Raw genomic sequence first — 144,179 nt, 5'->3', positions numbered from 1 at the left:
TAGTGACTAGCAATTACAGTATACATTCTTGATTTATCTGCACCTGTCATAAATTTGTACTTTACCTCTTCACGAGTAGTACAATAAACAAGAGCACAACTCCGTTTACTCTCTTCTGCCCTTTGTACTTAGGTTGTCATATATTGTATTTCTCTGTAGACTCTAAATCTCATCAGTTGTTATTGTTGTTCGTTTAAGTGGTCAGTACTCTTTTATATTCAGCCACGTATCTAGCCTTTCACAGATTATTCCTTTCAGCTAGAAAAATTTTCTTTAGTACTTCTTAATCGTAGGTCTGCTGGAAATTATTTATCTAGATTTTTATTTGTTTTCAGATATCTATTTTACCTTCATTTCCAGTTGATAACTTCACAGAATTAGGAATACTAGGTCCTTTAGCACCTTAAAGATACTCCATTGTCATCCGGATTCCAGAGTTTCTATTGGAAAGTTTATCAATCTGTTTTTCCTTTGAAGTTAATGTGTCGTTTAATTCCTCTGGCTGCTTTAAAGATTTTTTTTCCCCTGTATCATTAGTTTTAAGGATTATTTGGCCTGTGACGTATCTAAATTTTGACTTCTTGTATTTTTCTTGCTTGGGATGCACTGAGATTCTTAGTCTGTGGCTTGAGATCTTTCATCAGGTTTAGAAAATTCATATCCTGCTTTTGCCCCATTTTCTGTCTCCTTTAGGGCTTCAGCCACATATGTTACATGATGTGACAGTGTTCTTCACATTTTTTATACATTGGTTTTTATTTTAAATTCCTTTGTCTCTGGGTGCTTAGGTTTGGATGATATCTATTGATCCAATTTTTAGTTCACTAATTGTGTCTTTTCATGTGTTTAGTGTGCTATTAAACTAAAGACTCAAATACAGAGAACAAACTAGTTGTTGCCAGAGGGGAGGGGGTGGGGAATGGAAAAATAGGTGAAGGGGCTTAAGAGGTACAAGCTACCAGTTATATAATGGAATACGTAAGCCACAGGGGTGTAATGTACGGCCCAGGGAATATAGTCAATGTTATAATAACTTCATGTGGTACATAATGTATAAAAATATCAAATCACTATGATGTACAACTAAAACTAATATAAGTCAACTATACTTCAGTAAAAATTTTTTTAAAATTTTTTCTAACTTGCCATTAACTCAGCATCTCCTGTTAATTTTTCATCCCTCCTGTCCTCTTAGTATTCTTCCCCTCCTCTTATGCCTTCTGCTCTCCACATTGCCAGCTCTCTTTGGGATTTCACCTGAAATCCACTTCATTACCCTGTATATGTTGATATTTTCAATATGTCTTTTTTTTTTTTTAGATTTTTTTGATGTGGACCATTTTTAAAGTCTTTATTGAATTTGTTACAATACTGCTTCTGTTTTATGTTTTGGTTTTTTGGCCATGAGGCACATGGGATCTTAGCTCCCCAACCAGGGATGGAACCCACAGCCCCTGCATTGGAAGGCAGTCTTAACCACTGGGCCACCAGGGAGGTCCCTCAATATGTCTTTTCTTACCTGAATCGTAGATATTGTAAATAGGCTTGGGGAGAATGACAGCAACTTTTACTAATTTACTTTAAATTGGCAGCAGCAGTTCAAAAGGTTTTGAATTTCTAGATTAAGGCAGTGGATTGTTCTATTAATTCAGCCATTTAATACAGAAGAATTTGCTGGCTTTTGAGTCAACATGGCAAATCGAAGACTCAGTAACTTTTTTGAAGTGAGCTAAGCAAATGTTTACTTCAGTAAAGAAGAGCAAATGTGAATCCCACACTTCTGATACCTTGGCATTGCTTTCTATTTTGGCTAAAACAGTGATTCTCAGAAAGGTACTCCTACAGAATAGTTTCCCAAGGAGATGGTTATCGTGCTCAAGTGCTCAGGTTTTAACAACGGTTTTTTCCCAATTGCCTGGGGAAAACTAGATGAATTGAAATGCTTTCTGGATTTTAAGATCCCCACCCCACCCCGCCATGGTGCCCACACCCAGGCAAGCTACTGCTGCTTATCTGTTAGCAAAAGAAGACAGCCAAATCTAATGACAGCAGCAGATATTAACAGGGAATCCTAGTTGATGGTCCTGGTAAATCTGATGGCATTTTTTCCATATATATCTATCATTTTATGTGTATGAAATTGTTCCTGGCTTCATGAGGAAATAAACTCAATATTTGTGGGTTTCTCAAATGAATTCTTTGATTTCTAGTTGATCTACTATCTAAACAAAGTTGTGACTCATTATTCCAGACCGTGACACAGATCAGTGGCCCCTCGTAACTGCAAAATTATAGTGTTTAAATTCAGTCTTGCAGCATCCTCATGCCACCTAATTCTATATTCTTCCAAATTCATCGGCCAACCCAGCCAGCCCAAGAGGGACTCCTGAATGAACACTAAAGAAGGTCAGTACTCTACAGCAGGACTGTCCCTCCCGTTGCCTCCTCTGTGGACTTTCTCATCTGGTTTGGCCCCTTAAAACCACAAAGTCAGAATGTTTCTTTCCTTCTGTATATGTCGATTTGAAAACTGGTTGTTCCTGTCTAGGAAAACTTGGCCTACGTAATGCCAAAGGAACTCCTCCCAGGCTTCTTTCTTTGTTGATGGTAGTGCTATCTATGGATTGTCAGGTTACCATTGTTTTCTTATCCGTTTACGTTTGTGTGTGTGTGTGTGTTGACTCGAATGACATACCATTCAACCTCAGGTCAACAGAATGATTTAAACCACTATCTCTGTGGACCCATTTAAGATGAAAACACGGAAATCAAGTGCTATGAAACAATGAAGGCAACATCACTCATCAAACTGTTAGTCTGCAGGAATGAGGCTGGACACTGGGCTAGCGTGGAGGGGAGTAAAGCCATCTCAAAACGTTTTTCACATATGGAAGCCGCGTGCCCAGGTGTTTGTGGTATAGATTATCTTGCAGGAGACTTCCTGCCTCCACTGAGAGAACGCACTTGATATTTATGACCCATCTGTCAACTCAAAGTTTCCCTTGGTTTTTATGTTCCTAGTGTTCCCTATCTTTGTGGTCACAAGAAGGTCAAGCAGTAATTGGTTACCATGGAGATATTATCACTCCTTGCATGGTGAACATTTGAATTCCACTCGTTTTCACCTTTAAGTGTATTAATAAATTGTTCAGATTTTCTTTTCCCTGGGTGGATTCCATGTTCACTGTTGTTACTTTTTCCAAATGTCTAGTTGCCTCTAAAGTTACTCTGTGAGAGGTAGGAGGATACCTTGGCTGGTTTGAAATCGATAACCAAGACAGCATGACCCAGCACTTCATGGAAAATAAGTACCAGTAAATGTACTGACTGAGAGCCAGCTACCCTAACTTATCCAACTAAAATTCTACCTGTTACTACCTAACAATTAAGTGAAAAGTGAAAAATTCATTTGGTTTTTCTGGTTATTTTTCACAGCCTATGTATTCCGTTTCCCACTAAATAACAGCTAATTTCATGCCACGTAACTAGACAGTTGCGATAGAGAATATGAAAATAAAGTGAGTTTCAAACAGTGTCTGTGCCAGGAGTTCTGAAATAAAGAGAGGTGTGTGCAAATCAGCGGCCAGGTGTCCTCTGAGGCATCCAGCCCCCAGGACGCTGCCGTTCCTCCGGGATCTTTTTGGAGATGCTCTTCTGGCCCGTGGCTGCTCCTGTGGCCTCTCTCTGAGTGATGGAACCCACAGTCATGGCCTCAGTGGACCCTAGGCAGGTGTGTGTGCTTGCCCCCAAACATCCCTCCAGAGCCATACACCCATGTTTCCAACTGGCCCAGGGACCTTCCAAAGGCCACGTCAGGGACTTCAAATGCAATGTGACCAAATGTAAACTTTTGTCTTCCCCCCTAGGTCAGCCCGCCTCCCTTTATTCTTTACCTGTAGGATGGGCTGCACACACCCTCACTGCCCAAGCCACCCGTCCTCACGTCCGATGCCCGCTGCTTGTTCAGGCCCTCAACTCTTCCTCCTTGTTGTAGTGCAGTAGCCTCCTTACTGTGACCTGTCTCTAGTCTTAAACCACATCAAATCAATCCCTCAAAATCTTTCTGTGCTACGCAAATTGTACTAAGCCTTTCCCTTGATAAAAATTCTTCAAGATCTTACCCTAACCTAGGACAAAATCTACTCCTTTTTACAGACCACCAAGTTCTTCATAAATCTGGACCTTAGTTCTCAAATCAACACCATCTTTTAAATTTCATTGCTTTTGAGGTGTTTGTCTTTTCACATTTTATAAAAATAATACATATACATAGTCTTAAAAATCAAGTAATACAGAAGGAAGGTAGTGAAAAGCACAAGTTCTTTTTCTAGTCCTTTCCTCCCCAGTTCAGATCTCCAGGGCAGGCACTTTTCATCACTCGTTTCTAACTCTTCTGGTGTTTACCAGTGGATTTCTACATGATATACTTTTACTATCATTATTCACTTAGCAAATTTAGGGGACCCCCCTTACCTGCATTCTCCACCTTCCCCCAATACAGTTATAGGACCTATTTATCTCTCTACTAATTACCTTTCTTAACTTCAAATAATATAGTTAAATTTCTATCTCTTACAGCATCAACTCTAGATATTATCTTTCAACACTTCAGATTGTATCGATAATATGAGCACATAGCCTTCCTACCCCTCCATCACCTCCTCTCCCCACTCTTCCCCACTCCTTGCCCCTTTGTCATATGCACTTTTACAATCTTTATATGCTATTTGGAATGATAATTAATTCTTCTGTTCTTTGTAGGTGGATTTCTAAGGTTTTAAATATCAATAATGTACTGACATTATTATATCTGTGTAAATACTGTTCACCGCAGAGCTAGTGTGTTATGATCATGTGTCATTCCTTTACAGCTTTTATTTTCTGAAATATCTAACTGCCTTTCTAACATTTCCTCCCTTCGTCATATTCTTAAGTTCATCCAGCATCTCAGTAGTACTCTAAGGCCTTATGGATCTCTTTTTCCCCAGGAGATCTCCCTCCTGGAGTTGTCCGTCTTCCTGCTGCAAGCTGGACAGATTTTTCTCTAGACCTGCTGCATTCCGTCACTCTGGACTCTTACTGTTCAACTGGGCCTTTGTTTTCTGGATCCTTTCCTTTGTCTACTGTCTCATTTGGCTGGAACATGAGCAACTTCCTAAGAAGCAGTGCACAGTGCACGAGAAATAAAATTTCTGCATCTTGGCATATTTAATAATGTATTTACTGGCTCTTCACACTTGATCGACAGTATGGCTTGTATAGCATTCCGAGTTCCAAGTCACTTATTCTCTATTAATACTATTGCTTAACGCCCATCTTATTCTCCCTTCTATAGGAGTCCTGTGGTTTTCTTCATGGACATTTTAGATAGTCCCTTTATCCTTGGTTCTATCAAATTTCACATTGCTGTCTAAGCATCAGAGGTGCTTATGTTTCGCTTTATGTTTTTTTATTTATCATGCTAGACATAGACTAGGACCTCTTAATTGGAAAATTGAAGTCTCTCTACCTCCCTGGGAAATTTTAGAAAATTATTTCTGTGATAATTTCTCCTCTGCAGTTTCTATATTATCCATGGAAACCCCAATCATTGGATATTGTACTGGATGGTTTCATTTATATGAAATTCTGGGAAAAGCAAAACTGTCATGACAGAAAGCAGATGAGTGGCTGCCCCAGGGCCCTGGTGGGCAAATGGGATTGTCTCCAAGGGGACATTTAGAGAGATGAAAATGTTCTACATGATGGTGATTTTTGGCGGTAGTTTCATAAATTCATACTTTTATCAAAGCTCATCCACTTGTAACACTTAACCATGGGGTACATTATACCTCAAAGAAAATAACTTTTTTTTTTAAGTTCCTGAGTCAAAGTAAAAGGTGTAATGAGATCTATAGCAGAATTTATATTTGTGTAAATTAAAAGTAACCACAGCATAACCCATACAATTAAATATTTTAGCCGTAAATAGAAAAGAAGTATGGACACATGCTACAGCATGGGTGATCCTTGTTTTCAGTGACGCTGAATGAAAGAAGCCAGACACAAAAGGCCACATACCGTGGGATTCAATTTATATGAAGTATTCAGAATAGGCATATTTATAGAGACAGGAAGCAGACTTGTGGTTTCTAGGGCCTGGGGGAGAAAGGAATGGGAGGGACTGATGAACGGGTGTAGGGTTTTTGTGTGGGGCGACAAAAATGTTCTAGAATTAGGTCGTGATGATGGTTGCACAACACTGTGAGTAAACTAAACGCCACTAAATTGTACACTTTAACATGGTTAACATGGTACATTTTGTGTTATGTGTATTTTCCCACAAAAAAGTACATGTATACTTTTCTGCTTGCAGCACTGATAGAGTAGCTTGTATTAGACCAAACTTTCCACCAAGACCTCTAAAAACAGAGTAAAATTTAGGGAAAAAAAAAAAAAAAAGGTTTTGAGGATGGTCATCAAAGATTGGCCAAGGCAGGCAGGACATGAGGGATAGTGGACTCCCACATGGTCCCCAGTGATCCTTGCCTCATGGTATCCATGCCTTTGTGTAATCCCTTCCTCTTGAGTGTAGGTGTGACTTCTAACTTGCCTCTAACCAGTGTATCACAAAGGTGACGGGCTGTCACTTCTGTGATTTCATTACGTGAGACTGTAACGTCCACCTTGCTAGCAAACTCTCTCTGTAGGCTTCTCAGCATGTAGACATTTGTGTAGATGAAGCAGCAGCCATGTTGGAGTAGGCCATGTGGAGGGAACCGAGGGGCTGCAGCCAAAAGATGGTGGGGAGTGAGCTCTCAGCCCTGCAGCCCACGAGGATTTGAATCCTTCCAGCAACCCTGAGTGAGCTTGGAAGTGGTCTAACCTTGAGATGAGATCCCAGGTCCAGCTGACACCTTGACTGCAACCTCATGACAGATCTGGGAGCAGAGGACCCAGCTAAGCCAGGTCTGGATTCCCGACCCTAAGAACCTGTGAAATCATAAATGTGTGTTGTTTTAAGCCTCTAAGTTCATGATAATTTGTTGCACAGCAAAAGAAAATTAATACAAGGAGCTAAGCCCAAAGTTAAGGGCAATATACTGAGGTGAGCTGAACCTTCTTCATCCCCCTTTCCCTCAAGAAATAAATGGCTCATTTTCAGTGCAAAAGGTTGAGACTGAGCAGAAAATAGCTGCCTGGAGCTTTTTCCAGTTGGGAGGCAGAAGTGAACGCAGGGTTAATAAGGCAGCCAGGGCTTGAGGTACCAAGATCCTAAAGTCAAGGAAACTACAGAGAACATTCTGTATTATTCCGTATTGCGTCTGTCCTCAAGGAATTTGCCGCATGGTAAACTACTCTGGGTCGAGAGGCCAAGAAATGGCGCAGAAAATAGTTGCTAAGTGGCTACCTGATGAAACAGAGTTTACACAGTCACAGGGTCGAGGAAGTCAAACTGCAGATCAGGATGAGACAAGGAAGAAGGACCCTTGTGAATATTTCAGGTTTTTAGCAGAGATCCCTAAAGTGCCAAGCCCTAGATGTAAGGACAGAATGGAAGACCAGCCCTCAGATAGCCTGAAATTCCCCTTGAATCATCTTAAATCCTGATTGGATCAGTGTTTTGCCCCTAGTCTAGGTACTGTCTAGAGGGAAATGAAATCATGTCTGGGGAAGCTAGAAATAGAAAATAAAGAGAAAATCAGTGAAATCGAAAGGTGGTTCTTTGAATAAATTACAGTGTATCTCTATGGTGGAATATTATGCAGTCATTAGAGCAAATACACACACACACACACACACACACACACACACACACACAAGTGTTTTTGTATTTATTTGTTGACCTTAAGCATCTTCCTGACATTTTATTAGGTGAAAGCATCAAGTAACAAACCAGTTCGTACTGTATGATCCCAATTTTGTGATTAGACATAAAATAATGCCTTGTACAATGTATATGAATTGTTGTTTTTCCAGGTACAGGTATTACATGTGACTTTTATCTTCTTCAGATATTTTTTCTTCTTTATATATTCTGCACTCTGAATTTTTAATAATGAACATATGCCTTTTAATCAGAAAAAATACAAAATGTTTCTTATTTATAAAACAAAAAGCAAAGTATTTCCTAAGTTATAAACTTAGGAGCAAAATTTGCTATTCCTAGCATGACTGGAAGCTACTCCAGAAGAGGAGGAGAAAGATGTTCTTACATTCAAGTTTGACAAGAATGCTTATAACAAATTGGACATGTTACGTAATGTCAGGCCATGGGCCCAACTTCCCAGGAGTGGACAACAGGTACCCCACCTACCATCCAAGTCATGTGAGGAAAAGTACCAAAGGGACTTAATGTAGTTCTAGAGTTCAGTCCTTGCTGTGCTACAGGCAATCCCCCACGCCACACCTATTGTCTTAGAGTCTCCAGGGATGGAGCCTGAGCATCTGCACTTGTTCAGAGCCACTCAGGAAATCCTAGTGATCCTTGAGAGTTGAGGACTTAAAGCTCTAAACTGAAGAAGCATGAACAATGAACCTGTTAACTAAATAGAGGAAGGTGTGCTTTGATTCTGCAGTCGAGTAATGCAGAGCACGAGATAAAACAAAAAAAAATTAATTTGAGGAAAAGAGAAACCTTCCCTTTCCTCACTAGAAACATTTTAAACTTTGATTTTGAATTTCCAAAGCGTGTGGGAAAATGTTTGGGGTGAACTCTTTGGTTGTGGCTTTCTTTTTTTATCCTCCGTCCTCTTCCCAGGCCAAAAGCCATTTGCTTAGTTGGGAGGATGAAAAGCTGCATGTAATGGATCACTTCCCTTCATAGTTCCATCTGGAAACTGTGGAGCCAAGAACTAGGGGAACAAGCTGCCTCCTGCCCCTGGGCCCAGTCACCCAGACTTGTGTCCCTCCCCTTCCCTTGCCCCTTGGGTCAGCGGTGAGGGTGAGTAGGGTGTTTGGCTGTGGACTCCCCGCCAGGACGACGGCTCTGCCTCCCCCTCTGCCACAGGGCACAGGAGGCCACCGTGAGGCCCCTGCTGGCCGGTCCCGTCCCAGAGGCAGCAGGGTAACAATCTCATTTCTCTCTGCTGGGCCCATGTGATGGTGAGGGAGTCATGGGGAGAGAGGAGATGAGTGAGAGTGTGCTGACCACTCACCCTCACAGATGGACACTGGCAGTGACCCCTGTTCTATGCTGGGGAAACATCTTAATCTTCTGGCCTTAGAATTACCTTCATAAAGCCAGAGGGCAGATAAATATTCTCATCTGGATTATTGGAATATGTATATTACCTCATTAGCAAGGACTAGCTTACAAGTTAATATAGCATGCCTTAGGATGAGTTTAGAGAGCTTGTTATGTTTTTTGTATGTTTGCTTTTTTCCCCAATTAAGTTAGCCCTGACTTCCATGTGAGGTTCTGGAATGAAATAATTTGGAAGTGGATTGCAACAAGAGAATATAAAAGCCTGTTTCTTTCACATTTTGAAGATCACTTATTGAAATTTAAGTAGAAGCTCCTTGAGAGTTTGCTGGAAGAGAAGAAATGGAGGGGACTACATATCTTTCCCCTTTTGTGTGGTTTGAACTGATTATCCAGCAAATGATGATAGCTCTGATTAGACTCTTCAAACATTGGTGTGTTCTGCTAACTTTCTTGGGTGGACTGCCTTTCTTCGTATCACTGGGGACATGATATGATATTTCTGCATCTTAATTCCAGGCAAGTGAGTCAATACAACTTTACGTGTTAATATGTCAGAATAAAACATCACCATTAGCTTCCGATGATAGAGGATATTTCTCATCTTTCTTAAAGTGCTTACCTCAAAAAATTGTTGTTAAATGCTGATATAAATTTCTAGGTTGTATTTTCTTCATTTTGTGAGTTTCTCTTTGGAATTATATTGGCAGGTACGTCTGGGCTAATTGCGCAGCTGGTATGATGGGTTCGGTGCACTGTGCTGGAAAGTCATTTAAATCCATTGAAAGGTCAGCATTGGTGGCCAAGGGAATCCTATTTTGCAACATCACAAAATCATGGGCTAAATTCTCTAGAGTAGCAGCCTTCAAACTGTAAGTGGTTTTGGATGTTTAACAGAATGCATTTCCAGACCCACGCTTGCATCCATGCTGTGAACTGTGTACTGCGGGTACGGGTTCTCCTTCCCCACCTCCCCTTTCACAATCTCCCTTCTCACTCTGTAAAAGAAAGGCCTACAGGTCTTCCACCCCTAACCTCACTATGATATATTGCTCTGGGTAGACAGACCCCTAGGTGCAAAACAAAGGATCCATTCAAAACCTTGGAATCAGTGATGGGAAATGACCAGGTGAAAATCCTTATGTAAATCAGGTGGTTTCCAATTCTTTGCTGTCAACAAAATTGAAGGATGATGTAATGGAGTTATTAGCTGGTAGATCACTAAACATCCTTTTGGAGGACTAAATTGCACTGTAATTGTTGGCATTATAACTCAGGATTTCAAAGAATTAAATGACAATACTATAATAATATTATTTCCATTTCCCATCTACTTATTGATGTGCTTACATCAATAAAAATTAAGATAGCAATAAATAATATTCATCCATGAATATATAAAAATTGTATAAAGCTCCACTAATCTCACTGAGTTGTATTTCCAGTAAAATACTTTCTTATATTTAATAACTATCAAAAAAATCTAATACATAACTTGTTTTAATCAATTGTGTTTTCATAGTAATTATGAAAAATCAACTGAGAATTTTTTAACATTTAAATCCTCAGAGGAAATTTTTTAAAACAATAATTCCTATATATATATATATCTCTTTTGCCAAGAAATATGACAGGATTATTAATAAATGGCTTTTGAGAATTGTGGGCATGAGTTTAAGGAGGAAAAACAATGATTTAAGCTTCTGCTTGTTAAAGATGAGCTCATTCCTGTATTTTTTAGAGAATGATAGTAGGTATTAAGTCACCATTGTATTTGGATTCATCTGGCTAGATCAAAAGATGATTTAGCGGTTTTAAAGTTTTTACAGTATACTACAATTACATGTTTTATGACTATTTGAACTGTCAAAGCATAACTCACAAAATGTTAAAAACATAATTATCATACAGATAGATGAATGAACATTTTAGTTAACCCACTAAAGAAGGGACCAGCGTGAGACAAAGCCATTTCAAAAAGGATATGAGAAACTGGGGTTTTATGTAGTTAGTGAGAGAAGGAATGCTGAAACAAGACTGCTAAATTAGAAGCAAAACTGGCTAATTCCTACAGGGCGATAAACTCATAATCCTTAAAGGTCATCTGCTCTAGCAAACAGAAGAAAGATCAACGCACATTATTTTTCTACGAGCTAACCTCTAACTTTACAGAAATGTAAAATTATAAAATGACTGGGCTCCAATCAAGTATAAAACTAAGTCAAACTTCCATTCCCTCAAAGAGTCAGATTGTTTTAAAACTGGCTTGTTAGAAAATGCTCTTAGCAAAACATGAGAAGTTCACAGAATCATCTTTTTATCTTATTTACAAGTTTTGGATAATTCTCAGTAAAATCTATGATGAAACACTTTAAATGTTAACTTCAAAAAGGTAAGAAGAGTAACAATTTTTCAAAATCCTTTTGAGGGCTACACGAACAATAACGCTGTAAGTGTTTAAGTATGCAGTTCACGCTTAGCTATGATTTAGAGGATTAGTAAGTAGGCTATTTTTGCCCAGGGTTGTATGTATTTTCTAAAAACAAGAACAGAAATAATAGCACAAGGATCAAACTCAGAAAATTTAACATAGATAGGATTCTAGGAGTGAATCCACAAATCCACAGATGTCATCATTTATCCCAATCAAGTCCTTTATAGCTGTCTTCCCCTATCTGAGGCCCAGTACGTGAGGCGGTGTGATACGTACCAAAAGAACTCTCCGATCTTTCCCATTTGTGTAGTTAGGAAACGAGAATCTTTGTGGAGATGGATCTCAAGGGCAGGCGATCAAGGCGGAGGAGTATAAAGTTGGATGAGGCTGAGATGGGCTCGCTAAGCACAATCCTGGATTCAGGATTTTAGCAGGAGTAGGAGGAAGAGCTCCGTTCCGTCGAGTGTCTGAAATATGGACTGAAGGTGGCAGATGCCAGCACTGGCTTGGTGTACTGCAGAGGAAGGTACCCAAGATGTAGGGATGTTGGAATGTTAAAGTGGATTTATCATAGAAACCCTGCTCACCCACCTTGGGCGGGACCAGAGAACACACGTGTTACCACGACTGTGGACAGATTCGGTAGGGGACCCCCAGCATCCTTGCAGGGTCTATGGTTGCTCTTCTGTGTAGGTCAGAAATTACAGTGGGAACCACTACCACACAACTGGGATCTCTAAGTGCAGTGTGGATTATGGGGTCCCATAGTGGCAGAGACCAAGAGGTGACACTTTCCAAAGGTGGAAAATACTTAACATGATCCCAGTAAAAATACCAGCATATTTTTTTATTCCTCAGCACTCAGTACTTAGATATACCAGGCCACAGGCCTGTCCTTAGTATTTCCCTATTTGTTATGGAATTCTCATCCAGGGGTGATTTTGTGTGCTCTGGCCACCCTGATCCACCTCTGACTCTCTGCATAGTCATTGTGAGATTCCAGCTCCTCAGTCTTATATGGAAGTGCTACCTTCAGGGAACCATTCTGAGTTGTTAAAATGTTTTTCTGATCTGTACTCCCCCCTAACTGTTGGTTGTTATGAATCAGGCCTTCCTACGTCTCTGTGGGCCTGTTTGATCTGAGTTAGATACCATATTGCCCACAGATGCATCAGTTTCTTCAATGATGTGTTTGATTCTCTGGTCCCTCAAAGTGTGAATAATAGAACTTAAATGGGATCATTTGAAAACAATTACATTATCTTCTTCTTCTGAACCCTGAGGTTTTCCTCCCAGAAAAATGTATTCATAAGTCTTTTTTTTTGCGGTACGCGGGCCTCTCACTGTTGTGGCCTCACTGTTGTGGCTTCTCCCGTTGCAGAGCACAGGCTCCGGACACGCAGGCCCAGCAGCCATGGCTCACGGGCCCAGCCGCTCCGCAGCATGTGGGATCCTCCCGGTCCGGGGCACGAACCCGCGTCCCCTGAATCGGCAGGCGGACTCCCAACCGCTGCACCACCAGGGAAGCCCCTTAGGACCTCATTTAACCTTCATTACCTCCCTAAAAATCCTTCCTCCAAATTCAGTCATATTAGGTGCTAGGGCTTCAACCTATGAATTTGGTGGGGATACAGTTCAGTCCATGACAGTTTCTTATGTTATAGCTCTTATACAACTATGAAAGGACAACTAATTGATAAAGTAAATACAAACAACATTCTCACCCCAAACTGTTGTTTTCACATCAAGTCGAGGCCTTTATTAAGTAGCTCTTTGTGAAAAAGACTTTCATTGATTAATTATCTGAAAAAGGAAAGGTTTACTTCTGTAATTGATAAGAGAATGTGCTGTTGTCATTTTGACATCGGTGATTGGTGTCGACACAGAGAAACAAAGATTACAGCTATAACTGGTGGTCAGAACGCTTCAATTGATTATCATGTTATCTAAAAGTAAGCTCAGAATTAAAAGCTTGTCAAAGAGAATTCTCAAACTCCAAGAGAACGTCCAGAGATTTGTAATCTAGGTAGGGGAACTGCGTGGAAGGTTCCTGACCACACAAGGACGTTTGTGCTTTAAAGACACTCAGAAATGTGGGCTCAAGATGGTGGAGAAGGATCTGTTTCATGTGAGCAGAAGGTCCAGGATGGTCAGTCCTGTATTAACCATTGCTGACTGACCTGCAGGTTAATGCTATTCCACACGTATTTATTGAGCACGAGCTCTGTGCTGGGCTCTTTTGTAAAGGACACAAGAACGAGTATGCCGACGTCCTTCACCTGAGGCTCCTCCAGGGTAATAGAGGAATAAGTGGATTTAAATCAAAATGAAAAGAAACATACCAAAAAAGGAAGGCTCCCCTAAAGAACAAAAATATTACGAAATATGAAGAGCCGTATGGGTTGGTGGAAGTCTAACTTGGTACATTTTGCTCGAGCGCTCCTCCTTGATAACATGCAGTAGACGCCTTCAGACATTTATGTAAGTAGGAATTTAGCCTAAAGAAGTAATCTTGAACTCTTGAACACGTACCAAGGTTTAGCTATTAGGATGTGCATTACAGCTTATAAAATTTTATATATATAAAATATATTGACAGGTTCTCCCTGGAACCTGTCAATATATATATGTATATGTATAAATGTGTGTGTGTGTGTGTGTGTGTGTATATATATATATATAGAGAGAGAGAGAGAGAGAGGGAGGAGAATGAAGGGAAAAGGGAAGGAGAGATAGGAAGAGAGTTTGGGAGTTGCAATAGACACAGTTTTTATTATTTTCCTTTCACTTTCTTCAAACAAACACCTTTAATAAGAAAAACAGTTGAAGTTCCACAACCCACCTACCTGATAGGACCAACATAACCAATCTAACTCAAAATCACCACCTTAAGTCTAAGCCAGGTCATCCTACTTCTCTTGCTTCAATTTAATCTCTTACAAAAATTAAAAGCACGGAAACGGCTTTTATTTGATCAAAATAACGAATAATAGAGAAATCCTTAGATGAATTAATGTATAAACATACAGTGAATACTCTGGGGGGGTTTGTTGTAGAATATTGACAGCATGTGAGATGTCCATGATGTATTAAGTGAGGAAAGCCAGTTTCAGCGGGGCATGAAATGCGATCCTGAAGCATTCCAGTCTCACTAGCTTTTCTCCGTTTCTCAAAGCAGCTGTAATCCCTCTGCCACAGAGCCTTTGCATCTGCTGTTTCTTCTTCCTAAAATTCTCTCCTTCTGACCCCTTACCTGGTTAACTGTTTTTTATTTCTGTATCTCAAATCAAAGCCCAACTCTGTCAGCATTTAAGTTTATGAGTATATGCTTTATTAGTAGTAGTACTTGTTTCTGATGACCGTCTGTGCCCTAGATGATAAAGTCTGCAAGAACAATGAATGGTGTGCTTTCACTCACCATAGCATCTCCAGAACCTCAAAACATTAAGAGAGAACTTAATAAATATTTATCGAATGAGCCAAAGTTAACTTCTGTATCCATAAAATGATATAACCTCAAAACCTTTATTACAGAGGTGTCCTATGTTTCTGAATCCATGAATGAAAGTCAGATTTATTTCAAATTGATTAAACTCAATATGACAAGATTTTCCGGATTGATTGAGCAGATAATTCATTGTAATGAGAGAACCTTGAAGTCTTGAGATTAAGGTCTTTTCAGGATGGAGCACAGATGTGGAAATAGCACCCACCAGGAATATTTAGTGATGTAGGTCCTATATTTAGGCAGTAAAATCATAGCATTTTAAAGTTCAAACTGCATTTCGTTACAAAACTGAAGCCCAGAGACATGACGCGACCTGCCCAAGGTTGCACAGTGAGGCCACAGCTCAGGACCTTTTAACGCAGTGCTCATCCCACACACCTCAATATAAAAGAGCAGAATAAACTCCCAATTCCAGTTGTGGAATCAGTAAAAACCTGGAGGAGGGATAAAACAGGAAAGTAAAATAGTGAAAAGAAATTCTAGATTTAGCAATGTCTGAAAATATCCAGTAGACTGGTGGGCAGAGAAGCCCAGAATAATACCAGGCAGGTCTTTAGCCTAATTTCTTCTCTGCCTAAACAATGACTAGCTTTTTAAAATAAGAAATTGATATTTGTGTGTGTGTGTGTGTGTTTGCTGATGAGATGATCTAGGTGGCACCACTGAGATCCCAGTGTTTAGCACAATACCTGGCACAAGGTGGTTGCTCAAAACATGTATGTCGGGCCCCCCTGGTGGCGCAGTGGTTGAGAGTCCGCCTGCCGATGCAGGGGACGCGGGTTCGTGCCCCGGTCTGGGAGGATCCCACGTGCTGCGGAGCAGCTGGGCCCGTGAGCCATGGCCGCTGAGCCTGCGCGTCCGGAGCCTGTGCTCCACAACGGGAGAGGCCACAACAGTGAGAGGCCCGTGTACCGCAAAAACAAAACAAAACAAAAAAACCCCATGTATGTCAAGTGAATGAATGAGTGAATGAAAGAAAGAACAGGCAGGCCATGCTCAGACCCCCCTGATTCACCCACTTGTCTGCCAACGGGAGGAATCACTCGCACTCTGGTAGGCTGAACGGTGCTCCCTCCCCAAAAGATATCCAGATATCCACATCCTAATCCCTGGAACCTGTCGATGTCATTTTATATGGGAAAAAAAAAAGAATTTTGCAGATGTGATTAACTAGAGGGTCTAGAGATGGGGAGGTTATTCTAGCTTATCCAGGTGGGCTTTAATGCAGTCACGTGTATCCTTACGAGAGGTTGACAGAGGGGTATTTGATACACAGGCATGAGATGAGAAGTCAGAGTGACCACGGGGGCGGAAATTGGAGTTATGTGACCACAGCCAAGGGGTGCAGCAGCCACTAGAAGCAGGAAGAGGCAAAGAATGGATTCTCCCCGAGAGCCCCTGGAGGGAACGCTGTCCTGCCAACAGCCTGGCTTTGGCCCAGTGATGCTGTAATAAATTTTGGTTGTTTAAAGCCACTAAGTTTGTGGTAACTTGTTACATCAGCCACAGGGACAGATTTTGGTCCTGGGAAGTGAGATGCTTCTGTAACAGGTGCCTAGGAATGTGGAAGTGGCTTTGGAACTGGGTAGTGGGGAGAAGCCGGAAGAATTTTTGATATGCATGATAGGAAAAGCCTACACTGCCTTAAACAGACTTTTGGTAGAAGTGGATGTTAAAGGTGCTTCTGGTGAGGACTCAGGAGGAGGTAAGGAGCAAGGAGAGAAAGCCTGTATTTTCTTAGAGAACACACGTATCATTAGAAACAGAATAGTGGTAGGTATTTGAAGCTTAAAGGCCCTGCCAGTGAGGGCCCAGAAAGAAATGAGGAAAATATTTTTGGAAACTGGAGAAAGGGGATCCTTTGTTATGCAGTAGCAGGAAGTCTAGGAAGTAATTCTTCTAGCAGGAGGTCTGAATTATGTCCTATAGTTATACGCAAAGCAGAACATATAAGCAGTGAACTTGGATGTTTTGCTGAGATTTCCAAGCAACGTACTGGATATGCAACCTGGTTTCTTCTTGTAGTTTATGGGAAAATTTGAGAGGAAAGAGATAAATTGAGGTAACTGTTAAGGAAAAATGAACCTGGACTTGATGATTTGGGAAAATTTCAGCAAATCCACGTGGTAAGAGATGCTAAAATTAGGAGAGTCACCATTAGAAAAGCACATTCCAAAAAGAAAGCCACAGGTGTAGCTGGACAGTGATTGGCTAGTGCCTTGAAAGGATGGAAAGGTTAGAGTTTCCCATCACACAGAGGGTTCCCTGATGACCAGTGGAGCCCCTCAATCATCTCAGCAGGAGCCGGGAATAGGGATGACATCATCAGAAAAGATCTGTGGAGGAGCCTTTGTCTAATAGCCTCAATCCCCTTAACATACACGGGAGATTCAAAAGGTTTTTGAGCTTGTTATATAAGCAGAAATGTTGCCAGATTGAATCAGAAGGGACAAAAACAGGACAAGATGAAAGAAGGCTGATAGACTCCCCAAATTCTACAGGCAGGACACAGGATAATTATTTCTGGTTTTTGAAAGCCAGCCAGTTTGTGATAAGTTGTTGCAGGAACAACTGTTAATACTCACAGGAAATTAATACTCACACATTCGGTGCTAAACAAGACATTTTTCTTTAATTAAAGCAAGTCATTATTAACATTAATTACATCAAAATTAAATGTTGAACAGGGAATATTCATAACATATTTATCAGGCATAAATGATAAAGAATACCTATAAAACAAACACCCATGTACCCACCAACCTGTTTAAGAAATGGAAATAACCATTAGCTTTGAGTCCCCTGTGTCTCTCTCTGAGAGCATATTCCTCTGTCTTTCCTGCAGAGGTAACTACTGTCTTGAATTTTGTGTTTATCCTTCTCTTTCCTTAATTTTTTAGATGTTTATTTTTAAATTTTGCATGGTTTTAAATTATATAAAGGAGATCCTATTGTAAGTTTTGTCCTGTGACTTTAAAATTTGCTTAACATTGAGATGTGTCATGTAGCTGTATTTCATTCGTACTAACCGCAGCATAATGTGATATTGTAAAGACATTCCAGAACTTATTAATCCTTCAAGCAATGGACATGTAGGCTGTTTCCAACTTTCAGCTCTCCTGAACTGTGTATGCTGCTGTGAACATTCTTGTTTATGCTTCTTAGTGCAAGGATGTGAGTGTCTCACTAGGGTATAGCCTCAGAGTAGAACTTCTGGGTCACAGTGTAACAGTGTATGAGGATCTTAACCCTTACCAGAGGTATTGTTTTCCAAAGTTCTAGAACAAAAGTTCAAAATTCAGTTTCAATTAGTTTCTTCCTTTTTTAACCTCCCAGCACATACTGCTTCTATAATTTATTTGATATATAATCATATTTGCCTTTTATCTCTCTTATATAGGGTTACTTCATGATTAACTCTTGGATTCTTGGTGATCTTTACCTGTGATAGTGTTTCAGAACTAGATATACATTCAGTTGGGGAAGAGGCAACATTGTTCCTGATAGAGGTGAAGGAGCACAGAGATTACATGAACAAACTCTAGAGCCATAATGTCTGGGTTCAAAACTTACTAGCTCTGTGACCTTGAGCTGGTTACTTAATCAGTTACCTCCAATATAAATTGGAGAAAGCACTAGTACTCACTTCTGAGGGTTATTGTGAGGGTTAAATAACTTAATGTGTGAAACACTTGGAATTGTGCCAAGTATAGTAAGCATTATGTAAGTGGTTGTCATTGTGGTTATTATTAATGTTGCGGTTTCCATAAAGCAAACCCATGTAAAAAGTCAAACACTCCCAGCAAATAACACTGTCTCACACTTAATAGAAATGATCAGATGTAAACACCCATATCTTCACATCAGCAAATCTAAAAACCTTTCTCTGTGCCTACACCGTCCCCCCATTTGACAGTAGACCCTCCTGTCAGATTCCCCCACTGGGCTCTGGGTTCCATCCCATGTTGCCAGGACCGTCAGTGCAGTCACTCGTCATCCTCCCTCTCTACGAGGCCATTCGCATCTCATACAGACGTTTCCTACAATCTTCCATCTTAAAATAGAAACTCCCAAGACCCCCTGTTTCCTTGTCTTTAAATCATAAAAAGAATTAACTACAGATCCCCCCCTGCCCAAATGTTTATAATCGCTCTCCACAATCGCAGCTCCCATCCTGCCCCCCTCCTGCCCCCCTCACTGGGAGCAGTCTTGTCAAGGTCACTTCCACGCTCTCAGTCACACTGTCACTTCTCCGTCCTCTCGGCAACACGTGACACACTTGATCATTTGCTTCTCAGAACACTCCTTCCTTGGCTTCCCTCACACAGCTCCCCTGCCTACCCCGGTGTCCCTTCCACCTCACTGACTGCTCAGGCTGACTATTTCCTTCTCTCCCTGCACGATCTTGTCCAGTCTTGTGGCTTTCAAAACCTTTAAAAATGCTGATGAGTTCCAGAATTATCACTCCAGCCCGACTGCTCCAATGAGCTCCAGACTGCTGTAGCAACCGTTTGACATCACCTGGATGTTTACTAATAGCAGTGATGCCAGCTAAGCGGTCACAGGCTTGCTTTTTCAGACATGCCAGATTTGTCCCCGCTTAGAGCCTTCACGTTTGCTGTTACTGCGCACATATCTCTGCATTCCTGACTCTGTCTATTCAGTGGGGTCTTCACTCGACCATCACTTTCTTAGCAGCCCTCTCTGACCACTCTATCCAAGCTAGTCCCCAGCCCCCATCCAGTTCTGCCTCCCTGTTCTTAGTGTCTTTAGGTATTATTAGAAATCATCTTGTTCATTTGTTACCGGTTTATGTCCTTTTCCCTTGTACCTACCCCAACTCCCTCCAGAAATATGTGTCTTTAAAGTGAAAACATGTGCTCAAAGACTTGATGCCAGAAACGAAGTCTTCACTTTCTGTAGATAGGGGGAAAGCACATTTTGCAGGTGACATGCTTATAGAAAGCTTGGGAACATAAAACAGTAGCACCTACTGTGTGCCAGGCATTCAAAGGTGCCAGGGATGGAGTGGTGAGTAGAAGAGACAAGGGGCATCCTGGAAGGTCTGACACATAGTAGGGGTTTAATAAACAGTTGCTGGATGAATCACTGATTCATTTTAGTCCACGGAAGTTCCGTCTCTGATTATGAAGGGAAGACAACAGAAACGTTCTTACAAATGTCTACTCTGTTATTAATTTTTGAGGAAAATACATAAACAATTATAATGATATGGATGTGGAAGCACTGAAGGTATTCAGGGGCACTAAAGAAACCCAGGAGCACTGATATTTAAATACCCATGCACAGCATCCCTTGCAGCCCAGCATGCTATTGTTCTGTGTTCCCAAACAGCCTACAAAGGCCGTGTTTGTGTCTGGATTTCCAATTTGGCGGAAAGATGTAAAAATCCTACACTGTCCGACAAATTGCTTTGGCTATATCAGCAGAAGTGGCTTAAAAGCAAACACGGCATTCCAGTGGTTCCACCTGTACCTCCTTGATGTTGCTATCCCAGTATAAAAACAGCCATTTGAAGCAAACTTCTATTTAAAAGGCAAAGAAAATACGAATAGGAAAGAGTCTGTCCAGGAAAGTACAGATTCAAAACTGGTTCTTAAGTTATGAATTCTATGAGAATCAGTTCCAAGATATCTCCAGCTCATTATATAATAAAATAGATAATGGTTTTGTAGACTTTGTATAAATATATCTTCAGTGTCTGGTGGTTTTGTCTTAAAAGGATAGGTTTTTATTTTTCTTTTTAAAAACTTGTGTTTACTGAGCTGCCAACTTTTTTCTCTGATTTCATTCATTCCTTTTCCTCACAGCCCTCCCAACTCCTGCTCCACTTGGACTAATAAATACATCTGAGAAATCAGAAATTTAGGCAAAGGTCTTTTACTTGTGGTTAGGCTTACATCGTTCCAAAAAGTAAACATAACTAACACCTAAAAGTACCAGAGAAGGTGCTCCGGTATCAGTAGAAGGCACTGATCATCGTCACACAGGGAAAGCGCGATGACGGGGATCTTCCTGTACAGATGCCAGTACAGTCCTATCACGAGTACACTTTTTTCTGAGTGTAACAGTGTTAGGCAAGAGTAGGAACTGGAGGCTCTTCTCCACTGGGTTAGGCAGCCAGGCCCTCCAGGAGCATGATTACAGATGACATGAAGGTGACTACCAGTGACAGTAATCCCAGCTATGACAGCAGTACTGACGTCACCAGCAATAGCTTGGCCAGATCTACACGTCCTGCGGGTGCTTCTTATCCGGCTGATCATCCCGGATCCGTTCCTTGGACGGACCACAAAATCCACCCTCACAGCAATGAATCCAGTGTATTCAGTTATCACTGAAAACACAACAGTCCTGGTATTTGCTAGTTTGGAAAAATGGTAAATACTATTGCATCATTTTGGAAATCAGTTACATATAAGCTACAAGAAAAATGTATTGTTAAAAAACACACGCATGGATACTTTTGGAGGCATGGCTTTAAAACCCTGTGCTTGGCTATAAAAACGTTACAGGCAAACTTAGTAATTTTTATTAAAAAAAGGAAAGTATTTTACTGTACCAAAACTAGTTTAAGATATATCAAATTTTATGCAAATACGTCTAGAAAACTGAATTATATAGTTAAAATGTTAAATACAGAATATGCTTTAAAATTAATAATATATTAAGTTACTGTATATTAAAGGTATGATTTGGAAATTAGAGCTGTTTCAAAATACTGTCTGCAAATTTCATTATTTAGGAAACCTGGGAGGTTGCCAAATCACCATGCGGTCCTCCCTTACACTGGGGTCTCTTCTGAGTCTGGAGAGAGTCATTATATAACGTACAAATAAAATAAGAGTAAAACACCAGGGACAATTAATTTAGTTCACTTCCTGAGACTCAGAGCTCAGTGACTTGAGTAAAATATGACGTGGTTTTTTTTTTTTAAATATTGAGAACATTATCTTCTGGCTGGCAGCAGCCACTACACTTTTGTGTTACAAGTAGGTCATAAAGATAGGGCTTCAGGGAGAAACAACACAGATGAACCTCTAAAGAAGGAGAAAGCTCTCGCAGAAGACTTATTCTCTTTTTATGAGGTACAAACAGAAAACCAGATAAAACATAACCACCCGGATTACAGACTCCAGGGGATTTTTCATCACTAGACTTTTATGACGTTTTATGAATGATCCTTAACACAGCAGTCTTCCTGCTGAGTTACCAGGAAATAATTTCGATCATCAATAATACGGTTAAGGGCTTCCCTGGTGGCGCAGTGGTTGAGAGTCCACCCGCCGATGCAGGGGACGCGGGTTCGTGCCCCGGTCCGGGAAGATCCCACATGCTGCGGAGCGGCTGGGCCTGTGAGCCGTGGCCGCTGAGCCTGCGCTCCGCAGCGGGAGAGGCCACAACAGTGAGAGGCCCGCGTACCGCAAAAAAAATAATACGGTTAAAAAGTTCACCCCATTGTAATATCCAGATCAAGAGACCTTCCCTCTTCTTTATTTTATGTATATAGTAACACAATCGCATCTCTCCAGACTCATGCCCAGCTGAAACTTTCATTATAATGAAGAGACAGGACAGGAAGGAAAATTCTGGTACCATTTATTTTTCTATGACAGAAATAAAGCTGTTTCACAGCTTGAAAGATACACCGTAATCATTGTGTATCGCAATAACTGCATAATGCTAAAGCAAGTGATCTTCCCCAGAAAACAAAACTCCCTGTTTTCCCTATGACTCCTTCCCCACCCTCAACTCAAAAATTACCGTATGATAACGTCCACCGAAAGTCAGGAAGCTTCCGATGCTGCATGTCGCACGGAAGCAGTGTGATCCAGCACAGCAGGACAATGCCAGTCTCTGCTTCTGTGTCCTGCCTGTGCCCACAGGCCACCATGCTTTATAACTCTTCTTTAAAGCCTTTTCGTGTCTCCTGCCTGGCTCTGTCTTCCTCACTGGGTGCCAACCATGTGAAATAGACCTTCACGGGATCGATGTTCCAGTGCTTGTGGAACGATATGGGAACTTGGTGAGACAGGTAGTCCTTAGGGTAATCCACAGGCCGAGCCTGCAGGAAGAACAGAGAATCCCGCGCTCTCACTCATCGAAAACAATTGTGCTTCAGAATAGCATTTCAATGCGTGAAACGATTGCTCTCCTTCAATATCTGATGTTTGGTTATGGGAATCTAAAAGCAAGAAGGAAAATCTTTTCCACTAAAATCTTCCCTCTAAGTGTAGGCTCTTTGTTTCTGCATCTCCAATTACTTTTGTATCCCCAGTGCATCGCTTTTTGCTTCTAGGTTCCACAGTCATGCCTCTGGGATATTCCTCAACCGTGGTAATAAGTGTGAAAAGTTTTCCTTGGTAAGTCATTTACGTTACTATTATGACTTCTGCAAAGAGGCAGAAAAACTTATTTCCCAGGTCTAAAGAAACTTTGGCCATACATGGTTGTGTGGCGAGGTGGGGCAAGGAATTTTGGGCGTTCCCACCGCCTGTCCGCTGCTCTAACTTGGAATTAGGCATGTGTCTTTCAGAGTAGGGAGAGCCTAGAAAAGGAAACACTTTGGAGACAAAGCAAATCGGTGGTGTTCTGGGTCTGCGAATGGGGGTGGGGAATGAGTGCAGATTCACACAAGGGAATTTGGGGGGCATGATCCTAGTGTTTTAAAACCGGGTTTGTGGTTGCCTAGCCCTGGAAATTTGCTAAAATTTTTCAACGTACCATTCACACCATTACTGTGTGTGAATTGTGTATGGTATGTAAATCATACCTCAGGTACAGCTGTTAAAAAAAAAAAGTGTGTCTAAAATACAATCAATCTCCATTTGTTACACTGTTCAGTGTGCTGTAATCTTTACACATAAGAAGGTTTACATTTTGCCCAATTTCTGTCCCTCTCATGCAGTTTAAGCCAGCGCTCTTTCCGTGTGTACAGCTTCCCACCCTGCTCTGCCTCTGCTCCCAAGTCCTCGTGCCTCACACTGACCCTGCCTGTCTGGGATTTCCTTTTGGCATTTTGGGCACAGAGGTTGATTATAGACTTCTCGGCATCACAGATGCCTCTTTGTATGCATTTTACTCTTCTAGTTTTGTCTTGTTCTTTTCCATGACCTCATTTATCAGAAATGATTAGCACATTCTAATGCTTAATAATCCAGCTCGTCACTTGCAGAGGTGACTCCTGAGAGGCAGTTAATCACTTCTGGAATCTGCATTAATAAAGGCAGAAATTTTATGGATTTATTTTTTCCTGTGTTACATCTATTTGTATCTCCAACAGTTCATTTTTAAGTGTGAAAAACAAGCAACAATTTTAATATATTGCTGGACTCAGTTTGCTAATATTTTATTATGGACTTTTGCATCTATGTTCAAGAGTAACACTGGCCTGTCCTTTACTTCTGTAATGTACCATTTTAATTCGTTAACTTTTTAGCTATTTTTTTTTTTTTTTAGTGATTTTCTTAGTGCTTGCTCTAGGGATACAATGTACATCTCTGACATTTTAGGTTAATGTTGGCCTCATAAACTGAGTTAGGAAGCATTCTTGCTTCTCTAATTCAACTTCATCAATGTATTAAGTTTAAATACATTTTCTATTTCTTCTTGAGAAATAGCCTTGCTTAAAAAGTGTAATCTAGAAATTTCTCCATTTCATTTATTTTTTTATTCATCATTAAAAAAATTTTTTTAGTAGCTTTATTGGAGTATAATTGCTTTACAATGCTGTGTTAGATTCTGCTGTATAACAAAGTAAATCAGCTATATGTATACATATATCCCCATACCCCCTCCCTTTTGAGCCTCCCTCCCACCCTCCCTATCCCACCCCTCTAGGTGGTCCCAAAGCACGGAGCTGATCTCCCTGTGCTATGCAGCAGCTTCCTACTAGCCATCCTTTTTACATTTGGTAGTGTATATATGTCAATGCTACTCTCTCACTTCGTCCCATATTCCCCTTACCCTCCTGTGTCCTCAAGTCTGTTCTCTACATCTGTGTCTTTATTCCTGCCCTGCCGCTAGGTTCATCAGTACCATTTTTATAGATCGCATATATGTGCATTAGCATACAGTATTTGTTTTCTCTGACTTACTTCACTCTGTATGACAGACTCTAGGTCCACCCAGCTCACTATAAATAACTCAATTTCGTTTCTTTTTATGGCTGAGTAATATTCCATTGTATATATGTGCCACATCTTCTTTATCCATTCGTCTTTTGATGGACATTTAGGTTGCTTCCACGTCCTGGCTATTGTAAATAGTGCTGCAATGAACGCTGTGGTACACATCTCTTTTTGAATTATGGTTTTCTCAGGGTATATGCCCAGTAGTGGGATTGCTGGGTCATATGGTAGTGCTATTTTCAGTTTTTTAAGGAACCCCCCCCCCCCACTGTCCTCCATAGTGGCTGTATCTATTTACATTCCCACCAACTGTGCAAGAGGGTTCCCTTTTCTCCACACCCTCTCCAGCATTTATTGTCTGTAGATTTTTTGATGATGGCCGTTCTGACGGGTGTGAGGCGATACCTCACTGTGGTTTTGATTTGCATTTCTCTAATGATCAGTGATGTTGAGCCTCTTTTCATGTGTTTGTTGGCCATCTGTATGTCTATTTCGGAGAAACGTCTATCTCCGTTTCATTTAAATTGTCTAATTTGTTGGCATAACTGTGGTAGGGTATATAATGACGCCCCTCCTTCATTTCTGATTTTGGCAATTTTTGTCTTCTCTTTCTCTTGGTCAAGCTAGCTAAAGGTTTACCAAATTAGAGCTAATTTTTGGCTTAATTGATTTTCTCTATTTTTCTGTTTTCTGTTTCATTGATTTGTGCTCTGATCTTTAGTATTTCTTTTATTCCACATAGTTCAGATTTGATATTCTTTTGCTTCTCAATGTAGAAACTCAGATTATTGATTTAATATCTTTATTCCTTTCTAACATGTTTAAAACTATAAATTTCCTTCTAACCACTATATAGCTGCACTCAAAGTTTTTGATATGTTGTGTTTTCATTTTCATTCCATTGAAGGTATTTTCTAATTTTCCTTATGATTTATTTTTTGACCCATGGGTTATTTTAAAGTGTGTTGTTTAATTTCCAAATATTGGGGGAATTTCCCCAATTTTTTTCCTCGATTTCTAATTTCATTCCATTGTTCTGGGAGGTGAGTCTTGTTTTATGACTTAGCATATGGCCTATCCTGGAGAATGTTCTATATACATTTGTAAAGAATGTTCATTCTGTTGTTGTCGGTGAAATAGTTTATATGTGACAGGTCACGTGGTTAATACTTGTCTATTTCTCTCTTCAATTCTGTCCCTTTATGTTTCATGTAATTTGAAGACTGTTGTTAGCTGTATATATACATTTATAATTGTTTTATTATTCTCTTGATGTATTGACCTTTGTCATGAAATGGCCCACTTCCTGTCTAGTAATATTTCTGTTCTTAAAATCTATTGTTTTTAATATTACTATAGCCACTCAAGCTCTCTGTGATCAACTGTTTATACAGTATATCTTTTTTATTTAAATTTTTAAATTGAAGTATAGTTAATTTACAATGTTGTGTTAGTTTCAGGTGTACAACAGCAAAGTGATTCATAAAATCTGAATATATATATAAAATACATATATCATATATATATATATTCTTTCCATTATAGATTACAAGATACTGAATATAGTTCCCTGAGCTGCATACAGTAGGTCGTCGTTGTTTACATATACACACTACTATATATAAAATAAACACCAAACTCCTAATTTATCCCCCAACCCCCACTATCTCTTTTGGTAACTATGTCTGAGAGTCTGTTTCTGTTTTGTAAATAAGTTCATTTATATCATTTTTTTAGATTCCACGTACAAGTAGTGTCATATGATTTTTGTCTTTATCGGACTTAATATGATAACCTCTAGGTCCATCCATGTTGCTGAAAATGGCATTATTTCATTCTTTTCTGTGGCTGAGTAATATTCCATTGTGTATATATATAGATCACATCTTCTTTATCCATTCCTCTGTTGACGGACATTTAGGTTGCTTCCCTGTCTTGGCTATTGTAAATAGTGCTGCAGTGAACATTTGGGTGCATGTTGTCTTTTCAAATCATGGTTTTCTCTGGATATATGCCCAGGAGTGGGACTGCAGGATCATATGGTAACTCTATATTTAGTTTTTTAAGGAACCTCCATATTGCCCTCCATAGTGGTTGCACCAATTTACATTCCTCTCTATGATCAACTGTTTGCATGGTATATCTTTTCCTTTTATATTCAGCCTGTTTGTGTCTATGAATCTAAAGTATACTTGACTCTTATAGACAACATATAGACAAATCATGCTTTTTATCCAGTCTGACAATCTCTGCCCTTTGACTGGGGTATTTAGTCCATTCATATTTAATGTAACACTTGATATAGCTGTATTTTCATTAGCCATTTGCCATGTTATATGCCATTGTTTTTGTTTTTTTGATACCTTGTTTTTATTTCCTTTTGCTATATACCAGGATGTGGTGTTGCTGCAGCATATGGTCCTATGTTTAATTTTTTGAGCAACCTCTACAGTTTTTCTGTAGTGTATATGCCATTTTTTAATACATCTTTTTTGTCCATCTGTTCCTCCTTTATTGCCCTTCTTTATTAAAATCTTTTAGTGTACATTTAAGTCTCTTTAAAAATATAGCTAAAACATCAAAAAAGTTACTTTCTTAAAGGTTTCTCTAGGGATAACATGTATCTTTAACTTATCGGGTTAATACTGACTTAACTCCAACAAAATTAACCTTGCCCCAGTAAAGCTCCACTTCTTTCCCCTGCCTTTGTTCCACTGTCATCATATATATTGCATTTATCTATGTTATAAAGTCAACAATATAGAGTTATATTGTTTTAAACAATCTTGTGAAAGAAATTGAGAAAAATATCTGTATATATACACATCCATATATTTTATGTTCATACGCACATTTTTTCCTTATATACACACACATGTGTATATATACACACAAACATGTATATACATAGTCTTTCCAGCGTACTTAATTCCTTCCTATATATTCCAGGTACCACATGGTGCCATTTTCTTTCAGCCCAGAGAATTTTCTTTAGTTTTTTTAAGGGAAGGTCTGTTAGCAAAGAATTCTCTCACTTTTTGTTTATCTCGGAATGTCTTTATTTCCGCTTCCATTTGGGAAGGATAGTTTTACTGGATATAGAATTTCTGGTTAACTTTCCTTTTTCTTTCTGCCTTCAGGCCTCTTAGTTCTAATGAGAAATCAGCCAGTAACATTTTAATTTCCATTTTCATTAGGTTTTTTGTTGCTTTTACGATTTTCCCTTTGTCATCGTTTTTCGATGATTTGACTATAACATGTTCATGTGTGGTTCTTTTCCTGATTATCCTACTTGGGCCTTGTTGAGTTTCTCAGATCAATAGATTGTTTCTCATTACATTTTTGAGAAAATGTATTTCTTCAAAAAAAATTGTTTTTGTCCCTTTCTCTCTCCCTTCTCTTTTTAAAAACGACCCCCATTAAATGTATGTTGGTATACTTTGTTTTACCACTTGTCTTTGAGGCTGTGTTCGTTTTTCTCCGGTCTTTTTTCTGTTCTTTGGATTAGGTAATTTCTATTGATCGGCCTTCAAATTTACTGATTGTTTCTTTTGCCATCTCAAATCTACTGTTATGTCCATTTAGATAATTTCTCATTTCTCTTATTGGGTTTTACAACTATAGAATTTTCATTTGGTTCTTTATCATAGTTTCTATCGTTCTATTAAGACTTGCCATTTGTTGAGTTAACGTAATCATATTTTCCTTTGACTACAGTTTCCTTTAATTCTGTGAATATAGTTTTTTTTTTTTATTAGCTGCTTTGAAGTCTTTGTCAAACCCAACATCTGGTCCCATTCAGAGTCTGTTTCTGTTGATCAGAGTCCATTTCCGTTGACTACATTTTTCCCCTGAGTTCAATGTTTCTTTGCATGTTTCACAGTAATTGATTGGAAACTGGTTATTTTTAAATAATGTATTATAGCAACTCACAAATCTGTTTACTACTCTTTTTTAAAAACTAATTTGCCTGAACTTACACTGTGGAATCTTTTTCCCTAGAGTGTGTGGCTGCTAGTTTCTCAAGTTTTAGCTCTTATTTTTATTCTTTAGGATGACTTTCTAGAAGTCACTCCTGTGCCTGAATAACTCAGTAGTTAGTTTGTAATATAGGCAGAGATTGTGCTCAAACGTCTCAAGCCCATAAAGCTTCAATCTGTGTGTGGATTGGAAAGGACGTTCAGAGCTTCAGTGGGTTCTCAAACATGCCTTAGCTTGTTAATTACTTTCATCCACGGTCCCATGTGCATGCCCATAGTTTCCCAGTGGACCAGAGAATTGTAGCCAGCTTCTCTAGCCCTACTATGCTCTCTTATTTCCAGGGTATTAGGTATTAAACTTCTGACCAATAATCCCTTCACCATAACTGAGACTGCAACCTCAGGCCAGTGAAGATGCAGGTTTTTCTTGTTTGTTTCCTACCCAAATTTGACAATTTTAGCTGACATACCTGTGGGTTTTCATCTCTCCCACAAATCAAGTCCACCCCCTCTGACAGCAAACCTGTTGTTTTTTTCCAGCCAGGCCCATACTGGTGAAACTACTGCTGCTCTCTCCAACCAAGCTTGGATGGAAGGTGGGTAGGGTGGGGGGGTTTCAGGCAGAAAGGCCTCAGACTCTGTTGCTCTTATCCAGAACTATAGTAGTTTTTCAGGAATTAATGCTTCTCAGTGCTTTTTGGTTGACTTCCAGATTCCTGAAAGTTATTTTGACAATTCTGTGCAGAGGATTCACTGACCATTGCACACTGCCATACCCGTTAGTAGCATGTAATTTTGGAAGAGCAGAAAACCACATGCTCTAGATACTTTGTTTTTAACAGAGGGATATACTAGACATTCCTTGAGGCTGCCTTCTGAACCTGTGATCGCACAATAACCTTCCCTGACTAAAAGGAGAAGAAATGTGGCCCAGGCAACTTTGTATCTGAGCTTGTTTCCAAATGCCTGCTCTAACTTACCAGGAATCCTAGATTTTATCTCTTTCTCAATATGAACAAATACACTGTTTGGACCAGTGTTCAAACATTACAAATGGAAAGTAATGTCCAAATCAGAGCAAACTCTTAAAAGAGGCTTAAGAATTAGAAGATAAAGCAGTGTCTGTTGGGGAGGATACATTTTGAGCATACTTTATGACTTTGGAAAGGTTTAAAATTTATTATGTGAATTAGAGAAATCAAGAGTTCTAAAGTATGGGAAACAACAATTTAAAAAAATTTTTTAATTATCTTCAAAGGACTTTTACATAAGGAGAAAAGAAAGAAGGAAAATAATCCTTATCATTTAGTAACATATTCCTCCCTAAGTGAAAAAGGCTGCTATGAAAACCTAAGACCGAGTCTTCCCTGGTGGCGCAGTGGTTAAGAATCCGCCTGCCAACACAGGGGACACGGGTTCAACCCTGACCTGGAAAGATGCCACATGCTGCGGAGCAACTAAGCCCATGCGCCACAACTGCTGAAGCCCACAGGCCTAGAGCCTGTGCCCCTCAAAAAGAAAAGCCACCGCGATGAGAAGCCCGCGCACCACAACGAAGAGTAGCCCCCGCTCGCCACAACTACAGAAAGCCTGCGCGCAGCAACGAAGACCCAACTCAGCCAGAAATAAATATAAAGTAAATAAAAACCTAAGACTATGATAGTAACAATGATAAATTATTTCCCTTATACACCAACAGTTTTAATTACCCTTCCTTTCTGTGAGTGCAACATTATGAGAGAGAGAGAGAGAGAGAGAGGGTAAGAGAGAATAACTTGCTTTTCTAAGTCCTATAATACCACGCATAGGCTCAAGGTTTTAAAACATGGCAAAGTGCCTTCTGACTAGTACCAGGAGGGAGGTTTCTCCTACATTTCCTATTATAAAGGTCTATCTTTATCTTTCCTTGCAGTCCTCAAGAATGCAGAAATGGATTCTGCCTTCCTTGGTGATGCAAGCACTTTCTTTGCCTCGTTCGAGTGATCTCCTATAGTGCTATTTCTGTCACGCCCAATTCTCTATATGGCTGTAATAGCGCTTGCTACTGGTTACTAAATAAAGCATGAAGACTATATTTTCAATGTAAGGGAGGGCACTTAAAATACCTATGCATTCAAATTTCAAAAAGCTTTGATTTCTTAAAGGAGAGCATTAAGTGAATGTGGGCTCTGGTTATTTTTAGTACAGATATATCTGCTATTATTCTTACAGCATCAGGATAGTCACTGATCAGAATACTCACTAACCCAATTCTTCAAAAAAAAGAAACTACTAAAATGATTGCAAAAGGATTCCCTTCTTACCCACACTGCAGGATGGTGAAACTATTAGCACCAACCACCTCTGGTAAACATCATCTCTTCTATAACCCCCAGAGTATATGCTTATTGAGATATTATACTGAAATTTAATTAAGTTTAGTCTGTCAGTTTAATAGCAACCAAAGGGGAGAAAGCCCATTAGACAGTGTAAGGACTGAGGACAGTGTAGAACTGCAAACACTTGGTGGCTAGCGGGACAACGTTAGGTCAGTCCTGTATATTTTTAAATAACATCTGATAATTTTTAAATACCATCCATTTTTTTTTTAACTCAAAGAAAAAAAAAAGAACAGCTTTTACCTGAGCCTACATGCAAGGATGCTGGCCAAACACCATTTCATTTTTTAGATGTTTCTGCGTTCCATCTTCATGCTGTACCTGGTACGCATCAACCCTCTGCACGAAGAGGTCTGTTAAGGATTTCCCCCTGGAGCCTGTCCACACAGTTCTTAAGACTGCTTCCAGAAGAACAGGTGAGGGGGAAGCAGTAGTACCTTCAAGTGAGAAGAAAACCCCCCTCTCTCCCTCTGAGGTAGGAATAAAAACATTTTTCTCACCTGATGGAAGAGAGGGCTGTGTGTCACAGGGACTCCTAACCCGCTAAAGCACATGCCCAGGACCATATCATCTGGAGCGTCATTGCTGTAGCAGCGACACTTGCTGGCCAGAAGTCTCCTGATTGCCTCTCTGCTGAAGACCATCCTGGGGGAAGCCAGAGCAGACAGAGAAGGCGGTTAGCTCCTCACAACCGGTAATGTCAATAAGGAGACAGAGTTCAGAGCCACATTTCTGATAAAAATGTTGACATCAGCAGTGTTTTATATTTGCTATTCTGAGGAAAACGTTTCTGTGTTTCTATGAAAGGAAAAGCACTTTTAAATATGTCTGCCTATCTAATAGGCAATTTTATTTCTTTATATATATCCTATACACTAACACTTGGCAGTGTTCTTTTTCTAGTATGTCACTGGAAAATTAGAATAATTCTTAAGTTTACACACTCTCGATGAGATCAGTAACAAAATCCGCCAACATTCCCAGCAGGTAGATGGGCCCAGAAATACTAGGTACCTCAGTTATACAGGTGACGACTGACAATGAGAGCAAATCTAATTGAAAAAAACCATGCATGGTCCAAGTGATTCCAGTCCACAGAAGCTTCCTTTAGGTAATTTCGAGAAAGAGGGGAAAAAAGAGAGAGAGAGGGAGAAAGAGATTGATTTGCCTCAAATAGTGCTAAGACGCTGCTTGACCAGATACATTGGGTACTTTCTGGTGGAACTCACAGCCATCCCCACCTTTCTGTGCTCTCCTCAGCACTGCAGGAGGCTAGAAACTCTACAATATTTTCCAGACTCCCTGGCCAGATGGGTCCTGGCTTCATCCTGACGACAAAGGGCCCAGTACTGGGGGAGGCCATCTGCTTCTGGCTCTAGTGGTCTCTGCGGCAGAGGCAGGTGATGGGGCGTGGGTAGCCACAGGCTCCAGCACAGCCGGCACGGGATGGCAGAGCGTCGGTGATGGTCCCAAAGCAGCCGTGACCTGGAGCCCATCCCAGGTCTGCCCCAGATGCAGTGCTGTTAACCCGACAGTAGCAGCGGCCACAGCAACCCACACCGATAGGCCCCAGAAACCAGCACCCTTTGCTCCTTCAGCCTCAGAGGCAACAGTGCTTCCTATAGTTACTGAGCTCTGGGGAAAGCCACCTGCTCCCTCTTATTCCTCTGGCCCTTTCCAATACATTTGTACCAAGTTCCTGCAATAAATTCTCCTCTTTTAAAAAATATAGATTGGTTTCTGCTTTCCCTTCTGGTCCTAGAGTAGTAATGGATCTTCTCATATCATGAATAACCCAATAGCTCATAGGGCTGATTTGGTTCACAAGTTCATTCCCAATAAGCAACAACTTTCTTGACGGCAAAACTATCTAGAATTTATCCATATATTCCCAGAGCCAAATACAGGGTCTCACATACAGTAAGCCCTTGGTAAAAGTTTAATGAGCCAACAAGTGAGAACAAAGCTGGCTCTGCAAAGCTCTTCCCCAGGGAGGGAGAGCTCTATGAATCAGTCTAGTCGGGAAGGAAAGAGGACAGAGCCCGTGAGCACGATCCCTGACGCACACATGTCGACTCCTGCTCAGCTGGGCTCACAGTTCAGTGCCATGTAACTAACACCAGCGACCACGGCTGGTGATGCAGCGACACGGAAGTCACTCCCTGCCCGTGCTGAGATGTCAGAAGACGGGATGGAATGTGACCAAACAGGAGGAAAAAGAAGCTCTTCGTTTAAGGTGATACAAGGAAATATGACCGTACAAGAAGGAAAAAAAAAAGTGCTTATGACCTATATACAACAGGGAAAACTGCAAGTTTGAAAACTCACCGTAAAATGCCTCTCTCTTAAAAATCTAGTGTCCATCAGTGACTCAGAGCCTCACACCTACGTGCCGAGCCAAATTCCTGCTCTACTGACCAATCCCAGGAAAGAGCCTGTGTGAGGGGACGTGTGTTCACCACAAACAGACATTTCCCTTAAAGTGTCTGCCTGATGCCGTCAAGGAAAGTTGCATAGGTAACTAATTGTCCCAATCACAGCCGGCATCTCGTCCTTTCGAACCCCATTTGAATAAAAATGCTTCTCTTCTGCCAGCATCCAGTAGAACAAAAAAGGAAAGGAAAGCCTTTCATTTTGGCCTGCTCTACCCACCCCCCCACCCCCAAAAAGAAAAATTACCAGTTACAGCACAGTATGTCTGTTCTGCCAACTTTTAAATATTAAAAAGTTGTTGATCAATAAAACCAAGAGCTGGTTCTTTGAAAGGGTAAACAGAATTGACAAACCTCTGGTCAGGCTCCCAAGAAGAAAAGAGACAGAAACCCAATAAAAAGAAATGAAAAAGGAGAAATCTCAACCGATACCACAGAAATACAAATAACCATAAGGGAATACTATGAATAATTATATGCCAACAAATTTGACAACCTAGAAGAAATGGACAACTTTCTAGAAACACACAGCCCACCAAAACTGAATCAAGAAGAAATAGATAATTCGAACAGACCTATCACTAGAAGTGAAATAGAATCTGTAATAAAAAAAATTTAAAAAAACTCCCTATAACCAAAAGTCCAGGACAAGATAGCGTCACAGGCAAATTGTACCAAACACGCAAATAACTTACAATGATCCTTCTCAAACTCTTCCAAAACATTGCAGAGGCGAGAACACTCCCAAAGACATTCTATGAAGCCACCATCACCCTGATACCAAAACCAGACAGACACCACTAGAAAAGAAAATTACAGGCCAGTATCTTTGATGAATATAGATGCAAAAATTCTCAACAAAATGTTAGCAAACTGAATCCAACAACACATAAAAAAGATCATAGGGCTTCCCTGGTGGCGCAGTGGTTGAGAGTCCGCCTGCCGATGCAGGGGACACGGGTTCGTGCCCCGGTCCGTGAAGATCCCACATGCTGCGGAGCGGCTGGGCCCGTGAGCCATGGCCGCTGAGCCTGTGCATCCGGAGCCTGTGCTCCGCAACAGGAGAGGCCACAGCAGTGAGAGGCCCACAGACCGCAAAAAAAAAAAAAATCATACACCATGACCAAGTGGGATTCATCCCAAGTTCACAAGGATGGTTCAACATATGCAAATTAATCAGTGTAATACACCACATAAACAAAAGAAAAGTAAACCACACGATCATCTCACTAGATGCAGAAAAAGCATTTGACAGAATTCAACATCCATTCATGATAAAAGCTCTTAGCAAAGTGGGTATAAAGGGAACATATCTCAACATAATAAAAGCCATTTATGACAAACCCACAGCCAATATAATACTCAACAGTGAAAAGCTGAAAGCCTTCCTGCTAAAATCTGGAACAAGACAAGGATGTCCACTCTCACCACTTCTATTCAACATAGTATTGGAAGTCCCAGCCACAGCTATCAGACAAGAAAAAGAAATAAAAGGTATCCATATTGGAAGGGAAGAGGTAAAATTGTCACTATATGCAAAGGACATCATACCATATATAGAAAACCCTAAGGACTCCACACAAATACAGCTAGATCTAATAAATGAATTCAGCAAAGTAGCAGGATACAAGATTAACATTCAGAAATTGGTTGCATTTCTTTACACTAACAATGAAATATCAGGAAGGGAATGTAAAAAAAAAAACCAATACCTTTTAAAATCACACCAAAAAAATAAAATACCTGGGAATAAACCTGACCAAGAAGGTGAAAGACTTATATGCTGAGACTTATAAAACATTAATAAAGGAAATTAAAGAGGATTCAAAGAAATGGAAAGATATCCCATGCTCTTGGATTGGAAGAATTAGTATTGTTAAAATGGCAGTACTACTCAAAGCAATCAACAGATTTAATGTAATCCCTATCAAATTACCCATGACATTTTTCACAGAACTAGAATAATCCAAAATTTTACATAAAACCAAAAAGAAAAAGAAAAAACCAGAATTGCCAAAGTAGTCCTGAGGGGGAAAAAACAAACCAGGAGGTATAACTCTCCCAGGCTTCAGACAATACTACAAAGCTACAGTAATCAAAACAGTGTGGTACTGGTACAAAAACAGACATACGGATCAATGGAACAGAATAGTGAGCCCAGAAATAAACCCACACACCTACAGTCAATTAATCTTCAACAAAAGAGACAAGAATATAAAATGGGAAAAACATATGAAAATGTGTTTCCCAGTCTCTTCAGCAAGTGATGCTGGGAAAGTTGGACAGCTGCATGTAAATCACTGAAGTTATTAGAACACACCCTCACACCATGCACACACACAAAAAACAAACCTCAAAATGGCTTAAAGACTTAAAACATAAGACATGACACCATAAAAGTCCTAGAAGAAAACATAGGCAAAATATTCTCTAACATAAATCGCACCCGTGTTTTCTTAGGTCAGTCTCCCAAGGCAATAGAAATAAAACAAAAATAAACAAATGAGACCTAGTCAAACTTACAAGCTTTTGCACAACAAAGGAAACCTTAAAAAAAATGAAAAGACAACCTACAGAATGGGAGAAAATATTTGCAAATGACGCAACCGATAAGGGCTTAATCTCCAAAATATACAAACGGCTCACACAACTCAACAACAAAAAAACAACCCAATCGAAAAATGGACAGAAGACCTTAATAGACATTCCTCCAAAGAAGACATATAGATGGCCAGTAGGCACAGGAGAAGATGCTCAACGTCACTAATTATTAGAGAAATGCAAATCAAAACTACAAATCAAAACCTCACACTGGTCGGAATGGCCATCATCAAAAAGTCTACAAATAACAAATGCTGGAGAGGGTGTGGAGAAAAGGGAACCCTCTTACACTGTTGGTGTGAATGTAAATTCACACCGTGTAAAACAGTTATGGAGGTTCCTCAGAAACTTAAAAATATAGAGTAACCATATAACCCAGCAGTCCTACTCCTGGGCATATACCCAGACAAAACTATAATTCAAAAAGATACATGCACCCTTATGTTCACAGAAGCACTATTCACAATAGCCAAGACATGGAAACAACTAAAATGCCCATTGACAGAGGAATGGATAAAGAAGATGTGGTACATATATACAATGAAATACTACTCAGCCATAAAAAAAAAACAAAATAATGCCATTTGTAGCAACATGAATGCAACTAGAGATTATCATACTAAATGAAGTCAGAAAAAGAAAGACAAATACCGTATGATATCACTTATATGTGGAATCTAAAATATGGAACAAATGAACCTATCTACAAAACAGAAACAGACTCACAGACATAGAGAATAGACTTGTGTTTGCCAAGGGGGCGGGGGGAAGGAGAGGGATGGACTGGGAGTTTGGGATTAGCAGATGCAAACTCTTATATTTAGAATGGCTAAACAACAAGGTCCTCCTGTATAGCACAGGAACTATATCCAGTCTCCTGGGATAAACCATAATGGAAAAGAATATAAAAAAAAGAATGTATATATGTGTATAGCTGAGTCACTTTGCTGTACAGCAGAAATTAGCACAACACTGTAAATCAACTATACATCAATTTAAAAAATTAAAAGAATGTTAATGAAAAACATGTTGAAAGGCTGTAAGACTAATAATATGACTTCGTTTAATATACAATATACTAATTTTAAAAATAAGAAGAACTGAAATGAGAGGCAGGGATTTGCCCAAGGGAATACCTGCAAATCAAGAACAGCTATGCAGCGCAGCAACAAACACACAAACACACACCACGTACAGAAGATAAACTGCATCGTCAGAAACGGGCCTGCCCCCCTGGACTCCTAGCAGATGAACACGGGTCACGGCCGTCTCTTTGGGCAACACTGCCAGGGCCTCTTCATCCTGACCACAGCTTCCTACCCAAATATATGTAAGGAAGTATTTTCAAAAAAGAAAATAGTTATTGAACTAATTGTTATTGAACTAATAGTTATTGAACTAATCCTCCAAATACCCAAACTTTAAGAAGTAAGCAACAAAGCGGAAAACAGACACTTGGATTCAAATAGTACAAAGGTCTCATTTTCCAAACAATACAGAGTACCTACACATAAATCCCTGGAGTCCACACTCCTGGGTTAGCTCTGATGAGTGGGGCTGAAGAGGGGTGGTTTAAGGCAATGGTTTTCAAAAACCTATTTGACTATAACACAGTGAGAAAACAAGAAACAGTTCATATGCAACCATTTATGTTTTGTATATGTGTGTATGTGTATAAAAACTGGGAAAATATCACATAATAATAATACTCTTACTACATGTGATGTACACGATATATGTTATTCTATTCCATTCTGAATTTCATTATTTTTAAATGATGGTATGATCCATTAATTGGTTTTACCATCCATTAGTTGATCCTGACTTGCTGATAAAAAAAAAAAGCTGATTCTTAAGCTAGATGACCAGAAAAGTCTCTTGTAATATTAGAGAAACTCTTATGTCTGCAGCTTTTATCGATGGTAGATATAAGACAATCTCATGAAGAATGTTTCTGCATCTTTGTAAAGTGCTACTAAGAACAGAATATTACACTGGTCAATGTTAGTTATGTAAAGATTAGTACCAGTGTTCACGCATCTACTTATTCATTTATCCCTTGTATCCTGTAAAAAATGAGTCCCCATGCTAGGAAGGGGGAATGGAATGGGAAAGGAGACTCAGGTGCTGCCTTCAAATAATTCATAATCTGGGTGGAAAACAGAAAAGTAAATAGGCAATTAGATGATAATGGCTTGTATAATATGCTATGAAGGTATATTAGAAAGGCATCAAACCCAGATTTCAGGGGCTGGACTAGGCCGAAGGCTTCCAGGAATAAGTAACTGATAGCGCTATCATGTCCAAATGAAGGAGGATTGGCCAGGTGACAGGCAGAAGGCTGGGGTGAGGAACAGTGCGGTGTACAGACCAGCAGACGCCATATCCGAGCGGAGAAGTTAAAAAAAATAGTGCCTCTGAGGAACTGAAACAGGTTCAGCACAAATTCTTTTAAGATGAGGGTGCAGATAAATGAGGCTAAGAAGCTAAAAGAGCGTCTGCCGAGATCACACGAGGCCTGGTGAGCCTCAGCGAGGAATTTGGACTTAGGTTCTGACGGCAACGAGAGGTTATAAAAGGATGTGAAAGACTTTCACTCCCCTGGTAACGCAAAGAAAAATCCAAATAAAATAAAAATCACATTAACCTATGGAACTGTTGAAGAGATGGATGACATGAAGCCTAGGTGCTTCCAGGGAGGAGCCCTTCCCGGGGGAGCCCTTCCTGGGGGAACCGCAAGCGGGCAAAGTGGGTCTGGGGGCGGGAAGGCGGAAGGGAAGACCCGCTAGAGACTCCAGCTCCACGGCCTCGGGAGCGCACCCGGGACGCTGGGAATTAGGCCAACAAGAGGTGGTTAAAATTGAGCCCTGACCCAGATCAACGTGACTCTGGTTGAAATCTGAACGATTATCTCCCAGTCAGATGACAAAAGTAGGAAAGAGTTCGCACTCAAATCCACGGGAAGGCAGCGCAGGCCCCCGAGCAGGGGAGCGAGAGGACCAGGTGCTTTCAGAGAAGCTGTGTGACCGCGGCGCGGAGGACAGCACGGAGCGGAGGACGACGACGAGCAGGGAGACCAGGCGGCTGTGGCCGTTCCTTCCGGGTTCAAAGGATTAACATCTTCCTGCTACAAAACGTACAACCCCCGGTACAAAGAACAGGGCCCTTTACAAAAGGGGAAAGCTCTGGCTTAATGGGCACCGGCGCCTCACCCAGGAAACTAATGCATCACCATAAGCCTGCAAAGAGCTGGAACCTTTCTTTTTTAACGAGGATGAGCTCAACACGCCTTGGCTTTACGCTTTAGTCTCTTCTCAAAGGCCTCTGTGGACCTCTGTCTTCTATTGCTAATGGAGGATCAACCTTAGCACTGGATCAACAAAGATCAGTACTCCTGCCCAGGCCTGGTCATCACTAGGAAAGGGTCACCTCAGTAACAATGCTGCAGTCACCACTGAACGGGCCAGAGCAAACCAAAACTCCTGGAATACGACCCCGCAGTAGGAGTCCTGCAGCAGGAATGGTTCTAATCTAGGAGATCGCAAGGTAAGAATATAAAGTCCTAGCCTTCAGAAGTCTACAATCCAGTACCCAGAATGTTGCTCAGCACATAGTGGACATTCAACAAAAACCTGCTGAATAAATTTAAATCACTAGAGTGGATAACAAGACTCTCCCTACATACCCCAATAGCAAAGACTATAGAAATAATAGAACCGACTGACTGCTCGATTGATTTACTCACATAAATCAAATCAAAAATCTTTCCCCATAAGAGATTAGGCAGATGCTTATTTAAAAGCACTGATGTTTAACTGTTATTTAAACCCTATAAATCCCACACAAATATCACTTAATTGCTTAAGTCTAAACTTCTATACCACTCTTTTCCCACATGTGATTTATAAGCACCGGGTAATTAAAAAGTCTAATGACTTATTTTCTGAAATTAATATCCAAAACTTTTTGCATTTAGACTATCAAAACTAACTGGCTTCCTAGAAGCACTCACGACTAAAGGGACATTTCTACCAAGTTCCCTGACATACATTTATATACTGTCTCTTCAAGGAGTAAAATATTCTTCACTGTGGGTTCTTTTTAATGTTCACTTTCCTATTATAGTAGCAGCTCCCACTGACAGAACACCTGCATATCAGTATAGATCCCATGGCCACAGACCCATCTCTGCATCCTGGAAGCGGAAGTGTAATGTCGTGAGTGTCTGCAGAAAGCCATGCTCATAGTTACCCTCCTCCTCCTGTGACGTAGCTGTAGCCGCCGGTGCCCAGGCCGTAGCCGTAACGCTCTCCCAGAAACACGGGTTCACTGGCGTCGTAACAGCTCAGCAGGTGCTGGAGCCTGGAGATGCTAAGGTTCCCAAGGGAATAGAAGCGATAATCACTTAATTCAAATGCATTTTCAGAGTAAATATTTCATGGTTCTTACAGCCCACTGGTTATATTATGCAATACAATATGGAAGTCATTTAGAGATGAAATTCAAGAGATTTACAGAAGAAAGATTTTTTTAAAAAAGAAAAAAAATTGAACACTGTGCATTACTGGAAACAGGAGAGGAACTGAGAAACAAGGGCCTCCTCTCCAGTGTTACCAAGCCCCTGCCGGGCGTGGCTGCCTCATGTGGGTGGGCAGGGCGGCAGGTGTCCTGGCTCACTTCCACCAGTCCTGCTCACCACTGAGCGTGAACTAATCATCACACCTTTTCAAGTGCACTTGGTATTTTAAAATCTTCTTCATGGCTAAAAAAGGAACTTTTGAAGTATAGATGAGGTCCATGTCAGGCAGGGAGCCAGCAGGTAGGGAAGAGAGTGTGTGAGCAGCAAAGCTTTCCAGGAAACCTTCAGATTACGATGCACCACTGTGCTTCAATGAGCTTCCCTAATCTATGCTCTTTTGTGTCTATTTGTTTATACCTCTGGCCCCTATGCTTCTTTGTCGTGTCTTGCAAAGGGCCTTGAGAATATCCATGAGCTGCTCAGAAGAATGCCAGCAACTATGGCTGCTGCAAGGATGAGGAAAAAAGATTTCATAGGAAAATAAAATCTATAAATATTTTGTTTTAAGTGGAGACAAAGGTTGATGTTAAGAAAGGCTAGTTTTCCCATGTTTTAAGAACTTCTGTCACTTACAAATGCCCTGTAAAGTCCTTCTACTGTTTCTTCTAATTTAGAGCTTCTCAGGTCATACACACCAAATCCTAGCTTCCCTCATGTTATTAATCAGCGTGCTTGAAAAAAGTTTTCCATGGCCGACCTTGGATTAAATATTTTTTATGCATGAAGGAAATTTCAGTGTTTCTCAAGCCTGTGACTCATGAGCATCGTGCATCTCTAAGAGCTCGATGTATCAAGCATTTCTCTCAGTTACTAATCATGAATTCTTTTCTCAAGAGCAACATTAACATCTAGAACACTGCTGCTCTGGAGTCTCATTTTTCCTGTCTTTGAGATGTACGGGAAGGGCCGTCTTTTCCATCTGTGCTTATGCATCTTACACCCAGCTAATAAAGCTGACGCTGAAAGAGAAGAAAACAAATTTGATGTATGAAAAAAAATCTCTTACAAGTGCGGTGCTCAGAGTCTCCAAGTTGACTGATCAGGTTTATATCTGCCTAAAGGTCAAGGGCTCTGATAATGGTGACAGTTTCTAAGTGGCCAGAAAGTGTTTGAAAACTACCCTATTTTTGACACAGAAGTTAAACATTCTAGGCTCCTAGTTTGGAATCAGTTTTCAGGAAGTCATCTAATAAATACCTCTGCAGGGGAAAGCAGGGAAGGGTGTGGACACCTAGTAAATCACCATTCGGTCATGGAGAGACAAAGATCTCTAAGGAAATCGCAGCCTTTGCTTGGTAAAAAGCTCCCTAAAAACCTCAAAGCCCCTTCTAGCAAATGCGTGAAGAAATGAGAAGTATTTCCTTTCTTCTTGCATATTGTAAAATTATCAATTAAACCATAAACCCTCAATTTCTGAGGTTAAAATAACTAGGATTTAACATCTCATCTGGGTTTCTTTTCCTAGTAACATTAACCGTTTCCATATTTGCAAGATCATGTTAAAGCTGAAGAGGCATAAGCTGAGCCTGACAACTATTACGCTTCATATTTGGTAGAAACTGGAAATGTGGCCAAAGCAGGCAGATCTCCAGTTCAAGCCAAGGGAACTGGCCACCGAACCAGGAAAAGAACTTCACTGAACAATCTGTTACCATTTCAGGCAACCTGAGGCACAGAAATGAACAGAAACAGTATGGAAATGTTCAAGTGCAATCAAAACTGCATTAATACATTTTAGTGCTTTATCATTCTCACTCAGTCTCTCTCTCTCTATATATATATATATACACACACACACATATCTGTATCATGCCCCTTCCCCCCAAACACACCAATGTGTATATTCTAAGAACAGTGAAAGTCAGCCACCTCAGAAACTACCACTGACACAAGTTTCTTAAAAAGTTAACACACCTGTTATATGTCCCAACCATTCTGCTCCTCAGTATTTTGCCGAGATAAATGAAAGCAGATGACTATACAAAGACATGTACACAAAGGTTCACAGCAGCCTTAACTATAATCCAGAACTATGAACAGTGACACAGTGCTTGTATCTAAGCTAACACCCATTTTCCAATTTTATCGACTGACCCAATAACATTCTTTATAGAATTTTTTTTTATAGAATTTTTTCCCTCCAATACAGGATGGAGCCCAGGATCCTTTACTGCATTTATTTATTATTCACTTTATTCTCCTTTAATCTGGAACAGTTCCTCAGCTTTTTGTCTTTCATGACATTGGTATTTTAAAATAATAAATGCCCCCACACCCCCCTTTTTAATAGACTGATCTTCATCTTGGGTTCGTCTGATGTCTCCTCATAATAAAGGCAAGGTTACACATTCCCAGGTGCAGTATTATATAAGTGATGTTGTCTGGCATGTGGTGTCCACCTGTCCTCCAGTAGGAGTCTCTACTTTGATCACACAGTGCTGCCTGGTGTCTCCCCTGGACACTTAGTTTTCCCTTTGCCATTTCTCAGGCTCCAGGCAGACACTTTAACAACCAGCAAATATACTGGTCCTCATCAAAATTCACCCCGAGTTTAGCATCCATTAATGATTCTTGCGTGAATCCATCTTTACTATGCTGGTTACAAAGAGATGACTTTTCCAGCTCCATCATCACTCCACATTTATCAGTCAGAACCCCTCGTTAACCTGCTAGCTAGAGCCCGCCTGTTACGGACTGAATTATGTCCACAACCAAAATATTCATATATTGAAGCCTTAATCGGGGATGTGGCCGTATTTTGAGATGGGGTCTATAAGGAGGTAATTAAGGTTAAATGAGGTCGTAACGGTAGGACCCTGCCGTGACAGAATTAGTGTCTTTATAAGAAGAGACACCAGAGGGCGCTCTCTCCATGGCACGCAAAGAAGAGGTCACGTGAGCACACACCAGGCCGGCGGCCACCTTCACACCAGAAGATGCCTCAGAAACCTCCCATGTCAGCACCTTGATCTTTGACTTTTCCAGCCTCCAAAACTGTGAGAAATAAATTTGTGTTGTTTAAGCCGCCCAGTCTGTCATATTTTGTTATGGTGCCTGACCTGCCTCATTTACTTACTTACCTATTTCTTTATCATAAGCATGGACTCCCTGATTCCTAATTTTAATGGTTGATAACATTACCGTCCTTAATCATACTGATGCTCTTGTCCCAGATTCCGCCAAAGAGAACCTTTCCAAGCTCACTTCTGTGTCCTCTTGACATGCACTGTTCTTTTTTTTTTTTTCTAAGCACTTCCTTACTCTCTGGTATAAAAAAGAATGTTCCAAATATCCTCTTGTATCTTCCTTGCCTCAGCCTTTAAATCAGTGATTTCTCTGAGACTGGTGCCTTTTCGTAGGAAAGTAGCAATGTCAGTTCCGGTCATTAGTTGCTCAGGGCTACGGGGGTATCTTTGCTTCTGGTCTTCTTTGGTGAGAAGGACTAGGAAGGTGTGTGCGTGTGTGTGTGTGTGTGTGCGCGCGCGTGCGTGCCACACACACACTTTGGCAATCATGAGTCTCACAGAAATTATGAATTCTTGCAGATTTCTCCACTTCCAATCTTCCAGCCCTACCTTAGGCCTCTTTCTTGACCTGTCCCGTCCCATATCCTCCCACAGTGAGCACCACGGTTCCCAACCAACACTGACTCACCTACTCAGCCCTACAGTGTACCTAAAATGCCTTCAGAGTTGCCTCACCCACACGGCGACTGAAAACTCAGGAGGTGTCTGACATGCCCCCCTCCTCCCACCCCTGACTGAAGGTGTGTCTCTAAATCCTGTCTTCAGCTGTATTTGCATTAGTTATACTTTCCCTGTAGTGTGATTACGTTTTCATTTGAAATGCAGCTGGGTTCATTTGTTTCAGCTTTCTCCTCATCCTTGTTGATTTTTCTTGTCCTTACAGATTTATTTTATTTTTCAATAGGTAAAATATTAGCATGCTTCCCAAAGTCAAAACTAAACTAAGAGATAAACTCAGCAAAGGGTCACACACACCCCCCACTCCATCTACCCGATCCTCCCATCCACCCCTGTTTGGAAACTACTTCATGGTTTTCTGGCTTACCTGTCCATTTGTCTTTTGTACAGGTAAGTCTACATGGGTATGTTTTATTTCCCCCTCTTTCTTCCATACAGGGAAGCAAACTAAATACATTCTTGTGCACTTGGCTTTTTCCATGTAATGGTATCTTCTGGAAATCACTCAATACAATTTGATTTTTTTTTTAAAGGAACCAAAATGTTGGTTCATTAGTTTGATCCTCTGCTTTTTTTACCTCTACCTCATTATTTCTGCATTTATCTTCATTATTATTTTCTTGTTTTGGGGGGGTTGACTTTGTGATTCTTTTCCTAACTTGTTGAGTTGGGAATTGAATTTTTTTATCTTTATTGTTCCCATTGGCTTGGCAAACCTTATCCATCCCTTTATTTTTAGACTTCTTGAATGATTGTGTATCTTTCATATAAAGCATAGAGTTAGGGTTTGTTTTATAAGCCAATGTGAAAAGTTTGTTCTTTTATTAGGGGATTTAAACCCACTCACATTTTGTGATATGACTGATGTTGATTTCAACACTAAAATTATTTTAGGTTTGAATTATTATACATATTATACTATATGTACTGTGTTTCCTTACTAACATTCTGGATATTAGAAAGTTTTCTTTTCCTGGTATTTATGTTCTATTTAACTTTTCATGTCTTACCATGCTTTTTTTCTTACTTGGTCTGTCAGTTTTACATCGGTATCCTTTGAATTCCATCCATTACCTGTACAATAGGCCATGATCTTATCCTATTGTCCTTTTTCCTTCCTTTTTTTTTTTTAAGTTGAATACTTTGTCAGAACATACAACATTTACATACTGTTATTTACCCATGTCCCTACCCCCGTTGTGCTTTTAGTTTTACAAGTTAAATACATGAAATGCTCACCATCAGTCGTTTTACCCAAATTTCATCTTAGTTGCATGAACTTCTTTCCCTAATATCAATATATTCCTTAGGAAGGGCACGTGTGTACACTATTCCCTGAGTTTATGTACTGAGAACCTTTTCTGTAGCCTCAATATTGAAGAACATCTTAACTGCGTATAAAATCCGTGAGTCACAATTTCTTTGTTGAAAATGTTCCTCCAGTGTTACCATATTTCTTATGTTATTTTGAGAAGTCTGACACCAGTCTAATCTTCTTGGTCTTCAGAGTATTTCATCACTTTGCCTAGAGACTCAGAGGACTTTATGATCAAAATCTAACACTTTTACTAGGATATGTGAAGAAGCTGATGATCCCAGGTCAGTTTTCCCTGGGACCTACTAGGCCCTTTCAAGATATAAATTAAGGTCTTCGTTTATTTCTGGTAATTTACATATTATTTCTGTTCTTTTGATTTTCGTCCATCAGGGACTCCAGTTATACATGTGTTAGATTTCATTGCTTCCTCCATTTCAAACACAGACACTGTGAATTTTACTTTGTTGGGTGCTAGATGTTTTGTGTTTCTATAAATATTCTTGAGGTTTGTTCTTGGATGCAGGTCAATTACTTAGAAACAGTTTGGTCTTTGAGGGTCTTGCTTTAGTATTTGTTAGGTATGACCAAAGCACTGCTTAGTCTAGGCTTAGCTATTTCCCACTATTAAAGCAAGACCCTTCTACAAACTCTACCCAATACCTGTGAATCAAGGGTTTTCCAGTCTGGCTGGTGGGAAGAGGTACCGTACTCAGCCCTCTGAGAGTGGTGGGCGCCACTCCCTCTAATCACTCCGGTTGGTTCTTTCTCCAGCCTCCAGGAGTTTCCTCATACACACGCACTGACTAAACTCTACTGAATACTTAGGGCGCCCCTCCACAGGTCTGCAGTGTTCTCTTCCTATGCAGCTCTCTCCTTTCCAGTGCTCTGTCCTGCAAACTCTAACGGCCTTGGTCTCCCCAGACTCTCAGCATCATCACTTCAACTCAAGGGCTCAGCTGGATTCCACCTGGGTTCCCCTCCCTGAGCAGGGACGTGGAAACGCTCTATGACAGTTAGCTGGGGCAGTCATGGGACTCACCTCATTTGCTTCATGTGTCTCATTGATGACTGTCGTTTGTTGCCTAATATCAGTGTCTTAAAAACATTTATTTCATATATTGTGTCCTTTTGGGGGGTTGTTTCAGATGGGAGGGTAAATCCAGTCCGTTACTCCATCTTGGCCAGCGGCAGAAGTACCCATCACCGTTTCTGACTATATGTAGAATTTAAAGCCACCCTAGGACAGGGACGACGCCTTACCTTATTAATGTGTCATCATCCACAATGACTAACCATGCTATTCTGTCATAGCTGTGATTCAAAAATCTTTCCAAAATGGCAAATGTCTTTCCACAATGACCTAGGAAAGGTGAGAAGAAAACTTACAATGCATTATTTTCCTTAAAATATATATAATTCACTTGGAAACATTATTTTAGTTTTAAAGTATTGTAAGTAAAAGTGTAAACACTGACATGCACCTTAAGAATTTGAAATTTTAAAAATTATCCTTTTCCAATTTCCATAGACATAGTGAACCAGGAAGAACATTAGAGATCATGAAATCAAAGGCATTCATTTCACACATGAGGGACTGAAGACCTAGAGAGGTGAGGGGAATTACACAAGGTCAAGTACAGGCAGGACTAGTATCTTCACGCCAGACATACAAGAAAGTTGTAAGCCTCGAAGAAATTACAGGAGCCTGGCCATCTTTCCTTAGATCTACTTATTCTGAAGGGAAATATTAGAACCTCAAGCATCACAACCTTAGGGAAACAATGGTGCAAAAGTACAGTATTACACCTTCAATTATTTATTTTGTAAATATTTGCTATTAAGTTTCTAATATGCCAGACATGGTGGCCAGTTCTCAGATGTCACTAAAGATACAGTACTGAGTAAGACAGAGGCACAGTCCCTTAGATGCCAACGGATATCGAAGCTTTAATGGAAAATGCTGGGACCAGGGTAGCAATGGAATGCTTGGGAAGAGAACTCAAGTCGATAAAAAAGAATAAGCCCCTCTCTTCAACAAAGTGTTTGGTGACACAATAGAGAATAAACCACTTGATTTAACCTTTATTTTCCTTATTCTTGATCTCTTTATGTATTTTGAACCATTATAGTATGTATTTTTGAAAGCCACCTCAAATTCCTTTTGGATAAAGTAGACTATAAATGTGAGCAATAATAAGGTCAGACTAAAAATAAATTAAGAAATCAAGTAAGGAGTGCATCAACAAATAAGGGATTATTATAGTCAAAGTCTAAACAGCAAGGTTACAGAACAAACAAACAAAAAAATTCAAACAAAAATCATTTTTCCAAAACAGACTTAGTGATACGTTTACTAACCTTGTCAGAATAATTGATAACTACAGGAATGACATATCTGATCTACACTGTACTTTTATCAATCAGGGCATATGAGCAACACTACGATAAAATAATCAAGATAAATTACAGAACAAGATGATCAACTCACTTTTTCTTTTCTTTCATAAAAGGGTTTGGAGAAACCAGAAAACTAAAGAAAAAACATGGCAGGAACACTGGATAAAAATTAAGATGAACAGGGCTTCCCTGGTGGCGCAGCAGTTGAGAGTCCGCCTGCCGATGCAGGGGACACGGGTTCGTGCCCCGGTCCGGGAGGATCCCACGTGCCGTGGAGCGGCTGGGCCCGTGAGCCATGGCCGCTGAGCCTGCGCGTCCGGAGCCTGTGCTCCGCAACGGGAGAGGCCACAGCAGTGAGAGGCCCGCGTACCGCAAAAAAAAAAAAAAAAAATTAAGATGAACAAAGAGCATCTGAAGGTGAGGTGGCCAAATTTCTACTTCCATTTTTTTTGAAATAAAAAATGTTTTGAATTAGAAAGCCTGCAATCTGAAGAGAAAAGCAGGTATACTTCCAACAATTTACTAATTAAAATATTAATATATATGGATACATATATGAGCTTATACTACATATAGCCCATGTAGAATGTGGTTAAGTGCTCTCAGAAGTACAAGCAAAATGCATCCTAGACCATAACAGACCATAAGCCTCAGGAGGGTGGAAACGGTCAGCTTCACTCCTGCTTCCCTCAGTATCTACCAATGGCTGGCATGCAGCAGTTGGGTAACAGTCCTGGCTGGATAAATGGCTAAAATTAAATGAGGAGATGCTTTGTATGGGAAGATGATAAATTAACTCTGGACACCCCATTATGGCCACAGTGATCTATGAAGGTACAAAGAAATCTATTATTAAACTCTGTCATAACTGTCATATGCATAATTGTCATGTGCGTCAATCATATCAGTAGGACCGACTGAAAACTTGTAAACTTTGTTAGCACTAAAAGCACTTAAACTGCAAGAATCCATCCACATCCATGGGTAAAGATGTGAGGGAAGGAAAGAAAGAAACTTACACGTGGCAAAAATTATACTATTTATAAAATATTTCATTTTTATCTTAATTTACTATATTTACAGAGTGGACATTTTGCTTTTTTTTTTTTTTTTTGGTGGTGGGATGGTGGGTCGCCGCATGGCTTGCCGGATCTTAGTTCCCCAACTAGGGATTGAACCCGGGCCACAGCAGTGAAAGCACAGAGTCCAAACCTGGACGCTGGTGGACCACCAGGGAATTCCCCAGAATGGACATTTTGAATAAGAGTCGTCAGAACTAAGGACTCACCTCTCTCTGTATTAGGAATTCCCAGATCCACCGTCGGAACAGAACTGTCTGCGTAATCGCTGTAGTATTCGATGTGACCTGCCTGCCTCGCCCAAGTCTGCTTTACGATGGGGACTGAAAAAATGAGAGAGGGGACCGTCACTGGCACGGGCATCTAGGAAGCCTGGAATCTCAAAGTGGCGGGATAACCACCTATAAAGGAAGGGAAGCATTACTTGTTCTTCTTCAGGTGTCTCAAGACTAAGAGCTTGCTTTCTACCCTGAGAAATGCCAACAGCACAGGAATAAAAGCCCCTTCTTGAGGCATTTTCACATATACTCTAGAGCCGAGCACTTCTCATTGCTGGTGATAAATACACTGCCTCCATATAAGGATAAATTTTCTAGTCTGATTATACTGTTGTGTTTACATTAATTTTAACTTTAATTAATTTTTCTGTTTTCCCAACAGGCTGCTTCATTTAAAATTCACAACTGGACTTCTTAAATGCTTTTGAGGGGGGGGAAATATAATTACTCCTAAAGATTGGAATACTGTATGTGGTTGTAGCTGAGATGTAAACTTGCCTCCCTCACGGTGGAGGGGGGACCTTTTCAAACTACACATATCTCTGCCCGAAGATTCTTACAGGACCCCCCAACCCTATAAAGGGCATGACCCTACCCCTGAGAATCACTGCACATGATGGCTGACGTTACTGAGCTGCACTTTCGGAAAATGTGGAAAAATAAGATTGAGAACCGTTGCAGATTCTAAAACTCTATCATGAACAGATAAATTATTTTAATACAGTGAACACGAACAGCAGAAAACTCTCCTGGTTTTCTGCATTTTAGGGCGAGATGCTCAAAGGTAGCTGTGTCTCCGCACCTGACACAGAAATCTGCTTGATCACTGTTTGATATTAATTCACTTGACCAACTATCCCAGTAATTATTTTCTTCTGTACTTTTTTTAAGTTACTATCTGCATCTCTAAATTTTAAGAAGGGGTTTCTGCTGTTATTTTAATAGAAAAGATCATCATATCTAGATTTTACATTCTGTTGATTTAAGAATCTCAACTCTGATGAACCACATCTTCAGTTAATATTTTGAGACTTTATCAGATCACTTATCTTTCCCTTTTTCCCAATCTAAATAAAAATAAATGATATGCAAAAACTACCCATGCAATGCCAAATTTAAGTGTCTAGCTATGTTAGTCAGCAAACTGGGAGAGAAACTCAGACAGCCCTTACACAGAAAATACAAAAGTGCACCATTTTATAGTGCCATTATTGACCAGCTTTTAAAAAAGAAAAAGACCGATGAGTTCTGGACATTTGCTAGTCATCACCAAATTGCGTATTTTAAGCCACTAAATATTATTTTTATACATTAAAATGCAATTCTTCTGCAATCATAAAAAGCCAGATTTAAGATTTCTCCATACCAGAATGGACAAAGATGCAGTAAATAATAGATAAGATCGCTGAGGGGGAAAAAAAAGAAAAGAAATCCTTACTCTGTCCAAATTCCAGCACAACAAAAACCAACCTTGGCCCTGCAGTGGCAGTTTGCTTTGCATATAATAAGCAGGACTTACCCAGACAAGGCTCCCCGCAGCCTGCAGCCACTAGTGGTCGCACTCTTGGGTAAAATGTCCTCCACTGCATAACGGGAAGAAGCTGTGAGGAAAGGCCAAGAATTTCCCTGGGTCCCAGCACCGGGGTCCTGCAAATTCTGCTTGCACTTTCCTCAGCCTTTAGCCTTCAGATTCTGTTTGCTCTAAGAGCTTTAATAAACAGGACAGGCATTTCTTCTCAATTCTCTAATTTGAATGAAGTTAAAATCAAAATCAAGTGTGAGTTAGCTCTTCACTACACCTAACTACTTGCTTCCAGTTTTCGTTTGAAACAAATGAAACAGAAATGTCACTAAAGATAAGAATTACTGTTAGACTCAGTGCCCAACACCCCGCACAGGGCCGGGGACATAGTAGGTGCTCAATAAATAGCAGACTGAGGACTGGGTTTTGTCAGAATTCCAACAAAAGGTCAAGGGCTCTTTTTGGAACTAGTTTAAAGGAAGGTTTTATTCTTATCAACAATTCATCCTTTGGTACACGACTGGTACCACCATTACCAATCATTTGAAAATAGACAAACCATTTTAACACAGTAACGTGTTCTGAGACTCTAACACCAAAAGCATCCAGCAGTGTATCATCTGTCCCCTTATCACTGTAACACCTGTGCATTTGTAAAGAAAGGCTGTCTCCTACAACAGCAGGTGAAGACTATTTGCAACCAGAGTTGATTCAAAACTACTGAAAACTTTAACAATATTGGTCTATTTTATTGTGACTGTTTGAATCCTAAATTGAATTCATTCTATTACATATATTTCATATTGTATTGAGGCACTAGATTCCGAAAGATATTAAACTTGGAGAAAATACTTCAATATAGTTATGTGATCTACTATCTCATTTTCAATACAGAGAAGCATACTTTCTCCCACATAATAAAACAATAGTGAATGCCTCTTTCCAGAATGTTTGCCACAAGATAATTTAAAATTGGGGCAAAGTAAAAACTGTACTATTTAAAAAAACCCTCTGCCCAGATGGCATACGTCTTCCACATGGCTTTAAAGCCTGGAAGCAGGAGATGCATCTCCCTAAGAGGCACGGAACACACTTTTACTCCCAGTGAACTGACGTGCGAAACTGACTACAAGTGAAAATGAACTGACGCTTGAGTCCTGTACAAAATCTGCCACCCGGTCAACTGTGCATGATCGTTGTGATTTAAGGAGTCTACTGTTTTCAATTAACAACCGCACCTTTTGTCTCAGTATGACCACAAAGTAAAGCCCTGGTTTCTCTTCTCTTCTCAGGGAGAGACTTAGCGACAGCACCAAGCGTGTGCTCTGATTCCCGGGTTTAGAGATGAGGCATTTGGAAGACGGAAGAGCCCCTCCTCCTGGCTGACCTAACACAGCAGTTCGGGGCAGTCTGGCCCGTCTTCATCTGCGCAGCAGCCAGGGGAGAACCAAACTCTGCTTAATGATTCATGCACTCACTTCATCTAACACGGGGTGTGGCCTGCTAGCCGGCTGCATTTTCATTCAAACCCTCATGTTTTCAATGAGCAGACTGCGCCATGGTACCTACCAGACGGAACACGGCTACCACACACTCTTCAGAGTAAGTGTGTTCAGACCTAGAGGAAAGATCACTACGGTGAAGATAGCAAACAGGGATTTTTTTAATTCTGAAAGGAGTAAAGTGTTTCTTTTTAGGAGCTCAGGAAGCTGTGAAAAGGAACTAAAGGCTGAGCAAATGGTAATTTAACCTCTTTAATGAGAGGGAGACCGCAGGAGGAGAAACACCTCAACCCACCGCGAACAGAAACGGTGGCTGCCACGTGGTATCTGAGACCCGCGTGGGAACCGCGTGGCAGGAGGACACAGAGAAAATCCGTAACGTTCACTGACAGCTCATGTCACACAAGGAAAAACACATAACCCAGGAGGAAGTGATCAGGCGGAACGTTAAACTCCAGAGATCTTTTCCTTGCTTAAACATAACTTCACATGCTGTGGCAGTTCATCACTTTATGTAATACCTTCAAAGTTTCTTTAAAACCCTACCAACTGCTTGCATGTCAGCCAGCACTGCTGTTCCAATGCTGTCAATATGTATTTCTTTCTTAAGCCAAAAGATAGAGTATATTTTTGCTAACTGTGTCCTAAGTTGCTTTATTTCATCTAAATCAGAATCAAGACACAAGCAGTTATCGAAACGCTTGTTTCACTGTTGGGCAAAAAAAAAATTACAAGATGTAAAATCATTTTTTCTAATTTTGGAACTTGGCTTTATTATCAATTTTTCCAAAAGAGTATGAAAAAATGAGTTCACTGTATATGTCCCCTTGCCTTGACTACAGCCTTAAACAGAATGTTTCATCCCTCACCCTCGTCCCTGGAGGAGCCAGGAGTAGGGGCCATGGCTAGGGTCCATCTACGCTCGGAACCAAGGGCAGCGCACACACAGTGAGAGCCTGCCTCCGGAGAAGTCAGACTGTGTAGCCAGCTCTCAACTCCTCAGAGATAAATACAGTCTTGTCTGTGTTTATTTTTTCCTTCCCTGTCATTTGGTTTTTGTAACTTCAAGTGTTTCTACCAGAGTGCATACAGAAAGAAAAAAGAAAACAAACCCCCCCAGTCCGTGTATTCTGCTTGAATAAAGCAGTAATATGCGAGGACAAGATGGGAATCTGAATTCCCAGCTCAACGTATATTTGAAATCATCTGCGGGTTTGAATTCCTGGCGACCCCTCCTGCTACTGAAAATAAAAAGCCTCCTGCCACAGCTTCTGGCCGCGTCAAAACTGACCCTGAGCACAGCAGAGCATCAACACGGCTATCAAATACTATTTATCAAGCATTAGATTTATAATACATCCACAGAGAGTGCAGCACAGCTCTCTGTGGCAGAAAGAATTGGGGGTTTGGAGCCAGAAACCCTGAGCCCCAGCTCCCTTGCTCAGTCGACAAGATGCCAAGCTATTTGTGTCTCAACCCAAAGGCAGCTTTCTCTATGATATCAAGCGAATAAAAATAATGACCAGATCGCAAGGACTGTCCACATGAAATCAGATGATAGAATACATGTGAAAAACACACGAGAAAATGTAAGATTAGCAGTCAGAAGCAGCTACTGTGGCGTTCTCACTGAAACTAAAACGATTACTGGATAATTCTCTGGGCCAGCTGGTGACTGGACTAGATTTCCAAAACGAGGAGCAGAGCCCACTGGCCCGGGCAGGTTTCACTTCCATCAAGCAGAATGGACCTCAGAGCCCCTAAAATCCTGCTGCCTAGACTATCTTTTCAAACAAACAGGTCCAAGTTTAAAAATGGCTTGTCACAGCAACTCGGCTGTGACATCCGCAAAATACCTCTTAGGTCTCGGTTTGCAGTGATCCCAGATGCAAATTAAGAGCTGGTTTTGGGAGGCTTGGTTTTAATGCTCCTAACAGGCTTCGAAGATTTTATCATTTTTAAAGAACTTCGACTCAAAATTCAAATATAAAAGCATCTGATAGATACCTGAAAGGATTATCACAACCTTATGCAAAGTTAAGCAAGCAATAAACTAGATTATTATAAATGACATTAAAATTAGCAAACTTTTTTTTTTTCATTTCTGTAGAACATGAAAACTACAACAGGGATGGTCCCTAATTTTAGGGCTTTACCGTCAACTTGAAAAATGTGTTTCTAAAGAGAAAATACTACCACCCCCATTCCTAACATTGATATTGTACTCCAAGTGCAGCTTCAAGATTAAGTAAATCAATCTGAGCACTTCTGTTTTAAAAAAAAAAAAAAAAGGAGCTAGTTCACTTCCCTTGACACTTTTTTTAATTTTAACATCTTTATTGAAGTATAATTGCTTTACAGTGGTGTGTTAGTTTCTGCTTGATAACAAAGTGAATCAGTTATACATATACATGTGTTCCCATATCTCTTCCCTCTTGCGTCTCCCTCCCTCCCACCCTCCCTATCCCACCCCTCTAGGTGGACACAAAGCACCGAGCTGATCTCCCTGTGCTATGCGGCTGCTTCCCACTAGCTATCTATTTTACGTTTGGTAGTGTATATACGTCCGTGCCACTCTCTCACTTCGTCCCAGCTTACCTTCCCCCTCCCCATGTCAAGTCCATTCTCTACATCTGAGTCTTTATTCCTGTCCTGCCCCTAGGTTCTTCAGAAGTTTTTTGTTTTTTTTTTTAAGATTCCATATATATGTGTTAGCATATGGTATTTGTTTTTCTCTTTCTGACTTACTTCACTCTGTATGACAGTCTATAGGTCCATCCACCTCACTACAAATAACTCAATTTCGTTTCTTTTTATGGCTGAGTAATATTCCATTGTATATATGTGCCACATCTTCTTTATCCATTCACCTGTTGATGGACACTTAGATTGCTTCCATGTCCTGACTATTGTAAATAGAGCTGCAATGAATATTGTGGTACATGACTCTTTTTAAATTATGGTTTTCTCTGGGAATATGCCAGGTAGTGGGATTGCTGGTTTGTATGGTAGTTCTATTTTTAGTTTTTTAAGGAACTTTCATACTGTTCTTCATAGTGGTATCAATCTACCTTCCCACCAACAGTGCAAGAGGGTTCCCTTTTCTCCACACCCGCTCCAGCATTTATTGTTTGTAGATTTTTTAATGATGCCCATTCTGACTGGTTTGAGGAGATACCTCATTGTAGCTTTGATTTGCATTTCTCTAATGATTAGTGATGTTGAGCATCCTTTCATGTGTTTGTTGGCAATCTGTATATCTTCTCTGGAGAAATGTCTGTTTAGAGCTTCTGCCCATTCTTGAATTGGGTTGTTTGTTTTTTTGATATTGAGCTGCATGAGCTGCTTGTGGAGATTACTCCTTTGTCAGCTGCTTCATTTGCAAATACATTCTCCCATTCTGAGGGTTGTCTTTTGGTCTTGTTTATGGTTTCCTTTGCTGTGCAAAAGCTTTTAAGTTTCATTAGGTTCCATTTGTTTATTTTTGTTTTTATTCCCATTTCTCTAGGAGGTGGGTCAAAGAGGATCTTGAAGTGATTGATGTCATAGAGTGTTCTGCCTATGTTTTTCTCTAAGAGTTTTAAAGTGTCTGGCCTTAAAATTAGGTCTTTAATCCATTTTGAGTTTATTTTTGTGTATGGTGTTAGGGAGTGTTCCAATTTCATTCTTTGACATGTAGCTGTCCAGTTATCCCAACACCACTTACTGAAGAGGCTGTTTTTCCTCCATTGTATATGCTTGCCTCCTTTATCAAAGATACGGTGACCATATGTGCGTGGGGTTATCTCTGGGCTTTCTATCCTGTTCCATTGACCTATATTTCTGTTTTTGTGCCAGTACCATACTGTCTTGATTACTGTAGCTTTGCAGTACAGTCTGAAGTCTGGGAACCTGATTCCTCCAGCTCCGTTTTTCTTTCTCAAGATTGCTTTGGCTATGTGGGGTCTTTTGTGTTTCCATAAAATTTGTGAAATTTTTTGTTCTAGTTCTGTGAAAAATGCCAGTGGTAGTTTGACAGGGATTGCATTGAATCTGTAGATTGCTTTGGGTAGTAGAGTCATTTTCACAATGTTGATTCTTCCAATCCAAGAACATGGTATATCTCTCCATCTGTTTGTAGCGTCTTTAATTTCTTTCATCAGTGTCTTACAGTTTTCTGCATACAGGTCTTTTGTCTCCTTAGGTAGGTTTATTCCTAGGAATTTTATTCTTTTTGTTGCAGTGGTAATAGGAGTGTTTTCCTGATTTCACTTTCAGATTTTTCATCATTAGTGTATAGGAATGCCAGAGATTTCTGTGCATTTTGTATCCTGCTGCTTTACCAAATTCATTGATTAGCTCTAGTAGTTTTCTGGTAGCATCTTTAGGATTCTCTACGTATAATATCATGTCATCTGCAAACAGTGACAGTTTTACTTCTTCTTTTCTGATTTGGATTCCTTTAACTTCTAAAACTATGTTGAATAATAGTGGTGAGAGGGGCAACCTGTCTTGTTCCTAATCTTAGTGGAAATGGTTTCAGTTTTTCACCATTGAGAACAATGTTGGCTGTGGGCTTGTCATAAATGGCCTTTATTATGTTGAGGTAAGTTCCCTCTATGCCTACTTTCTGGAAGCTTTTTATTATAAATGAGTGTTGAATTTTGTCAAAAGCTTTCTCTGAATCTACTGAGATGATCATATGGTTTTTCTCCTTCAATTTGTTAATATGGTTTATCACATTGACTGATTTGCATATATTGAAGAATCCTTGCATTCCTGGGATAAACCCCACTTGATCGTGGTGTGTGATCCTTTTAATGTGCTGTTGGGATTCTGTTTGCTAGTATTTTGTTGAGGATTTTTGTATCTATGTTCATTAGTGCTACTGGCCTGTAGTTTTCTTTTTTTGTGACATCTTTGTCTGGTTTTGGTATTGCTGATGGTGGCCTCATAGAATGAGTTTGGGAGTGTTCCTCCCTCTGCTATATTTTGGAAGAGTTTGAGAAGGATAGGTGTTAGCTCTTCTCTAAATGTTTGATAGAATTCGCCTGTGAAGCCATCTGGTCCTGGGCTTTTGTTTGTTGGAAGATTTTTAGTCACAGTTTCAATTTCAGTGCTCATGATTGGTCTGTTTTTATCTTCCTTTTCTTCCTGGTTCAGTCTCGGAAGGTTGTGATTTTCTCAGAATTTGTCCATTTCTTCCAGGTTGTCCATTTTTGGCATATAGTTGCTTGTAGTAATCGCTCATGATCCTTTGTATTTCTGCAGTGCCTTCACACTTTTTTAATGAAAAGTATTTGTCAAAAACCATCCTACACTGCCAATGCAGGGGGCATGGGTTCAACCCCTGGTCCAGGAAGATCCCACACAATGTGGAGCAACTAAGCCCACGCACCACAATTACTGAGCCTGTGCTCTAGAGCCCACGAGCCACAACTAATCAGCCTGCATGCTGCAACTACCGAGCCCACGTGCCACAACTGCTGGAGCCTGCATGCTCTAGGGCTCCTGTGCTGCAACTGCTGAGCCCGCATGCTGCAACTACTTAAGTCCGCATGACTAGAGCCCGTGCTCCACAAGAGAAGCCACTGCAATGAGTAGCCCACACACCGCAACAAAGGGTAGCCCCCCCTCGCAGCAACTAGAGAAAGCCCAAAAAGCAGCAACAAAGACCAAAAAGCAGCCAAAAAATATATATAAATAAAAGAAACTTAAAAAAAAAACATCCCTCAGAGCCCTTACAGATTATGAAAAAGACAAAAGAATATTAAATCTAGGTTAAATTTATGATAAATGAAATTTTTAAGTGCTATATTGATTTTTGATAGTATTTTAGGACTCATATAATGAATGTATATGTTTATTTAGGCTGATTTAATAGAACTTAGAATTTATCATGACTGTTTTAGGTAACCATGAAGGTTTATTGTAAATGTACTTTAAAGATAGTGTTGACTGTAACAAGATTTGAATTTATGTCAGTGTCTTAAACACTTTAATCCCAAATTATAATTTTCTTTTATTTGGAAAATATGATCCCCTTTAAAATATAATTTGTAAATATATTATCACATAAATTATATAAATGAACTCCCCACATAGCTCTAATCCCACAAAAAAAGACAGCTGGTTTAGAAATCTCTCCTCTATAAATATCACACTCTTGGTGAAATTGAGTCTGTTCATGGAAAAAATTAAAATATGTGCTAAAATTAGAAAATGCAAGACTGTCTAACCTTCAATTTCAGAAAAGTGCTGCTTGAAATAAGGTGAAAAAAGAGATAAATTATGTATTTATATTTAAGGTAGGCTTTTTAAAAAACAGTATCATAACAACTTAGTAGAATTCTGAAATGAAACCAACAATTTGAATAAAAACAACATTCATCTATCAATACATGCAGGATTTCCTTAAGAAGGAACCATTGCTTGTAAGGCACATTTTTCCTTTTCTCTATGTATCTACATGTGAGCAAATACATATCCTTACTTAAAAGTTCTGATGTGTGCATTTGAAATAAATATAAAAAGAAGGAACAGTGTTAGAAAAACATTCTTTTTGGCATTCTGTTACCCTGAAATCCCCTCTCATACTCATACAGCTCAGAGACTGCACTTGGACATAACAGGACCTTGTTTTGCAAAATGGACTGTTATTCACTAACTGTCTCCTAGATTGCCACAGCTGAGCTTTTCCATTTCCAATTTAAAATACTGCTCTAATCAGTCCTTAGAAGGGCTATGACCACTCATGTTGCAATACAAAATTGTCTTTTCTAATTGATCTTGGTGATTGAAGTGGTATGATGAAGAATACTGATTAAATAACTGCTTTTACTTCAATGACATATTTGTCATTGTCCCTTTTATTTAGGTTGAGTTTATATCTGGTTTGTACTGTTGTTTTAAAGGCAGTTTGCATTTTTAAAGGTCAATAAAAATGAATAACCCAAAACATACTTCTGTCATCATGAAATTTCTTGCATGTCTTTACTGCAACAAAAATATCCTTCTTCTTCACTGGATTTCCCTAAAAAAAGAAAAAAATATATATGCATACATGAGTCAATGTGTCTTAACTGCACATCCACATTAGCTCTCACATGCTCTCAAGTTCAAATTCACCAATGTCAGGGACGTCACACTTGTCTCCAGGATTAAGTTTTAGGGGAAAAAAGGAACTGTAGCTCCGCTGACCACAAAGCCTTTGCTCAGCCAGACTGGCCCCAGGATCCCGGGTCAGCATTTCCACTGTGTCACCTGGACGAGTGTCCTCAGCTCTCTAAACTTCCATCTGCTCATTTAGGAAATTAGGATGATAACCAACCACCCGTACGGCTGCTTTTATTACTACTATTGATTAAGCGCATCACAGGTACCCAGTAAACGTTGGCTACCTTCCCTTTCCTTTTTCCAGCTGGTGAAGATTTTTGTCAAAGGGAGAGAGAAGTAGGGGGATGTTTTAGTGTAACATAAGAGATGACTCCCTTCTGGGGGCCCAGCCTTACTTTGATGTTAAAGTATTTTTATGGCCCTTTATCGTCTACCCAAATCTAGGCAACAGCGATGTTCTGTCCTCTGCCAAAGGCAGGATAACTTCCAACACTTTGGAGGAGCCTGGAGCCCTGCCCTGGTTCCAGCCCAGGCCGATCACTCAGAGGAAGGGGCTCACGGAGGGGCTTGCGGACAATCCACACCCAGGCCGTGGGCACTTCACGGAGGGAGCTGGGTTGGGCGGCGTGTTCTGGCCCCTTTATCGCTGTCTTAGCCCTGCAGTGATACTCAATCCTAATTCTGCATCATTTGGGGCTGGTTTATAGCGACACGTAACTGCAGTTTTGTCACGTCACTCAAGGCACTAGGAGGTCAACCCCTCCAGATTGTCCAGGAGGGCACTGAAGAACAAGCAAGCATAATGTCTACAAAGACATCTCCGCCTCAGGGACGGTGCCAACGGGACAGACTCTCTCCCACTGTTGCAGTGTGTGTGTCTGTGTGTGCGTGTGTTCCTCTTTGAAAATGCAACGCACAGACTTCTGTATCAATGACTTGAAAATAACAGACAACATCTGAGGTAGTGAATGTATTTTTCATTGTGAGGAAGGACTGTTAACCACCCAGCTGAGTCCCGGGGTCTTCAGGCCCATCCTGGGGACTGGTCCAAGGGTCTACCCTAACAAGTAGGTTCAGTCTAAAAGTTCTGCACAGTCTCAGGTGAGATCAAAGTGAGGTCACTGGCTGAGAAAGTAAAGGGGGTGGGCTCGAGGAGAAGGCTTAGGAATAACGGGCAATGTCTGAGATTGCCTTGCTGGGAAACAGAATAGGAATTCCAACAGCTACATGCTACATCTTCAACAAAAGAAACGACTCCAGGCTACACCTCCGCAGCTCTCAGTGCCACTCTGCTCTCTTCTCTTGTGCAAAACAGGGTAATGACAGTGCTCACCTTATAGGGCCAGTATCCCCAGAAACATGATATATAGTTCTCACGTGGCACATGGCAGATGTTGGGGTTTTTTAGGATGGAAAGTGCTAGGACAACATTGTGCACAGCATGTATGTTTTCCTTTGACACACCAGGAAGCTGTCCTTTTATTACTTACGCAAAGTGGTAGAAAAGAATGAAATGTGGTGGCACAGGAAGAGTCCACCCCGTCTGTACAGAACTCAGGCACAGGAGTGAGGGGTGGTCCATCACCTCGGTCCCAGATGTAGAGAGCGATCTGTCACACAGGAAACTGGCATGAATGAAAGCTCTTAACCAGCACCACAGTCCACAAAGGTATGAAACATCTCAAGGCAAGCAGACCTTAATTTCTCTAGAGAATGTTAAATTGAACCACATCAGTATGTCAGCATTCAACGGTTTTTTGGGTTTTCTTTTTTTTTTTTTTTTTTTTTTGCGGTACGCGGGCCTCTCACTGTTGTGGCCCCTCCCGTGCGGAGCACAGGCTCCAGACGCGCAGTCCCAGCGGCCATGGCCCACGGGCCCAGCCGCTCCGCGGCATGTGGGATCCTCCCAGACCGGGGCACGAACCCGCGTCCCCCGCTTCGGCAGGCGAACTCTCAACCACTGCGCCACCAGGGAAGCCCTTTGGGGTTTTACTTACAAAAGGAGTAATTCCATGTGGAGCAATCTAATCTTTTATTAACCGTAAACAATTAATTAAGAATCAGTATTCTGACCTCCAAAAAATTCCACATTGTCATAAGCAACTTTAGGGAAGCTATTTCAGGGATTCTGAAACATCACAGAGAAAGATAAAAGGAAATATCATGACTCTGGTTTCCTGCAGGATGGTAATTACATACCCTGAAAAACCGACTGGCTGAAACTATCTAAAAATATCGAGATAAAATATTTTTCAAAGCATTTTAAATGTATTGCTAACTTGGCACAAAAATATGGAGCTTATGAGGACAAAAATGGAAAGTGAGAACCTGAGGAAAAAGGCCACTGAGGGTAGTTTTCCCCAGTAGGTATCAGCTGGGCTCTGAGGATGCCAAGGTTCTGATGCATGTTAAGAGAATAAAGCCCATGACCTGCCCAAGGTGGGGCGTGTCTAACAGCAAAGCCCCAAAACTGGCACTAGATGGAGGGAAAAATCATCTCCAGATATCCTGAGATTAGGTAACCAAAGGCAGGCCTCCCTCATTTGTCACCTACGTGTTCCAGAAGCACCTCGGAGTAATTTAAAGTGGCCCTAAGTCAGCCTGAGCCTCTAGCAGCTGGTAAAAACTAATGCAAATCCTTACTGAGGAGCCCACAACCTTAATATAGGACAGGGGACGGCCACAGTTCCCAAGGAGCTAAAGTACTCAGAAAAGTCACAAAAAGTAGTACAAAGAGACGAGATGATGGGCAAGAGCCAGCAGACACAGCTCGCTCAGGCCCAGAAGACTTTGGGGACTGGAATGATCAAGCACAGAAGAGAAAATGACTGTTTCATATATTTTTATAAAGAAAAGAAAAACTTTAGAACATGAGCAAAATTTCTGAAAGATTGTACAAGAGAGCAAATTTGAAAAAGAAACGTCTAGAACTTGTAGATGTGAAAAATACAATGCTTAGGGCTTCCCTGGCGGCGCAGTGGTTGAGAGGCCGCCTGCCGAAGCGGGGGACGCGGGTTCGTGCCCCGGTCCGAAAAGATCCCACATGCCGCGGAGCGGCTGGGCCCGTAAGCCATGGCCGCTGAGCCTGCGCGTCTGGAGCCTGTGCTCCGCAACAGGAGAGGCCACAACAGTGAGAGGCCCGCGTACCGCAAAAAAAAAAAAAAAAAAAAAAAGAAGAAGAAGAAAAATACAACGCTTAAAATGAACATTTTAATGGTGGGGATAAACAGCATATTAGACACAGCTGAATAAAAACTAGGGAACTAAAAGATGAAGTCCTCCAAGTTATCTGAAATGTAGCCCAGCAAGAAACAGAGATGGGGAGTGTAGAAGAGAAGTTCAAACCTCTAGCATGTATCTAAAGTTCCAGAAGGAGGCAACAGAGGGGATGAGAAAACAGCTGGAAAGACAATGGCTGGGAATTTTTTTTAAATGTAATTTAAAAAAAAAAAAATAGGATTGCTTAACAATCCTATTATAGAAAGGCCCAATGAATTCTAAGCAGGATTAGAAAAAGAAGAGTCTGCCCCTGGACATATATATACCATCGTGAAACTGCAGAACACCAAAGACAAAGAACAATCTTAAAAGCTGCCAGAGAAACGGCAGATTACTGACCATGGAACCATGTAAGAGTGGCGGTTGATTTCCTAACACAACAGCAGTAACAGAAGCCAGAGCACAGGGGAACAACAGTATTGTGATGAGAGAAAATGTCTCACAACCTAGAATTGTACACACAATGCAACTATGTCTCAAGAACAAAACTGAAATAATTGTTTTTTTAACTAGTTATAGTCCCTATATATTTATTTATTTATTTATGGCTGTGTTGTATCTTCGTTTCTGTGCGAGGGCTTTCTCTAGTTGTGGCGGGCGGGGGCCACTCTTCATCGCAATGCGCGGGCCTCTCACTATCGCGGCCCCTCTTGTTGCGGAGCACAGGCTCCAGATGCGCAGGCTCTGTAGTTGTGGCTCACGGGCCCAGTTGCTCCGCGGCATGTGGGATCCTCCCAGACCAGGGCTCGAACCAGTGTCCCCTGCATTGGCAGGCAGATTCTCAACCACTGCGCCACCAGGGAAGCCCCTGAGATAATTTTTAAGGGAAAAAAAAAAACCAAAAAAAAAAAAACCACGGAGAATTTGCCACCTCACTAAAAAGGAAATTCTGAAGGATGTACTTCAGGAAGAATAAAAATGATCCCCGTTGGCAGGTCCAAGAAGCAAAACAGAATAGTGAGCACAGACACGGCAAATACAGGGTTAAGCTAATACAAATCATTTAACTGTATAAAGTAAGGAAGGACAATATCTGAGTTGCGGGGTTGAAAAAAAACAAAAATACTGGACAAAAGAGCATAAAACCTGGGAGAGGGATAATCAGAGTTATTATGCTCAGGCCCTTAGATTTTTAGGCTATTGATTAATCAGCCACTTACCGTACATGTTAAAGTACCGTAAGTCCCCTGCATACGAACAAGTTCCGTTCCAAGAGCGAGTTTGTAAGTCCAATTTGTTCGTAAGTCCAACAAAGTTAGCCTAGGTGCCCAACTAACACAATCGGCCATATAGTACTGCACTGTAACAGGTTTATAATACGTTTGCATCTTTGAGAGTTCGCAACTGGAAGGTTCGTATGTAGGGGACTTACTGTATTTAAAACAACCATTAAGGAACAGACATTGAGAATGAACTTCAAAAATAACAGAGGAGGGAAAAAAATGGAATAAAAATTTTAAAAATCTAAAAGAAAGCAAGGAAATTTTCAAAAGAAAAAAATGGGAGACAAAGGATAAAATAAAGTGTTAGTAAGCATGAAAAATGTAAATGTAAATTTGCTATATGGTTTGAAGATAAAGATTGTCAAACTGGGAGAAAAAAACAGACACGTCCTCTTTAAGAGAGATGCATCAGAAGAGGACACAAAAGAATTGAAAGAAAAAAATGAAAAACAATGATGAAGCAAACACCAAAAGAAAGCTAGTATAGAAGTGTTCCTGTCAACAAAATAAATGCTAAGGCAAAGAGCATTACTAGAGATAAAGATACATTTACGGAGAGGAGGTAACAATTCTAAACTTGTATGCATCTAATTAACATAGCCTCAGAGTATAAATAGCAAGAGTTGGCAGTTCCACAAAGAGACACTGTCACCACTATCATGGAAGATTTTCACATTCCTCCCTTAGTAAATGACGGATCAAGCAGACAAAATGAAAGCAGGAAAAGGGAGAGAGGGAGGAAATAAAATATGTGAAAAGCACAATAGATTAACTGATTAATCTATTTGTTCTTTAGTAGACATAAAGAGAATATTATACCACCCCCAAATCAGAGCACATACATCCTTTTCTCCATTTATGAAAAGTGAACATGAACTAGGCCATTAAGCAAACCTAAAAATATTTCAAATGACTGTTATATAGACCCATCATACTAAGTTAGAAATCAATAACAACACACAAATATACTGAGTCACAATGAAAAATGTATTTTTTAAAGTCGGTCACAGTCAAAAAACAGTTTAAAAGCTTCTGCCCTAGAGAAACTCTTGTAGAGGATCATCATGACACATGTCAAAAATATTCATAGAACTGGTGACTGCAACAGCAAAACCCAGTCGCAACCCGGAGGCCCACTACCAGCAGACTGGGCAAATACACTGTGGTGTGGTCCTGGGAGAGACAGTTATACAAAGTGACGATAGTTCATTAAAGCCACACGTATCAACACGGATGACTTTCAAATTAGAACATTATTCAGGGTACAGTTCTGTTTATATAAAGGCCAGAAGGATGCAAAACTATGTATTATTCAGAGTTACATTCATATGTGATCAAATATGAAGAAAAGGGGGCCAGGGAGAGAATTCAAGAAAGTTGTTGACTCTCGTTAGAACGAAGGGGGACCCTCCTGGGGAGATACTTACAGGTAGCCTCCAAGCAACTGATCAAGTTCAATCTCTTAAGCATAGATATTCTGACTGATCTTTATACCTTTCATGTATGTTAGAGGGTTTTTTTGTATGTTATTCAATGTTTCATAGACTCCCAAACCTGGGTATCTATACCTGAGCTGACTTTTCATTAAAAATATCTAGACAGGGCTTCCCTGGTGGCGCAGTGGTTGAGAGTCCGCCTGCCGATGCAGGGGACGCGGGTTCGTGCCCCGGTGCGGGAGGATCCCACATGCCGCGGAGCGGCTGGGCCCGTGAGCCATGGCCGCTGAGCCTGCGCGTCCGGAGCCTGTGCTCCGCAACGGGGGAGGCCACAACAGTGAGAGGCCCGCGTACCGCAAAAAAAAAAGAAAAAAAAATCTAGACAGACCCTGGCTTTCAACTGGTCATTCTTTCCCTTCTGTGGAAAAGAATGATTTTTAACATGAATATTTCTCCTCAAATAACCTATTTCATCATTTAGAAATACTCCCCAAATTAAAATCTTGTGCCCTTTTCGCTCCTGGCAGGCTACCAGCACTGCTGGACTGAGTCACGATTGGCCCCAATGTCCTAAAATACAGATTCCTACAGAGGGAAAGGCAAGTCTGTTTCAGGCAGTCAGATGTACGCGTGAAGAGACCTTCTTGATGATGAATCAGGAGAGATTAATGGATTAAGGACAGGACGCCCGCCACCTGCCTCCAGGATGACTGGTCACAGATGTCTACTAAATGCCAGGGTGCTGGGGGACCAGCTGGCCCAATTCTGCTCCACAGGGTCCAGCACAAGAGACATGTCGAAGACACATGTGCAACCAAAGCACAAAAAAAGACCAGAGGTATTTTACTGACATTTTTGCATGTTTTTAAAAATCCATCTCTGGACCCATCCACCTAGCTTAAAAACAAAGGATGAAGGATCACAGACACAACTGTTTTCTCCACCGTTCCTTCCCCACCTACGTGACCAAAATGGGCTTAAAGAAGAAAGCCCTCACAGACTGTAGCATGTGCAATTTCCTTGTTGGGAAAATATGGATGTGAATGGCAGAGGGGATGCACCTTTCAGGGAACACAAGACACCTTTTGTATCAAGAGACACGAATTCTTGATTACGAAGACTTTGAACCAAACAAATCATGACCTACCTCATATTTTAAATCTATTGTAAAGTCGGATTTCAGGGACTCGCTCTTCAATCTCTTGGTAAGCCTAGAAAATAGAGACAATTTGAGTTTTTTGAAAAAAACCAAAAAAGCATCAAACAAGAAGAACACTTCTTGAGACTTTCTAATGTTTGAAAACAAATAAAAATATAAATTTTAAGACAAAAATAAGAGTTTAATTTCCTTGAGGCAAAGGACTATGAAAACACAATTATTTGTGGACCAGGACACGAATGCAAGGCTTGTTGCAAACGTAGTGTTCATTATTCAACATCTGGAAAATAACATAAAACACAATACGATACAATACATGTCTTTTAAAAAGCCACAGAGTGTGCTGACTCCTGATAATCCTTGACTAAATAATGACAGAGAAAGAAAAGGAAAAGAAAAAAGCCTGCCTGATAGAGAAACAGAAGTTGCTACTTTTCAGTCTCCTACTTTTAATGACCCTATGAATTACAGTTTGTGGAGTTTCCTGGGGGAGAGAGCATGTGGTTTCGGGAAAGAATAACAGTTTCAAGTCATTTTCTTGCTTCAGAAAAGCCATAATGGCTCTTTTCAACACAGAAGAGAGGCCCAGACCCCTGGGCCCCGGCTCTAGAGCCCCCCCGCTCCCCAGCGTGCACCAACCTCCCCCGAAGCGCGCTCCTGGCCACACGGCGGCCCAGTTCTCCCCCACCCAACCTCTACCTGGCAGCCTTTTCTCCAAGACCGAATTCAAGGGTGTCCAGACCTGCCCACGAGAATAAATGGAAACTTCCTTTGCCCCCAGAGTGGGAAGCACAGCCCCATTCATCACACACGGCGAGCCCCCTGCACCCCCCTCCTGCTCTGCACCCCAAACAGCGCCCACCACCCGGGCCCAAACGAGCACTTGGTGAGCGATCTGAAGGGATGAGGGCAAATCGCAATACGTTCCTCCGTTTCAGGCTGAGTGAGGCAGAACGACATGCTTACCAAGACCACGGAACTGCCACAGGCTTTATGTTTATTACAGGGCTACAGACGGGACCCTCGTTTCAATGACGAACCTCCTAACAAATATTTTAACTACAAAGAAATAATGGTAATCTGAAAAGGAAAACTAGTAATCAGTTTCAAAAGTCCTCCCTGAGTTTTTAGCCTGGTTGAGCCACAGACATTTCTCTAAAAATTTCTCTCTAATCGGAGGAAAGATGAAGGAGGACACAGGTTATAATTTACGTGTAGTCAGGAAGCACCGGCCTCACGGGTGACGGGAACGTGGCTCGATGGTACACAGCTCGCAAAGAAGCCCCATGGAACCTCTGCTACACTCCTGCTCAGTACCTGCCCACCGGCTCAGGGGCAGGAGTGGGTGAGGACACTGCATAGAGAGACTGCGTTCTCAGAACATTCCTGACGTATATTAAGAGAAAACTCTGCCCTGGTGTGGAATCTTGTCCAACTCGAACTCTGCTTGGCTGGAGCCAGTTTTCATGAATTAACTCTTTTAAGGTAACTTGGGGATTTGAACTCATGCCAAGTGCCTTCAAAATCTGAGCCAATCACATTCAGACACCAAACACACACACACAAAAAGAAGAGTCACACCTGGGCTCATCGCCACGGACGAGGAACACAGAACTGCGATCAGCACCCAATGGCACGTGACATCCACTGTCAGGTGGCCACGCTGCCCACACCCGTTCTTAAGAGACAATCAACACCTCTGAACTGTTACCCTAAACGTGCTCTCTACGCTTCCTGACTTTTTAAGTTTCTTTTGCATTCAATTCTTGTACATTTTTCTCTGAGGGAAACTAGAGAAAAATGTGACAGCCACTGATACAATCTCTTTAAGAGGAAAGAATCTCTTTAAGATGAACACTGACTGACTGGAAACAAATTAGTATGTACACTGACATCTGTGGCTACGTTTAGCAGCCTGTGGAATCTGCCAGAACCAGTGATGGTTACCTCAATATTACGAACGTCGTCGCATGGATGAGTCAGCCTCATGGGACACCTGGGGCCTAACCCAGTCACCTTGCAAACAAGTCCCAGTTCTAAAAGTGTGCAGGGGGGCATTCACCCGACTTAAAAGGCCAGTCCTAGTGGTGGGAACTAGGTTTCATTTTTCTATACACCAAGCAAGGGCTATACCCAAGGGCTTTTCAAACGCTAATTTCAGGAACCAACAATGCCAAAAAAAACAAGGCCAGAAATCCCAACTACTTTGCGAAAATATTTCTTCATTAAATATTCAGTTCCTGGCAAAAGAGAATTTGACATTCAGCTTTCCTGTTTTTAGAAGGCACTAAGTTATGTCCCGATAACACAGTTCTAATGACACAACCAGCTAGACCGGAAACTTGCAACAAATATAGGGCTCCTTCAACTCCATACCAGGAAAACTTCCTGACTCTTCTAGTCCCACGTGTGAGACAGTCAACAGAGCAAGATATTGCAGGACATCTAGATAAGGTTTTCTGATAGAAAAACAACAGGGGAAACCAGTAACAGTGTTCTGTAGTAACACCTATTTGAAGAAACCATCTTACTGAAAATCAATGAGCGTTTCTCCAAAGATGCAAGCATTTTTTTTTTTTTTTTTTTTTTTACTGATGCTGTCGTGAGGAGATCACGTAGCTAGAGCACTGGGAAATGTTGGGCAGTGTTAATTCAACACTCACTGATGCGGGATTGCTAGCCCCAAAAATATTTTCGGTGAGAAAGTCTAAGAAAGTGAGTGTCATGAAGTGTCTTTAAGTAACCAGTTTTTCTGGTGACTTGAGTAACTATAAATCATTGCCCTACCTACCAAGTGAGCCATAAGTCAAGGAAAGGAGACACAGTGAATCGACGTTCCCGTAGCGGGCACTGTTGGTTACCCACATGATACAGAGCCTCTCCTTCCTTCCTCTAAGAGAATTCTGATTTTGATCAATTATTCAGGCCAAAAAAGGGGCTCCAGGGTCAGAGTCAGTTTGATCCCAACCGATGCACTGAAGTTCTGGCAGCTGTTAACGGTGCAGAGGATGGTAGAGGTCTGAAGTTGTCCCAACTGACTTTAATTGGACAGGATCCACCTAGAGACTGGGGATAAGTACTTTCATTCCATGGTTAGAGGCTGTCTCCTGCTGTACATAAATAAGAAGTTCGTAGCCCTTACTGCCTTGAAAGCACAAAGCTTACCAGATTTAGGGTGAAATGATGCTGTGCACTAAGCCGGAGAGACAGAGAGATCCAGCCTCCCCTCAGTAACATTGCTGGGCTCCTGCACCAAACCACCACCCACCTCCACTTCCAGTTCCAGCAACAATGTTCCCTTCATCCACTCGGCATACTTTGCTGCTGCTTGCATCTACACTGGGAAGGAGCGTGTTACATTGTAAGGAACTTTCAAACGTCAAGGGAGCAGTCCAGAAGTTTCAGCAACCACAAATGACAAAGTATCTACTACCTTATATTACTACAATGGGCTAAAAAGCTTTTCAGGACGCCAAACCCTAGAAACAGGACACTTACTGTAAGAAATAAGAGAAACATTTCCATCTTTGCAGATATGAAAACCACAACTGCACTATCAACTTTCCATTCCCTAAAGAACAAAAACTCACAATTAATCTGAACTATTTAGGTTAAGAGGACTGTCAACAGCCATGCTTCTCCTGAATTACAACTTATCTTCCCCTTTCACATCAAAAACTGCATGACTGTGATTCTCACACCGAGAGATAGGTATGCCTCCTGCCCAGCCCACGTTTAAACGCGTCTACACATCCACGCACATAACCAGTCATCACCCAACCCAAGGCCTGCTGCTGATTCATTTCCTTACTGACAACCAGAGTCACGCCTAGAGCTCACAACAGTGGTCACACCTCCGGGTACAGAGTCCTGAGCACTCGTGGGCCCTCCCTCAGCCTCACAGTTGATCATTCGCCTCATTTTGCAGGTGAGTAAGAGGAAGGGCAGAGCGGCTGAGCGTGTCTGAGGGGATGAGCAAGTGATGGAGCCTGTGTCCGGCTCCTGCCGCGGGTCTCCCTGCACCACCACCCGCTGCCTCTGCTGAAAAGTTCACTCAGCTCCATCAGCTGCAAGACTCGGCGAAATAAAAGTTGATTCATACACAAGACGCAACGAAAAGCAAGTCTCATAAATTCTTACTTGTTTACCAGTGGGATACTAAGGGCCCAGCCAGCAGCGAAGTCTGGGTATTTAAAAACTGTAGGATTTTCGGAAAAGGCATAATGATGAATTATCGTAGATTCTTCGTCATGTAATGCTTTTCCTAAAAACCATTCCTGTTAAATAAAGATATAGAATTTTTTTAAAAAGCCATTTCATGCATGACCAAAACCAAATTGGTATCATTAGTTTTAGTTAAATATCCTGGGTGATAGAGAATAAGCACAGATTATATATTTCTAAAGAATTTTAACAAAAATATAATTATTACTCATGTGATAATGAATATAGCATAATCTTGGTCTATAAAGAAAGTAATTTAAGATCAGATCATCAAGATGAACAAAATGCTAGTCGTCATTATACTATAAACACATAAAAGTGGTATTTTATAGAATATTCCTTATCAAAATACTATTAATGTGAAGAAAACAGTGTTCCTTTATGTCCCACTGAGGTTTGCAAAGAAGAATTTGGAAAAATTCCTTCCAGAATCAGTGCCTATTTTATTCATTTATTCAGTCATTCAATTAACATTTGTTATCAGTTAACATTTATCCCACACCAGGTGGGAACAGAGCTTACACAATAGTGGGGAGACAGAAAGAAAGCAAGTAAATAAAGTAAGTTCAGATAGTGCTATGATGAAAATAAAAGAGTGACGGGTGACCCTGGAAAGAGAGAGAAACCTCTTAGGAAGTAACAGTTGAACGGAGATTAAATAACATCAAGGAACCAGCGAAGCACACATCTGGGGAAGAAGAGGTGAGGCAGTTAATACAAAGTCCCTGAGGTGGGAAAAAGCTTGATATATTCTGACAAAAAATGAGTGCAGTGTGGCTGGAATATACTGGGTATGGGAAACATGGTATGAAAGAGAAGCAGGAGATAGACCAGGGTTCAGATGTCACAACACAACAGCCTGGATCAGACCGACTCTCCCACCAAGAACAAGTATAAAAGCTGGAGGAATTCTTAGAGCAAATGACTGAGGGCATCAAAACACAACGAAGGCAAATAGGATGTGAGAGAGAAGGGGAGCCCACCCGTGGGAGCCCCATAGTCACCTCCTTTCACCCTCAAGGAATCTGCTGATTACCTGAGCAGAGGACAGCACACCACCAAGGGCAGCAGCTGGGGACTCGTGCCATCTGGCTGCACTGCAGAGACAGAGGCTGGAGCTGCAAGCTGCCGACATGGTAGAGATTCAAGGGGATCCCAGAGGAGTGAGCCCCAAATTCTGCCTGCAAGCTTCCCTCAACTCCTAGGCTGCACAAAAACCAAGGGAAAACACAAGAACCAAGTGGGAAACAGCAGTGAAGTGGCTAAAACCTGAGCAGAGACTTCAGCAGCAGTTCTGGGAGCCCAAGGCTGGAGGGAAAAGGGTCTAGAAGTAAGGGCAGTCTGTAGCTAGACCTACCCAGACAAGGTCTACAACCCAGAAGAATATTAAATGCACAAGACCAGACCAATAACAGAGAAAAATGAGAAACAGAGATTCACAGATAAACCAGGTTTTGCAGTTTAAAAAATATATAATTAATATGAAAACAGACGAAAAGATGATGATTTTTACCAAAGAACTAGAATCTATAAACAAGAGTCAAATGGAAATCCTAAAACCGAATAATGCAATAACTCAAGTTAGGAATTCAAGAGAATATTAGACATAACAGAAGAGAGAATAGTGACCTGGAAGGTAAGTCAGTAAAAAATGTCCACATTTATGCACAAAAAAGAAAACAAAGAGGAACATGCAGAAAAGAGCTTAAGGGCAACATGGGACACAGTACAAGGTCTAAAATACATGATGCTCAAACTAAGCGAAGTAAGTCAGAAAGAGAAAGACAAATACCATATGATATCACTTGTATGTGGAATCTAAAGTATGGCACAAATGAACCTATCTACAGAACAGAAACAGACTCACAGACATAGAGAACAGATGTGTGGTTGCCAAGGGGGAGGCGGGGAGGGAGAGGGATGGACTGGGAATTTGGGGTTGGTAGATGCAAACTATTACATTTGGAATGGATAAACAACAAGGTCTTACTGTAGAGCACTGGAACTATATCCAATCTCCTGGCATACCATAATGGAAAAGATAACTTAAAAAAAGAAGGTATGTGTAAAACGGAGTCACTGTGCTGTACAGCAGAGATTGGTACAACATTGTAAATCAACTATACTTCAATTAAAAAATAAATTAAATACATGATGTTCAAAACCCAGAACAGGAAGAGACAGACAATGGAACTCAATCAACATTTGAAGAAACACAGGCTTAGAATCCTCTTAAAAACTGAGACAAGTCATCAAGCCATAGATTCAAGAAGCTCTATAAACTCTAATCAAGAGACATATAAAGAAAACCACATAGGCAAATGCTGGTTGAAAAACCTAAGATAGAGAAAATCTTAAAAGTAATTTTGGGGGAGAGGTGTACACATTTCTTTCAAAGGAGCAAAAATAAGACATACAGTTAACTTTTCAACAAAAACAAGAGAAGTTAAAGAATGGAGCCTCTTTACAGTGATAGAAAATTACTGCTGACCTGGAGTGCGACACCTCATGAAACTATCTTAGGTGCAGTGGGAAACCACAGGAGGTTTTTGAGCAGGTGAACAAGAAGATCTGAGTTACAGAGATACTGGATTATTGGGATGGCAAGAACAGAAACCAGGAGGGCAGCTAGGATGCTTAAATCATGGTCCAGGAAAGAGATGACGGTAGCCTGGACCACAGTAATAGTATTCAACACAGCGGGAAGATAGATGAGAGGTGTATCCTGGAGGGAGACTCCACTAAATGTGCCAGCATGAGGCTGAGGGGAAAGAGGAATCAGTCACCAGCCCCAGGTGTTTTCATATGAGCAACTCAATAGACAGTGATGCCATTTCTGAGATGCAGGAGACTGAAGATGGAAGAGGTTAAAAAGGGGCATGAAGAGTTCAGTTCTGAACAGGTTGAGTTTGAGGCTCCTGGTAGACAAGCAGGCGGCTGGACATAGGAGTAGGGAGCACATAACTCCCTCCCTCGGTTCCTTCACGCTTGGCTCAAATGTGACCTGATCTGTGAGATTTTTCCTGAACACCCTCTACAGAAAAGTAAGCCCATCCCTATCTATCCTTCATCCCTCTTATTTTGCTTTATTTTTCTCCATAACACTTATTACCATCTGACACATTGTTTCACATTTGCCTGTCTCCCCTGCAAAAGACTATCCCCTCCTTGTGACCAGGGATGTTGTCTATTTTGCTCACTGCTGTATCCCAGGATACCTAAATGTCCCAGGTGCCCCTAGTTTTGTGTTAAATGATGCAGCCAGCCTGGGAGAGCTTTCAAAGGCAACTATGAAAGAAATGTCAGCAGATAATTTAAGTCAAGTACCCTAAGTTCTAAACGTTTTGTATATTTTCTCTCTTACCCAACCATCACCCCCTCACTCCCTATCCCTTATCAGAAAATAAAAGCAGGAGGGATACAGTGCTGTCTTCCCAGGGCCCTCTTCTGCTCATGGCTGTGTTCCAAATACCTCCCAGAGTCTTAGTTTGGGTCAATTCAGCAACAAGTCATAAATGAACATACGTGAAAGCCAGTAACACAACTGTGTGTCTAGGTCCATAGTTCCACCCGAGGATTTCTTCCTGACATTTTATGGATATATTAAGTCACCACTGGGCAAGAGAAGTGATTATAAGGCAAACAGCCTTGGCTTGAGATAGAATATTCAACATCTTTTTAAAAAATCAAACTACTAAACATTAACCAAGATGAAAACCATCACATTTAACACACCATGTCAATATAGCTTGTTTAAAGAAAATAAACACTTCAGTATATGTTAGCACCTTTCTCAATAATCTTTCACTATTATAATCTCCTGTTCCAAACATAAATTTATGCAGAACATGTTTTTATGTTTCAACAACTAATAGCAGTGTTCAGCTATTATCTAGTATATAAGATTGTTTTTCAATATTTTGGGGGGGATTATACTCTCAACTACTCTAAGGGAGAAATTAATACAGATTCTGTGAAGAGACACTGCCCCATCTTATTAATTTTCTTAATGTCTTCTTAATAAAGACAATTACAATCAAGACAGACCGTAAAAGAATAACTCAACGTTCTATTAGTGTGTTAAAATTACTCTTTGCCAGCACTGTCTCACCTCTATTAAAAATGAAAAATTAAAGACATTTCAGCAAATATACACGTTAAAAGTATACTGTGGGGAAAAAACAGAAAGACTTCAATAAGATATAGAAATTTATAGAAATCACCTAGAAAGGCAATTTAACAAAGATTAATTACTTTAATAAAGATTAAAGTTTTTCATTTAAAATATTGTGTAACAGCATAAATCTGCATTAGTAAGAATGACAAAATGATATTGAAGGGAAAAAATGTCAGAATCCAACAAAGTAACTGATACTCTAACACATTATTATGAGTTTAATGTCGTTTATCTCTGTCAGTATCAAAGCCAGGTTTGTCTTATACGTTTTTCCTAAAATTTCACATGGTAGGGGGGAAAAAAAACACACTGGTTTGAGCTAACTTCAACATTATGTAATTTTTATTCCCAAATGCTAGTTTCAAAAGAAACAAAGCATCCTAGATTTTTTTTCACGTGGTACTGCTAACAAAAGAAGAACAGAGCATCTCATTTCACCTCTGGCTCTGTACTTGCTTTGCATGAACTTGCTTTGAACTTATTTGTCATTCCAATTTTCATTAAAAAGTACAGTGAGTCACCATCCTCTGTACAGAATTAGAGCTATGGATAATGGAAAAAATAATCTCCAGGTGAAACGAACACTAGGAGGAGATTAAAACTCCTACATCCTAAAAAAGATCTGGAGTTTTTCTCAAGTCAAAGGCAAACATAAAAGCCTAACAAATGTTTTACATAAAATACGGCACCGAGTACACAGCTGCTGCTCAGCCGTCATCTGAAAAGACTAGATGAGACACGTTCGTAATTCTTTTCTCCTTTGAAGGAATTATTCTTTTAACCTAACAACCTTCTCATTCAATTATATCTGTACTTTCCCAGAAATCAAATGCATGAAGAGAAATCAGAATGGGCCCTTCCAGCATTTAAAAAACATCAAGACCAGTGGTTTTATTATAGTGACAAACTTTCCAGCGTTTGAGAAATCAACCTAACGATCACTGTTGCCCAACTCTGTGTGTCCCCATCAACAAACCAAGTGGGCACCCAGAAGCCACGGCTCCTTTTCCACATCCTCCTTAAATCTGACTCACTTCTGGAGTGGGTGTCAGAACAGGGGTGGGGCAGGTGTCCAGCGATCCCAGAAAGGACCCAGTTCTGCTTATTCCGTGTTTCAAGAATTCTGTTAAGTTGATCAGGGTGCAGCCTGGGCTGCTCGAAGAGAACTGCACGGCCTGATTTCCTCTCCACAAAACTCCAGGACTGCCTCTAAACCTCCAGAGACACTGAATGTAGTCCAGCAGGACAGCTGACTTACAGAGTTATTCAGTCGTATGCAAATATTTATTGACCACCTACTAAGTGTTAAACACTGTGCTCAGTGCTCAGACAGAACTTAGAGGTAAACAAGATCCAGCTGCAACATCATATCTGCACAAGATAAAAATGTTAAAATATGAAAGTAGCGGTGAACTTCTCACCCAAGATGCATACTGTCTCACCCCGAGACCTCAAATATTGTTCCCTCTGCTTAGAGCACTCTCTCCTATTAACTCCTACTCATCCCATGGACTCAGATTAAATGTCACTTCCTGTCATGACCTTCCCAGATTCGGTGGGATACCCTGCTGTGTGCTTCTAACAGCGCCCAATGTTTCCCTTAAACATCTCCCTTTTAAAGGTAATTGCTTTTTTTCCCCTTAACATCTTTATTGGAGTATAATTGCTTTACAATGGTGTATTAGTTTCTGCTTTATAACAAAGTGAATCAGTTATACATATACATGTGTCCCCATATCTCTTCCCTCTTGCATCTCCCTCCCTCCCACCCTCCCTATCCCACCCCTCTAGGTGGTCACAAAGCACCAAGCTGATCTCCCTGTGCTATGAGGCTGCTTCCCACTAGCTACCTATTTTACCTTTGGTAGTATATATAAGTCCATGCCACTCTCTCACTTTGCCACAGCTTACCCTTCCCGCTCCCCATATCCTCAAGTCCATTCTCTAGAAGGTCTGCGTCTTTACTCCCGTCTTGCCCCTAGGTTCTTCATGACCATTTTTTTTTCCCTTAGATTCCATATATATGTGTTAGCATACGGTATTTGTCTTTCTCTTTCTGACTTACTTCACTCTGTAGGACAGACTCTAGGTCCATCCAACTCACTACAAATAACTCAATTTCGTTTCTTTTTATGACTGAGTAATATTCCATTGTATATATGTGCCACATCTTCTTTATCCATTCATCCAATGATGGACACTTACATTGCTTCCATGTCCTGGCTATTGTAAATAGAGCTGCAATGAACATTTTGGTACATGACTCTTTTTGAATTATGGTTTTCTCAGGGTATATGCCCAGTAGTGGGATTGCTAGGTCGTATGGTAGTTCTATTTGTAGTTTTTTAAGGAACCGCCATACTGTTCTCCATAGTGGCTGTATCAATATACATTCCCACCAGCAGTGCAAGATAGTTCCCTCTTCTCCACACCTTCTCCAGCATTTATTGTTTCTAGATTTTTTGATGATGGCCATTCTGACAGGTGTGAGATGATATCTCATTGTAGTTTTGATTTACATTTCTCTAATGATTAATTATGTTGAGCATTCTATCATGTGCTTGTTGGCAATCTGTATATCTTCTTTGGAGAAATGTCTATGTAGGTCTTCTGCCCATTTTTGAATTGGGTTGTTTGTTTTTTTGTTATTGAGCTGCATGAGCTGCTTGTAAAATTTGGAGATTAATCCTTTGTCAGTTGCTTCATTTGCAAATATTTTCTCCCATTCTGAGGGTTGTCTTTTGGTCTTGTTTATGGTTTCCTTTGCTGTGCAAAAGCTTTGAAGTTTCATTAGGTCCCATTTGTTTATTTTTGTTTATTTTGTTTATTTTCCATTTCTCTAGGAGGTGGGTCAAAAAGGATCTTGCTGTGATTTATGTCATAGAGTGTTCTCCTATGTTTTCCTCTAAGAGTTTGATAGTTTCTGGCCTTACATTTAGGTCTTTAATCCATTTTGAGCTTACTTTTGTGTATGATGTTAGGGAGTGTTCTAATTTCATTCTTTTACATGTACCTGTCCAGCTTTCCCAGCACCACTTATTGAAGAGGCTGTCGTTTCTCCACTGTATATTCTTGCCTCCTTTATCAAAGATACGGTGACCATATGTGCGTGGGTTTATCTCTGGGCTTTCTATCCTGTTCCATCGATCTATATTTCTGTTTTTGCGCCAGTACCATACTGTCTTGATTACTGTAGCACTGTAGTATAGTCTGAAGTCAAGCAGTCTGATTCCTCCAGCTCCATTTTTCGTTCTCAAGGTTGCTATGGCTATTCGGGGTCTTTTGTGTTTCCATAAAATTTGTGAAATTTTTTGTTCTAGTTCTGTGAAAAATGCCAGTGGTAGTTTGATAGGGATTGCATTGAATCTGTAGATTGCTTTGGGTAGTAGAGTCATTTTCACAATGTTGATTCTTCCAATCCAAGAACATGGTATATCTCTCCATCTATTTGTATAATCTTTAATTTCTTTCATCAGTGTCTTATAGTTTTCTGAGTACAGGTCTGTCTACTTAGGTAGGTTTATTCCTAGATATTTTATTCTTTTTGTTGGAACAGTAAATGGGAGTGTTTCCTTAATTTCACTTTCAGATTTTTCATCATTAATGTATAGGAATGCAAGAGATTTCTGTGAATTACTTTTGTATCCTGCTACTTTACCAAATTCACTGATTAGCTCTAGCACTTTTCTGGTAGCATCTTTAGGATTCTCTATATATAGTATCATGTCATCTGCAAACAGTGACAGCTTTACTTCTTCTTTTCCAATTTGGATTCCTTTTATTTCTTTTTCTTCTCTGATTGCTGTGGCTAAAACTTCCAAAACTTTGTTGAATAATTGTGGTGAGAGTGGGCAACCTTGTCTTGTTCCTGATCTTACTGAAAATGGTTTCAGTTTTTCACCATTGAGGACGACGTTGGCTGTCGGTTTGTCATATGTGGCCTTTATTATGTTGAGGAAAGTTCCCTCTATGCCTACTTTCTGCAGGGTTTTATCATAAACGAGTGTTGAATTTTGTCGAAAGCTTTTTCTGCATCTATTGTGATGATCATATGGTTTTTCTCCTTCAATTTGGTGTATCACATTGATTGATTTGCATATATTGAAAAATCCTTGCATTCCTGGAATAAACCCCACTTGATCATGGTGTATGATCCTTTTAATGTGCTGTTGGATTCTGTTCGCTAGTATTTTGTTGAGGATTTTTGCTTCTATGTTCATCAGTGATATTGGCCTGTAGTTTTCTTTCTTTGTGACATCTCTGTCTGGTTTTGGTTTCAGGGTGATGGTGGCCTCGTAGAATGAATTTGGGAGTGTTCCTCCTTCTGCTATAGTTTGGAAGAGTTTGAGAAGGATAGGTGTCAGCTCTTCTCTAAATGTTTGATATAATTCGCCTGTGAAGCCATCTGGTCCTGGGCTTTTGTTTGTTGGAAGATTTTTAATCTCAATTTCACTGCTTGTGACTGATCTGTTCATACTTTCTTTTTCTTCCTGGTTCAGTCTCAGCAGTTGTGCATTTCTAAGAATTTGTCCATTTCTTCCAGGTTGTCCATTTTATTGGCATAGAGTTGCTTGCAGTAATCTCTCATGATCCTTTGTATTTCTGCACTGTCAGTTGTTACTTCTCCTTTCTCATTTCGAATTCTATTGATTTGAGTCTTCTCCCTTTTTCTGTTGATGAATCTGGCTAATGGTTTATCAATTTTGTTTATCTTCTCAAAGAATCAGCTTTTAATTTTATTGATTTTTGCTACTGTTTCCTTCATTTCTTTTTCATTTATTTCTGATCTGATCTTTATGATTTCTTTCCTTCTGCTAACTTTGGGGTTTTTTGTTCTTCTCTAATTGCTTTAGGTGCAAGGTTAGGTTGTTTATTTGTGATGTTTCCTGTTTCTTAAGGTAGGACTGTATTGCTATAAACTTCCCTCTTAGAACTGCTTTTGCTGCATCCCACAGATTTTGGGTCTTTGTGTCTCCATTGTCATTTGTTTCTAGGTTTTTGATTTCCTCTTTGACTTCTTCAGTGATCACTTCATTATTAAGTAGTGTATTGTTTAGCCTCCATGTGTTTGTATTTTTTGCAGATCTTTTCCTGTAATTGATATCTAGTCTCATAGCATTGTGGTTGGAAAAGATACTTGATACAATTTCAGTTTTCTTAAATTTACCAAAGCTTGATTTGTGACTCAAGATATGATCTATCCTGGAGAATGTTTCATGAGCACTTGAGAAAAATGTGTATTCTGTTGTTTTTGGATGGAATGTCCTATAAATATCAATTAAGTCCATCTTGTTTAATGTATCATTTAAAGCTTGTGTTTCCTTATTTATTTTCATTTTGGATGATATGTCTTTTGGTGAAAGTGTGGTGTTAACGTTCCCTACTATTATTGTTACTGTCAATTTCCCCTTTTATGGCTGTTAGTACTTGACTTATGTATTGAGGTGATCCTATGTTGGGTGCATAAATATTTACAATTGTTATATCTTCTTCTTGGATTGATCCCTTGATCATTACGTAGTGGCCTTCTTTATCTCTTGTACTAGTCTTTATTTTAAAGTCTATTTTGTCTGATATAAGAATTGCTACTCCAGCTTTCTTTTGATTTCCATTTGCATGGAATATCTTTTTCCATCCCCTCACTTTCAGTCTGAATGTGTCTCTAGGTCTGAAGTGGGTCTCTTGTAGACAGCATATAGATGGGTCTTGTTTTTGTATCCATTCAGCCAGTCTGTGTCTTTTGGTGGGAGCATTTAATCCATTTACATTTAAGGTAATTATCGATATGTATGTTCCTATTCCCATTTTCTTAATTGTTTTGGGTTCGTTATTGTAGGTCTTTTCCTTCTCTTGTGTTTCTTGCCTAGAGAAGTTCCTTTAGCATTTGTTGTGGAGGTGGTTTGGTGGTGCTGAACTCTCTCAGCTTTTGCTTGTCTGTAAAGGTTTTAATTTCTCCATCAAATCTGAATGAGATGCTTGCTGGGTAGAGTAATCTTGGTTGTAGGTTTTTCTCCTTCATCACTTTAAATATGTCCTGCCACTCCCTTCTGGCTTGCAGAGTTTCTGCTGAAAGAACAGCTGTTAACCTTATGGGGATTCCCTTGTATGTTATTTGTTGTTTTTCCCTTGCTGCTTTTAATATGTTTTCTTTGTATTTAATTTTTGATAGTGTGATTAATATGTGTCTTGGTGTGTTTCTCCTTGGATTTATCCTGTATGGGACTCTCTGTGCTATCTGGACTTGATTAACTATTTCTTTTCCCGTATTAGGGAAGTTTTCAACTATAATCTCTTCAAATATTTTCTCAGTCCCTTTCTTTTTCTCTTCTTCTTCTGGCACCCCTATAATTCGAATGTTGGTGCGTTTAATGTTGTCTCAGAGGTCTCTGAGACTGTCCTCAGTTCTTTTCATTCTTTTTTCTTTATTCTGCTCTGCAGTAGTTATTTCCACTATTTTATCTTCCCGGTCACTTATCCATTCTTCTGCCTCAGTTATTCTGCTATTGATCCCTTCCAGAGTATTTTTAATTTCATTTATTGTGCTGTTCATTGTTGCTTGTTTCCTCTTTAGTTCTTCTAGGTCCTTATTAAATGTTTCTTGCATTTTCTCTATTCTATTTCCAAGATTTTGTATCATCTTTACTATCATTACTCTGAATTCTTTTTCAGGTAGACTGCCTATTTCCTCTTCATTTGTTAGGTCTGATGGGTTTTTACATTGCTCCTTCATCTGCTGTGTTTTTCTGTCTTCTCATTTTGCTTATCTTACTGTGTTTGGGGTCTCCTTTTTGCAGGCTGCAGGTTCGTAGTTCCCGTTGTTTTTGGTGTCTGTCCCCAGTGGCTAAGGTTGGTTCAGTGGGTTGTGTAGGTTTCCTGGTGGAGGGGACTAGTGCCTGTGTTCTGGTGGATGAGGCTGGATCTTGTCTTTCTGGTGTGCAGGTCCACGTCTGGTGGTGTGTTTTGGAGTGTCTGTGGCCTTATTATGATTTTAGGCAGCCTCTCTGCTAATGGGTGGGGTTGTGTTCCTGTCTTGCTAGTTGTTTGGCATAGGGTGTCCAGCACTGTAGCTTGCTGGTCGTTGAGTGAAGCTGGGTCTTGGTGCTGAGATGGAGATCTCTGGGAGATTTTCACCATTTGATATTACCTGGAGCTGGGAGGTCTCTTGTGGACCAGTGTCCTGAGCTTGGCTGTCCCACCTCAGAGGTACAGCCCTGACCCCTGGCTGGAGCACCAAGAGCTTTTCATCCACACGGCTCAGAATAAAAGGGAGAAAAAGAGGAAGGAAAGAAGGGAGGGAGGGAGGGAGGGAGAGGATAAAATAAAATAAGATAAAATAAAATAAAGTTATTAAAATAAAATATATTAAGAAAAAAAAATTTTTTAAGTGAAAAAAAAACGGACGGACAGAACCCTAGGACAAATGGTGGAAGCAAAGCTATACAGACAAAATCTCACACAGAAGCATACACATACACACTCACAAAAAGAGGAAAAGGGGAAAAAATAATAAATCTTGCTCTCAAAGTCCACCTCCTCAATTTGGGATGATTCGTTGTCTATTCAGGTATTCCACAGATGCAGAGTACATCAAGTTGATTGTGGAGATTTAATCCGCTGCTCCCGAAGCTGCTGGGAGAGATTTCCCTTTCTCTTCTTTGTTCTCACAGCTCTCAGGGGCTCAGCTTTGGATTTGGCCCTGCCTCTGCGTGTAGGTCGCTGAGGGCGTCTGTTCTTCGCTTACACAGGACGGGGTTAAAGGAGCAGCTGATTCGGGGGCTCTGGCTCACTCAGGCCGGGGGGAGGGAGGGGTACGATGCGGGGCGAGCCTGCGGCAGCAGAGGCTGACATGACATTGCACCAGCCTGAGGTGCGCCGTGCGTTCTTCCGGGGAAGTTGTCCCTGGATCCCGGGACCCTGGCAGTGGTGGGCTGCACAGACTCTCTGCAGGGGAGGTGTGGAGAGTGACCTGTGCTCGCACACAGGCTTCTTGGTGGCTGCAGCAGCCTTAGCGTCTCATGCCCGTCTCTGGGGTCCGCACTGATAGCCGTGGCTCGCGCCCATCTCTGGAGCTCCTTTAAGCAGCCCTCTTAATCCCCTCTCCTCGCGCACCAGGAACCAAAGAGGGAAGAAAAAGTCTCTTGCCTCTTCGGCAGTTCCAGACTTTTTCCGGGACTCCCTCCCAGCTAGGCTAGCCGTGGTGCACTAACCGCTTCAGGCTGTGTTCAGGCAGCCAACCCCAGTCCTCTCCCTCGGTAATTGTTTTCTTAATGGTCCCTCCTCTCCCTGCTACTCTGTACCATCCAGGCAGTCAGGACCCCTGTCTGTCTAGCCTCTGCTATCATAATGCTTGATACACAGTTGGTACTCAAAAAATATTTCTTGTCTAAAATAATGTGGTCATTGTTGATAAAGAGAAATAACCAATTTAAATTTATTTCTTAACTCTAGGTTATATCAATAGTTTTTTAATTCTTCAAAATTGATAACCCATATATTTTTTTCATTTAAAAATGGCTCATTTTAAGTTCCATCCTTCTGAAAGCTCCAAACGTCAAAGAGAAGTATTTAACATTGCTTCCAGATATTCAACTGTTATTTCATTCTTCTTTTTTTTTTAAGTGAAAGCAGGTTTTTTTGAGAGAGACACACATTGCATAGACAGAACGTGCTCCGTTCTGCAAGGCAGAGCAGCCTATTTCATTCTTCTTAATCTTAAATTAAGTGTTTTTATTAGACTGAAAAACCTCTTAATCAAAATTAAACTTCTCTTAAGCACTTTCTCCAAAATAAAAATACTCATATTGAAATTGTATTTACCTTTGATGGGTCATATCTTCTGAGTGCTTGTAAGAGTTGTGGAATTTGTATTCTCGTCTCTTCTTCACAGAAGAAAATCCATGATGAATTTCTGCTATATGTTACAGAAAAGCTGACAAAAACAAATAGGTTACAGTAATCACCTTTATAAAGTGAGTTTATAATAAGGTTTAAAACTGATCAACAGGAAATGGATGAAGGACATACAAAATGGCAAGAAATCTGGATTTTTTTTCCCATAATATTTTTCTTCCGTGTATAGTTTAAGCGTATAGGAAAGCCAGATACTGTTGGTTTATGAAACAGCTAGACTTCTTAAAGTTAATTCTTTCTGTGACAAACCCCAATTCAGAAGAGACATAATTCTCAAATAAAATATCAAATATATTGACATTATATCTTTTAAGAAAGAAACATATTTAAAAATAAAAGCTATTCATGATTAAGAATCAATCATCAATGCTTAAACTGTATGAATAATGCAGTTTGACTATAAACATATCTAATTTCTCTAATAGTAAGTTAAAGTACTTCTAAAGACACATGGTACACTAGATATAAAAACAGGAGACTCAGAGAACTGAATCATTTTTGTAAAAAATCCAAGAAATACCTAATTAGTTTGAAGTAGTACTTATGATGTATAGCTTGGGAAGAATTGTTTTAGATACGAGACAAACAGTAAGGAGCTGGGGAATTACGGTCACTGTAGATTAATTCAAATAAAACCCACTGCCTAGTGAAACAGGAAAAAAAAAAAAAAAGAATCAATCATCAAGAAATCTGATTACAGTAGTGGTCATGGAGTCCAAATGGACTTTACTTCCTGACTCTGAGGGAAAAACACCCTCTGAGTAAGAAAACTAGGGAGCCTACGAGCGTCAGGTAGAGATGCCAATAACGAGCGCGTGTCACGTGAAACGTACTGCGGTAACAATGGAAGTATGGTCCACGCGCCTTCCTGCTGAGCCAGCTGGTGAAGGAGGAGGACTCTGGGGACTTCCTGAAGAAACAATCGTCAAAGCAGAGAAACAAATAAAAAACACAATATGACCGCAGCAATTTCTTCAGAAGACTCAAATTTAAAACCAGGTATTTTTAAAGATCTGACGCTTTGCTCTTCCTACTCGTCTCTTTTCTCTTCCCTTTGGAGCTACTAGAAGTGAAGGATTTTCGCTGAAGCCACACAGCCTCCTCAGCCCCCAGGCTCTGCATGGCGCAGAGGCCCTCCAGGAAGGGTCTCCAGTGACACCCGGAGCAGACCTGGAATTTGCAGGCGTGCAAAGGCGACTGGAAGGCAAGAGCCCAGGGGAAGTCAGGGCAAACTCAGAGGCATAAAGACTGCTTTCTCTGTGTACACAACAGAGGAAGCACGTGGAAAATAAAACACTTCGGGCTAAACAAGAGGATATAATAGCCAATTTACCTCAAGTGAAGAAAAAATTTTAGAGTGCCCTAAAAACACTAAAACACCATCCTAATGAAGAGCTTTGGGTCTAAACACTAGAAATAGAATCCTCAAGTATTCAGGCAACAACAGTAATAGCGTAATGATGGAATATCAAAATTTATAAACTTAGGAGGAACTAAGATCCAGAAATAGACACAACTACGGTTACATATACATACCTGCTCTACTACAGAGAGAGAGAGAGTCGTATCTTTAAAGCTATCAATGTGAGCTTTGAAGTTAAGCACTATTTAATCTATTTCAAGTTGAGACAAGTCAAAACCCAGACACCTAATATGCTTGGACACCCCCCAACAAACTGTAGGATATTCTGTGTTTTGTAGTGCCTACAGCCCGGTAATTGTTACAAAAGACTTTAAGAATACATGCTTAACTATATGAAATATTACCACACTAAAGGAGATGCCATACCATTCTTTAAGTTCACATACGTTTATTATTTAAGAAGAAAAGAATGGTTTCCAATATAACTCTTCGGGCAATCAAATAAGCCTCATTTCTTCATCGCATGCAGTATTTTTTTAACTGCCGTGGACAAATATGAAACGTAAAAACAGCAATCAAAGGTTAAATCACACTAACAATACGGCACGTCAGAGAGAAAAACCAAACTCCTAAAGGTTGAACTGGCAGCACCCCGATGTAATCTGGGCTTTCCTACTGTTGATTCTGAATAATGAAGGAATTTTCATTGTCTTCAAAAACTGCTATATGTATGTGTGTATATATATATATACACATATATTAGCTATATGCTGTATACATGTATATGCCATACACATACATATATACGCCATATCTATACATATACATGCCCTATCTATACATATACATGCATATACAGCTATATGCTTATACATACGTATGGCATACATATATACACATACATATATATCACACACATACACATTCATGAGGATTACATAAGAGCAAAAATCATGTGTGAAGAAAACTAGTAACATTAATATTTGCATAAAACTTTCAGATAATTATGGGAGCATGCTAATATGAACTAGCTAGAAAAGAAAGCAAACACTAAAAGAAGTCTTACAAGAAAATAAGTTGCAAATGAGCTATTATATAGCAACTGAAATTATAATAATGAAGACATTATGACAATGGGAATGTCTTTCTGTCAAATGTTAAAACACATAATTCCAACCATGTAAAACAACATCACAAATGAATAGAGACTGGAAAGGAGCCAGAATCAGAAGGATGAAATTACTACATATATGCTTTAAAATATATTTTAACTAAAACATTGTTTTGAGCAAAAATAAATACGAAAATGTGGTTACCAAACAAGAACCACCCTTCCGAGTTTTAGGAACTATACAAGTGATGTCCACAAGTATTACACCCAGACGGGTAACCTCTGCAGAGAGGCTGTGAGGGCGCTTTCCTGGCAGAGGTGCAGAGGCAGGCCTACGAATACCTTCTGTCACGACAATCTGCAGGAGGCAAAGGTTCAGTCAGCGCAAAGGAGTTATATTCTAGACTAAAATAAACGCTCTGGATTACTAGTGGGTTACAATCTTTCCTATCTCCATTACTTTCTGTTTACTAAGTCACATGCCTGGATTTTGTATTTGCTTCAGTTGGTGAACACAAAAATGGCAATCAAGTTTTCTGTACCCCTGTATCTCCAAATAGAAACATTTCAAAAGTGAGTATGCTATGCTGATAACTGTCTCCAAATATGTGTGAATACCTCTGTCTTAAAAATATAAAATAGGTCCTCCCTTGATACTCAGAAACCTGGTCTTGATTAACTCTTGATTAAGCCAAAGCCATTCTACTTATAAACTTTTGTCTACTAATCCTCAAAAAGGACCAAGAGCTTCTATTCTTGTTTTATATATATGTGTGCATATATATATGCATGTATGTCTGTCTGTGTGTATATATTCTGTGAGTGAATGCACACACAGACCCAGACTTAGATACACACATACTCATATGTATTAGCACCTCTAAGATAAAATAATTTAAAAGGTTACAATAAAATTTTCCACCAAAGGATCTTATCTCAGTTCTTACCACTCGAGATTGTAATAATTTATGTTCTTTATATCTACTGTCTGTTCTATCCGCAAGAATTAAACCTCCTTAAAGATGCCACATCACCACCTGACAGCACTTTTAGATGAAAATAGAGTTTTTTAGTATGTAATTGCAGGGATGAATAAGGAAGAGTTTTCAAACGAAAAACCAAGGAAAAAGTAAGAAAATGTTCTATCAACAGAGCCCTTTGGAATAAAAGCTAAAAGCTATAACAAAGGCAGTCATGCCTGTCAGCCATCTAAATGATGCCTATTCGCCAAACCATGATTCTATTTCAAACCTAAAAGTTGAAGGTAAAATTCTATCAAAAATGAGGTAACACCATAACAGAGGCAATCATAAAGGGACTAAAAATACAAATAATCAAATATGGGTAAATGACAGAAAAGGAAAAAAGAAAAAAAAGTTGATCACAGTAATTTAAACATCTTACGTTAACACTATTTGTCTTGTTGAACCAAAATCTACCTTTCTTTCCATCACTGGCATCTACTGCTATCCTAATAAGCATTTTGAAGTCAGAAAGCCTACTGGACCTTCAGGCAGTACTTCCTTTGAACATTTTTTATCATGGCATATTCACATTTAATGCCACTAATAATTACTGAGAACCAACAAATTCAGAACCCACACTCTACTTCAGTACCTGTTTCTCATATATATTCATCATCTTCATTTGGGAGAGGGTTTGGATTGCATAGCTGCGTATTCTGAAAATGCTTTGAGACTGGAGAAAGCCCATTATTCTTGATATGGAGGCAGAAATCATTAAAAATTTATATCTAGAATGAGTATGAATGAAAAAGCCAACACTGGAACATGGATCAAAGTAGATTAATATTTTAAATGTCATAAATAACTTTATTAGGCAAATTTGGTTTTGAACCACTTTAGTCTTTCTGCCTCTGTCTGGAAAAAGCTCAACTAATTTAACTCCATGATGCTGGCCTCTTCCCTTGTCAACAGACTATTTCCCAATATTCGTTACTTGTCCATACCTTAATTTAAGTACATGAGTTTATGGTCTAATTCGGTCTCATTATTCGGACCAAGTACTAAATTAGAAAGCAAAAACCAAGATATTTGTTCAGTATTAGGCAACAGTTCTAAAGGACTGAATCCTGCTTTTAAGACTGATTCCAGTTCAACTGTATGTCCAAATTCCAACTATTACATAGTTCTTAGGCACTGAACTTTTAGACCAACAAATAAATCATGACAAAAATTAACATCTGTTTATTGTTATTTCTTCCATAAGAAGTAGGTCTATCTTATGAAGATATAATATCCTGTTTGGAACATACATCAGACAGATTTACTAGCCTTTAAAAACCCAGGATTCACATGTGGACCAGGAGATTACAGTGATGCTATAATGACAAACATTCCAGGAATCTGAGCCTATGTTAAAATATATTTTTTCCCCCAGAAACCTGTCATTTCCTAACAAGAGAAAAATATTACCTCATCATTGATATAATTTCTCTTTATTAAATATTTACTTTGAAATGCATTACTATGTACATTTTTATAGCCATATAACTCTATTTTAATGAATCATTCACTCCTTCATGAAAGGCAATAAAGCTTAGCATGTAGGGACCTGATTTCTGGGAGCAAAGTGCTTGCATCAGAATCCTCGCTCCAGCTCTTCAGCCTTGAGCAAGTTCCCAGACCTGCCTGTGGTCTGTTATCTCACCTCTAACATGGGGTTCACAACAGTCATGGGGTCAAGTGACTTAATACATGCCAAGCACTTGGCACAAGCTTGCATGTGATGGTTATTAATATTATTATGATCGTACAATATTTGTTGAGCAACTACTATGTGCCAGGCGCTGTTCTAGGAACATAGGAAACATCTGTGAAAAGACCGGGCAGAGTCTTGGATCTGACCTCTTGGATCTCAGGTCCTAATGCAGGATACAGGCAGTAAGCAAATATATCTAGAATATAATGCCAAGGATAAATGGCATTAAAAAAAAAAGCCGGGTAAGGTGAGAGAGGGCACAGACCACTGTTTACGAACTGGCGTGGAATTCCTTGCACACAGCAGCGGCAGCGATCTGCCGCCTGGCCCCGTGATTAAGGCCCCACCTGTGTGTCAGCAGGCAGATCAGAACTGAGATGCAAGCCTGGCCGCACTGCTCGTTAGTGATGTGAGCTTGGGCAAGTCGCTCAATCCCTCTAAGCCCGCTTCCTCTCTGCAAATGGGGAGAATTACAGAAACCACTTCATAGACTTAGATGAGCTGACTCTTGAAGGCGACATAGTGTATTGACATGAGCGCGAGGTAAAGTAACGGCCATGGTGAGCACTCAGTGGACGTCCGCTGCAGGCACTACTATGGCTTCCAACCCTCCTCCAGGGTCTCTACTGCAGACCCCGGCGCCACGTGTTAGGTGTCTCACTAGTCCCTCCAAGCCCACCTCCCCAAATGTGAACTCATGGTAGTAGCTCACAGAGTAGCTGAGCCCTTTGATAACATCCCGCAAGACCCAAGATTTCCTCTCTCCATCAGTGGGGGTCCTCACAGTTGCCCCGGCAAACTCTTCCTGTTTCTTCAAGGCTCAGTTCAAATGTCATGACAAAGCCTCCGCTGACCTCTCCCAGCAGGGCGGGCGGGCTGCTGCCTGGCCTGTGTTCTCATGGTGGCTGCTGATGCGGCTGCAGGAAGTGACATGCAGTGCCCCGCCCCCCATCACGAGCCTCCAAGAGGGGGGCACAGGCAGGGCCCCCCTCCACAGTGACTCACCGGGAAAAGGTCGCCCTGCAGGGCATCACCCGCCCCAGAGCACTGGCCTCCTCCAACACGTGCACGCATGCATTGCCACCTCACTTGGTCCCCTGGGCACCGATGTCACCACCAGGAGAGTGAGATCTAAAGTGACCACTCGGGACTTCCCTGGTGGCACAGTGGTTAAGACTCTGCGCCCCCCCCCCCATGCAGGGGCCCCGGGTTCGATCCCTGGTCACGGAACTAAGATCCCACATGCATGCCGCAACTAAGAGTTTGCATGCCACAACTAAGGAGCTGGCAAGCTGCAACTAAGGAGCCCATCTGCCACAACTAAGACCCAGCACAACCAAATGTAAATAAATAAAGTCAGTAAATAAATAAATAAACCACTTGTATGGGTCCCTAGCCCCAGACTCAGAATCCTGCGTGGCAACGTCCAGCTGGCCACCCTCCATGAGCTGGGGAGACCCCGAGTCTGGCCTCTGAGGTCCTGAGTGGGCCGAGCCCACTCCCACCAGATTCACACCAGGTAGAAATCTCCGGTAAGGGAAGGTGTCCAGATGCTGGGCGCCAGACAGAGACCCACATTCACGACATGGTGTGAAGAATTCACTACAGCTGAGCAAGCCCCAGAGGGAGTGCACTCGGTCTCACTGCCCCGTTTTCTCCTGCAGCATCTCGCCCAGGCCCTTGCCTAAGTAAATACTCCACAGAGATTTGGGAAATGGATGCATAAATTCTTACTCAACAGCAACGCAGTAAGAACTCCACTTTAATAAATAACTCAGTGTGATTACTTAACACCTACCGATTACGACAGAAAACAAACTTTCACTAAATAATTCAGCATCCGATTGCTCTCACCTAAAAAGGAAAGTTTTGTGAAAGCGACTTGATTCTCACAGCTAACCTTTTAATGAAGCACCTCAAGCTGTCTCCTTGCCAATATGATAACGTCTAAAACTAGAAAACACAAGGCCACTTTCTCAAGCTTCTTCACGCTCCTCCGTGAAAGGCTTTGCTTCCAGCTTTCCTGCCTTATCGCATGGGAATGAGGTTTTTTAAACTAATGAGCCAAGACCTAGCTCTTCTTGAGAAAACAGTGATTTCCAAACCTTTCTGTGAATAAGCAGAATCATTTATTTGTAAGGTTGTGATTCTGCCAGCTTTTAAATAAAGTTCGTACCACAAAAGAAGGCAACAAAATTGGAACCGTCTGCTCTCTTCAGAAGCTCTTTAGCTGTGGGAAGGGAGAGTATGGAGGTTTCTAAGCAGCTAGTCTGGCCCCTTTGGGCCTAAAACAGAAAATGTAATCCATTATTGCCATAAAATGAAATCTACAGGGGCACCATCACCCCCCTAAAAAGAAAACCTTATAAGCCTAACCCACTTCTGAATTTTCTTTTCTGTATTTGGAGGATGCCTTAAAAATGCGTCCATACGTAGATGCAGAGAATGGACTTGAGGACACGGGAAGGGGGAAGGGTAAGCTGGGACAAAGTGAGAGAGTGGCATGGACATATACACACTACCAAATGTAAAATAGATAGCTAGTGGGAAGCAGCCGCATAGCACCAGGAGATCAGCTCGTGCTTTGTGACCACCTAGAGGGGTGGGATAGGGAGGGTGGGAGGGAGACGCAAGAGGGAAGGGATATGGGGATAAATGTATACGTATGGCTGATTCACTCTGTTATACAGAAGAAGCTAACACACGATTGTAAAGCAATTATACTCCAATAAAGATGTTGGAAAAAAAAAAGGGTCCATAACTTATCTGTGGTTCTGCCCCTCCCTCAGGTCCTGCCTTCATTCTAAATGCAGCCTGTCCCCTCTCTCTGAGTAGTCACTCCTACAGGGGCTTATTCCCTGTCTCCCATTCAAAGTGATTCCCCAACCACACATGACCTGTGCCTTGTGCTAAGATCATACTTCAGAGTCTTCAAAATGTACATGAGTCTTTATTTTACTAGAACCTAGTTTTAAAACAACACGATGATGCTCTCTCCTCTCTCCTTTATTGCCTCCAATTTAATCTTATTTTGAAATTCCTTTGGCGAATATTAATGGCTTCTATAATTTTAAGCAAGTGTTGATACATTTCTGAAGGTGCAGTAAAAACTGTGTCAATCTAGGATCAGCCTTGGTTACCGGATCCCAGGTCTCAGAAGGGAAAAAATACTCTCATTTGACAGCCTCTCCATCACAACATAAACTCAAGCTTCTCCAACAGAGTCTTCGCCAGAGACCGAGCTGACTGCGCCCATTTCACGTAACAAAAAAAAACAAGAATTTTCACACAAACACTGACTCAAGAAGGAATTTTTTCCAAGTTCAAAAAGCAGAAGTCAAATCACAATTGACACACAGATGCCACGCACATAACAGGTATTTAAAACAAAATACACTCAAGGGCCTGATTAATTCAGAGATTGTTGCACAAACTCTCCTTACGGGTTTCTGTTAGCCTTACCTCCACCTGGCTTTTGTTCATGCACCTCTTTGTATAGTCAATCTTTATAAGTTCACATTACCCTTCCATCTGTAATGCAGGGAGAAAACACTCAGGAAAAAAGGTAGCACTTCTTCCAAATCTGCATTCTTCTATCTGTAGATGTACGTTTAGGAACCCTGTGCTGGTCAACCACATTACCAGCTCTACTTTCCATCCATTTTGATCTAGAAAGATCACTATTCCTGCTAAAACACGCTTTACTCATCCCCCCGAACAAATCCTAGGTCCCCTGGCATCCCAAAAGCAAACCTTCCTGATGACTCATGTCTTCGTCTTCCAGATCTGGTTCCCTGTTCCAAACCAACATCCCTCCAGCTAATTTCCTGTCTCTCCTATCTGATCTGATAGAAGTCTTCCTTCATGTGCTGTTTACATATCGCTCTACTTCCTAAACAACTTCATGACCACCGTTTTTCTCAAGGGCCCCATGGACTGTCTAGAGATGTCCTGTTACGTTCAAAAGTACCTAATGTAGCTACAGATGTGCAATGAATACTGTTGAATAGATATTTTAATAGACTTATTTCGGATTTCTAACTTCTACTTAATGATACAGTCATTTCTATTATGAGATCGTTACCATCTACCTTATAAGTAATTCAAAGAACTAGAGTATCTTTTCTAAATCCTCTCTAACTCGGCTCCACCACAATCCAGAATGGTTCTCTGTACACAGGAAGCACTTGGTAAAGTCTGCTAGCTTCCCGACTAGAAGAACTATATCATTATAGACTTCAAAACCATTATGATCTGCCTTATAAGCATCAAACCTGGAAATGGGAGTGACAACTCCCAATGACCCAGACTGTTTCAGAAAACAAGGGAAACAGCTTCACCACTCTGGTAACAACTCCGAGTACAGTGTCGTGTTTCAGATAGAAAGCTCGCTTAGGCTCCTGTTTTTATACTCAAATGAGAAGAATGAAAAACGTTTGTGTTTTCGATAAGACCACATTTTAGCACCTTGAGGCGAAACAAGCGTAGGCAATGACTTGCCAAAGCAAAAGAGAACAGCGAGAAGCAGATGCCTAACTGCGGAAACCATTACATTTCTGCACCTTAATTTCTGGCAGATTTCGTAGTCAAGTGCAACCCGACAGGAGTAAGGAATAAATAAACAGCAGTTCTAGATATCTGGTGGCGTGGAAGAGATATTTTGGACTATCAGATAAATATTCAGATGGTAAAACTTGTGGCTGATTCCTCCCTCACTAAGCAACTGTGGTGAATGCTCATGGTGGGCAAATCGATGGAGAAAACCAAAACTGCAACCTGAAGACTTCATGATTCAGGTCGCAGGTGACATCCTGTCCCGTTAGAGGCGCAGCACATACCTGGCAGACCATGGGGCTGACCCCTCAGAGGAGCCAGCCTGCTTCTGCCGCAGCACTGGTGATGCCCTGACAACTCTGCCCCGGATTCGGCTGTCCCTGTCTTCCCCAGCTGACGACTAGGCTGTCAGTTCTTTTTCAAGAATATGTCAGTTTCTTAAACCAAGTTCCAGTCAGGTTGCAACTAGGGAGCCATTACCTGCCTCTCCAAGTGACTTTGCTGCCCTATAGTCTGTGCATCTCAGCACTTAATTCTCTGCAGTTAATCTTCTTTCACTGTTTTCACGTAGTTCTAGGTCAGGGTAGCTCATCATTGCCCCAGGTATTGTCTACAGACCCGGTGTGAGCTTTTGACAATCTGTGGATCTCCAAGATGCTATTATGGAATAAATTCAACTTTAAATCACATACGTAACATAAAGAACTCTACAAAGAGAAAAAAAATGAACCAGTATCATGTACAGATGCAAACTGTAAAATCTTTCCAGCCATTTCAACTACCAAAAGACGTGTTAACCCAAATATGAAATTACCTGAGTTATAACAGTACACCCTGGATCTTGTGAGCAAATTAAATCCAAGTGCTAAAATGAAATTCTGTCATAACTACTTCAGTACTCATAGCTGGCTTCCACGCTAGGAAAGAACTGAATAAGAAAAACAGACTATCTGATAATTAAAGGGAGGTTTCCAATTGCTTTAGCCTAGACTCCATTTATTATCACGGAAATTAGATGCTGGGGGAGGGGTTTGCTTGACGATACTGCTTTATTAGGTGTCTTTAAATGTAAAACCAATATTGCCACCTAGTGGCGATCTAAGTCACCAGCTAAACAGGTGGTCTAAATGGCAAACTGTAAATGCAAAGGACAATACAAATTAAGTAGAAGCATACTGAAACTAAACAGAAGCGCAGAATACACTGCTAGAAAAGTTCAACACTTTAGAGAAATAGAAATGTTTTCTAACCTTTCTAGGAAAGGTTACCACAAGCAGAACACTGATCATGGTTGAACCATATTACAGCGTGTAACCAGGATGTTACATTCTTATGTTTTATACTGACCTCAGAGAACTTTAGAAAAGAGAGACACAAGGGCTTCCCTGGTGGCACAGTGGTTAAGAATCCGCCTGCCAATGCAGGGGACACGGGTTCGAGCCCTGGTCTGGGAAGATTCCACATGCCGTGGAGCAACTAAGCCCACGCACCACAACTACTGAGCCTGCGCTCTAGAGCCCACGAGCCACAACTACTGAGCCCTCGTGCCACAACTACTGAAGCCCACGCACCTGGAGCCTGTGCTCCGCAACAAGAGAAGCCACCGCGATGAGAAGCCCACGCACTGCAACGAAGAGTAGCCCCCTCTTACCACAACTAGAGAAAGCCTGCGCACAGCAACGAAGACCCAACACAGCCAAAAAATAAATAAATAAATTTATTTTAAAAAAATAAAACACACATGAATCTGCCTCTACAAAAGGGAAGGTACTTCTGGGAACAAGGTACAGAGATATATGTGCCCTTAATTCATATATGAATTCAAACGATACATAACTCTGTCCTGACATCATCACTGATTCACAGTTTGGGGTAACAGCCAAGGCCCAACTGAGCTAAATTCCATGAATGCTCACCTGAACCCCACTGAGGGACTATGTGGGGCCCTGCTCCCCGACCCCCGCACAGGCCTCTACCAGAGCCCACGGAGGAACCCCAGCCTGTCAAGGTTGCTGCAGGACTTCCTCTCTGATGGAATCTGAAAAGGTTTAGTAGAAGAAAATCTCCAAAGTTGGGTTTCCAGACAAAGAGGAACTTAAAACTCATCAACCTGCTCCTATCTCCAAGTAACCCCCCCCCAAAAAAAAACAAAAAAACCAACCACCTGTCTATAGCCTGCAACACTTTCCTCTCCCTTGAGAAGGTATGAGGAACCGAGGGTCTGTCCTTGCGGGGACGTGGGGAGGGTGGATGAATTTCATACGTAAAGCATTTAAAGATTAAGCACAGTAAACTTTCCTGTCAGCAGTGCCTTAACCTTGAATACCATTTACAGTTGTTCATTTTTCCATTGATATCTCCAACCCTTTATTTCCCAGCTCCCACCAACAGAAAGAAGCTGTCTGTCAAACACACAGGTCTCTTGTCAGAGAGCGCTTGATGGCTTTTACCTGCAGACAGCACTTCTGTCTTGAAGGCCACAGCCACATAGTGGAGCGGGCTGGGAGGAATTTCTTTGCTTGGCTAAAAAAGAAAGCTCCTATATGGCAGCACAAGAAGGTAGCTCTTCCTTTGCCCCAAACCTCCAGCATCATTCAGAACAGATTTAAACTCAGCTCACGCCTATTTCAAACATCATTAAAGTGTACCTGGACGTGTCAGTCTTTCTCTCCATAATCCTTCTTGGATATTACATTATAAATCAAATCAAAAGTTCAATTAATAAGATCCAATTTAAAAACGGATTAAGAAACTCACAGAAGCAGCACCGCACTAAGGTTAATGAAAGTGTTATTTCAACATAGAAATTCCCATAGAACTTGTTACCAAAATTTTGAACATTAATTATCTTTGCTATTTTAAGCTCTGCCTTTAAAAAGTTGTTTCTTCCACTTTTTTCTATCATACTTTATGATGAAACCGTGATAGTCCTATACATTTATATAATTCTCTTAAAAAATATATATAATAATTTAGAATACGATGCTTTGAGCATTAGAAATTAACTAGAGCATTTTAAACAATATAGTCCATATTAAGCCAGCAAAACAAAAACGAGGTATTTTATCTCAATAAAATGGATCATCTATGGACCAAGAGCTTTGGAAAACATAAATGAATCAAGACATAAGTAAGTACTGACATTCCAAGTCACCTCTACGTACCTGCGTAAGCTCTGCCGCTTGCTTTAAGATGCTTTGTTTTAACTGTTCTGCTTTCTTTGCATGAAAAGAATTACTTTGACTCTGGATGACAAATGCAATTCCTTTTAAATCTAGAACAACAACGACAAAAAGTTTTCAGGTATTTTTTTTAACAACAACTGAAATAAACTTGAAAACAAGTCAAAAACAACCACAAGGCAAGCCTTCAGGCAATAAACTCTTAGGGGGAAAAAAATCAATTTATATGTAATTCTAATAACACAATCTCCCTTTTTAAACTGATCTCTGCAACTTCCTTCCTAGAAGTTAGTAAGTAAATAAGCCCGCTGTACTAACCAAGTCTGTGGTAACAAACCCTGACGTTGCTCCTGCACCTGTCAGAAAGCACGCAAATGTTAATGTGGGAAAGAACACTCACTTCCCTCGTCACTGAAAATCCAGTGTCTGCAAGAAGCCTTTTAACAATTCACACATAACCCTACAGTGTGTCTACCTGTTAGGGGCTGCATTGTGTCCCCCAAACTTCATGTGTTGAAGTCCTCAACCCCAGCACCTCACAATGTGACCTAATTTGGAATTGGGTCTTTACAGAGGTGATGGAGTTAAAGTGAGGTTATTAGTATAGGTCCTAATCCGATATACAGTACTTGGCGTCTTTATAAAAAGAGGAAATTCGGGCAAGAGACACACGGAGGGAGGATGCTGTGAAGACACAGGGAGAGGACGGCCACCTGCAAGCCAAGGAGGGGGGCCTCTGAGGAAACCAACCCAGCCTCCAGAACCGGGAGACAAACTTCTGCTGAAGCCACGCGGTTTGTGGCACTTAGTTTCAGCAGCCCTAGCAAACTAACACTCTACCTCAAGCACATTCTGGACAGCCCTTCAAGGTGACGCTCAGCAATGACCTCACAAGGCACCTGGCCAGGATGCAGTGTTCTCTCCAGGAAAACAGCCACGATTCCACACAGCAGGGCTGTGGCGGGAAGGGCTGCATAAAAGCCCGTCGGCAACACTGGCCATATCTGCCGCCAGCTAAGACTGGCTTCGGGGCAGCCGGTGTCTTGACAGGGTCCAGACCAGGGGAGACCACAGACGCCTCGCCACAGAGGGGGCTGCTCAGGCCCCGCACCAGGGAAGCACATCAGGCCTGCCCAGGTTCTGAGCTCGTGATAAAGAAAAGGAACTGCCGTTGTGTCAGGACGCTGCCACCAGACAGGGGTGCTGGCCGAAGGCAGGTGTCACAGACTTTTAGCCTCCAAGCAACATGGATGGACCTGGAGATGATCATACGAAGTGAAGTAAGTCAGACAGAGAAAGACAAATACATGATATCACTTATATGTGGAATCTAATAAAAAAAAAACCAACTGAACTTATTTACAAAACAGAAATAGACGCAGACTTAGAAAATGAACCCCTGGTTACCAGGTGGGGGGGCAGGGAGGGGAGGGTTGGGGGGAGGGATAGACTAGGAGTTTGGGGTTGACATGTACACGCTGCTATATTTAAAATGGATACCCAACAAGGAGTACTACTGTACAGCACAGGGAACTCTGTTCCAGTACTCTGCAATAACTTAAACGGGAAAAGAATTTGAAAAAGAACAGACATATGTATACATAAAACTAAATCACTTTGCTGTACACCTGAAACTAACACAACACTGTTAATCAACTATACTCCAATATAAAATAAAATTTTTTAAAAAATTAAAAATTAAAAAAACTGTAGCCTCCAGCAGGCTGACAGTAAATGAATGTCAGGCCCCTCCCCCCACCAGGAGCTTTTCACTTTAACCCCTCGACTCAGGGCCGCTAACTTGGTTTTAATTTATTCCATTAAATTTTATCGTTCTCATGTTCAGTTCTATAGTTCCATTAATTTATTCACTCAAATATTCATACAACAAATAGCTCCACAGTGAGCAGTCCAGATCCTAAAAATAATCCCAAATGCTCTCTGGTTAAAACTCAACAAAAAATTTAAAAGGAAATGCTGAACAACCTGCTGAATATGACCTCATTCTTTCTTTGTAGGAGTTTATATAAATATGAACCCTCCACATACCGATCTCCGTTTTAAATCAGTATAAATCAGACACGCAGATACGGCTCAAACGGGTATCTTCTACTTCAACTGAAATGGAACCTTCGATCCACTACATCTGAAACACTAACGTAACTGCCTTATCAAAATGAAAAGTATTTATTTTTTTAAGACTGGAGTCATTAAGCCTCAGAGAATAATTTTTGCAAAATTTAATAAAGTTGAAGATGCACACGTGCAATGACCCAGAAACTCCAGCCTTGTTAGTCATCCTTGAGAAACTCTCAATGCGTGTACAAGGGAATGTAAGAGTGCTCACAGCAGCACTGTGTAAAAAGAAAAACTTGGAAGCAAACCAGATACCCCCTAACAGGATACACAAATTGGACTACTACACAGCAATAAAGATTAACTGACGCTACGTGGATCAAGCCAGATGGATACTGGAGATGAACCCTACAGACAGAATGCTGAAAAAAGCAAGGCACAGGGAATAACCATACAGTATAAATCAATGGTTTACAAAAATATAAACACAAATATATAAAAAATGGATATATACCATATATACGCATGTATACATATCAAATATGGTGTGAAAGTATAAAAGACCACAGGAGAATGATAGACACCAAATCAAGATAATGGTTTAAATGCTACAGCTGTGTTAGGAATATTTTATTTCTTAATCTGAGTGGTAGATACGCCATGTTACTCTTTGTAGCTTCCTGTATGTTCAAAATAATTCATAATAAATTTTTTTAAAAGAGCAGCTCAGACTTCCCTGGTGGCGCAGTGGTTAAGAATCCTCCTGCCAATGCAGGGGACACAGGTTCAAGCCCCGGTCCGGGAAGATCCCACATGCCACGGAGCAGCTAAGCCCATGTGCCACAACTACTGAGCCTGCACTCTAGAGCCTGAGAGCCACAACTACTCAAGCCTGCGCACCTACAGCCCGTGCACCGCAGCGAAGTGTAGCCCCGCCTCGCCACAACTAGAGAAAGCCCGCACGCAGTCATGAAGACCCAGCGCAGCCAAAAAATAAATTAAATAAATAAAAAAATTATTTTTAAAGTTAAAAAAAAAAAAGAGCAGCTCCATCTGTCAAAAGGTTAACCCTGCAGGAATCAACTACCACCACCTCCTCTACCAGATCAGCAAAGTTCCCACTGTTGGCACAGAAGCAGCTCTTTGGTGTGGGGAAGAGGCTTGGGGAGAAGAAAAAAAGCGAATTCTTCCCCTTTTCATATCTGGGTCCTGTGCTATTTCCTCTGCTCCTGAGAGATCATCCCCTTCCTTTATGAAGTGCTTGGACTGCACACGCTGTGTGCACTCATTCAGCAAACATCTCCAAGCCTCTTCTAAGCACGAGGATCCAGGATACACAAAGGAGCAAGCGTGACCCCAGCACGGGAGTCTAGCTCAGCAGACGCCATCACAGCACGAGGCCGTGGGTGTCACTGCAGAGCCAAGCGGGGACCCTGCGGGCACAGGGGAGGAGAGCCAGTGCAGGGAGAGCTTCTGGGGAGGGGTGCTTCCTGAGTTTCCTCTAAAATGCAGCAGTGGGACTTCCCTGGTGGTCCAGTGGTTAAGACTCCGCACTTCCACTGCAGGGGGTACAGGTTCAATCCCTAGTCGGGGAACTAAGATCTCACATGTGCACAGTGCAGCCAAAAAAATAAAATATTAAAATTAACATAAAAAAATAAATTAAACATTTAAAAAGTAAACAAAAAATAAGACACAGTTTTCTACAGACTCAGGCACAAGGTAGCAGATCAGTGGCAGGAAGAAGAGAGTTATCACAGAGCCCACAGCCACCTTATCTTGGGAGCAGCCCTGAGAGGTGACCAGGGAGTTTATCGGGCATTTCTGAGAAAAGGATGAAGGGAACAGTCAGTGATAAAGTTAGAGAGAAAGGCTGCGTCAGCCAGATCAGATCAGGAAGGATTTATGTGCCACGCAACGAGGCCGAGGCCGGGTCTATAGATTAACAGCTTTCAAACTGGGGAAGGGCCCCAGAGCGCTCTGGGACCCCAGATAGCAGAGCCTCCCCAGAGGATGTGATGAGGACACCAAGTCCTGGGGACACCCAGGGACGACTTTTCCAACAGAGAGAGCAGTGAAGGTTCGGGACAGCAAATGGAGTGTTGGGCCCTGAAAGTATTACAGTTAGGGGAGGCTGTACGGCGAGGTAAGGAGCGGCATGCGTGTGCTGGAGTTAGCTGTATGAAGCAAAAGCGGAAAGGCGCGCCCAGGTCCTACAGCCCTGACACAATGAACGATGACCACGTTCAGCCCTACCCCCATTCCAGAAAAGAACCAGCACAGTACAGTTTGGTTCTTAAATTCCTGCTGTTCTTTATATATCGACACCAGGAAATATTTCCTGACATGCATCCTACGCCCTCCTGGACTGCATCGCATTCTGGCCGAGTCTAGATCTCCGGGTTGTCTTCTCTGTTCATGCCGTTCAACCACGTGACTCTTACGCTCTCACTGCCTGGTCAGTGGAACCAAATAAGACGATTCCGCTATTTCCCCATCCCTTTGCTGATACTTCCCTAAACCCACTGCAATGTGCCTTGAGCAAACACAGTCACAGCTCAAGACAGACTGTCACTGTACCTCCTCCAGGAATGAGTGATAAATGGGTCACACACTAAGTGCCTGACAATAATGATGAGTGTGACGGGCGAGAAGGGAAGAGAGTCAAGGATACAGCGAGGACCCACTCGGTGTTAAAGCCGACGGTAGCTGTAGAACTTTCAGGAAACAGGACCAGAGATGGCTACAGAGGGAGCCCTGTAGGAGGATTAACTCTTCTGTGAAGAGGAAAGCAATCAAAGGTGGGGACACACAGTTCTTTGAGGCAGAAGCCCAGTGTGTCTCCCTTTGCTAGCAAAGCAATAAAGCTATGCTTTTTGTTTTTCTTTTTTATAAATTATTTATTTTTAGCTGTGTTGGGTCTTCGTTGCTGTGCACAGGCTATCTCTGGTAGCGGCGAGCGGGGGCTACTCTTCATTGCCGTGTGCGGGCTTCTCATTGTGGTGGCTTTTGTTGTGCAGCGTGAGCTCTGGGCACACAGGCTTCAGTAGTTGTGGCACACGGGCTCAGTAGTTGTGGCACACAGGCTTAGTTGCTCCATGGCATGTGGGATCTTCCAGGGCCAGGGCTCGAACCCGTGTGCCCTGCATTGGCAGGCAGAGTCTTAACCACTGCGCCACCAGTCATTGGTTCAAGATGCTGGAGTAGAAGGACGTGCTCTCACTCCCTCTTGTGAGAGCACCGGAATCACAACTAACTGCTGAACAATCATCAACAGGAAGACACTGGAACTCACCAGAAAAGATACCCCACATCGAAAGACAAAGGAGAAGCCACAGTGAGATGGTAGGAGGGGCACAATCACAATAAAATCAAATCCCATAACTGCTGGGTGGGTGACTCACAAACTGGAGAACACTTACACCACAGAAGTCCACCCACTGGAATGAAGGTTCTGAGCCCCATGTCAGGCTTCTCAACCTGGGGGTCCAGTAACAGGAGGAGGAACTTCCAGAGAATGAGACTTTGAAGGCTAGTGGGATTTGATTGCAGGACTTTGACAGGACTGGGGGAAACAGAGACTCCACTCTTGGAGGACACACACAAAGTACTGTGCACATCAGGACTCAGGGGAAGGAGCAGTGACCCCATAGGAGACTGAACCAGACCTACCTGCTAGTGTTGGACGGTCTCATGCAGAGGTGAGGGGTGGCTGTGTCTCACCATGAGGACAAGCACATGGGCAGCAGAAGTTCTGGGAAGTACTCCTTGGCATGAGCGCTCCCAGAGTCTGCCATTACCCCACCAAAGAGCCTGGGTAGGCTCCAGTGTTGGTTCGCCTCAGGCCAAACAACCAATAGGGAGGGAACCCAGCCCCACCCATCAGCAGACAATGAGATTGAAGTTTTACTGAGCTCTGCCCACCAGAGCAACAGCCAGCTCTATCCACCACCAGTCCCTCCCATCAAGCCCCTTAGACAGACTCATCCACCAGAGGGCAGGCAGCAGAAGCAAGAAGAACTACTATCCTGCAGCCTGTGGAACAAAAACCACATTCACAGGATGACAGACAAGATGAAAAGGCAGAGGGCTATGTACCAGATGAAGGAACAAGATAAAACCCCAAAAAAACAACTAAATGAAGTGGAGATAGGCAACCTTCCAGAAAAAGAATTCAGAATAATGATAGTGAAGATGATCCAGGACCTCAGGAAAAGAATGGAGGCAAAGATGAGAAGATGCAAGAAATGTTTAACAAAGACCTAAAAGAATTAAAGAATGAACAAACAGAGATGAACAATACAATAACTGAAATGAAAACTAAACTAGAAGGAATCAACAGCAGAATAACTGAGGCAGAAGAACAGATAAGTGACGTGGAAGACAGAATGGTGGAATTTACTGCTGCAGAACAGAATAAAGAAAAAAGAATGAAAAGAAATGAAGACAGCCTAAGAGACCTCTGGGACAACATTAAATGCAACAACATTCACATTATAGGGGTCCCAGAAGGAGAAGAGAGAGAGAAAGAACTCAAGAAAATATTTGAAGAGATTATAGTTGAAAACTTCCCTAACATGGGAAAGGAAATAGCCACCCAAGTCCAGGAAGTGAAGAGAATCCCAGGCAGGATAAAGCCAAGGAGAAACACACCGAGACACACGGTAATCAAACTGGCAAAAAGTAAAGACAAAGAAAAATTATTGAAAGCAGCAAGGGCAAAATGACAAATAACATACAAGGGAACTCCAGTAAGGTTAACAGCTGATTTCTTAGCAGAAACTCTACAAGCCAGAAGGGAGTGGCATGATATATTTAAGGTGATGAAAGGGAAGAACTAACCAAGATTACTCTACCCAACTCTACCCAGCAAGGATCTCATTCAGATTCGATGGAGAAATCAAAAGCTTTACAGACGAGCAAAAGCTAAGAGAATTCAGCACCACAAAACCAGCTCTACAACAAACTGTAAAGGAACTTCTCTAAGTGGGAAACACAAGAGAAGAAAAGGACCTACAAAAACAAACCCAAAACAATTAAGAAAATGGAAATACGAACATACATATTGATAACTACCTTAAACGTGAATGGATTAAATGCTCCAACCAAAAGACATAGACTGGCTGAATGGATACAATAAAAAGATCCATCTATATGCTGTCTACAAGAGACCCACTTCAGACCTAGGGACACATACAGACTGAAAGTGAGGGGATGGAAAAAGATACTCCATGCAAATGGAAACCAAAAGAAAGCTGGAGTAGCAATTCTCATATCAGACAAAATAGACTTTAAAATAAAGAATGTTACAAGAGACAAGGAAGGACACTACGTAATGATCAAGGGATCAATCCAAGAAGAAGATATAACAATTATAAATATATATGCACCCAACATAGGAGCACCTCAATATATAAGGCAACTGCTAACAGCTATAAAAGAGGAAATCGACAGTAACACAATAATAGTGGGGGAATTTAACACCTCACTTACACCAATGGACAGATCATCCAAACAGAAAAGTAATAAGGAAACACAAGCTTTAAATGACAAAACAGACCAGATAGATTTAATTGATATTTATAGGACATTCCATCCAAAAACAGCAGATTACACTTTCATCTCAGGGCACACGGAACATTCTCTAGGATAGATCACATCTGGGAACACAAATCAAACCTCAGTAAATTTAAGAAAATTGAAATCATATCAAGCATCTTTTCTGACCGCAACACTATGAGATCAGAAATAAATTATGGGGAAAAAAATGTAAAAAAGACAAACACATGGGGGCTAAACAATACCTTACTAAATAACTAAGAGATCACTGAAGAAATCAAAGAGGAAATCAAAACATACCTAGAGACAATGAAAACACGACGATCCAAAACCTACGGGATGCAGCAAAAGCAGTTCTAAGAGGGAAGTTTATAGCAATACAGTCCTACTTCAAGAAACAACAAACATCTCAGATAAACAATCTAACCTTACACCTAGAGGAATTAGAGAAAGAAGAACAAACAAAACCCAAAGTTAGCAGAAGGAAAGAAATCATAAAGATCAGAGCAGAAATAAATGAAACAGAAACAAAGAAAACAATAGCAAAGATCAATAAAACTAAAAGCTGGTTCTTTGAGAAGATAAACAAAATTGATAAACCATTAACCAGACTCATCAAGAAAAAGAGGGAGAGGACACAAATCAATAAAATTAGAAATGAAAAAGGAGAAGTTACAACGGACACTCAGAAATACAAAGCATCCTAAGAGACTACTACAAGCAACTCTATGCCAATAAAATGGACAACCAGGAAGAAATGGACAAATTCTTAGAAAGGTATAACCTTCCAAGACTGAACCAGGAAGAAACAGAAAATATGAACAGACTAATCACAAGTAATGAAATTGAAACTGTGATTAAAAATCTTCCAACAAACAAAAGTCCAGGACCAGAGGGCTTCATAGGTGAATTCTATCAATCATTCAGAGAAGAGCTAACACCCAACTTTCTCAAACTCTTCCAAAAAACTGCAGACGAAGGAACACCCCCAAACTCATTCTATGAGGCCACCATCACCCTGATACCAAAACCAGACAAAGATACTACAGAAAAAGAAAATTACAGACCACTATCACTGATGAATATAGATACAAAAATCCTCAACAAAATACTAGTAAACTGAACCCAACAACACATTAAAAGGATCATACACCACGATCAAGTGGGATTTATCCCAGGGATGCAAGGATTCTTCAATATATGCAAATCAATGTGATACACCATATTAACAAATTGAAGAAGAAAAACCATATGATCATCACAATAGATGCAGAAAAAGCTTTTGTCAAAATTCAACACATATTTATGATAAAAACTCTCCATAAAGTGCTCATAGAGGGAAACTACCTCAACATAATAGAGGCCATATATGACAAACCCACAGCCAGCATCATTCTCAATGGTGAAAAACTGAAAGCATTTCCTCTAAGATCAGGAACAAGAAAAGGATGTCCACGCTCACCACTATTATTCAACATAGTTTTGGAAGGCCTAGCCATGGCAATCAGAGAAGAAAAGGAAATAAAAGGAATACAAATTGGAAAAGAAGAAGTAAAGCTGTCAGTGTTTGCAGATGACATGATACTATACATAAAGAATTCTAAAGATGCCACCAGAAAACCACTAGAGCTAATCAATGAATTTGGTAAAGTTGCAGGATACAACATTAATGCACAGAAATCTCTTGCATTCCTATACACTAATGATGAAAAATCTGAAAGAGAAATTAAGGAAACACTCCCATTTACCACTGCAACAAAAAGAATAAAATACCTAGGACTAAAACTACCTAGGGAGACAAAAGACCTGTACTCAGAAAACTATAAGACAATGATGAAAGAAATTAAAGATGATACAAACAGATGGAGAGATATACCATGTTCTTGGATGGGAAGAATAAACACTGTGAAAATGACTATACTACACAATGCAATCTACAGGTTCAATGCAATACCTATCAAATTACCAATGGCATTTTTACAGAACGAGAAAAAAAATTCTTAAAATTTGTATGGAGACACAAAAGACCCCGAATAGCCAAAGCAATCTTGAGAAAGAAAACCGGAGCTGGAGGAATCAGGCTCCCTGACTTCAGACTATACTACAAAGCTACAGTAATCAAGACAATATGGTACTGGCACAAAAACAGAAATATAGATCAATGGCACAGGATAGAAAGCCCAGAGATAAACTCACACGCCTATGGTCAACTAATCTATGACAAAGGAGGCAAGGATATACAGTGGAGAAAAGACAGTCTCTTCAATAAGTGGTGCGGGGGAAACTGGACACCTACATGTAGAAGAATGAAATTAGAACACTCCCTAACACCATACACAAAAAATAAACTCCAAATGAATTAGAGACCTAAATGTAAGACCGATACTATAAAACTCTTAGAGGAAAACATAGGAAGACATTCTTTGACATAAATCACAGCAAGATCTTTTTTGATCCACCTCCTAGAGTAATGGAAATAAAAACAAAAATAAACAAATGGGACCTAATGAAACTTAAAAGCTTTTGCACAGCAAAAGAAACTACAAACAAGACAAAAAGACAACCCTCAGAATTGAAGAAAATATTTGCAAACGAATCAACAGACAAAGGATTAATCTCCAAAATATATAAACAGCTCATGCAGCTCAATATTAAAAAAACTAATAACCCAATCCAAAAATGGGCAGAAGACTTAGACATTTCTCCAAAGAAGACATACAGATGACCTAGAAGCACATGACAAGCTGCTGAACATCACTAATTATTAGAGAAATGCAGATCAAAACTACAATGAGGTATCACCTCACACCAGTTAGAATGGGCATCATCAGAAAATCTACAAACAACAAATGCTGGAGAGGGTGGAGAAAAGGGAATCCTCTTGCACTGTTGGTGGGAATGTAAATTGATACAGCCGCTATGGAGAACACTACGGAGCTTCCTTAGAAAACTAAAAATAGAACTACCATATGACCCAGCAATCTCACTACTGGGCATATACCCTGCAAAAACCATAATTCAAAAAGACACATGCGGGCTTCCCTGGTGGTGCAGTGGTTGAGAGTCCGCCTGCCGATGCAGGGGACACGGGTTCGTGCCCCGGTCCGGAAGGATCCCGCATGCCACAGAGTGGCTGGGCCCATGAGCCATGGCCACTGAGCCTGCCCATCCAGAGCCTGTGCTCCGCAGCGGGAGAGGCCATAGCAGTCAGAGGCCCACGTACCACTAAAAAAAACAAAACAAAAAACAAGACACATGCACCCCAATGTTCATTGCAGCACTATTTACAATAGCCAGGTCATGGAAGCAACCTAAATGCCCACCGACAGATGAATGGATAAAGAAGATGTGGTACATATATACAATGGAATATTACTCAGCCATAAAAAGGAACGAAATTGAGTCATTTGTAGAGACGTAGGTGGATCTAGAGACTGTCATAGAGTGAAGTAAGTCAGAAAGAGGAAAACAAATATCGCATATTAACACATATATGTGGAACCTAGAAAAATGGTACAGATGAACCGGTTTGCAGGGCAGAAATTGAAACACAGATGTAGAGAAGAAACGTATGGACACCAAGGGGGGAAAGCAGTTGGGGGGGGCGGTGGGATGAATTGGTTGATTGGGATTGACATATATACACTAATTTGTATAAAATGGATAACTAATAAGAACCTGCTGTACAAAAAAATAAATAAAATACAATTCAAAAATTCACAAAAAGAAAAAGCAATCAAAGGTTCTCTAATTCTCCCGTTTCTGAGTATATACCATGCACCAACCATTCCACTAAGTACTAATCTCTCCCGGTTAAAAATTATCTCACACTGGTGTTTTTCCGATGTGAAATCAATGTGATGGTCTTCTGACAAAAGCTGCATAACAAGTGCCTGGGACTTCAGGCTGGGGGATGGACACACACACACACACAGGAAGAGCCACTGGAGGGATGTCATACTTGGTGAGAACCATGGTCACCAGTGAATGTACTGATTAGGCAATGAGTCAAAAGAGGAAAAAAGACTGCCCCACGCTTGGAGTCGGTCACCCAGCCCTGAGCACCGTGAGACCAGGATCCAGGCACTGATTCTGCTGGGATGGCTGCTTTGGTAGCCCCACCGCCATCCCGGTCCTGTAGACTGACGTTAAGACTGAAGCAAATAAGCTCCCTGGGTCGTTTTTCAGATGAACTGATACCAAGTTCAGTTATCACTGGATTTGCCATTTGCAACTTGGAGACTGTAGATTCACTTGCTCAGGCAGCTCCCCAGGTGCGTTCAAGACCACATTCCAGATCAGGGCCATTGTTCATTTAAGAACCACTTACTACGAGGAGGCCCACCAGCTCCCACAAAATCAACACACAGCCAAATGCCCAAATGCACAGGGGTTGGCCGCAGAGGTGAAATCTCCGAGGATTTTAAGTCTCCTCCCGTGAGTAGAGGCTCAGCCACACAGGCTGTTGTAACGCAGGGAAGGCAGAGCAATGAACCCCTGTGGCTCCTTAAACACTGCTGCTCTCAGATCCGAAGACTCCAGCCCACCCCCTGTGGTCCCCGCACACCCAGGCCCAGCACAGTCCATCCCACCCTGCCACCCGGAGGGGGGCCTCTCCTGCCTTCTAGACGCCTCAGAACCCAGGCCCAGGCAAGGAGGACCTAGGAAGGAAAGCGTCCCCTTCCCCCGTCCAAAGGCCCACCTCCCAGGTCTCCACGGCCCACCCTGGGATGACTGACAATGATCAAGTTCACACCCTCTAGGAAGAGACCCAACACGCAGAGGCGCGGCCCTGCCCTCCCATCAACACCCCGGGGCCCGCTGCCCACGGAATCCGAACCCGAACTCGTGGTCACACCCCTGAAGACGCTCACAATACATGGGGAGAAAGATGTGTGTAAAAGGGGGTGCAGACATGAGTGCTGATGGGCTGTGAGGCGGGTACCGTGTGTCTGCAAGGCAGCCAGGAGCGGCCTCGCCCCATGTTTTAACAGAAGACGCGGCTGCCAAGCTGACCCGAAGGGGACGGGCATGCTGCCTGCAGGTCAGCAGTGGCAACCCGGCTCCCAGCGGAGGGCACGTGAGCCAAGGCCACAGCTGACCCTTCATCCCGCGAAGTGTCCCACCCTAAGAACAGCCTCTGTCTCATCCGCCTCTGCACCCTCACAGCGGCCCCCCTGGCATGGGAATCTGTCCTTATTGGCAACTCAGTAAACTGTGGCCGAGGGAATTCAATCCAACGTATTAGCTGTTACTTCCAATATGTCAATCTGAAAAGTGTTCCCCCTGTGTCTTCATGAGGGTAAACACCGGGCTGGGCCAAAGACAGCCTATTTGGACAACAATATTTATCCCATAAATAAAATCAGAAAGGAAAATTCACTTCACTGAAACATAATTTATAAGAAGTACACCTGAATACATACTCTTAAGTTAAAAAAGAAATCATTACTCACCGACGTCATTTTTCTCTGATATACCACTTTTCTCCAAATTCTGTATTTTAAATAAAAGAGAAAAAGATAAATCTCGTCACATAACAAAACTAGCAATACACCAAATACATATGTATGGTACATATTAACATTTGGGGGTAGACATTGAAAATGAAAGCTTGGAAATGCTTCCCTAAAGAAAGAGACCAAAATTAAGCGGGGGGGGGGGGCGGGGGGGGGCAGCAACAACGTATCAATACTTCTGCATCACAGCAGAAGATTCCTATGGGGCCGTTCCTCTCTGATGTGATCCTGAGCACGTCACTGAATTGAGGTGAGGCTCGCTCTTCCCGAGTAAGATGGTTCATGATGCTCTTGGGAGGGTTAATTTTAAAAACTTGTAAATGCTAAGCATTACAAATACATCAGAGATAGTACCGATTCTAGTTGTGTGTTCCTCAGGTAAATGGGCTCTACTAATTATCATATTTAACATTTTGGGGGCTCAGACGTACTGCCGTCAAGAATGACACCACCAGGACTTCCCTGGTGATCCAGTGGTTAAGAATCCTCCTTCCAATGCAGGGGACGTGGGTTCGATCCCTGGTCGAGGAACTAAGATCCTACATGCCGCGGGGCAACTAAGCCTGCGCACCTCAACTACTGAGCCCGTGCGTCACAACTAGAGAACCCCATGCGCCTCAACGAAGATTCAGCGCAGCCAGAAAATAAATAAATAAATATTGTGCTTGCGTGGTACATCTAAAAAAAAAAAAGAAAAAAGAATGACACCACCGTGTTCTCTCCTACCTGAGAAGCAGCCCTGAGGGCCTGAGTAGGACCGTGGAGGGGGTCAGCCTCGGGCTCATGACATTTCATGAGCACAGAAGGGACGTCTCAGAGCTGCAGAGCTTCAGACGCAGAAATCTGGACGTGGGCACGTAAGCACAGAAGTACCTGATCCTGATTAAATCAGGGAGGAGCTCTTCAAAGACTTCTCTGACAAAGCACAGAGTGTCAGCAGCTAAATCTGCCACTTTCATTGTCTTCTCTGGAAGAAGGAGTTTTCTCTCTAACTGCCCCTTTCCATTTGCAACGGTACATGCTATAATTATGATAAATGGACGGTAGCAAATACCCCTCCATCTTCTTCACAGACTGCAACGAGAAGTGCAGTCGTGAGCCTTTATCACCAAAACCGGAACAGCTTAAAAGCCAAGACGCTGCCACAGAGACGTGTCCTCTTAGGATGCAGGAGGGACCGTGACAGCAGATGAGGACAGGGGGAGGAACACAGGGGAGCGGCCACCTTCCGTAGCATTTTCTGAAATTATCTTTGTCTCAAGAACAGAAATACCACCGAGTCGAGAAGAACCTCAGAGTTACGTACTGATTTGCTGTACCTCGGGATCAAGTGACACTTTACCTAATCCTGATAAAACTCTTTTCAGAAGAGCCACTAAAGAGACTGGAGGGCTTCCCTGGTGGTGCAGTGGTTGAGAGTCCGCCTGCCGATGCAGGGGACACGGGTTCGTGCCCCGGTCCGGGAGGATCCCACATGCCGCGGAGCGGCTGGGCCCGTGAGCCATGGCCGCCGAGCCTGCGCGTCCCGAGCCTGTGCTCCGCAACGGGGGAGGCCCCAACAGTGAGAGGCCCGCATATCACAAAAAAAAAAAAAAAAAAGAAGACTGGAAAGCTCAAGCCACTTCCCTACATGTGCTGAAGTAGAGCCAGGCTATTGTCCTAGGTTAGCGCGTGTGGACTCACTGCCCCTCTGGCCAGGAGCATTGCCTGCACTCGGGGAGGGAACCCTCGGCTTCCCCTGGGGCCAGGCTGCCTTCTCCTTGCCAGGCCACAGCTTTGGCTGCCAGATGAGGATAACGGAAAATTGGAGATTTTCGATTTAAAAATAGCACTGGAATGGACGAAGAAAATGTGGTCCCTCCATACAACGGCCTGAGAAAGGAAGGAAATTCTGACATCTGCTACGATATGGACGCACCTCGAGGACATTACGCTAAGTGAAACAGGCCAGTTATAAAGAGACAGAGACGGTATGACTCCATTTACATGAGGTACCTAGGACCACTGAATTCACAGAGATGGAAAGCAGGGTGGTGGGGGGCTGGGGGAGGGGGATGGAGAACTGTGGCTTACTGGGTGCAGAGGTTCAGTTTTGCAGGATGAAAAGAGTTCTGGAGACTGCTTGTGCAACAGTAGGAATATACTTAACACTACTGAACTGTACACTTAAAAATGGTTAAAATGGCTTCCCTGGTGGCGCAGTGGTTGGGAGTCCGCCTGCCACTGCAGGGGACACAGGTTCGTGCCCCAGTCCGGGAAGATCCCACGTGCCGCGGAGCGGCTGGGCCCGTGAGCCATGGCCGCTGAGCCTGCGTGTCCGGAGCCTGTGCTCCGCAACGGGAGAAGCCACAGCAGTGAGAGGCCCGCGTACCGCAAAAAAAAAAAAGGTTAAAATGGTAAATGTTATGTTGTGTATTTTACCACAATTTTTTAAAAATAGCACGGGAGATGATCCAACCCAACACTCCCCTTTTGCACGTCAGGGAGGCTCAGAAAGATACAGGATTTGCCCAACCTCCAGCAGCCATTCCAGCCACAGAGCCAGGATTAAAATCCAGGTCTCTGTCTCCTTTCCGGCGTTCCTTCCTTCCACCCACCGGTTACGCGTGCCCGGTCCTCGTCCAGAGGCGTTCTTCAGAAAATACGTGTCATTAGATGGAAATATATCTTGAGAGTACACTAAGAGCAATACCTACAATAAAAGTCACCTTTATCCACAAGTAGAACACAAAAACTATCCTGAACTCAGCGATTCCAGACTAAACAGGCTGGAACAGGAACTGGACTTTCTACCAGATGCCCTGCTAAAACCAAAGAAAATCAACCAAAATTCCACAGCTTTCTATCCGTTATTAAGCACTGCGGCTCCGACTGCCTGACACAATAGCTAGGACGTGTAAACTGTAAAAATAAAATATCCAAGAAATACTTGAATGAGGTGAACTGAAACGGAACCAGAATGGTCTTCAGTAATTTCCCCTTTGAGAAAGAAAATGAGACTAAATGAACGAATTGACAGAACATTTACAATTCTGTCTCCAGCTTCCCTCGTGAAAAGGCTTAGCTCTTCCCAAGAAGAAACACACGGTTTGTTTTATTATCCATGTTTCTGACACTGACTATCAATACCCATCAAAAATGTGCTCACTGTCAAAGTTTTCTAAGTCAACGGGATTGCTACTCAGACAGGAAAGACATTTGCTACCAGGGCATCTAGCCCCCAGACAGCTCCTACCCTGGCCAGGAAAAGACAAATCCAAGTCACCCTTCCGTGCAGGTTTTATTTTTAAGGCACGATAGGTTTCAACACTTGCAATCCATATATGCGATGCTCAGTTTACAAATCCTTCATTAAAAGGAGATAAAACAACCTCGAAGAATTTGTTACGACATCTCTTAAGAAGAAAGAGACGTAAACTGGCATCTTCTACTGGGTCGCAAACAATCACCACCCCCTAGATCTCGAATAAAATGAATGAATCAGATGTGGTCATCATTACACTCAGTTGTAAGCTGGGCCCGTGCTCTAATTCTGCCTCTACCATGCACTAGTTCAGGGCTCGGTTTCAGTGAAATAGGAATCACAATTACAAGACCTACTTGCCAGGGTTGTCGTGAGGGTTGCGTTAGATGACGTAATGTCTGCCCAAAGCAAATGCTCAGTAATTATTAACTCCTACTCTTTTTATCATCCTCATCATCCGCTTCATATGAAGTCAACAACAACCACATTTAACTGATAAAAGCAATAAGGCCTATGGCTCCTCCGTTACTTTGATCTGTGTGGGTACCTCTTGAAAGGTTGCATAAGACGTTTCTTGCTGTTAGAGCAGGTCAACATTTAAACAGGAACTGGCACTGCTCTCAGTGGTGGACACACACGGACACACACACCCACTTCATCTTCAAAACAGCTTTTTGAGGGCAGTCCTGTTACCCATCTTACAGACGAGGACGCTGAGCTCAGGGAGGTTTGGTGAGTCCCGCAGGGGCTCAGGGTTGTAGAAGGGCCGTGAACCACAGCAGTTTGGCTCCAGAGCCCGGCTCTAAGCCTACGTCCCACAGGGTCCAGGATCACAGGCCAGCACAGAACGTAAGGCCGGGCAAAAGTGCAACTGGAAGACAGTCTGGTGGCCTGGCTGAGGTAGCAGCCTGAGCCCCAACCTGGGAGGGCAGGCTCCACGGAAAGCTGGGCTGGGTCAGAATCTGACAAGAGCCAGGGGCCAGGAGCCCAGGAGGGGAGCCTGGGCCAGAGGGCAAGCCCCGGACAGGATGACAGGGCACTGGCAGCCTCGGGATTCTGGTACGAAGCCACCAGATGCCAACCAGCGAATCTGATCCGTCTGGGGAAGGACCCCAGCCCTAAGCAGGGCTGGCCTAGTTCTAGGGAACCAGAGCCCTTGACCAAAGCGAGCAGTGCGGTGAGCAGGACGGAAGGCGGCCTTCTGGGCAGTGGTGTCAGATCCCGGTCAGCTCTGCTGAGAGTGATAAACTAATGATAATCCCGGATTCCTGCGGTTATTGGAAAGAGCCTTAACTCCTATCTCAGGTTCATCTACAGATGACCTTGGACAAATTGATTCTCCTCCATCTCCCAGCCTTGGGTATGGGCTACAGTGGACATTTTATCACTGCCGCTCCTCATGGGATTAATGGCTTTTCGGCTCTGCGGCCTAAGCACAGATGGGGTTGATGGCCTTTTTCAAGGGCTTTAATACTTTTGCATGAAACATGACACTAAGATATAGGACTCACCTTACCTCTATTCTATTTATATATGTATTTAAGGCCAAATATATATATATATTTCCTCTTTTGAAAAGATTAGTAAAAACCTCCATTTGAAAGAATGGGCTATAATTTCTAAATTTATTACACAACATTTTAATTCCCTATTAATAACCCTTAAGTTCATTATAAATGAGCCTCATCATTGCCAAACACACACGTGGCAATGCACGTGACAATGCAATACAAAATTGCAGTGTGAAAAATTCAGGGAGTCTGAAAATTTGGATTCTAACTTCACCTTTTAACAGTCATGTGACCTCAATCAAATCACTTAACTTCTGCAAGGGTAAATTTTCTCTGCTCTCCATGGGAATGTCCGCTTTGCTTAGCAATAACATGATCACTGAGAAAATCAAATTAAATGAAATGCCTGAAAATGCTTTATTAATCACAAAGAATCTTAAAACCGTAAGGAATTATTATTCGCATTTAGGGATCCCGTGGCATAGTTAGCACAATCATACTCTGATGGTAAAAGAAACATTCTATTTAAAAATGCTTTTATACTAAATTGCGAGGGAAAAAAAAGAGAGTCAACTGAGCCTTAATTAATGTGACAAAAACAACTCATGGGCTTCCCTGGTGGTGCAGTGGTTGAGAGTCCGCCTGCTGATGCAGGGGACGCGGGTTCGTGCCCCGGTCCGGGAAGATCCCACAGGCCGTGTGGCGGCTGGGCCCGTGGGCCATGGCCGCTGGGCCTGCACGTCCGGAGCCTGTGCTCCGCAACGGGAGAGGCCACAGCAGTGAGAGGCCCGCATACCGCAAAAAAAAAAAAAAAAAACAACTCATATTTTTAAAATATTCTCTCTCTCTCTCTCATATGCTAAACTGATCTAACGCAACCCCAAATGGTAAAATTCAGATGCAGTTCTTGAATGCGACCAATGATGGCAAAGGAGCAGCTCTGAGATTTGGAAACGTGCTATCCCCTCTCCATGGGTCCCCCACGTCTTGGTTTCGGGTTCTGACTGTGCAAGGAGCCTGGCAGTCACCTTTGGGGTCTCTTGACCAATCCCCAGGATGCCCTCTCAGATGGTGCCACCTTCAAGGTGAGGGATACTCAGGCTCTTGTGACCCTGACACAGCAGAATCCTTTCACAGGCTGGGAAAATTAAGGCCAAGGTTAAGACACAGTAAGACTGGAGAAAACTACGGTATCCAAGCAAGACTTCTAAAATGTCTAGCTTCGTAACCAAGCACCTTTTTTCTTAAAATGAAATTTAAAACCAAGTGGATCTGCCTTAACTATAAAGGATTTTTTTTTTTAAAGCAAACCTATCTGTAAGTTGCTGCTTGGGTTCAAAAATCTGTGTTAACCAACATTTCATTAATTCATTGAAAGATGAAATCATTACAGTTCCTATTAAAGAAAATACAGACAAATCTCAGGAGGAATAGATTTGACTTTACAATTCGTACCTTAGACTGTTTGACCTCCTTCTTCACATCTTTAGAAACCAAAGCAAAAGCTGGAAAAAGAGAGAAACATTTTTACATTAAAATCAGCAATAAGGGTTCATTCTCATAGTCAACAGTTTTACTTCAAATGGGGAAAAAAATCATAGTTCAACATGATCAATTCTGCTCATTTTTAAAAGCACCTGCAATTGCTACAAACTAGTACCGCAGGCTGCCTTTCTCCAGACTTAAGATTATCCTTCGGTGTGAAGGCAACATGCTTAGGCTACCCGCTAAGGAAATACTACATCAAAGGAGATAGGATCTGAGTATACCATTCGTGTCTGTAGCTATAAACCACAAGATAGATGCATATGGAATACAACTTCTTAGAAACCTGGATTCTGGTGCCTTCTGAAGCAAAGGGGAATTGCTGAGAACCGAGCAGGAAGAAGTACAAATTCCTACTCTCACATCCCCGCCGGAGCCTGGCGGGCCGCAGAGCTAAATCTGGGGCAAGCTTTCCGTCTCAGCGGTTTCGGGTCAGCAGCGCGCTGCATATACTGCTCCAGGCACACAGGGGAGCATTACCAGAACCCTGCTGAAGCCATGGGGCCAGGGGAGCGAGAGGAATTAGAATCATTCCCCATTTAGAATGATTTAATGTTTCGAGTCGGAGCATGTAAATAGACAAAGATATCCCTAGAGACACATCCAGGCTCCACATTAAAAATCATAATAATAGTAACCTGACAGTCACATGTGGAAAATAGAAAGCAAAATGATAAACCAAACGGTCAGGAAGGTTAACCAGACAAAGAATAATGCCTTAGTTTAACAGTGCACTTCTCCTGAAAAGCTAAGAGGAAAGCATTTCGTAGAGTTTGCTTTCTCCAATTAGCATTCCCAGGGAAAAAACGAGCACTGCCATGGAGCAGGAAGGTACTGAAGGGCTGGCCAGGCAATTCCAAGGAGCAGTAATGCAGTGCAAGCCCCATGGGGGTTGGGGGTAGTCCCTGAGTAGCAGGAGGTCCTACTCAGAAGCAGGAGACAACGCCACCCATCCCGATACCTCTGATCCCTCCCACCCTATCCCCAGACATCCACTACCTCAAATTCTCTCTCAACTAACATTTGCTCAAAGGAGATAATCTAACACATACTCACGCTAAGAGGCAAACGACTAACGTGGTTTAATCATTCCCACCTCCAGGATGACATTTCAGAAGGCAGGGTGAAATACAAATGAACCTCTCTGTGGGAGCTGAGATGCCAGCAGGTGTTGTATGTGGCTCCCGAGAGAAAAGCCCACCACTGCCCCCGCCCTTGCCTCTGCTTTATTCTCCTCCAGAGCCCTTACCACCACTGACATAATATATACTTATTTGTTTACTGCTTGTCTTATATATTAGTTTAATGTAAGCCCCATGAAGGCAGGAATATGGGGTTTTCTTCCTTAGGAATGTGGTTTTATGTACTGTTTGTCCCCAAATCTAGAACACAGCCAGCACACAGAAGAAGGTCAATAAATATTTACCCACATGAGTGACTGAACGAATGAATGCAAGTCTTCCCAATCCGTCACTTCAAGGCTGTCTCCTCCTTACAGCAAACATGGCCAGCCCAGCAGAACAAAGGAGCTTAGTGCCCCCATTTAATTTATGTTCACTAAGGTATGATCTGCTTTCTCACTTTGTATGCACACACGCACACACACACGCCAAGACAAATGCAGACCCCAAATCATTCATTAAGTTCTAAGAAGAGAGGAGAGATTTAACCTCAAACACCATTTAAAGTCTGCTTCTGGGTATTTAATATTCTGTTTTTGTTTATCTCTAAACTAGCATGCACATTTAAAGCCCTCAAGAAGGTCTCAAAAATAGAATTTTTTTTTTTTTTTTTTTTTTTTTTTTTTTGCGGTACGCGGGCCTCTCACTGTTGTGGCCCCTTCCGTTGCGGAGCACAGCCTCCGGACGTGCATGCTCAGCGGCCATGGCTCACGGGCCCAGCCGCTCCGCGGCATGTGGGATCTTTTCGGACCGGGGCACGAACCCGTGTCCCCTGCATCGGCAGGCGGACTCTCAACCGCTGCGCCACCAGGGAAGCCCCAAAAATAGAATTATTAATAAACATCATACAGGAAGGTTGCAACACATCAACACCACTCAGCATCACAGAATTCCAGAAAACAGAACACTGTAGCAACTTGCGGGATATAAAAACTGAGGTCAATCTAATGTAGGACCTGACACTCAAAACTCCATCTTCCCCAAACCCATCGATGCCTTATTCCAAACATGGAGAGTCAAAGCTCTCTGGGTTAGAATTTCCTCTTTTATCAAGAAAAATAACTTTCCCAATTTAACAAGTTCAGTGACCCCTCAGCTAATAACCAGGGTTAGTCTTACCTCACTTTTTTGCCAAGCCAGGTAGCTATGTGAAAAAGAAGAGTTTGTCAACACAAAAGCCCCTGCCCTTCAGAACACAGACTCTGTACTGAAGAAAAACTGTCTTTAGCTGGTGTTGGTTCTAAATATTACTAACACATAACCTATCATAAATAAGCAACTAATATTAGTTGACAGTGTTACTGTTTAAAGTAGAAATTACAGAGAGGAAAGATGTTGCCCTGAAATCAAGTGAATTCCACAAATCCTCCCTGTCTCTATGGAATAAAGACACCATACTTTTATTCAGACAAGGCTGCACTGAGGGAAGGGTAAACTAGATTTTAGTTCTCTCCAAAAATATACCGGCCTAATGGTAAAATATCTTTCTACAAAAAGGGAAACAAAACATATTTCTCCCTATCACTCTGCTGTGAAATTAAGAACTCCTTTTTCCCACGATGGAAATAAATTATACAATATTTAAAGCAGTAACAGAAGAAATACCGTTACTTTCAGGCAGAAGAGCAAATCATAATATGGCAAGATAATCCCCATTAGATGAATATTAAAAAAAAATACTAGCTGGTTTTATCTTTGCATTTCCATAATCTACATAAAACAAAAGAAATCATCAAGGAACCAAATGCATTTTGAAGGCACAGAATACGCTACACCATTAACAAATCCAAATTGAAAATAATGAATCATTTACAGAATTCCTACCAACAGAATGCCAGCTTTTGCAGTTCGTGGAAATGAAGGAGAAATGGTGCTGACAGAGGAGGAAAGTGAGAAAAATTAGCAAGTGAGGTAAGAAAGACCTGTCACCTTCAACAAGGCTAACAAGAGCACAGAGTAGGTATCTCACAGAGCGTGGCGGGCGGCCGGGGGGGGGGGCCCTGAGGCTCCGTGTTTGCTGTCTGGCTTCATAATTTCCAGGTTCAGTGGGGAAAAAAATTACTCCTGAAAGCTTGGCCTTAATGCGCAGTTGGAGAAATACTCGAAGGTAAATCAAGCTCTCCTATGCCAAACTGCTGTTTAAAAGTCATTTTCCCTTTTCTATTTTCAACGTGAATTCCTGTGAGTCGCTCCAGGGAACTATATCTAAAGTGCAAATCAGGGCAGGCAACAGAAGTAAGACCTTTCTCAGGAGAACTTTCAATGATTCAAGCCAGCTAATGTGCCTTAGCACACCTATCCCGAGAGATAAATCAAACTGTACGGCTAAACTGGGCCTAAGATTCATAGGCCAGCCCAGCCCTCGAGTGCGAGAAAACGGGAGAGGAATTAATTGCAATGACTTAAGCAACACTAACCTACGGTCTTCTGTTCCTGGGAGGGAAGAAGGGAGGGAGCAGGACCAGCCCAGGCAGGAAGGCGACTGCGCCTCCTAACTCCCGTTTCCTTCCTGTGCCGGACTTATCCTCCCAAGCTCTCCCGGTAACATTTATCAGAGAAACCAAATTAAACACCAAAAACCGAAAGCAGTAAGACGTTAAATGACCCCCTCCGAGGAGAGCTGCCGGGATGAAGTGAGACGAGGCGGAAAGTGTCCAGCGAGGGCTCAGTATAGACTAAAGGCTCAGGAGGTGCTGGCGGTGGCCCTGCTGTAAGAGGAAACAAACGATCAACGGCGGTGGGGCCGGGTGGTCGTGGGTCCTCCACGCAAGCCGGGAGGGAGGGATCTGAGCCAGGCCGGACAGATCGGAGCTCACCACACCCCTGGGAGCCCGAGGCTGGAGCCCCCCCACCCCCACCCCGGCTCAGGGCTCCCCCTGGTCTGTTCTTCGCTGCGACCTACTTCACTGAACAGGTTTCAGCGGCACAGCCTTGCCCCCGGCGACTGGGGCTCCCTAGGGCTTCCAGGTTTAATCGCAGCTCCTCTGAAGGGGCCTGAAGCTCCAGGATGCAAGGTCTGCAGCCAATTTACTTTGCTCCAACTACCTGCTTTGAAGATAATCCCTGGCAGCAGAGGGAACAGAAACAAACGCGCTTGGTCCAGGAACTGGGGCAGGGCCTGCTTTCCTCATCCTCCTCTGACAAATCCACTGTCTCCAGGGTTGTGGACATGTCGGGGGGAGGAGGGGGCACCCAACCACAGGATGGCGGGCCCATCACTACGCAGGGACGAGGACAGAGGGCCGAACCAGCTGCCGGCAGCTGAGGATCCGGTGGTGAAGCCCATGCAGCGGGCCCAGAACGGGGGCCTGGCACACGCTGAGGCTCTGGGTGTTAGCAGCTACTGTCACTATCATTATTCATCTATGCTATTGTTTGTTCAACAGAAAATCAAAGAGTGGCTGCATGTGTCACAGCCACGTGTCATGCCAGCAGCCGGGTGAAGATGAATGAGCAGCTCCCCAAGGAGCTGATGGTCTCACGTGACAGATGAGTGCCTCCACCAACGACCAAGTGCAGATGGGCACCCTCTGATGGCAGCTGTGCTAATGGCACTGCCAAGGGAGCCCCTGAAGAGGGAGGGCAAAGGACCAAGCAGGGCAGCAAGCTCACGCGGGGCTTGAGCAAGTAAACTCCAGACAGCAGAGACTTCTGGTACAGAGTAGGAGGCCTGGAAACAGGCTTCTGCACACCAAGCACATTACACAGCCCAGTGTGCGCAGACCATGGACAGCCGGGGGGAGGGGAGCGACCCGGGCGTGGACAGCAGGGGGGAGGGGAGCGACCCGGGCGTGGACAGCAGAGGAGAGGGGAGCGACCCGGGCGTGGACAGCCGGGGAGAGGGGAGCGACCCGGGCGTGGACAGCAGGGGAGAGGGAAGCGACCCGGGCGTGGACAGCAGAGGAGAGGGGAGCGACCCGGGCGTGGACAGCCAGGGAGAGGGGAGCAACCCGGGCGTGGACAGCCGGGGAGAGGGGAGCGACCCGGGCGTGGACAGCCGGGGGGAGGGGAGCGACCCTGGCGTGGACATCAGGGGAGAGGGGAGCAACCCGGGCGTGGACAGCAGAGGAGAGGGGAGCGACCCGGGCGTGGACAGCAGAGGAGAGGGGAGCGACCCGGGCGTGGACAGCAGGGGAGAGGGGAGCGACCCGGGCGTGGACAGCAGGGGAGAGGGAAGCAACCCGGGCGTGGACAGCAGAGGAGAGGGGAGCGACCCGGGCGTGGACAGCCAGGGAGAGGGGAGCAACCCGGGCGTGGACAGCCGGGGAGAGGGGAGCGACCCGGGCGTGGACAGCCGGGGGGAGGGGAGCGACCCTGGCGTGGACATCAGGGGAGAGGGGAGCGACCCGGGCGTGGACAGCCAGGGAGAGGGGAGCAACCCGGGCGTGGACAGCCGGGGGGAGGGGAGCGACCCGGGCGTGGACAGCTGGGGGGGAGGGTGTGACTGGGGCCAGAGGTGAGGCTGGGGATGACAGGGCCAACGGGAAAGGGGTTAGCGCTAGGGAGTCTGGTTTTGTTCTGAGTGCCATTAAAAGCTTTGAGAGGCTTTTAGGGAGGGGAGTGCCATGTGGACATGTGTGCCCTAGACAAGTTTCCAGAGGCAGCGTGTGGGGTGGGCTGTGGAGGGACAAAGAAAGACACACACGCATGCCAGCTGGGAGGGTAACGGAGCCAGGCAATGAGAGGTCAGGGACTGAATTAAGACGAGGCAGCGCCTGCGCAGAGCGGCGTGGGGAGCGAGAGTGGAGCTGGAGATACTGGAGAGGCAGAATTTCCAGACCTTGAGACGGACCCTACAGGTGGATGAGGGCAGGGAAGGAGCGGGCAGAGAGACGAGTGTAGGTGATTCCGGGTTTCAGATCCGAGGGGCGGGCAGACTGGGGTGCCCGTCACACGCTGGAGTATAACGAGCGGTGAGCGGATTGTGGGAAAACTCAGTCTGGTTCCCAATCTCCCGAGGTGCTGCCGGGCACTCAAGTGGCCACACCGCATGGCAGCCTGGTCCCCAGGGGGCCGCGCGGCGCAGAGGCGTGGGGAGCCTCCGCGCTCAGTGTGTCCACGAGCCAGGGAACTGAGGGCGCAAGGCTGGACGGGGAGGACGGGGGCGGGGGAGCCCCGATAGCTCAGGGGCAGAACTGCAAAGGAGACAAAAAGGCACGGCCAGGCAGAGAGGAGGAGGCAGGCGTGTAAGGGGTTTTCAAGGTGTCGTTTGAAGGAGCCCTCTCGTGAGAGCTCCACAGAACGAGGGAAGACGCCGCATTGCGGGGGTCCCGCGTGACCCCGAGGACGAGCGCAGCACCCTGCTCACACATGGAGTCTTAACTCCCACACCACGCACCATCCAACCTGCCGCTGAGCAGCTCAGCAACGAGGCCTCTGGGAGCTTCTGCCTCCCTCCCTGTACAGGGGGAATTTAAACCGGGGAGGTCTAAGGCAATGCTTGCACACGTCCAGGGCCATGCCTGGCCTACGGGAAGAGCTGGAGCTGAGCCGTCTGCTCAGGTGCCAGGTACCAACAGCAAACTCTCAGGGAAAGAGATGTGCCGCTCTGGGGACAACGCCAGCACAATTCTGTCACCACAGCAGGTGGAGAGGTGGATGGCATTTCGTGTCGGGAACCCCTCTGCGGTGTTCCATGGGTTCACTTACAAAGGATGCAGCCAGTTGGGAGAAGTAACAAGAGGCGTGGCAGGGAGCACACAGCCCCGACACTCAGCCCACGGCTGCCCGCGCTTGGGCTCGCTCCGTCTGAAACACGTCCCCCGTTTCCTCATAGAAGTCAGTGGGAAAGTGGAGCTTGGAATACAGATTTTTCCTCACTTGGAAACGACGTTTGCCAGGACCAATATATTCTATGTGCCAGAGGGTAAGCATATGCACAGGAAGGACAGTAAATGGGAGGGAGAAAAAGAAAAAGGAAATAACCATATATTTTAGGAAGGAAAAGATCTTTGGCTTCTTTGATTCGTATCTCATTTAAACAGATGATATGAAAACCCATATGCCGCTCAGGATCTGAAAACAAGAAAATTCTAACTCAGAGTTTGGGGAGCGATTCATAAAGCACGTTCCACAGGCGGAGTCATGGGTGAGGGGCATCACACGGCCCATTCCAGAACACACACAAGGGCTCCGGGAGAGCAAATACACAAACACAGGGAGTCGGCACTCCGTGCGGCTCCCGTGCACTGCTAGAGTACGCTCGGCAGTTAACTGTCAGGATCATTTATGCCTGACTTTTGGTATCTTAATTTTATAACGTAAAAAGTCGGTCCTAAAAAGCACCCCCGTTGGTGCCACTGAATCCGCGGCATCCGCAGCCTGAGATGTTCTAGCGCCTCTGGGAACTCACCTGTCTATTATCCAAAAATCTCTGCTCCAACAACGTACTGCTCCTGTTTTTGAGACTCGTGCTCCACGCACTACAGTCCCCCCAGCAGCATCTATAAATCTGCCAAACGAGGCCGGAACCAGAGGAAGACTTCTGAGTTCGAGTTCTGGGGTTTCTAGTTCCCTTTCCAAAGAGACAGAACACCTGACTGCGGAATATCAGGCCTCAGTTCCACACGTGGCTTTCTCCGTAACAGCTCCTGACTTCAGCTTAAAGACAAAGCAACCAGCAATCACCTTTACATTCCACAGACTTGCAGGAAAATCGCCCAGTAACAGTCCCAGTTTACACCTGGGCCAGGGGGGCCTGAGAAGGGTTCTGCACCTGCCAGCACACACAACTCACCTGGCCCCTTATTAAAGCTGCAGATCCATGGGGCCTCACTTTGGCTCTCTTGAATCCGAAAATTCTCGGGCTGGGACCCAGAAATCTGCATTTTAACAAAGGGGACCTTAACAAAGGGGACTCTTTAAGACCCTGAGGTGTTCCCGTATGTGCTGGAGTCTGACAGGCACTGGGATGGACAGGGAGACTGGCACTCAAGGGGACGGAACAAGGCTTTTCTCCCGACAGGCTTTGGCCATTTATCTTCCTTTACTTCCTTCATTCCATAAATGAAAAGCAAACTCCTGCATATCCACCCTCGAGGATCCGGAGAAGATAAATTCAGCGTGATGTGCAAAGGGCCCTGAGCTTCTTATGGGAAGCAATGATGTAAACCAAAACATATCACCTCTTCAGGTCATAAAATATTCCTTTATGAGTGGAGGCAAGTCGCACCCCTCGGAGAGACCAGCATTGCTATACTCGAGATGCATTCAAATCTTATTTGATGGTACTTTAACTCATTTGTTTTGTCTAAACCTACAGCTTTACATCATATCAGCTTTACAGATAGACTGTTTGCTTCCCCAACTTCTTCCAAATCTTCAGTACACATACATTTTGAGTAAACGTTTAAATAAATTTATGTTGTCAATCAACGCTCTCTTCTTTAAAAAAAGAAAAATAACAGGGCTTCCCTGGTGGCGCAGTGGTTGAGAGTCCGCCTGCCGATGCAGGGGACAAAGGTTCGTGCCCCGGTCCGGGAAGATCCCACATGCCGCGGAGCGGCTAGGCCCGTGAGCCATGGCTGCTGAGCCTGCGCGTCCGGAGCCTGTGCTCCGCAACGGGAGAGGCCACAACAGTAAGAGGCTGGCGTACCACAAAAAAAAAAAAAGAAAGAAAGAAAAATAACAAACAAAAAACTCAAATTTCCCCCAAATCTCTCTTGAGCTGACCTCTCCTCCGAGTTCCGGACCCGCAGAACTAACCGCCCACCAGACGTGGTACCTAAGCATCTCACATGCACCCCCAAACTCAACTTGACCAAATGGAACTCATCATCCTCAGCTCCCCTTAACACTAAAAGTAAATTTTAGAAAACCATCTGGGTACTTAATGCCACAGAACTGTACATTTAAAAATGGTTCAAATGATTCATTTTATGTTGTATATATTTAACTACAATAAAAAATTTCTTCTTTTGATTAAATCTGGTCCCTCTCCATCAGTGCCTGTATCAGTAAACAGAGGCACTCTCCACCTACAGCTCAGAGCAAGAACCTATGACATCCCTGACCCTCCTCTCAGCCCACTGGACCAGTCAACCACCGCGCCTCAGACTCTTAATCAGCTCTCACGTGGCCTCCTCACTGGTCCCTCACGTCCACACGGGCCCCTCCCATCCTTGTTCTAACGAGCGTGAGCTTCTTAAAATGGAAGTCAAATCACTGTCACTCTCCTAAGACAACCCTGCAGTACCCACAACCACTCTAAGGACAAAGCCCAGAATTCCTCCCCTCGCCTTCACAGCACTGCATAAGCGGCCCCGACTGACCGTCCAGCCCCTCCCCTCTCCAGTCCTGTCTTTCTCCACCAGCTTCCTCCAGCACAGCTCTGCCCCTGCGGGCGTGCTCCCCTCCTTCCTCCCTCCCTCCAGGTACCTGATCTCTGCTTCCCCTTTGGGTCTGAGCTCTGATGCCCTTCCCTGAGAAACTCCAGAGTTCCCTGGTGGCCTAGTGGTTACAAGTCCGGGCTTTCAATATTGGGCCCTCTGGGTTCCATCCCTGGTCCGGGATCTCAGTTCCCACAAGCCGCACGATGTGGCAAAAAAAAAAAAAAAAGAAAACAGGCAACTCCAAGGTTTCTCAGCCCAGCACTATTGATGATTTGACCCGATAATCGACTCTTTTGCGGTGGGAGCTGTCCCGTGCACTGCAGGCCACTCACCAGCTGTCCCGTGCACTGCAGGCCACTCACTAGCACTCCTGCCAAACCAGCCCCTACAAGCCATCTACAAGCGCTCCCTGGGGGGCAAGATGGCCCCCTGTTGGGAACCACTGCTCCAGACGCCCGGTAAAAAGCCACAACCGTCCCCGTAACACTTAGCACAGAGCCCTGGACACCATCACCGCAGCACCGGGCAGGCTGCAATTCTACTCCTGGTGCAGTTCGTGTTCAAGGTCCCCTTCAAGACTGCGAGCTCCACGAGGGTAGGGACAGACTAGATGGGTCTCCTTCCTGCCCTGTCAACCCCAGGGCTTGACACATAGTAGACAGTACTCGACACTTTCGGAATAGATGAAGAAACTGTGAGTACAGCTCTTCCTTTTAATACTATTTAAGTTATCAACCCGTTCTAGTAGTTCAAATCAGCACCTACACTGAATCTGTTTTCTTTGGGAGGAGCTTAGTGATCAGACGGTTGAAATGTGACATTAAGAGAGACTCTCAAGCAATAAGACGTCTGATAAGCCCCTGATACCCACCATCATTTTTCCTTTATATTTGGAAAGATGGAATTAGCACTCCTGTATATTGTTCTTCAGCAAGAATCTGCTCAACACCAAGATGGACTACCTGTAATGCTACAAGGAAGCAAAACGGGTGACAGCTGCAAATGAGGCTTGCTTTATAATGTTTCTAATGAAAAGCAAAACACCTGGCCCTTAATGGGCCAAATGAGATCAGTAATTATGACCTGCTCAAGTACTGGGCGCACAGTGTTTTCCTCAGAAGAAGTTAACAAGAGGGTCTGGACATCTCCTCCCCTCCCCCATCCCCACGTGAAACAGCTACTTCCTCCCTCCCCTTCCACCACCGCCCCCCAGCCTGACTATTGGCCACCGGCCAACTCCCTTGGGTCAAGTCCATGAGCAAGCCGGCCATGCCAGCTTGGGGGGCCTGGACTACCTGGACAACAGAGAATCCATCCAGACGGTTAAAATCTGTGCCAGTAATATCTGAGTACTGCTGAGGAAATAAACGGAGGGCTTAAAAATCCAAAATAAAAAAACACAAACCAACCTGGAGCCAGGTGTGACTCTTGGGGTCCTAAAATGTCTGGCTTACTGCAATGAAAAGAATCAGAGCGAGACCGGGCTCAGAATGAAAAATCATCCCTAATTTTGGCAGGTGCTAAGAAATATAATCCTGACTCACAGTAGAAACAGGGATAGAAAGACAAACGTTAACAGCTATTATTTGACCACTGGTTCAAATAAGCTTCTTCACAGATGCATCAATTAGAATTAGGTTTGGCTGCATGTAATAACCCCCCCCCCCCACCAACAACAACAACTGAGGCTTCAACAAGGCAGATTTTTTCTTTAATGCAATACAAGTGTGGAAATAGGCAATGCTGGCCTAGCACAGTGCCCCACATCCACCTTGCACCCAGGGGGTACCATCCTTTCTGCTCTACCATCCTTACTACTGGCTTCTGTCTTCAAGGTCACCTCGTGGTCACAAGAGGGCCACTGTAGCTCCAGCCATTAGATTCACATAATAGGCCATGGGAAGGGGGAGGAAACAATGGCAGAGGACCTGCATCTCAGCTGGGTCAGCCACCTTTAATAAGCTTTACCAAGAGACGCACCCAAAGAGCTCTACAGATAGCTCACTGGCTACCGCTGTTTTCAAGGGCCAATGAAAAATGTTGTCCACTAGACACACTGCCGCCACCACCACCACTACCACTCCTACACCCTTCCCCTTACCCCTGTATTATTAGTTTGCTAGGGCTGCCATAATAGAAACCATAGACTGGGGGGCTTAAACAACAGAAATTTATTTCTCACAGTTCTAGAGGCTAGAAGTCCAAGATCAAGGTGCCTGGTGGGTTGGTTTCTGCTGAGACCTCTCTCCTTGGCTTTTAGATGGATGTCTTCTCACTGTGTCCTCATACAGCCTTTTTTCTCTGAGCCTGTCTGGCATCTCTTCCTCTTCTTCTAAGGACACCAGTCCTATTGCATTAGGGCCCCACCCTTATGGCCTCTTTTAACCTTAATTACCTCCTTAAAGGCACCTCTCCAAATACAGTCATATTGGGGATCAAGGCTTCAACATAGGCATTTGAAGGACACAACTCAGTCCATAACAGTGCTGATTATCTAAGAGGTTTTTCATCCAGGAAAAGAAGGAACTAAGGGTTTTGGAGGGGCAGGTAGCAGATTCTGCTACAATAGAATCAGTTAAAACTGTAAGAGATGGCAAAGTTCTAGTATTTTATCTAGTCTATGCCTCCTGTTTTATATGAGAAAACTGAGACTCAAGGCAACGAGAAGCCACAGTGGCTGACCTAGAGGCATGAATAAATCTTCTGAGGCTAGTACTAGCTTTGGACTTCAGAACTGAAGTTGCAGTGGATTTTGTCTGTATAACCGTATGGGTGTAAGATAAACGTTCTATATTGACTTTTCTCTAAAAGCTCAAATGAATATACTACAATTTGTGGGAAAACTAAACTATATACAGTCAGCCCCCACCCTGCCCTTATAAGGGAATATTTAAGGTATCTTTACTCTGTCCAGATTGTTCACATGCCTTGGAACTCCTATCATGTTCTCTATTTCAGCAAGAGTCTAAGAACCCTGATTTCAAGATATAAAAAGACTGACTACCACAGCTTTTTATTTCTTGGTGCCCCTCCACTACACCAAAGCAGAGCTCAATAAAAGGAACTCAAGATTTACTTCAGACCTAGAAGAATACAGTTTCCTCTCTGTACCAACCCATGAAAGCTAGTTCACAAAGCCAAATGTCTCCCGGGGAACTCTTAATAGGTTTTTATGTTTTACTTATTGTGCTTATCCTAAGACAACTTCACAAGGCTAACAGACATCTGTAAAAATATGTGGACATTTTAGTTCATTCTTTACATCCTTTAATGTGTTACCAAGTGTGGAAAGTGCAGATACTCCCTTACACCAAGTGTGGACAGTGCAGATATTCCCTTACGTGCAGTGAAAAATACATACACATAGCAACACAAGTGTGCACTTCAGCCTGTATAGTGAATATATTATATACGTATATTATATCCCCAGTACATCTTACAAAGTGCAGGGCTATAAATAGAATACCAATTTCAGTTACCACCCACCCCATTTGGTGAGTTGCAAAACGTCTAGGCAGCAGGCCAACTGATGCAGCCAGGAGTCCCCTAGCCCCCGTCCCACCCCTCCAACCTCCCCTTCTCCCAGGGCTGCCCGCCCCTCTCCCAAGCAATGCAACTCTTTCTTCCACTAAAGCAGATCCCCGCCAAGTTCAGTTGCCCCCCACCGTCAGTTATAGCCTTCTCTGCCCAAGGTGCCCAAACATTTTTAATTACATTGTTACTTAATCACGCATCTAAACAATTACCAATTAATCTCACTCGATTTTCCCACACTTACTGAGCTCCTATAGACATGCCAGGGGTACACAGGTTAAAGTCCTTATTCAGAGAATTTAAGTCCAAATCAAAACGGCTGTCCGGTGGGCTACCAAAACAGCAGTGTACAATGACGCTATGTCTTTTTCTAAATTGCACCAGTCTGCCATATCTAAAAATCTGAAAATTACTGCCTCTTAACAGGCTGGAAACACAAAAGTCTGGGATAAAAGAGACAACAACCCTGAGAACACTGAAAAGGAATAATTTTTCCTCCAAACTTGAACACATCTCATCGTGAAAGTCAATTGCAATGATTTTTTAAAAAAACTTTCATCACATTATTTTATGATAAAGGAGGGGAGCACGCTCTTGTGAGGAGCATGGAAGAAAAAACGGAAGGGGCATTACAGCAGCAGCAGACAAGCACCGTTTGCAGAAGTGTTCTCTAATTTTCCCCCATGAAGACGCAAGATTCGGGAAGGCTTCCCCACGGCCTCCCCAGAGGCACGACCGATACACGGAGGCCCAGCCGGACACCCGGTCCTCCCTTCCTGGTCAAGGAATCCGTAGAAGGGGCTGGTGCCCGGTGGGCATCCCAGCCGAGGGGGCCAGGGCAGGTCCGCGAGACCGCTCAGGAAGCCCCGGGGGCACCGCCGGTCGCCCTGGCGGGCCGGAGCGGAGCGCGCGGGGACCTGGGCCACGGAGCTCGCCCGCCTCCAGCCTCTGCCGCCAGCGCCGGGCGCGCTGGGGGCCGGGGGGGCCGTTGGGGCGCGGGCGGAAGGCAAGGGGGCGGACCCGCGGCCGCCGCTTCCCTCCATCCAAAGTTTCTCGCAGTTGCGTTCACTCCGCGCTTCCTGTGGGGGTGGGCGCCGCGCCCTCGCGGGCCGGCCGGCCACCGGCCGGCTCGCAGTGGAAGGAAGCGGGAAGACGCGAGTCGGGCCGCGGCGGCGGCGGGACCCCGCGAGCCGAAAGGGGCCGGGAAGGAGCGCCCTTGGGTCCCAAGGTCCGGGGGAGCCGAGTCCGGCCGGGGCGCCGCGAGAGGGCGCTGCCGTGGGCGCGGCGGGGCGCGGGCGCCCGCGGGGCAGGGCTGGGCCGCCCGGCGTCTCCCTCGGCGCGGACGCGGGGCGCGGGCGGCTGCTCCCGGGGAGCCCGCGCCTCTCCCGTGCGCGCCCGGGCCGCCCGCTACTTACCCAGGGAGCAGGTGAGCAGCGAGAGCAGTGCCGGGAGCGCCAGACGGCGGCCGCGGCGGGCAGGCGGCCGCATCCCGGCGGCGGGGCTGCGCGCCCTGTCCGGACGCGGGGACGCGAGACGCGCGGAGAACGGAGCTGCGCCGCTGCCGCCGCCGCCCCTGCCGCCGCGGCTGACCCTCCTCCGCCGGCTCCCCTCTTCCCTCCCCCAGCTCCGCGCCGGCTCCGGACGCGCCCTCTGGCGGCCAGTATCGGGAGCGCCCGCCTGGCTCGCGGCCGGGGTGCGGGTCGAGGTGGCCGCTCCTCTGCGGGGACAGCGCCCTCCTTCCAGGCATCTGACCTTTGCTCCCTGCGGTCTCCACCCCTCCTTTTCCTTCCTCTCCCTCACCTAGGCCCCATCCTTTGCCTTCGTGCGCTCCCACCTTACTCCATCACCTCCCTTTCCGTGGTCGCCAGTAAGTCTCTAGTGCCCCTTCTTATCCCCAGAGTGAAGCGGTTGTGGGGGGGGGGGCGGGAGGAGGGAATGGGCGGCAGAGGAAGGAGAATCACTTTTCTTCCCTGCTAATGTACCATCTGCTATATTAAAAAAATCAATAATTCAACTCAACATCGTTGGCACCAATGTTCTACTTTGATGAAGGTGCTTTTAATCAGCTCAACTAATTTACTTCATATTCTTTTTTTAATGGAATTTGGCCAATAGCTTAGGCCTGGAATTTGGCTTTTAATAGAAATTTGTGTAAACGTAATTCTGTATAAATGTAATTTTAAGTGTTCACCATAATGGAAGAGGGAAGGACTTTTATTCAAAAGTCTGATAAAAAATAAATTACATTAAAATGCAGAAGGGTGGAGGGACCACAGAAACCTCCTTTGGAAAGTCCCTCTTGTCCCCAGGTGACTGTCCCTCCCCAGCCGGGAAGATGGTGGCCTAAAAGGAAGCAATTACAGAGGAAGAACTGCAGCCCCCTCTGAGGGTCCTGCACCCGCTCTGCCTCCCCCAAGCCTTGACACACTTCTTTCTCCCAGGAAGGAGGTGGGACCAAGTGCTAATGCTCACCTGAGTTTAGACCGTGACCTCCTGAAGGTCACATCAATGTTCTCATTCATACTTCGTCATATTTTTTGGATGCCCACTCTGTGCCCGGGAGTGTACCAGGCACCCCATGAACACCAGCATCTTCCACATGGACATGCAACGTTCACCCAGTTGCTAAACATTGCATGAAGACCAGTCCCAGGCCCTAGGGATACCAGTACAATGTGGGGAATATAGAGAAGCAGGTGCTGAATGAATGTTTGCTGTTCTGAGACTAATAAACTTGAATGCTCACTGGGAGGTTTAACCTTGAACGCACGAGGCCAGTATGGTCATCTGTCCTTACAACAGCTGCTACAAGTATTTTAAAAGGAAGTCTGGAGACAGGGTTTTCTCTCTCTGGTTTATGTTGCCGTCTTAAAACTGGGAACTGAATAGTTTGTGTGTTTTCCATTTTATGTGAATGCAAATAGTGCCATTTGTTCCGGTCAGCCAAGGTTTGTGGCTCCATGTCAACACCATTTATCTGGGAGGGAAAAGAAATGTAAGACTGCTTCCTTGCCTTTTTTAGTGAAGGTTTGCAAATTTATGGTTGACTACATTGATCCCTTCTATCCTTCTTTAAAACCCCCCTGCCTGGTTTAGAGTTCTAGAAGTTTTCCAATTTCCAAAGCTGTTTAGCTTTCTTCCAAGAAGACATTCCTCACGTATATTAGATATTAAACACTAAAACAAGGTGTTTAAACAGACACAGAAGCCTAGAAATTAAGCAGCTTACTTACTGGGTATGTGTTCACATACCTACTCCATGTTTGGTGACAAGCAACTCTAGGTGCTTAATCAAAATTTTCATCCAGATTCATCATGTGGAGTAAAGGTGTGGGAAACAGCCCTAAATACAGCCGAGAGCACCGTCTAAGTCATAAGCTTGCCCCAGTGTTCTTCCTTCCCACAGCAGACACAGATAAATGGTACATCACAAAGCTCCATAACTCACATTTTAAAAGGATTACCTTTCACTTACTCTAATCACATGATAAATGGACTTGCCGGGAGCACTCCCTCCCGATCACGGGTTGGGAGTTTCCTGGAACCAAACGTGCGCGCGGGGACACTAACATTCCTGGTGATGCATGGCCTGCCTCGGCACCTGAAACACCAACTGTAAGGGGACACCTTTCAATAGAGAACAGTTAATCTCATGCCCTGTAAGACTGTGATAGGAAAAAAGGGCAGGTCACAGCTCTGCCTTCCTGGGTTTCACTCAGCTGAATTCCAGATGCCATCCCCACACTGGCCCTCAAAAGTATGCCCTTCCCCTGTGCAGGGGTAGAACAGGGTGTCACCTCTTTTGGGGGGCCCTATTGCATCATGATTAAAACAGACTGGTAATTTTGGGGGGGCATGGGTTTGATGTCTGGTCAGGGAACTGAGATCCCACATGCCTCGCAGCGCAGCCAAAAAAAAGAAAACAGACCGGTAATTTTTAAAAGAATTTTCTAAATACTAAAGGAGAACATAAAGATATATGCAGAAAACCATAGATAGCCAAATAATCTAATAAGTTCCAAACAGATGGTTTCTGATCTCATAATAACTATAGGCCCAAAAGACTGGACGACGTTCATTCATTCAACTGGCGCTGAACGCCTTCTAGCTGGCACACCCATTGCCAGGCTCTGGGGCAGATACAAAGAAGCATAAAGTGTGGCCCTGGGCACAAGAACTCACAGTCCAGTGAGGGAGATAGAAACGTTCAGAAGTAATGTTCCTGCTGCAACGTTATGCTATAGCACAGGTGGAAACACTTTGGAACATACGGAGGCAAAAACAGAATCTATCAGCGCCTTGGGATTTGGTCAGAAAAGCAGAAGTGACTTTAGGGCAGGGTCTTAAAGGGGAAATAGGAGGTTCCCAGGCTGAGAAAAAGAGGAAGGGCATCCCAGGCAGAGGCACACACGCACAAAGCAAAACTCAAAGTTGTCTGGTGGGTTGGGGAGTGGCAATAAGGGCACAGGCGTCTTGCCCAGCCTCGCCCAGCTGGCTGCCTCTGTCCCATGACTGGGCATCCTGTCCTGAATCAGCAAAGGGACAGATTCCAACTCTCCATTTTCAGGGCCCTCTTACACGGCGTCAGGAAGGCCATCCTCTTTGCACACTGAAAAGTGGCCTTAGGAACTATGAGTGCCCTTGGGGGTTATTTTCCAAACCTAAAATCCGGCCTGGCGTCTGACAGTGGACTAGAATGTCTAAAACTGGGTCTTTTGTGATCATCAGACCCATGATTTAACCATGGGCTAACCATGCCTCATAGCCCCAGAGTCGGTGCACACCTGGTCATGGGAGAGAAACCAGTCACTTCACCTGAGGCTTTAACCTTTAGGGAAGCAAGGGAATCTTTATCCCCTATGGGAGAAGAGACAGCAAAAACCTGCATGGCTTGGAGTAGACCCACTGGCCACAGCCTCTTCTGCAGCAGGCGCTCAGGAGGAACACTGATGACAATTAATATGGGGGTCTCTCCCACGCCCTGGAGGAGCTTCTCCCTTTGCTTCCAAAGCTATTCCAAGATTATAAGCGAAACCACAATTTTTACCGTAAGAGGCTTAACCATGGGGTTCCTACAGACTATCAGCCCTGAACCAAGATCCAGGAAGCACAACAGAGGTTACCATTTCGGCAGGCCCCCAGGACAAGCCCAGAAATCTGACACTGTTGCCATTCTGGTTTTTGGGGGGGCTTTTTAAGATAGAAAAAGGTGTAAAGTCTTCTCTACCAAAAAGGGCTATCTCCTAGAAACTTCTGATCAGAAATAGATTAGCCACCTGGCTCTTTTGTTCTCCTTTCTAGAATCGCACAGCCTCCGTTCTCAGTAAAGATCAGGAATCGCTCCTAATAGGCTTATCAACACAGCACTAGGAAGTGTCTGCATCTAACTTTTGTTTTTTTTGCAATTTAAGTATATTTTATTTCCCCTCTATGATCCATTTTAAAAATTCAATTTATTTAAACTTAAAAAAATTCATCCATTTCTCTCATCCTCTACCCCCCTACCTCTGGTAACCACCAATGAGCTTGGTGTGTGTCTATATTAACTCCCACGTATAAGGGAGATCATACAGCATCTGTCTTCCTCTGTCTGAGTTCACTTAGCATAACGCTCTCGAGGTTTATCCACGTTGCCACAAATGGCAAGATTCTGTTCTTTTTCTTGGCTCAAAAATACCCCACCAAATATAGACCACGATTTCTTTATCTATTCATCCAACAGTGGACACTTAGGTCATTTCCATCTTTTGGCTATTGTAAATAATTCTGCAGTGAATATGGGGTGCATATCTTTTCAAATTAGTGTTTTTGTTTTCATCAGATAAATACCCAGAAGTGAAATTGCTGGATCTGGTAGTTCTATTTTTAATTTTTTGAAGAAACTCCTTCTTACTTTCCATAGTGGCTTTACCAATTTACATTCCCACCAACAGTAGTGGGATCTGTGCTATTTGCAGATAACACGATATTATATACAGAAAACCCTAAAGATTTCATCAGAAAACTGTTAGAACTAATAAAGGAATTCAGTAAAAAATGAAAAATCAGTACACAAAAATCTGTTGCATTTCTGTATACTAATAATAAACATCAGAAAGAAATTAAGAAAACAATCCCGTTTACAATCGCATCAAAAAGAATAAAATACCTAGGAATAAATTAACCAAGGAGGTGAAAAGCCTGTACACTGAAAACTGCAAGACTTAAATGAAAGAAAAAGACAAATAAATGGAAAGATATTCCATGCTTATGGATTGGAAGAATTTATACTGTATTGTTAAAATGTGCTAACGTGCACTGAACACTTGCCATAGGTAGATACTCTGCCAGTTACTTTCAAATATATTATTTGATTTAACCCTCACTAAAAAACATATAGGGCTTCCCTGGTGGCGCAGTGGTTGACAGTACGCCTGCCAATGCAGGGGACACGGGTTCGTGCCCCGGTCCGGGAAGATCCCACATGCCGCTGAGCAGCTGGGCCCGTGAGCCATGGCCGCTGAGCCTGCACGTCCGGAGCCTGTGCTCCGCAACGGGAGAGGCCACAACAGTGAGAGGCCCGCGTACCGCAAAAAAAAAAAAAAAAAAAAAAAAATATATATATATATATATATATATATATATATATAAAAATAAAAGGACTACTGTTTTCCCACTTTACAGATTAGTAAACTGAGTCTCAGGTAGGTCAAATACCAACAGCCAGAACTGCCTTTAATGGAAGTTTCTTTCCACCAAATCATGCTCTGTAAGCAGGGTGGTAGCAGCAGGAATGGGAGAAAAGGGACCATTGTGAAGGTGTGACAGAGGTCACATCAACAGTACTTGTGAGTGAGTAGATATCGGCTGGAGTGAAGAAAGGGACCACAAAAGGAGACAGATGGAGCCAGTAACTAAAACGGAGATCTGCCAAAGGAATGAGTTTATGGAGAAAAATGATACAGTATGATCACTACTACTATTGTAAACGGTAACTATACCCTCACAGTATCAATAGACTAATAGTAGTAGCAAACATTTAACAAACACTTATTATATATCAGGCACGATACTAAGTGCTGTCCATGCATTATTTCTTCTTAAATAGTATTTTATTTAGTTCTCAAAACAGCTTTATTTCTATTTTAGAGAGTTCAGGTGACTTACATGAGGACAGCAATTCTCACGTGTGGTCCACGATACTCTCAGGGACCCCTAAGACTCCTTCAGGTACCCAGGTTCACAAGTCAAAACTTTTTATAACAGTACTAAATATTACAACATTACTTGGGGTTTTTTTCTGTGTTGAATTCCCACTAGGGGTGCAAAAGCATTCATGGGAAAAAGTCTTACTGCCTTAGCGCTAATCAAGGCAGCGGCAACAACAACAAAAAAAGCCGAGTTCACTTAAGAGGATCCTTGCTAAAGTGGAATAAATTAATAATTTTATTAAACTACACCCTTGAGCACACAACGTTTTAACATTTTGTGGGGCAAGCTGAGGCGTAACATTAAAGTACTCCTGCTGTATATCAAACTAGGATGTTGTCTCAAGGAAAAGCACCTGTGTGACTGCTCAAGTTACAAGCTAAACTAGTTGCTTTTTTCACAGAACATGGTTTTTAGTTGATAGACTGACAGGTAACCTATGGTTATTCAGCCTTAGGGACTGGGCAAACACGTTCTCAAAAATAAACAAAGTGAGCCTGCCAGTTCGAGGAGAACAACTGATGTTACTTGTGACAACTATAAGATTCAAGCTTTGACGTGAGACTTGAATTTTGGACTTGTTTCTGCTCCCATGAGCTTCATAGCCTCCCCATCCGTGAAGACTTTTCAGTGTCAATGACAGTGTTAATAAATGTGATTTTTTGATACTGTATAACAACATGTGTCAACGTTTGGAAGTCCTGCAACTTCTGGGAAACAATATTTTCCAAACAACTTATGTAAGATGTTACAAACTCATGAATGGGCTTTTTAAAAGTTCCATTCAAAGTAAAAGACCAATGTGTTTTTTTGTTTGTGGTACGCGGGCCTCTCACTGCTGTGGCCTCTCCCATTGCGGAGCACAGCCTCCAGACGCGCAGGCTCAGCGGCCATGGCTCACGGGCCCAGCCGCTCCGCGGCATGTGGGATCTTCCCGGACCGGGGCACGAACCCGCGTCCCCTGCATCGGCAGGCGGACTCTCAGCCACTGCGCCACCAGGGAAGCCCCAGTGGGTTTTAATGTAACCTCGTACAAAAGTTCACTGATAGGTCTTCAGATTCATGTTGCAACTAACCTTTAATAAACTCCTGATTGTCTCGAATTTTGGTGTAATATCAAAGAATGCCCACAATTTTATGGAAGGATTATTGAAAACCCTTCCATTTTCCAATTGTGTATCTGTGAACCTGGATTTTCTTCATTTACTTCATCCAAAACAATACATCCCAACAGATAAAATGAAGACACAAATATAAGAATCCATCTTCTATTAAACAAGATATTAATGAATTTACAAGAATGGGGGCTTCCCTAGTGGTGCAGTGGTTAAGAATCCGCCTGCCAATGCAGGGGACACGGGTTCGAGCCCTGGTCCAGGAAGATCCCACATGCCGCAGAGCAGCTAAGCCCGTGCGCCACAACTACTGATCATGCGCTCTAGAGCCTGCAAGCCACAACTACTGAGCCCGCATGCCACAACTACTGAAGCCTGTGCCTAGAGCCCGTGCTCCGCAACAAGAGAAGCCATGGCAATGAGAAGCCTGCGTGCCACAACAAAGAGTAGCCCCTGCTCGCCACAACTAGAGAAAGCCTGCCCACAGCAATGAAGACCCAATGCAGCCAAAAATAAATACATAAATATTTTAAAAATTTAAAAAAAAAAGAATTTACAAGAATGTAAATTAACGACAGTCTTCTAATTTTGGGGGAATATATAGTTATTTCTCATAAAAATATATTAACGTGATAGGTTAAGTATAGTTATTTTTAATGAATTGATAAATCACTGTTAAAAATCTTTGGTCTTATACCTAATATTGTACGACAAATATTGAGACATAACCCGCATAAGCGAAAGTTCTTTGGGGTCCTCGATAATTTTTAAGAGTATAAAGGGGTCCTAAGACCAAAAAGCTTGCAGACTGCCAGTTCAGGGCATGTAACTTGTAAACTGTAGGAGCCAGGACTCAATCTCTGGTCAGTCTGACTCCAAAATGCTCCTTCTTACCCTGAATTCCTCCCCGTTTTGGTTTAGATTTGTTGCATTTAAGGTGCCAAATTTCCCAGAATCCCACTTAGCCTCTCAATTACCTATTTATACCCCTAATCACTAAGGATTTAAAATAACAAATATCAGTTAGATGGGCAACGTTATGCTATGGTAACAAACAACTTGAAAATTTCAGTGGCTTAAAGCTACCAAGGCTTTCTTGATCCTGCCAGGTCTGCTGCTGGCCCTGATGCACCTCCAGGCCAGCTGTTCTGCATCATGGGTGACCTCCGGGCTAGCTGCCATCTCAGCTCAAGTTCCCTTTCATGGCCATCATTGCAGCCGGAGCACGAGCACCAGCAGACAAATGCTTCTGCGACAGTCACCACTGCGCAGGTTTCATTGCAGGCTGGGGAAGGTGCAGTCCTCATAGCCAGATGAGAGGAGAGCTGGGTACTGCTGAGCCTGGTGCTACACACCACCTAGCCTTGCTCTGCACCTCCGTCCTGTAACATCCCAACATCTGCTCTGAGGATGGTATACCAGGTGGTGTGAGGGGGCACCAACAAGGTTCAAGGTTTTCTTTTCTTTTTCTTTTTTTTTATTTTATTGGAGAATAGTTGATTTACAATGTGTTAGTTTTAGATGTTCAGCACAATGATTCATATGTGTGTGTGTGTATATATATATATATATATATATATATATTTGAATATATATATTCTTTTTCAGGTTCTTTTCCCTTATAGGCTATTACAGAATATTGAAATATTGAGTAGAGTTCCCTGTGCTATACAGTAGGTCCTTGTTGGTTATCTATTTTATGTATAGTTTGTTTTCTATGTCTGTGGGTCTATTTCTGTTTTTAAGTAAGTTCATTTGTATCGTTTTTTTTTGTTTGTTTTGTTTTTTTTTGGCTGCACTGCACAACTTGCAGGATCTCAGTTCCCCAACCAGGGAATCAAACCTGGGCCACGGCAGTGAAAGCCCAGCATCCTAACCACTAGGCAACCAGGGAACTCTATGTATCCCTTTTTTTTTGGTGATATATATATATATATATATATATATATATATATATATAAAATATATATTATTCGGCCATAAAAAAGGATGAAATAATACCCTTTGCAGCAACATAGATGGACCTAGAGATTATCATACTCCATGAAGTGAGTCAGACAGAGAAAGACAAATATCCTATGACATCACTTATATGTGGAATCTAAAGGTTCAGTTTTAATATCTGGAAAGAAAAGATGAGATGACAAGTATGTCACCTTACTGTGTACGGCTCCTCACTATGTACCAGGTAACCATACAAATAATCACACACAAGGCCGTTAGAGAAGAAATCTAGACGAACTGAGCAGTTATGAGTGTTCTTGGAAGAAAGAAAACTCTGCCTTGGATAATCAAGGATGGTTTCAGGGAGAAGGTGGGATTTGAATAGAGGTCATGAAATGGGGGAAGGACCCAAACTGGTAGAAATGGAAAAAGGGGGAAAATGATGTAAAGACATAAAGTCAGTGAAGTAAGAGAAATACTTGCAGGAAGGCACATACACAGTGTGACTACAGTTCATCACATCAGGAAGTGTCTTCTAGCACACAGATGATTTCAGGGTGAGAAGACAGGAAAGGTGTCTGCAGGGGACAGTAGCAAGCCCAGGAGTGAGCACTGGCCCTGGTGAGGACACAAGTCCCTGGGAGGGGAGGGGGCACCTGACCAGGCCCAGGGAAGGAGGCCACGGGGCCCTGAGGACACCTCATTAATCACGAGAGGAATGTTAGGCTTAGCGATACGGACATCATTTAACTGAAAATGCTAGAACCAAAATGTGATTTATGTCTCTTTTCTTCTAAAAATATACTTCCTTTATAATTCCTTGACTTCAATAACAATAAAATAGCTATGGCATGATAATGTCTCCCACAATTGAAACACAATTTTCAGAAATAGCATTTTACTAGCTTTAAGTCAAGTGGATGTTGGAATCTCTGGCTTAAATGAAACTGTCATGTTCTTCGGCTTTTGAGAGGAGGCAAGTCCTGGTTTGGTGTTTCCCTGATTTGTACACTATCTACTTTGGGAGGGACAGAAGGGAAGGAGAAGAAAGGAGACCCCAAATCTTGAGATCCATTTATGCCTCTGCTCAGGGAAGCTGCCGTGACTCGCTGAAGCACCCAGGGGTTGGTTGAGAATAGGGAGAAATTAAAGTGGGGCAGTGGTGTTGGAAGAGAAGAGAACATGGCAGGCACAGAATTTAAAGGACATCTCAATGTTTGCAATCAACATATTCTTTCTATAATCCCTTCGAGGTAGCATCCCTCAGTCTGCTTAAATGTTTGAGGTTAAATCACAGAATATATGAAGCTAGCACAGAGGAAGGAAGTTGAGGCAAGATGGTTGAGGCCTTGAATGGCGAGCTTACAAAGCTATGCTTTCTTTGATGGTCAGTCGTGACCCTTTGTGTTGCTGAGAGACTGACTCTCACCAAACAAGTCTCTGGAGGGTGAATCTGGATGCACCAGAGTGTAGACAGACGACAGTCAGGTGGTTTGAAGACTGTTGTGATGGTCCAGGCATAAGTGGACAGGAGCTGAACTAGATCCGTGGCTGCAGAATTAGGAAAAGAAAGGGAATGTAGGAGTCATCGTGAAGGATAAATCGAAAAGACTGTGGATTAGCCACAAGGAATCAAGCGTGATTCTGAATTTGGAATCTGAGTGGCCAAGTACCATGGTCAGAGGAGTGACGGAAAAGGGCATGTTAAGTGTTTTGTTTCTGTATTAGACAAATGGCATTCGAGGTGAAGGTGGGCCAGCTACATAGAAACATTCAGTAGGCAGATAGACACGAAGAATGAAACCAAGAAAAGGGTCAGTGACTGAAGCACAGATTCCAAGTGACCCACAGAAGAATTGGAAAAAAAGTTCACAGGAGTCATTAAGAGCAAAGAGAGTGGGAAATGGCAGAACACCAAGTTAGGGGCACCATCCTAAGGGCTGTTAGGTGTTTTCCTCTTGACACCAAATACTTTTCCAACACCCCATCTCCAGCTCTCTGACACCAGCTGGGGGTCCGACGATTCAATTCTGACACTATCTACCTGGACTTACTATCAGATCCCACAAGTTAAAAGCCTCAGTCCCACAGACTGCCCCATTTCAGATGCCAGTTGCAAGCCCGCATCACCCATACTTCTGACTGAGGGGCTAAACATGTGGGGTTCCCACAACCTTCTGTTCAGGTTCAGTGATTTCCTAGAACAGCTCACAGAGCTGAGGAAGTCACCTTAGGTTTATCAGTTTATTACAAAAGATGTATCTGAACAACCAGATGGAGAGGTACTTCGGGCAACGTCCGAAAGGGTCCCAAGCACGGAGCTTCTGCCCCCAGTGCATTGAGGTGCACCACCCTCCAGGCATATGGAAGTACTGGCCAACGTGAAAGCACTCCGAATGCCATCATTTACGGGGTTCGATGGCAGTTTCATTACATAGGCATGTTTGATTAAAGAATTGGTCATTGGTGATTAACTCAGTCTCCAGCCTCTAGCCTCAATCTCTCTCTTCCCTGGAGGTTGGGAGTGATGGAGGTGAGGGGAGCTGCAAGCTCCAAGCTTCTAATCAAGGCTCGGTCTTTCTGGCAACCAGCCCCACCCTGGAGTATCTAGGGGCCACCGAGAGTCACTTCATTAGAACGAAAAAAACTCCTATCACCTTATCACTTAGGAAGTTCCAAGCATTTTAGGAGCTCTGTGCCAGGAGCCAAAGAAAAGACCAAATACGTTTCCATGATACCACAGAGGCTGTCCTCATGTAAGGGTCAAGGGAAGGAAGAGAAGTGAGTGACAAAGCACTCCGACAGGCTGGGGGGAGCCAGACCAGGCATTTCAGAAGGAGGTAGAAAGTGAATGTGGAACTTTCCTTTTTTTGTCCTGGCTGCACCTCGCAGCTTATGGGATCTTAGTTCCCTGACCTGGGATTGAACCCGTGCCCTCGGCAGTGAGAGCGTGGAATCCTAACCGCTGGACCACCAGGGAATTCCTTTTGACTCTCCAGCATCTCAGCCCTTCGCTACGTTGAGGGAATTCCTCACCTTACTGAGCAAAGCCTAATCACTTTCCCAGCCTCCCTTGCATCCAAGGAGGAAGTGGGGCATAACCTTGACCCTGCCGATCAGACACTCATGTCCCAGGCTCTGAACAAGCGGCTAGGGAGGCTGCAGGGGACACTGCAGTGACAGGTGGCAGCAGCAACACGTCATCCAGTGTTGGTGCCGCCAACAGTGTAAGCAGCAATGCCCAGGGCCAGTGGCAGATTCCATGGATCAATCTCCAGCAGGATTTAAGGACCTATTCTTGGTTCCCTGCCCCTCTGCCATGGCCACTCCCCAATCCCCTCAGATTATTTGAGCTACCCAGTACCCTTCTGTTCCTTTTCTCCTTAAATCAGCCTGAGCGATTTCTGCTACTTGCAACTAAGACCCAGAACTAGTACCAAAATGTTGCCAACAATATTAAGTACTGCAGACTGTTCAAGAGGGCATTTGGTTTCACAATTTGGTTATTTGTGATTTTAGACAGGTATCTAGTAACACGATATTAGGAGTGGAAAAGACAGTGAGTACAAAGATAATGCTTATCTAACCCCATGTCTGAGGTCAACACTGTGCTCACCAACAATATGGATTTGGCTGTAGACAGCTGGAGGACCATTATGGTCCAAGAGTTAAAAATCTGAGGCCCTCTCCTGCTCGGGGCTACATTTTAGAGGTTCGGTGAGGCAGGAGAGTTTTTTGATTCTCATTCCTTCTTCCTCCTGCAGAGACAGACCCACTCAGCATCACAACTAGGAAGAGGGTCCCACAGATTGGTCCAGTGGGGCAGTGGGAAGGTCTGATCAGCCGTCCTTCTCTTTCCTCCCCTCCAGTCCTTCACATGGGGTAAAACACAGGGCCAAGAACTTGGCAAACAAAGTCCTTCACAACCTGGTCTCGACCTTTCCACCACCTG

The 144,179-nt window shown here is 42.7% G+C and overlaps 1 protein-coding gene across 1 annotated transcript; it reads right to left on the bottom strand.

Annotated features, from left to right (window-relative positions):
• Positions 1 to 22,744: 22,744 nt before the first annotated feature.
• B3GLCT (beta 3-glucosyltransferase) lies at positions 22,745 to 131,576 on the bottom strand. The gene is made up of 15 exons (XM_082859744.1): positions 131,396 to 131,576; positions 116,846 to 116,895; positions 110,573 to 110,612; positions 97,464 to 97,573; positions 85,384 to 85,460; positions 84,458 to 84,569; positions 71,380 to 71,516; positions 67,228 to 67,291; positions 61,633 to 61,752; positions 59,990 to 60,059; positions 49,955 to 50,068; positions 47,530 to 47,629; positions 40,920 to 41,039; positions 32,136 to 32,280; positions 22,745 to 23,212 (listed from the first exon to the last, which is right to left on the bottom strand). The coding sequence occupies exons 1-15, from the start codon at positions 131,466 to 131,468 to the stop codon at positions 23,045 to 23,047; spliced, it is 1,500 nt and encodes a 499-aa protein (XP_082715870.1). The 5' UTR covers positions 131,469 to 131,576; the 3' UTR covers positions 22,745 to 23,044.
• Between the last annotated feature and the right edge of the window lie 12,603 nt (positions 131,577 to 144,179).

The sequence above is a fragment of the Leucopleurus acutus genome (genome assembly GCF_964270905.1).
Source record: "Leucopleurus acutus genome assembly, chromosome: 18".
NCBI lineage: Eukaryota > Metazoa > Chordata > Mammalia > Artiodactyla > Delphinidae > Leucopleurus > Leucopleurus acutus.
The sequence above is the reverse complement of the archived record's forward strand: the minus strand, read 5'-3'. Positions and strand labels throughout refer to the sequence as shown.

Excerpts from the sequence above, each read along its gene's own strand:
- B3GLCT (XM_082859744.1), bottom strand. The coding sequence starts at position 131,468 with ATGCGGCCGCCTGCCCGCCGCGGCCGCCGTCTGGCGCTCCCGGCACTG. Across the intron at positions 84,570-85,383 it reads ATACTTCCATTGTTACCGCA|CTTTTCTGTAACATATAGCA; the intron begins GTACGTTTCACG and ends TGTTTTTGTCAG. Across the intron at positions 47,630-49,954 it reads AATTCCTAATACAGAGAGAG|GTCATTGTGGAAAGACATTT; the intron begins GTGAGTCCTTAG and ends CACCTTTCCTAG.